Source organism: Lepus europaeus, chromosome 8 (assembly GCF_033115175.1).
Source record: "Lepus europaeus isolate LE1 chromosome 8, mLepTim1.pri, whole genome shotgun sequence".
Lineage (NCBI taxonomy): Eukaryota > Metazoa > Chordata > Mammalia > Lagomorpha > Leporidae > Lepus > Lepus europaeus.
This window is the reverse complement of record NC_084834.1, coordinates 33671657-33815835: the sequence shown is the minus strand read 5'-3', so window position 1 is coordinate 33815835 and position 144179 is coordinate 33671657. Positions and strand designations below refer to the sequence as shown.

General features: G+C 40.2%; 1 pseudogene; it reads right to left on the bottom strand.

Moving 5' to 3' along the window:
• Positions 1-34010: 34010 nt before the first annotated feature.
• On the bottom strand, positions 34011-118501 carry LOC133765245 (small ubiquitin-related modifier 2-like; annotated as a pseudogene).
• Positions 118502-144179: the final 25678 nt, after the last annotated feature.

Sequence of the window (144179 nt, the reverse complement as noted above, 5' to 3'; positions counted from 1 at the left end):
TGGAGCCTGTGCCTATGTGACATTACATGGCAAATGTGAATTAGCCTGTCAGAGAGTTTTGAACAGCTGGTCTTGAGATAGAAAGGTGAAATGGGAGAAAGGCAGGAGAGAAACTTGATTCCCTTGATGGAGGAACAAGACAATGAGTCAAAGTGTGAAGGAAGCCTTTAGAGACCAGGAATGGCTCTCATCTGGCCACCAACGAGGCAATGAGGACCTCAGTACTATGACAGCAAGGAATTTAATACTGCCAACAACCCAGCTGAGTAAGTGAATGGCTTTTGTGCCAGAGCCTAGACAACACTATGTCAGACTTGTTACCTACAATCCTGCAAGAGAATAAATTTATGTTTTTTTAAGACACTATGGTTGTGATGATTTGTTATGGCAGCATTAGAAAAGTAATGCAGTTTCTTAGGGTTTCCAAGCTTCCAGTTTTGATCCTGAGTGTGGTCTGTGGGACAGGCTGGTCATAGCACCATCTATAGTACGAAATAAAGAGCTAGGGGAGCTGTTTCCAAGCTGCTGCCCACCTACAAGGTGGCCCAGCAGATCAGGGGCAGTGTGTGTGTGAGCTGTGACCACAAGCAGAAATCTGCATAAAGGAAATCTGGCTGCTTCTTCACCTCCACTTTTCCTATCACATCTCAAAATGTGGCTTGTGAGCCACAGTGGCACAGAACCAATCATGGAAAAGAATTCTGATCCTGTAGCTCCAGCCTAGCTAAGTCAATGGAGTATAAATTATTCAGAAAGGGTGAACACATATCCAGTCTGGATAGCTGTTTTCCTGGAGATTTACCTGAGGCACAAGTACAGTCACAACAGAGGTGGTTTGGATGGTTCTTAAGAAGACTAAGCATCCCCTTGTGTGGCTAATTCACAAGGTGAAGACATTGCATACTTTTCAAAGGACGGAGATTACCCTCGGACATGAGAGAAGAGGCAGAGCAAGCTATTTCCACTGATGAGAAAGGCTAAGAATGACACATCCTTCGCTCTTTCTGAGTCCAGCTAGATGTTCTTTCTTTGAGCTTTGCCTTGATTTTCACACAACATAGAGAAAAAAGCTGTTAATTCATCTGACATATTTCAGCCACCTACACAATCAGATTTGGGGTTTTGCTTCCCAACAACATTGGCTACGTTGCTATATAAATCAATGAGTTCTTTGCGATTAAAAAAAAAAAGAGATCTTTCAAGACTGTCAGAGAATCTATCCCTTTCTCTGTCTCCCTCTCTCCCTTCCTTCTCCTTCTTCCTCTACTCCCTACTCTCTATTTTAAGCTAAGAGCTTAAAAGACCTGAGATTTCCATTTTCTTTCTATTAATGCCCCGCTGCACTCAAAAGAATCCATCCCACACCACAGATTTTATAGTCATCATTACTGCATAGTGGTCAAATAAAGCAGTCATTTTACCCCCAAATTCTTACTTCAACAGGAATATTATTACAACCAGCCACAGCCTGATGACTGTGATTAATTGCCACTACTTGCAATGAATTAATGCATCCCATTTTACATTGGTATGGGATTCAACTCAATTGCAAAAGCACAGCCAAAACAGTTACTGAATTTATCTTTGGTGGCCTGCCTCTTGAGCCCACTCCTGTTAAATATTGCAGTTCAGGTCCAGTCAAGAGACAGAAAACATATCAGTGATCACAACAGAGAAATTTCACATGGAGGATTTCTTCCTAGGTGAAAGGAATGACATAAGTCATTTAATAGGTAAAAAGAAAAATCTAATGTAAATTAATGGCAAGGGGGACATTAAGGTATCATGGAAACAGCACCTAAGGGAGGCGATAGCTGTTACTTTTAGAGTGGAGGAATGAATCTGATTCTGCCATGTCAGAAAACCTGCAAACTAGATTTACCTGCTGCGGTGGGAAGATGCCTTGTCAGAATCGTGTTCACAGAAAGCAGCAGTGGACAGGAAGCCAATGGGGAATAAACCAACAAGGAAAGGCCACACTTCGTCCTGCAAGCTTGCACTTTTCCTCTTAGCCTGCCTGTTTCCAGAGCAAGAAAAGGAGCCAGCTATCAAAAACTGGGCTTGCAGATTCTAGCTCCAGATTCTCATGGTAGTCTACAGAAAGGTGGGTTTGGAGCTAAAAATAAAATTACTTGAAAACAGATACATTCAATAAATGTTTAGTGTTTTCTCTTTTGCAGACATCCTTTTTAGTACCAATATGCTTCTATATGTTTAATCAATAATTACTTTCTATTATTCTATTTCTCAAAAGAGTTGATGGCTGATGTAAATGGCACAAAATATTTTTATATCATGGAGGCCGGAAGTGATATCACTAACACACTGAACAAACACACTGAAGACATAAGCATCTACTTAAAAGTTATTAATTTTCAAAACCTGGGCTCAAATATCCCAGTTTCACAGGTGCATCTCCAGAAATTGTGTTTACATGCCACTTTGCAATGTGACTTCTCATTTGGATCAAATAATTCTGTTTCCAATGGATTTCACTCATTTTTTGGATCTGAATATTTCCTGTGTAAAACCATGCATAGTGAGGTGAATACTCTGATATGTTGGTTTCAGTGCCAAAGTAATACATCTTAGTACATTATTTCTAATACTGGTTGAATTCTTTTAATCAAACTTGCCTAACAAAGCAGAACTTTTAGAAGATCATCCACTGAAGAGAAGCATATTATATGAGGGGACTTCCAAAAGTTCATGGGAAACTCGCATGATTTTTCATTGAATTTTTCCATAAACTTTTTGACTCTGTATATGTTTAGTTGAATTTTTCTTTTCTGTTTAAAATTTATTTTAAAGGCAGAATTAGAGAGAGAGGGGGACAGACAGAGACCTTCCATCTTCTGGTTACTCCCTAAATTGCCATAACTTTCAGAGATGGGCCAGGCTGAAGCCAGGAATTTGGAGTTTCATACCGGTCTCCCACATGGGTTCAGGGACCCAAGCACTTGGGCCATCTTCTGCTGCTTTTCCAGGTGCATCAGCAGGGAGCTGGGTTGAAAGTGGAGCAGCATGGGCCAGCACTGTGGCACAGCAGACTAAAGCCCTGGCCTGAAGTGCTGGCATCCGATATGGGCACCAGTTGGAGTCTGGGCTGCTCCTCTTCCGATCCAGCTCTCTGCTTGTGGTGTGGGAAAGCAGTGCGAGATGGCCTAATTCCTTAGGCTCCTGTACCCATGTAGGGGATCCAGAAGAAGCTCCTGGCTCCTGACATCAGCTCAGCTCCATCTGTTTTGGCCATTTAGGGAGTGAACCAGCAGATGCAAAACCTCTCTCTCCTTCTTTCTCTACCTCTCTTTGTAACTACCATCTTTCAAATAAATAAAAATAAATCATAGGGGCTGGTGCTATGGTGTAGCAGGTTAAGCTGCCGCCTGCAGTGCCAGCATCTCATATGGGCAACGGTCAAGACCCAGCTGCTCCACTTCTGATCCAGCTCTCTGCTATGGCCTGGGAAAGCAGTAGAAGATGGCCCAAGTCCTTGGGCCCCTGCACCCACGTAGGAGACCTGGAAAAAGCTCCTGGCTCCTGGCTTCATATTGGCACATCTCTGGCAGTTGCGGCCAATTGGGGAGTGAACTAGCAGATGAAAGACCTCTCTCTCTCTCTGCCTCTCCTTCTCTGTGTAACTCTTTCAAATAAATAAATAAATAAATATTTTTTTAAAATCTTAAAAAAAGAAAAGAAAGTGGAGCAGCCAAGACAAGGACCAGCACCCATATGGGATGCTGGCATCATAAGTGGCAGCTTAACCAGCTGTGCCACAACACTGGTCCTGAAATTTTCATTTTTTTAGAAGATGTATTTATTTGAAAAGCAGAGAGAGACAGAAAAAGAGAGAGATCTTCCATCCAAGTGGCCACAATACTCATGGCTGGGCCAGGCTGAAGCCAAGAATCAGGAAACCCATTCAGGTCATTTCATGTACAGTTATTTATTTTTGTAGCAATACTGTCGATGCAAAATTTGGAAGAAACAGCACATCATGCATAAAATAATGATCTTACTAAATCAAGAAACTTATAGAAAGAATGTTAGGAATTGGCGGTGGTGCACAAATAAGTTATAATTACATCCAACAAGCTACAATCTCCTACTATTTGAAATTGAAATTATAGATATCAAAATGTATACACATTGGGGAAAATAACTGATCATAAAAATTTTATGATAAAACTTATATTAAATACAGAAAAATAATCTTTTGCAAGGCTATATGTGGCTTTCCTGTCTTGCTGCTCATCTTTCAACATTCTTGATAACTATTTTAAATCAATCTACAAGCCCTATAATGATAGTAAACATGTTCTTAATCAACCCTACACTTAAAAAATGACTTGTTGAAAACTTTTATCAAAATATTCAATGTATCAGAAGCCAAAAATTTAATGTTTTGCAATAACTAAAACAGAGCAAATTTATCCCTATAAAAGCAGGGAGATAAATTAAATGATGAGACCTCAAACAATATACAAGATTTAATTTTTAAATTCTGTAAATGACTCGTAGGAAAAATCTTTTGATCAAACCCCCTTTTTTGTAATTGGATTATATTATGTACTAGAATGGAATGAAATTTAAAAGACCTATGATTTTGTAGCATCTATTTGGCAAAACATTAGACAGAATTATGAATAGAGAATTTATTTTATGAGTTTTGCTTTATAAAACATTTGTGGAAAAGAGGAACTCTAAACTGAGGCAAAAAGACAGTACCCATAAAAATAAATGAGCCAATACATTTACCCACATTTCATAAAAATTAGAATTGAGAACAGCGTCCGCTTAGTAGAAATTTCTCTGAGTTAACTATGTACATAAGCATCTGTAATTATTCTTCCTTAAAATGTTATGAACTACAGAGAAAAGTAAACTCATGTCCATTTCAAACATATTCATATAACACTAACTTTGAAAAAAGATTGCTAGCACTTTTTGAAAAATTAAAAAAAAAACTTATAAGAAGTTTATGTTGAAATAATAATCATTATATATGTTATAATACAAAAAAGTTTGGACCAATTTTCATTAGATAAAGATATGATTTCTTCTAATTTTAACGTTTGGGTAATTAGGGTAAGTAAATTTAATGCTTTCTTCAATTACAAAGTCATACGTGGGGCTGACACTGTAGCCCAGAGGGTAAAGCTGCTGCCTGCAGTGCTGGCATCATATGGGTGTTGGTTCGAGTCCTGGCTGTTCTACTTCCGATCCAGCTCTCTGCCATGGCCTGGGAAAGCGGTAGAAGATGGCCCAAGTCCTTGGGCCCCTGCGACTGTATGGGAGACCCAGAAGAAGCTTCAGGCTCCGAGCTTTGGATGGGCCCATCTCTGGCCATTAGGGCCATTTGGGGAGTGATGGAAGACCTTTCTCTCTCTCTGTATATGCCTCTCCATAACTCTGCCTTTTAAATAAATGAATAAATCCTTAAAAATAAATAAATAAAAAGCCATGTGTTGTTTTACTTTTTAAAAAACCATTGCATTTTGGAGAATAATTTTTGCAGAAAATTATTAGTGAATCAACATACATAGTACAGTTAACTGGCTGTTCAATGAATAAATATTTCAAAAAATAGTTCCAATTAATTTTTTAAATTTTTTTTATTTTTTTATTTTTTTAAGACAGGCAGAGTGGATAGTGAGAGAGAGAGACAGAGAGAAAGATCTTCCTTTTGCCGTTGGTTTACCCTCCAATGGCCGCCGCGGCTGGCGCATCGTGCTGATCTGATGGCAGAAGCCAGGTGCTCCTCCTGGTCTCCCACGGGGTGCAGGGCCCAAGCATTTGGGTCATCCTCCACTGCACTCCCTGGCCACAGCAGAAAGCTGGCCTGGAAGAGGGGCAACCGGGACAGAATCCTGTGCCCCGACCGGGACTAGAACCCGGTGTGCCAGCGCTGCAAGGTGGAGGATTAGCCTATTGAGCTGGGGCGCCAGCCCAATTAATTTTAATGTCCCCTTTCATTCTCAAAAAAGTTTTGCCAGGGCCAGCGCCATGACTCACTTGGTTAATCCTCAGCCTGTGGCGCCGGCAGCCCATATGGGTGCTGGGTTCTAGTTTCAGTTGCTCCTCTTCCAGTCCAGCTCTCTGCTATGGCCCGGGGAAGGCAGTGGAGGATGGCCCAAGTGCTTGGGCCCTGCTCCCGCATGGGAAACCAGGAGGAAGCTCCTGGCTCCTGGCTTCAGATTGGCGCAGTGCTAGCTGTGGCGGTCATTTAGGGAGTGAACCAATGGAAGGAAGACGTTTCTCTTTGTCTCTCTCTCTCACTGTCTATAACTCTACCTGTCATAAAAAAAAAAAAAAAAGAGAGAGAGAGAGTTTTGCCTTGGTATATTATTCTGCTGAGGCTGTCCTAACAAAATGCTGCTATGGTATTACTATGTGGTAGGTGGCTTAAACACAGAAATTAATTTTCTTAGAGTTCTGGAGACTGGAAGTCCTCTGAAATTGGGGTACCCACATGACCCAGTTCCAGGGGGCCATTATACCCTTGGCTTCTCATAGGCTAATCTTGCTGGCTTGCAGGTGATATCCCACACCTTGACCATACTGGGGGAAAGAGGGCTCAAGCTCTCTGTGTCTCTTATAGGAGTACTAATCCAATCATAGCGATCTTGTCCTCTTGATCTCATTTAACCCTAAGTAACTCCCAAAGACTCCATCTCCAAATACCACCACATCACATGGAAGGTTACAATTTCAACATTCAGTACACAGCACTTGAATGCATGTTTTTGTCTTTAAAGATTTATTCTATTTATTTATTTTTTAAAAATGTATTTATTTATTTGAGAGGCAGAGTTACAGACAGAGAGGGAGAGACAGAGAAGTCTTCCATCCACTTGTTCACTTCTCAGATGGTTGCAACAGCCAGAGCCGGACCAATCCCAAGCCAGAAGCCAGGAGCTTCTTCTGGGTCTCCCATATGGGTGCAGAGGCCCAAGCACTTGGGCCATCTTCCACTGCTTTTCCTAGGCAATTAGCGGGGAGCTAGATTGGAAGGGGAGCAGGCAGGACTCCAACCAGCACCCATAAAGGGTGTCATTGCTACAGGCAGAGAGTTAATCTACTATACTACAGCGCTGGCCCCTTTTTTATTTATTTAAATCAGAGTGACAGAAAGAGAGGGAGAGTTAGAGAAAGAAAGATATCTTCCATCTGCTGGTTTACTCCCCAAATAGCCAGAAAGCCAGGGCTGGGCCAGGCCAAAACAAAGAGCCAAGAATTCCATTTTGGTCTCCTACATAGGTGGCAGGGGCCCAAGTGCTTGAGCCATCTTCTTCTGATTTTCCAGGAGCATTATCAGGGAGCTAAACTGTATGTGGAGCAGCTGGGACTTGAACTGAGGCTTTGAGATGGGATTCCAGTGTTGCAAGTGCAGGCTTAACCAACTGTACCACAAATTCAGCCCTGGGCAACTTGTTTTTTCTGGCACTGTATTTATGAATCGTATTGCAATGGAATGGGATGCATCTAATCTATTGCCACTACTCCAGATGCACGATCCTTGGTTGTCTTTGGCTGTCAACATCTCACTCCACAGCATCAAAATCAAAATGAATATCCCTAGTCACTAGAACAAGTCATTTTTTATTCTCCTCTCCTTCTCTGGGAAAGATGTCTACTCTCTGGCCCTCTCTTAACCATTCCTATGTTTCTCTTGGGAGTGCAGTCCCATTTCCATCTTTCTAGGTGGTATGGAATTCTGTGAGGCTACCCTCCAGCATTTTGCCTGAAACTTACCCCACCATTGCTACTCCACTTCTCAGATGCTATGGTTCGTGTTGGGTTTCGCTGCGAGGGTTACAATCACCCCGGGTTGGGGGGGCTCCACAATGGTCCTCTGTGGTCTGAGAAACCCCTAGATAATCTGAGGTTTCTGTCATTACTCCTCATGCTTGCTCTTGCTCGAAAAGATGGGCTATGGGCTACTTCTCAGGGATTCATCACCATCTAGGGTCTAATCACATCCCCTCCTTTTTTGCCCCTCCGGGGATGTCAGCTTTATCTCTTTTTGGTAAAGAACTAGCTCTGAAATTGTATTGTTTACACAGACATAGTTTAAAATTTGGTGCTCATATTATACAAAATGCTTTTGGAGCTATCAAATAGCTTCACACTTGAAATCAAATGCCTTGGGTCTCAAGATTATTGTGGCTAACATGAGTTTAAAAATAACAATAAAAATTCAAATGACCTCATTGTTTTCTGTGTCTATCCGTGTCCTAAATAATGAAAGCTAGTGGCTCCACAGTGGGGAAGACAGCAACAAGAAAGTAACTAACAAATCTTAATTGTTTTCTCAAAATATATTGCCCCAAATGCTGGCATTTTAAGATGGAAAAAGGTCCTTATAAATGACTTGTCAAGTCTGCTGCTTTGTGGTACACATGTGTCCAGCGTAAGAGATGCAGAGAGATTACGGGATCTTTCACAACCACATGGGTACTGAACAGCAGAGGTGGAGCTGTAATTAAGCTAACTTCCATCAAGGACAGCATTCTTTCTACTGACTCACGCTGTTTCCTTCTCGATATATTTCAGTTGTACTTGATTCCTCTCAAAAATGTGGCGTCGGGAATTAAACACAGCACTTTGAATCTGTTCTGAACGCGATTGGAATCTGGTAGCCGGCTCCACTTCTCTTAGTGCAGCCAATGATTGCCTCACTGGGAGACGTGCGTCTGTCCTAAGTACATCCGTTTATGTTTGCAGGACTGTCAAGCCAGATTTCCCTCTTTCTGTGTCTTGTATTCTTTATGAACTTGAAGTCAAACTCCAGGACATCACAGTGTCATGGAATAAAGTTGCTTTAATAATTCACAAAGCTAAGGGAAAGCAAAATGATTTGTACTATAAAAATGAAACTCTTTCCAATTAGTGTATAATCTAAACCTTAACTGCTTATTAAAAACATTTTTCTCGCGGAGTTGGGCTAAGTTTCCTCCAAAGATTTTTTGTTTCAAGTGCATTTTAGATACAGATGCTTTCTGGACCACATCCTTCCCAGCCCTGGGATCCCAGTATTTTAACCTGTCCTAGGAGACACGTTCAGGTGCTGGCAAACTATGTGAACCAGATCAGAATTTTCAGGAAAACAATTCTAAAACCACCTCATAAGAAGACCAGGGCTATGCTCTTATATGACAATGATCATTTTAAGCATGAATTTAAACACTTAATTTTTCTAGTCAGTTTTGTCACCTAAAGCAGATTTCTATAGGGATTATGATCTCTGAGTGTTGTCACTATCCTTTTAGATGTGACCATTTGACAATAAGCAAGTGATAACATTCTAATCTTAAGGAATGCAGTTCCCAGGCAGCAAGTCAATCTTTAGTGTTTTATTATCTAAATAGGAAATTGTCTTGTTTATTCCAGGCTAATCACGTATATTTGTTTCTCTGCTCTGGGTATTCACTGTAACCCTCTTAAACAGTAAGATCCTAAATGCACACAAAATATCATTTAGCAGTCCCAAAAAATTCTTTCATTTTCATGAATTTTTAGTTTATAAGACAAAAAACAACTAAACTTGAGAAGGATATCATTGCAATTTTAGGGCCTGAACATAGTTATTTAAAAAAAAAAAAACACAGAAATACAAATGAGAAATAATAGAAAAGTTAATTCAAACGTAAAATAATTTATATAATTATGTCCTGCAGTGCTTCATCTTTGAAATACGGTATTTATAAGGGTTCTTTGCTTTAAAAAACAACAATACTCTGTATATAAACCAGAAAGCATTCATAGCAGCTCTGTTTAGAAAATAGCAAAGTACCATGTAAAAGGCCTGTGGAGTTAGCCCACCCACCAACTACGAGGGAAAAGTTAAAATGAAAAAAAAAAAAAAAAAGGAGGTCTGAATACATGGAGTTGTTTCTACTGTGTTAAGCATAGGATTTTATTTTCTAAACAGTGCTCACCAAGTGAGGTCCTATACTAGGTATTCAATACATGTATTCAGTAGGTATCTAATGTATAAATTCAATCCAACATAACTGTTCTTTTTTGTTCTCTGTTTAAACTGTAGTGCTTTTTCCCTGCCATAATGGGGCAAACTAGAGAAGCAGTCACAATTGTTGTCATTCACTTTCTAATGTTCATATTTTTTTCATGTGACACTAACAACAACCTTCTGTGCTAACAAGGCTGTATGAAGACACTCAAGCACTCAAAATATGAATGACTACAACAAGTGCCCACAGCTTGTTCATGACAGAGCATGGGTTGTCTATTGTCCAGGTTTTTCACTCTCACATCTTTTTCTATTTCTACTTTTTGGCACTAGTTCCTATAAGGCTGTTATTTGTTATCACTGCTGTGAGAATTATGTATAAAATAAAATTGTTATGAGGAATTTATCCATTGTCTTAGGGAAATTGGGCTGCTGATAAAACCCCTAAAGGTTCTCATTTCCTAGTTGCACATTTTTATCCCACTGCCTTTTATCACGTGGGGGTCCTCAAACTGCACACACAAAACTAAAGGTACGCATTCCTTCTGCATCCTGGAAACCTGCTTCCCTGTCTCACCCAGGCGACCCGGGCATGCCAAGCTGGCCTACCCCAGCTGAGGGCTGCAAGTCCAGAGCACAGAGGAGGCCCGCAGAGAGAAGGTCACAGGAGGGGATGAGTTGTGACCCAGCTGGTGGAGCTCTGAGGACTTCCTTGCTCGTCACCAGCATGGAGCCAGCGTCCTAGGTGCTGACTCGCTCACGGTGGGGGCAGGAGTGGGGCGTTTCCACTCCTTTTTTGTAAATCTTAGTCCCTCCATGCTCGTTACCCCTCCTAAGACTCTGGTATGGGCTAGCCCTCCTGTCCTAAATCTTCCTGGACTCTTTTCCCAGCAAGAACATCGCTGTTACCCAGGACCCAGGGCACCCCCTGACTCCAGGTCCTTTTGGTTGGATCCTAAGTGCTGGAGAGAACAAGACTCTATTTCTCCACGCCCACTCTCCACATCAGGTGTTGCCTAACTTGGCTAATTCGGCCTCAGAGACTTAATGGTCACCATTTTGTCCCATCACCCTGAAGTTCAAACCTAGACCCCATTCCTAAGGAGTAAATATAAGTTCAGTCCACCATTGCACTTCATGACATGTGGGAAGGAATGCATATCGGAAGGGTGACCAGATATAATCTAATCCTTTTTACAGCTGATTATTCATATACTTGGAGTACAGACAACATAGAAAAACTGGGTCTGTTTTTGATCTGTGTGGAATCCACCTCAAAAGGACAGCAAGAATTCTCTTCCTGTTTGGTCTCCTTCCCTCCTTGCTTTTCTACCCTTATCACTGTAGACTTCCTGGGGTCCTCTTTTACCCCATGCCTTAATTGCCTGGAAAAGATCGTAAGTTAGCGGTTTTTGACCTTGTGGCCAAAGTTGACAGAAATAGGCTCTTACACACACTTTTCCGTTGTTAATGCTAATCCCCAGAAATTACATAACTTTTTTTTAAAGGTCTTATTTATTTGTTTGAGAGATAGAGTTACAGAGAGAGGGAGAGACAGAAAGGTCTTCCATCCACTGGGTCACTCCCCAAATGGCTGCAATGGCTGGAACTGGGCTGATCCAAAGCCAGGAGCCAGGAGCTTTTTGCAGGTCTCCCACACGGGTGCTGGGGCCTAAGCACTTGAGCCATCCTCTGCTTTCCCAGCCATATCCGAGAGCTGAATCAGAAGAGGAGCAGCTGGGACACACCCCAGCATGTATATGGGATGCTGGCGATGCAGGTGGAGGCTTAGCTCACTATGCCACAGCACAGGCCCGAATTACATAACTCTTTAATGCATAATTATAGTAAAGTAAAGTTTACCTGCAGCCCAAAGCATACCCTTATAATCCAGATTCATCCATCCTACTTCTTCAACATCTCCACTGAATATTAGATCACTCAGGGTTCAACCATAGAAACAGAACCAGGAGGAGACACACATTGAGATGTACTGCAAAGAACTGGCCTATGCAATTGGAGCTGCCTGGGTGACTCTGAAATCCATACAGTAGGCCACCAGGAAGGGAAGCTGGGTTGCTGAAGGACAATTTCCTTTGTTAGGGAAGCCTCAACCTCAGTGCTTAGGGGCCTGCCACTGACTGGCTCAGCCCTGTCCAGATTTTCTAGGATAATCTCCCTTTTTATATTCAGTTGATGACAGACCTTAATTTCCATCTATAAAATACCTTCACAACAACACTTAGCTTAATGCCTGATTGTGATGCAGTATAGGAAACACTACTCCATAGTCTGGTACCTTGGTAAGCTGAATATTTTATTTTATTTATTTTTGTAAGAATTTCTTTATTTATTTTGAAAGAGTTGCAAAGAGAGAGAGAATCTTCCAACTACCCACTGGTTTACTCCCCAGATGGCTGCAACGGCCAGATTTAGGCCAGGCTGACGCCAGGAGCCAGGAACTTCATTAGGGTCTCCCACAAGGGTGGAAGGAATCCCAACACTTGGGCCATTTTCCGCTGCTTTTCCCAGACAATTAGCAGGGAGCTGCATCAGAAGTGGAGCCACAGGATGGGGTAAGGGGAAGGGGTGGCATTATAGTGTAATGGATAAAGTCACCACCTGTGGTGCCAGCATCCCATATGGATGCTGGTTCCAGTCCTGGCTGTTCTACTTCTTTCTATAACTCTGAGCTTCTAATAAATAAGTCTTTAAAAAAATAAAGTAGTGGAGCAGCCAGGACACAAACTGGCCCCATATGGGATGTGACATTGCAGGCAGTGGCTTATCCTCTATGCCACAATGCTGGCCCCTGAATATTTTAGCTAAAGGAAACTGAAAAATCCACAAAAAGAAGGTGTTGAGGACCTTCTCCAGCTCCCTCTCGCTTAGAGCAGGAAGGAGACACTGAATTGCCCTACCTCTTTTTCCCTAAAGCGGATTCTACCTTTCTCCTCTCTCCTCTCCTAAAGACCCTTTATGTGACAGGTGCCCTTCCTGCTCTACCCCTGGAGGTAAAGCATGCCACACACGGAGGCCAAAAGGAATTGGAACAAACAGGTATTGCTAAATTCTCTCCAATGTATTACAATTATGAGGGGTCTTCAAAAAGTTCATTGAGGCCGGCGTTGTGGCTCACTTGGTTAATCCTTAGCCTGCAGTGCCGGCATCCCATATGGGCACCAGGTTCTAGTCCCGGTTGCTCCTCTTCCAGTCCAGCTCTCTGCTGTGGCCCGGAAAGGCAGTGGAGGATGGCCCAAGTGCTTGGGCCACTGCACCCACATGGGAGATCAGGAGGAAGCACCTGGCTCCTGGCTTCGGATTGGCACAGTGCCAGCTGTAGCAGCCATTTTAGGAGAGAACCAATGGAAGGAAGACTTTCTCTCTGTCTCTCTCTCTCACTATCTATAACTCCACCTGACAAATTAAAAAAAATTCAAAAAGTTCATTGAAAATGCATATTATGCAAAAACTATGCATGGATTTCAAAATTATTTTGCACCAATTAATTCCATTTTTCCACAAACTTTTTGAAGTTCTCATAGATCAGACCCTTTTGTCCTCCAACCAGGTGTCTTCCTAGCTATCTATAAACATAAAGCTTTCCCTGGGTCATGGGTTCTTCCTTTCTGAAGGCTCCTATGCCACAGGGAGCTTTTATTACATAAATTTGTAAGCTTTTCTCTTGTTAATCTGCCTTTTGTTTTAGCGATGTCAGCCCTGACACTTGCAATGGGTGAGAAAAGAAATCCTTTCTCTGTGGCAGTTGATTAATGGAGGTTTTTCCAAGTTGATATCTGAAAAGGCTGTCACAAATACCTAAGAGATGCATTTCAGAATTAACATACATGCTGAACGCCTCTTCTCCCGTCCCCTTAGCCCCCTTCATAAACTTGGCATCACTTGCAATGGCAACTCCATCCTTTCATTTGTTCAAGACTCCTTTCGGATCAGCGCGGTGCGCCTGCTGTGGTGGCCATTGGAGGGTGCACCAACGGCAAAAGGAAGACCTTTCTCTCTGTCTCTCTCTCTCTCACTGTCTAACTCTGCCTGTCAAAAAAAAAAAAAATTGCAACCCACACCTCTACCCCTGCAGTCCATAAGCCCTTTATCCTGCCTTATTTTCCTCTATAACACTTATCAGCTTCCAATGTTCTACATAAAAATAGCTTAATTATTGTATTTGTTATGAGCTCTAAGAAGGTCAGGGTTCTTGTTTGATTTGTTCATTCCTATATTCTCAAATAATAGAGACTATCTAGCAGATGCATAATACTTGCATGAATAAATAAATGAGTCTTTTCTATCTCAAGTTGGTTTCTCCTAGAAGTGGACTCTAAGCCAATGATCCACAAGCAAGTAATTTATTTGGAAGCAGTAAACACTGCCAGGCACACGCTGAACTTAAGTCAGGAAAGAGGAGGTACCCACTGAAAGGTATTTTCAAATTCTCACTTTACACCACAGTAACTGGAGCCTAAGTCCACTGGAGGGAATCCTGGCAACCACCGAAAAACACTTGCCTTAGTGTTACTCCCCCCTCCCCTCCCCAAGAGGGCAGAAATCAGGGGTCTTTATCTATCAAGCCCTGGAAGGGACATTTACTCTCTGGCACTGTCTTTCTGGCATGTACACAAGCCAGAGTAGACTCCATTCTTCAAAATCCTCAAAGAGATTATTGCAGAAGTCAAGCCTGCTCTAGCGAAAATGGCAGGGCTTGCAGGCACATGAGTGGGGCATTTGCTGGGTTCTGCCAGGCTCCCCCACCAGCAGTGAGAAGAAGAGGAACCCCTACCCGCCACAAAAGCAAAGTTACGAATAGGGCAACTGTTAGAACACTGTCTTCAGTTCATCTTGTAGGACCCAGCTGGTCTGTTGAGGCAAGGGGATAGGAGAAGACAGAGGAGATAAGGGCGCCTGGTGGCTATCTGTGGGACTCAAGCAGGGAACAATTTTCTTTCTAGGAACGGAAGGAGGAGCCAGGATCCAGCAGGAGAGATGGGTGATATTACTGGGGACCCCCCCCCCAAGTTGTTGTTCTGCTTTCAGCCAGCATCCTGGCAGGTCAGAGCCCCTGCCCTAGGTACTGTTAGATATTCTGACTGCTGACTCATACTGAGAAGGGGCCTCCTCAACCAGCCAGAGCTGAAATCTCAAAGGATCACCAAAGCCATGAGGAAGGCCTGGGGCAGGCATGGAGATCTGGAATGCAGCAAAAGGCATCAAAGTGCGGTGAGTAAAGGGTTAAGGGGTGAGTGGGTGGGTGGTCTGGGTAAATGCTTCACCAGAGAACTGTTCTTTTGGGAAGTGCTCCTGTCTTTCTTCAGCATGATGTGTTGCTAGATCAGGTGGTGTAAGGAGCCCCGGAAAGGATAAGATAAGTAAGATACCTTATAGGCAGGGCTGCCTTATCAGGAGTATTTTTGATATTCAGTCCACCAGAGTTAAGCACATTCAGAATCTAGAAAAAGAAAACTTCCCTGGTGATGCAGCTTCCAACTACATGGGTTCAGCAAAGGGTCTCTGCCCAGTTCCTATTTAGGACTTGTGGGTACCCTGGAGATCACACTCCCCTTCCGTGTGACCCACCCAGGAGCATCTCTTTGCCATGTAAAGAAAGGGTCCAAATGCTTGTCCCTAACCCCACATTCTGTCAGTGTCTTTAGGTCCAATTTTATTTTTCCTCTAAGCCTGTCCTCGTTTTTCCTAGGTGGTGCCTGAGTAAAAGCATGGGCTAATTTGGATGACTGAGTGATTGATGACAGTTCATGTGTGTTACAGAACATAGAGAAAAGGGGTGAAAATGAAGTGTGTGGGTGGAGCTGGCATTGTGGCTTCACAGAGTAAGCCACTGCCTGCAATACCACCATCCTATAGGTCCAGCTGCTCCACTTCCAATCCAGTTTCCTGCTAATGCACCTGGGAAAGCTGCAGAAGACCCAAGTTCTTGGGCCCCTGCCACCCACGTGTGAGACCTGGAAGGAGCTCCTGGCTCCGGTTTGCCCCAAATCTGGCTGTTGCAGCTGTTTGGGGAGTGAACCAGCAGACGAAGATGGATATCTCTTTCTCTCTTCCCCCCATCCCCGCCTCCTCCTTCTCTGTGACTCTGCTTTTCAAATAAATAAAATAAATCTTTAAAAAAGGAAGTAAGTGGGTAATGAAAAACAGATCATCTGAGTCCTACAACGAGACCCCTACTAGAATGGTGGGCGCTGGAGTTGAGGAAGTCCAAGGAAGAAATAATGAAGTCCAGGATAAAAGGCTGTCACAAGGGATTCCTTGCTGCTCCGGGTAAGTTAAAACAGCTTCCCGTGGTAGAAAGCATCACTCTGACTTCTCATCAAAGTAGGAAACCACTGTCTCAGGGTGACTGTTCCAAAGGTAGCCTGACCAATGTAACTTCATCACCATGACCATGTCTAAAACGGAAAGATGACTTTAGCAGCTGTTCTCGCAAAGTAGTTCCACGTTGTGAGGCTGGAGTACAGAAATCCAGAGCTGAAAAACTGAATATATATTCTCTTTAGAATAAAAGGAAATGACTACAAGCCTGGTAATAAATGTGGCAGCTTACTAGAAAGGTAGGTTTAAAGAATGAGGAAACTCCCATAAGAGCTTAAATTGGAAACAGGTGCCAGGCCCCTTTCGTGGAGCCATACAACGTCAGCACGGGAGGAGGTCCACAAGTAACTCATCCAATTCCCACATTTGATGTATCAGGAAACTCAGGTCACAGGAAGTGAAGTGACTTGTTCCATGCCACACACGGTTAGTGTGAGCTCTGTCTCCTAATTCAGAACGTGGCCTTCTTTTCAGATGTTTGAGTACTTCTGGAATAGAGCTAATGAGAGGTTTCTGCTTGTTTTTATAAGATCTATGATAAAGTTGAATTTTAAATAATTACACCTTCCTAACCATTTCTCTATCAATCCATCCTCTAACAATTGATGTCTAAGCCACGTCTTCATCAGCACTGTGTTTTTCCAGTATCTTAGGTAGCTCAAACCTTGAAGCCCGTCTTAACAATTTTCTTCTTTGAGTTTTTCCCTGGCCCCTGTAGCCAAAGACTAATATTAACTCTCGGCATCTAAATCTAACTTATTCAGGTCAGTTGTCTTTGACCTATGCTGCTTGCTCACCACAGCTCCCTTCTATTACCAAGCTTAAACATTGGGAAAAATGCATCATTTTCTCATTCCAAAAGTTCTGATATTTTTCTCATACCCAGAAGATTAAGTGTAATTTCTTCAACCAACAACCTCCATTATCTAGATTATCTAATCACACCCTCCCTTATGCAGTGCTTGCTAAGAAGAGCCTCTAGCACCTCCTTTTTTTTTCTTTTTTTTTTTTTTTGACAGGCAGAGTAGATAGTGAGAGAGAGAGAGAGACAGAGAGAAAGGTCTTCCTTTTTGCCATTGGTTCACCCTCCAATGGCCGCTGCGGCGGGCACATCGTGTTGATCCAAAGCCAGGAGCCAGGTGCTTCTCCTGGTCTCCCATGCGGGTGCAGGGCCCAGGCACTTGGGCCATCCTCCACTGCCTTCCCAGGCCATAGCAGAGAGCTGGCCTGGAAGAGGGGCAACCGGGACAGAATCCGGTGCCCCAACTGGACTAGAACCCGGTGTGCCAGCGCTGCAAGGCGTAGGATTAGCCTGTTAAGCCACGGCGCCGGCCCAGCACCTCCTGTCTTCTTAGTACAGCTTAAATAAACTGCATCTACCTACACCTTCCACACCTCTACAGTCGCACTCATGCTTCTCCAAGCAGAAATGCTTTCCTATTTTACCTATCTATCCAAATCCCACCTGTGCTTAAAAAAAAATTATTTTATTTATTTGAAAGGCACAGTTACAGAGAGAGTGAGAGGTCTTCCATCCACTGGTTCACTCTCCAAATGGCCCCAATGGCTGGGGGTGGGCCAGGCTGAAGCTAAGAGTGAGGGGCTTTGTCTGTGCCTCCCAGGTGGGTACAGGGGTCCAAGGACAATGGGCCATCTTCCATTGCTTTGCCAGGTGCATTAGCAGGGAACTGGATGGAAGTGGAGCGGCCAGGAATAGAATCAGAGCAGGCAGTGGCTTACCCCGTTATGCCACAATGCTGGCCCCTCTCCCACCTATCCTTAAAAAGGGGGGGGGGTGTGACACTGTGGCACAGCGGGTTAAAGCCCTGGCTTGAAGTGCTGGCATCCCATATGGGCACCTATTCTAGTCCCGGCTGCTCCTCTTCCAAACCAGCTCTCTGCTATGGCCTGGGAAAGCAGTAGAAGATGGCCCAAGTCCTTGGGCCCCTGCACCTACATGGGAGACCTGCAAGAAGCTCCTTGCTCTTGGCTTCAGATTGGCACAGCTCTGGCTGTTGCAGCCATCTGTGGAGGGAACCAGCAGATAGAAAACCTCTGTCTCTCTGACTCTACCTCTCTCTGTAACTCTATCTTTCAAATAAATAAAATAAATCCAGAAAGAAAGAAAGACATACAGACAAACAAGTTATTCTAGCTCATGTGTATTTTCCATTCCTCAGAATCCCCAAATACATGTTGTGCTGCTTGATAGCTTGCTAACTGTCCTGTGTAGATATGTCTTTCAAAGAACCATCCCATACCTCCACAGTGTGTAGACTAATGGAAACATTTATTTTGTGTTCTTTTCACCAGCTTTTTTTTGGACAGGCAGAATTACATAGAGAGAGAGAGAGACAGAGAGAAAGGTCTTCCTTCTGTTGGTTCACCCCCTTAATGGCTGCTACAGCTGGCACGCTGTGCCGATCGGAAGCCAGGAGCCAGGTGCTTCCTCCTGGTCTCCCATGCGGGAGCAGGGCCCAAGCACTGCCCTCATGGGCCACAGCAGAGAGCTGGCCTGGAAGAGGAGCAACCGGGACAGAATCTGGCGCCCCAACAGGGACTAGAACCCGGGGTGCCTGCGCCGCAGGTGGAGGATTAGCCTAGTGAGCCGCGGCGCTGGCTTCACCAGCTCTTGTACATAGAACACTCATTAGAAACCTGCCTGAGAATGAGGATGAATGAGTGAATGATGCCAAAGAATATCTTAGGAAATTGCTCTATTCTTGAAATCTTTAAATATATGAATCTAGAGCCAATATTCTAAACAGTGTGTCATGTTATGGTGAGAAAGCGCACCATCTAAGAATATGTGTGTGGAGCCAGCACTGTGGCACAGCAGGTAAAGCTGCCCCCTTCAGTGCTGGAATACCATATGGGCACTGGTTAGAGTCTCAGCTGCTCCACTTCCAATCCAGCTCCCTGCTAATGCACCTGGAAAAGCAGCAAAAGATGGCCCAAGTGCCATGTGGGCCCCTCCACCCACATGGAAGACCTGGAAGAAGACTCCTGGCTTTGGACCACCCCAGCTTCAGGTGTTGAGGTCGTTTGGGGAGTGAACCAGTGGATGGAAGACCTTTCTGTCTTCTCTGTCTCTCCATCTCTCTCCATATTTCTGCCTTTCAAACAAACAAATAAATCTTAAAACAACAAAAAAGCGAGTGTATGTGCATAAGTACCCCCAGGAGTCCTTCAGCCACACCATCATTTACCCTTTGTCTAGGGAACTCTCTGTGGTCTCCATGTGGAGCGAAAAAGAAGAAATCACCCCCCAAAGCCATACTCCTGAACTGATGGCAATTTATCCAGGGAATCAGGGAGCTGGTCAGTTGATCATTCAATCAACAAATATTATTCGAGCATTTACTATGTGGCAGGCATTTTCTGGGAGCAGTTAAGGGTTCCTGTTCCTGTTCCTGTGTGCTCTCCTGGAGAGAGCTACATTGTTCCCTGGACAATGAATCATCCTGTGGTTATTTTCATTTGTGCAACTCACAAGTTAGAAATGGACGCTGTTTCCATCCCTGACTCAGGATGGGCTTTATGCTTTAGTGCCCTGGCACTCTCTAAAGAAGTGAAGTCAAACTACTGGTTCCCACTGCACCTGCTTTGCTTCACTCATAACCAGCTGCCCTGCCCAAGGTCCCTGTTGTTGCCCCACAGGAACTGTCTGATGAATCTCTCACCTGGTGTTGATATACTCAGCATCCTCCTTAACTTCTCTGACCTGAGTTGCCAACTCCAACTTAGTGAGGTTTCACTCCTCTCTTCAGATTCTCTATTGCTCCGCTTGCCAATTTTACCAGAAAATCTTATGCCTGAGGCATCATTCTACTGGGCACTTAGCAAAGGCTCCATTTTTGAGTGTCTTCCTATTCCCCACCAGTCCGCTAGTAATAGTTCCAACAACAACAATACAAGTAATATTGACTAGTATTAACTCAGCAACTACTATGTGTTGGACACTATGCTAAGCACTTTTTTTTTTGACAGGTAGAGTTATAGACAGTGAGAGAGAGAGAGACAGAGAGAAAGGTCTTCCTTCTGTTGATTCACCCCTCAAATGACCGTTACAGCCAGAACTGCGCTGATCCGAAGCCAGGAGCCAGGTGCTTCCTCCTGGTCTCCCATGCGGGTGCAGTGGCCCAAGCACTTGGGCCATCCTCCACTGCCTTCCCAGGCCATAGCAGAGAGCTGGACTGGAAGAGGAGCAACTGGGACTAGAACCCGGTGCCCACATGGAATGCCAGCGCCGCAGGCGGAGGATTAACCAAGTGAGCCACGGCACCGGCCCCAGCTAAGCACTTTTAAAACCTTTTTTATTTATCTCTTCTCATTTTAGTTGAAAGGCAGAGAGACAGAGGACAGACAGAAAGGTATCTTTCATCTGCTACATCAAATACCTGCAACAGCCAGGGCTGGGCCAAGGCATGCGAGGAGCCAGGTCTCCCATGTGGGTGGCAAGGGACTGAGTACTGGAGCCATCATCTGCTGCCCCCCTTTCCCTAGCTGTGTGCGTTAGCAGAAAGCTGGATTGGAAGCAGAGTAGCCAGGACTCGAACCAGGGGCTCTGAAATGAAATGCAGATGCTCCAAGTAGCAACTTAAGAAATTGCACCAAATGGCCACCTCAAGAAACTGCTTTAATTTTTAAAAAAATCATTTTTAAAAGCAAGGCAATAGACAGAGAAAGAGACAGGTTTTCCATCTGCTGGCTCATTCCCCAAATGCTCACAACAGTGATGGCTGAGCCAGACACAAGTCAAGAGCCAGGAACTCCGTCCAGGTCTTCCACATGGGTGGCAGGGACCCAGGCACTTGAGCCATCTTCTGCTGCCTCCCAAGGTGTGCATCAGCAGGAAGCTGCATTGGCAGTGGGGATGGGCTTCCATTCCAGGCACTCCATTATGGGAGGCAGGTGTTCCAAACAGCAGTTTAAGCAGCTGCGCCAAACACCTGCTTGTGCTAAGTACTTTATACATAGCACTTCGTTCAATCCTCACAATAACTCCATAAAGTGGATATCACTACTATCTTTATTTTACAAATGAGGAACCGTATGCCTTTGGAGTGTCTCTGACAGAAAACGTCTGTGGTTTTTTCCCTCGAAATTCTTATCTTCTCTGTAAGTGTAATATGGTTGAAAGTTCACACACACTATAGAAAATCCACTTTCATCAGACCTACACTCTGGAATATTTAGGATATGCTTAACTTTGAAATTTAATGAACAAAGTAGAATATAGAAATCATTCTCCTAACATTTCATTAGAAGTCCATCTTAAAATCTGTACTACAGGAACTACTTATCCCCGGATTGTGGTGTTATGAGCATGTCCATCACCTATAACTCCCATAAAAATGAATACCCCATCAGTGACAGATTAAGCTAAACCAGCAAGCACTCAAAGACACCCTTCCCTGCTCCCACATGCCATCCTTAGGGGCTTGAAATCAGGCCACTGTAATAGTGCATGAGTGGGAAGAGGAAAGAGATTACCTATTTCAAATTAAACTGGAAACCAGATTCTCATCCCTCTGATTTCAGCTCTTTTTCCTCTATACTTTCTACATTTCCCAGCTCTGAAGCTAATGGAGTAAGTTAGGGCCTGAAGGTGACTTCCATGTGCCAGCTGTCCTTCTGGATGCCAAGCAAAAAGCAGAAGAGAGGTCCAAACGTAAAAAGCTGGGGCGTGGGCACGTGGCACACTGTTGCTTCGGACGCCTGCATCCCATATCAGAGCACCGGTTCTGGTCCCGGACACTCCACTTCTGATCCATCTCCCTACTAACGTGCCTAAGAAAGCAGTGGGTGATGGTCCAAGTACTTGAGCTCCTGCCATCCATGTGGGAGACCAGGATGGAATTCCTGACTCCTGGTTTCAGCCTGGGCCAGATCCAGGTGTTGTAGCCATTTGAGGAGTGAATCGGGATGGAAGGTCTCTTTCAAATAAATAAATATTTAACAGAGCAAAACCCACAACACTGAAAACATGGTGGTGAGCATTTGCTTGGGCCTGTCCCTCACTTTGATTTTGTGTTCAGGGATCAAGGCACTCCTCCCAGAACACCACCTGGCATCCCTGGTACCAGTAAGGCTGTGCATTTTTGTCTGGAGTAATCTCTCACATAAATCATTAGGAAACTCAACACAGAGATAGGATTTGATCCCCGGGGGCCTGGCCCTGTCTTTCCATCTCTCAGGGCAGTCGTCGGAGGCTCCAGAGCCACCATACTGTTATAAAGACTGACAAATGCTGGTAATTTGAACACTTTTTTTCTCAGGGCATTGAAAGGAGGTGATGATGTTGCTATGATTTTCCCCGCAGCTGAGAGGTTGCACATTCAGTTTTTGCTGTAATATTATTCCTTTGGTGAACTTCCTTTCAGATGATAGCTCAGAAATTAATTAAAACCACATCCTTCCATTCATGAGTTCTAAACATTTTATAACTGGCACAACTGTCTTCCTCAATCTCTTTTATTTAGAGTCACTTAACAAAGATATGTTCTTCTTTCTCTCGCCTTTTTTGCACTTATGCTGAAAGCTGAACCAACTCCATTCAGAAGGAGAGAAAGGAACAATGTGGTTTTGTCCTTCATAACAGCAACTGCTCTATTTGTAAGGAGCAGCTTTTCCAGGACTCTTAGAGAAGCATCCATCTCCGGCTCCCGGCCCTCCTTGCTCTGGCTTTCATAAGATTCATCTCTTCGTGTTTATTGCCCCACCACAAGGACGAGAAAGAAACGCTTTGGTCCCAGTTAAAAATAAAAAAATAAAGAAGTGTCCTTGTTTCTCGTGAAAGAAGTAAGTAGGAACTAAGTACTGGTAAAATAATGTATTCAGGCACATTGCCCAGCCTCTTTCTCCATGCTTTTCATAAAAGGAGCCACGTCAAGGCAAAAAGGAAACTTCTGGTCCTCGATCCTCTGAGCTCTGGTTACAAAGAGTCACAAAGGTGGTGATTTAAGGCTGGTGTCCCACCCACACAGGGCCCAGCCCCGCAGCTCCATCCCTCCATCAGCGCCAAGCTAATTCACAGCCCTAAAGGGCCAACTTCAGTTTTATAATTTTTTGTCAGTTGAATGAGTTCTTTAACTTCTGCTCTTATCACTCCCAGCCAGTCCTGACATGGTTTTAGCCCCCCTGGGGTGGGCACCCCAGGAGCCGGAGGCAATTAGGGAGATCTTTGTCCTCCTGTGGGGTCTTTCATTCCATACAGACTGGGGGGGGGGGGGGGGACAAGGCTGTTTCATTGTAGTCAGCTGCTAGGCTAAAATGTTCTGTTTCATTAAGTAGTCACTTAAGAAGTTTCTCTGGCCTACAAAGCACCCGTGCCTCTACTCTGTAACTCCTAATCATGCAACCCCTTGATGCTGATTCCCAGTTGTCCAATTACTTAAACAAATGAAAATAATGCATTGTCGTTTAATAACTATACTTTGATAGAAAGAAATCTTTAATACAAGGGATTCCTAAACAAGAATAGCTGACATAAAACAGCAGTGAAAATGTTGGGATTCATGACTTTGAGTTATTTGATTTAAAAGTTGCCTTATGTTTAAAACTGAGTTTATTTTATGATGGAAGGATGTAATGCAGGAAGTTTCTAAATTTTATTAAAGAACAAGGAACTATATTAAATTAGCTCAAGAAGTTTATGGAAAGTGGAGTTAAAACGTGTTTTATTTTAGTGCAAAAATATATTGAAGTCCATGCATAGTTTTTTTGTAATATGCAGTTTTCTTGAACTTCTTGAAGACTCTTCACATATAATTTATATATTTATTTATCTATTCTTATAAATAATTCAAAAATTGTATTGGATTAGTCATGTATAGCTTCAAATGCAGCTTTTTCTTAAACTTGAAGTCTAAATTCCTTTCAATTATTTTTCATAGTTACCTCACCATAGAACACAATCGACACTAGCAACAACTTCCCTACAGATATCTTTGGTGTCATAACTGAAGTGTGCAACTCCCCAGCAGAGACAAAGTCAGCTGGGAGGGAAGCTTATGTTACAGAGGCTGAGAGCAATAGCTGTGGGGTCAGACAGACCTGGCTTCAGGGCTTGCTCTGCCACTTCTCAATACGGAAGGGCCTGAGCGACATGACCTGTTGAAGTCTAGATGCTTTTAGATGTCTTCCATGTACGAAAGGGTCTAAACATTTTTTCTACGTGCAGCTGTATGAGTTGTTACTGGGATTAAATTAGGTTAGAATGCTTGGCGCAATGGCCAGAACACACATAACCGCCATAACCCCCTTCTCATTTTATTACTAATAATGCGCTTCTCAATTTCCCAAATGGTTTCAGATTAGCAAAGAAACGAGTCTTAAGAGGAAATGGAGAGGCAGAAAATCTCTACTGAAGGACTCTAACAGCAAGCTAATGTTGTTTTAATAAAAATTGCAGCTTGATTTTGTGTGGTTCCACACAGGATATCGTGGTGAAAAAAAAAAAAAGAAGAAGAGCAGAAGAATGGAATCTTCACCCTTGGAGGAAAACTCCTCCTGGGAGACTTTAACAAGATGGCAAAGAAAAGACAGAGTGAAGAGACGCAGAAAGTCACATCTGGGAGAGACATGGCGCATGTAACAGTGACAAACACCAGCTAAGGAGAAAGGAGGAGTCAGAAGAATAATAAATCTTCCAGCCATGACAGATGACAGTGTTATGCCAGAGAGCTTGTAAGACAAGAAATGAAGACATAACTGTAAGTCACCCACATCAACACAGTTCACCATAACTCATGGAAGTATTTCAGAAGTGTGCATACCATTTCAGCAACTTAGTCCTGACTGTTGCTGGAGGACTTGAACTTCGCAGAACTGTTCAAAGGATAGAGAACTATCGTGTCCATTATTTTATTGCCTTCAGTTTTCTGTCACCGGTCATTACAGACTCAATTAAGACTCGCATCTATGTTTGGCAAACATGGAAAATGGAACAGAATTCAAATGCATGAAGAAATAAAAAGTATCAAAACCAGAGCAATCAAATACAAAAACATTTTTCTTAACTAATTATAAGACAGCATTCAAGTTATTTACATACTCACTAGTTTGGTAGATACGTGAAATTAACTAAATCATCCAATTTCTCACTTGCCTTTTTGGTAATATTCTGGCCATGCAGTGGAAAAATTCAACCAGGTCAGAATAGGAGAAGGGCAATGAATCCATTGCAGGTAGAACTGGGACCAGTTGGGTACCAAACTGAAGGGAAGAGATAGCTTAGAATAATGCAACCAAGGATCCTGAGTCAGATATTATATTAACTTTTATGGATTTGAAAGAGTCACTGTACTTTCCAGGGTCAAAATCTCCTGTTGTGCAAAGCCAGGAGGTCAAAATAAATCACTTCTTAGGTTGCTTCCAGCCCTACCATTCCATGGTCTCAGCTGTTCCTTTTGTTGTTCATGTTCCTTTTGCTGCATCTTTCATTTCTGTCTTCTCTTCCCTGTAGACACCAGAACAGAAGGAAGTGTTGGCGAAGGGAGATGGGAGTGTTGTTGGGGCCTGAATGTTTCTGTTGACCCCCAAATTCATTTGCTGAAACCTAATCGCTAAGGTAATGGAAACTGAGGTGGAGCATTTAGGAGGCGATTAGGTCATGAGGGCAGAGCGCTCATGACTCATTGCCCTTATAAAAGAGACTCCAAGTTCCGCCTCTCATTTCCACCATATGAAGACACAATTAGTAGGCACCATCTATTCCATGAAGCAGAGACTGGCTCCTCAGCAGAAAGTAAATCTGCTGAAATATTGATCTTGGATTTCTCAGTCTCTGTAATCATGAAAATTAAGTTTCTGTTGCTTATAAGCTGCTCGGTTTACAGTATTTTGTTGTGGCTGCCCAAATGAACCAAGACAGGTATTATACAGGACATGTGCACAAGTGAAAGCCGCTTTGTTGAACTATCGTCCCCTTAAAAGCTGTACTTGCTCTTGTGTCATCTTTGGGCTGCTTAGCAGTGTGATCTTTAGCTACCAACATGGCTGCTGGAAAACATGACAGATCAATATGTAACCACATATATCACAGCTGAATGGTGGATATAACTAAAGTGGCCAAAGTTCTCTCATCTGTAAATTTAAAACATTGCACAGGCATCAGACATTCTCCTAGACTTATTCCTGCTGAAATTTACATAAATCTTGTGCAGAGAATCATACCACAAATTAATTAATTTTTTTCATTGTCATTAAAGTTTTATCTCATCCTTAGAGCTTTTGTCTTGGTTAGAGCACTTACTAAAATAAGCACTTTTGTCTTGGTTAGAGCACTTACTAAAATAAGCACTTGTTTTTCTCAAATGGGGTAGAGAGTAATGGCTTTGTATCATGGCTGCACTGCACACAAGGGCTGGCATTCTGCTTTGACTCACCTTCCCTTTTACCTGCTGGCTGAGAACCATGAATCCATCATGCTTCTCCATGTTTCCTCAGTGAAAAAGTTTTTGTTTTTTTTCTTTTCTAGGCTGCTTGATAACAAACAAAACACATTTCTACTGATTCATCAAAGTCCATCTGTATGTTGAGTCAAAGACAATAAAGCTACAAATACGTATTTTTGCTACATGTACATGTGCTAACCCATGACATGGGCTCACTCACAAACCTAGTGACCTGCAGCTGAGGCAGGCCTCCCAGATTGTACAGTTCACTAATTATACTTTAGGTTTTTTGGATTGCTCACCAAACAGCAAGCACTGTGTTAAGCATTTTATCTTCCATCTCATTAACTCCATCTTCATGATATGATGCAAGGTGGGCATTATTAACCCAGTTTACAGATGAGGAAACAGGATTAATAACTAGTTCAAGGTCACACTTCACTGGCAGCAAAGGAAAGACTTTTACTTCAACAAACTCCAAAGTCTCCCCTAAATATACCCTTCAGTCAAATTAGAGATTACTACATGTTATGAATCTTGTGAATCACTTTCAGATCATTGGGATTGCAAAATTTCACTCACAAACACTGAAATGTGTAATTTGTGGTTGTTCATGTTGGAAATGATGGCAAGGTGGGGATAAAATATATAGCTGAACCTGAAAGCGCTACTACCAGAAAAAGTATTCTGCACATAACAAGCTTCCTGAACATGAGTGGCCAGTAAGTATTCAGAAATGGTGCAGATGGGACTTGTTGAACAATCACTCAAGTGGGATGCTGACATGCAGCATTAAGTAATGCAAGAAATACTTGCTCCCTTGCTGAATTATAAATTTTCCCAGGGACTTCAAAAAGTTCATGGAAAATGGAATTAAAAGATAACCTTATTTTGGTGCAAAAATAGTAGGAAATTTATGTATAATCTTTCCATAACACATTTTCCCAGAACATTTTGGAGACATTTTTGGTTTTTTTTTAAGATTTATTATTGGAAAGGCAGAGTTACAGAGAGAGGAGGAAACAGAGAGATCTTCCATCTGCTGGTTTACTTCCCAGATGGCAACAAAGGCCAGCACTGGGCCAGGCCAAAGCCAGTAGCCAAGAGTTTCTTCTGGGTCTCCCATGTGGGTCAGGGGTCCAAGGACTTGGGCCATCTTCTGCTGCTTTCTCAGGTGCATTAACAGGGAGCTGGAAGGGAAGTGGGGCAACCAGGACTTGAACTATTACCCAGATGGGATACTGGCATCATAGGCAATAGCTTTATCTATTATGCCACACCCTTGCCCCTTGGAGGCCCTTTTTAATTATGGTTAGACATATCTAATCATTACAGATAACAAAAATGGCTTTAAAAATTTTTTCTCCAGGGCCACTGCCACCCACAAAGGAGACCTGGATGAAGCTCCTGGCTCCTGGCTTTGTCCTGGCTCAGCGCTAGCCGTTGCAGCCATCTGGGAAGTGAACAAGCGGATGAAAGACTTCTGTCTGTCTTTCCCTCTCTCTCTAACTCTGACTTCCAAATAAAAAAATAAATCTTTAAAAAAAAGTATCCATAACTTCTAACTTTCTCTATCATCCCACTGAATTGCTGTTTCCTCTTAGAGCTTTGCATGCCTGTCCAGCTGTAAATACCTTCCATTTGGTTTTTGAGTAAAGTTTCTAAGGTGTCATCTTAGACTTTGGCAAAGAACAAAAATATGCAATTATTAGTGTGATAACTTTAAAGCAAGTTTCTAACTTTGGTTCCAACTGATGCCATTTGTTTTGCTTAGTTTTTCCTTTTTAGAAACGGATAAAAACTTTTAAAATGTATTAAGTTAAAATGTCTTAAAGTACAAAAAGAGAAGTTCCATTTTAACACATCCTTTCCCTACCTTTTATTGCTGGACTTTGAATGGGGGATGGAATAAAGCATATTCAGGTCTTAACCTTCCTAGCATTGGGATCCCATTAACAAGTAGATGGGAAATTTATTAGAGTTATATGTCTGGAATTTATTTAATGGTTTTTAGGGGAACTAGAAAACAGGATGGCAAATAGGGTGGGAAAATAAGCCAGAAAAAAAAAAAAGATAATTTGCAGTTGAATTATGACCTCAAATGGGTTCCGGAGAATGGAATTTCCATAATTCCATAATTCACAATCTTGTTATTGGTTATTTCTAGAGTCTTTGGGCTGAGGGTAATATCCTCTAAAGAATCCTTAGCCTATTTCCTGTCCTGCCTTTAAACTCTATTCCTCATTTCGTTAATTAATTGTGTTTTATTTGCTAACTTCCTAACAGGAATTGAGATGGCTCAATACAAATGCCAAACAATAGAATAATTAACTCAAGGAAGAAAAAAAATAAGGAAAGAAAAATAACTATATTGAAGGAAAGAAATAGTTGTACCTTGATACTAGCCTGAGGATAATTATGACAAAGGAGCAGGCATCTACTTTATCACAATGCCAGCAGCCCCAAACGCGTTTATCCTATGTAGCGAGCATAAGCAAGAGCAAAAAATTTAAACAAGCTCTGGAAGAGCAATTGCTAAGAGACACCAAGTCAATCATAGGCAGTCTGATGGAAGCAAGAGGAAACACAGATGATACACAGTTGCCCCTCCAAACAAAAGGAGGGAAGGAGTTCTGTTACAAGGAAAAAGCAAGGATTCAAGTAAGAGAGAAGTTAACACACTGGTAATGTGCGTTCCTGATGAATGAGGCCTCCCTCAGGAGGTCTCTGGACACAATATTAATTCCAGACTGGGACAGGAAATAACCAAATGTCACCCAAATGATCTGAAAGTTAATGTAACCTTCTTGTGTATGATTTACTTCCAAGGGAACAATTTAACTTCGGAGAGACCCTGCTGGGAAAGTTCACTTCAAAAAATGGGAGAGGGGTGAAAAAATGAATATGCACACGCAGTGCAACTGCGGAGGCCTGGCCCAGCCAGGCCCAATTACAGCTAGAAAGAGCAGGAACTGCCACTTGCAATACTTGCTGTCCAGTTGGTGCTGCTGCCAATTAATGGTGGAGGAGCAGGGCCACAGAGCTGGCTGGTGCAATCGCTGCCGTCTGTGTGGGGCTGCCTCCCCTTGACTTTGGTGGGCCCCGCCCCTCACAAGCACATCTGGCAGGCACTGTCTGCCAGGGACTTCCTGGGGCAGCCCATCAGCCGTGTCTGCAGACTCCTCCACCAGGGGACAAGGCTGCTTTTCTTAGCTGCCCACTCGCTCGGCTTCCGAGCCCTTCCCCTGCGTGTGTGCCATCATTCTCTGCTAAGTGGAGGACCTGCAGACAGAGTGACACGTCCCAACACAGGTCTGGTGTCCCAGCACTGCGCCGATGGCATGTTATTTCCGCACAATGAGAACACATGCGCCTTTGTGCAACGTGCACCTGGAAAACTTCCCAGATCATGCATCTGCCTTCTGATTTACACCTTGCAGAATCAGGCTGACCGGCAGGAAAGCAGCCGAATCTACAAGCAGTGGGTGGGCTGGGCTCCCTCCCCCAGCTCCTGCCTCCTTATTCTGAGAAACAATCGTGGGTGTTCCCACCTCCCCAAAACTCCCCCCCCCCCTGCAAAGAAGGGGGGCGGGGAAAAGCTGCTTCCTGGCTGAATAAAGCTGAAACACCTGTGTGCCAGAAACATGCCCATGGAGACAGGCACAGCACTGCTGCAGATCCATCTGCCAGCGAGCTGCACTTTGGGGACTTGCAGCAGTGACCAATTAGGGTGGGAAAAACCCACAGCAGAGGAAAAGAATCTGTTTGTCCTCATTATCCCCATTCCTTTGCAATTCTTCTCACATTTCTCTCTTTCGCAAGCCCTTGTAGCTGAGGAAAAATGCACAATGCCAAAAACAACACGTTGTTTACAAAGTTCTGGAAGGCAGTTGCATTTCAGGTGGTATCTTCCCTCCATCACCACTCATTCTGCCTTTTTGGTTTGGGCTGGAAGGACTAATGGAAAGAAAAATGATGCAACATTCTGTGCTACCTGAACCTTTGTCATAAAAAAGCCTGTCCTTAAGGTTACGACTGTGAACTGCTCTTGTTAAATGTGTACTGATCTGCATTCATTTCAACAATATTTACTGATCACTCTGCTTGTGTTTAATACTGGAGCTGGCAAAATGGTCTCACTGCAGCTCATTGATCAATGCAGTACAAATACCTCCACTGTATATTGCAAAGGCAATGCAACACTTCCATCACCACCAGTTTTAGTCTGTTGCTTTTATCATAGAGCTCTGATTTCTTTTTCTCTCATCTAGGGCAATTTTCATAAAGGACCCAGAATGGGTCTGAATTGCTCAGTACAATATCCAACATGGTGGAGGCAACTGTTAAGTATTCTGGGAAAATAAGAAGATACTCAGAATTGAGATGCATTAGCAGGCTTTTAAACTGTGGGTATCACACAGATACACCATCCATAGAGCTTTGGGAAATGGGCTGGGGTGTAGGCAGTGAATGGGCATGGAAAGGAGGCGGAAGTTATTAATCAGGGCTTGAAGTAAGTCAGCATTTGCACATAGTTTGTTATTTTATTTTTTTCATGCTTCTATTTTGAGATAACATGAGACTTAGAGAAGAGTCACCAGATAGTACAGACCATTTCTGTAGACCCTTCACTCAGTTTCCCCTAATAGAATTTTACAGAACCATCCACATTTCTACCATACTCTTAATTAAATGACTGACTTTATTCATATTTCACCGGCTTTCCTACCGATGTCCTCTTTCTACTCTAAATCCTAATCCAGGATGTCAGGTTGTCGTATCTTTTAAACTAGGTATTTTATCTTTTCTCGGTAGATGTCCTACTGATTGGCTATCACCACCTTTGGAAAGAAGCTATCCTTTTGGTATCTGTAAAATGCAGAGAAACAGATGAAAAACAAGGGAAAGTGGAAAAATGGACAACAATCTCGTGACATTTTAATTTTGTCACCTACCTGCAGGGAAAAGAGAATGACTAAGGAAAGTGCTCATCTTGACCCTGCCTATCTCCTCAGTCCTGGGAAAATAAAAGGTCAAGTACTCTCTTTTGATAACCTGGTTAATCTCTAGACACTCAATAGCCAATTCAGTTTAGTGCAGTCTTGACTTACGACTTCCATTTCATAGATGGGGAAAATGAAGCCCTGGCTTGGTGAGTGATTGTTTAGGACCACAAAGTCTTGTCTAATGTACTGTATGGCTAAGACTAAGGCTTAATGAGAAATCAAACTTGGCCCAGAAGTCTCCTTCAGTGGCTAACCTTTAACATAAGAAACAACATTAATTCACCAGGATACAAAGGAAATACTTATAGAAGAAAAGTTTGGAGCATGCAGGAACTGAAAATAAAGTCCCTTGGTATAGTTGAGGGGCTGGAGAGGGGTCCTCTATGCCTGTCCTAATGAACTCTGGCTGGCACAGAGCTAAGCTGCAAATGCCAAGCAACTCAGTAATGCGGGGCTTTCATACGTGTGGTGTTTGCAAGCCAGGGACTTGGATGGCCTTGAAGTAGAAAATACCTTGAAGGAACATTCTTGGAAAGGTTAGCTGCATTTTGGACCCAGGAACCTGAGCTCCAGACATCAAAGAGATTCACTCCTCTATTCTGCACATTTGTAAAATCCACCAGAAGCAAACGTGCTGGAACCTCAACAGCAGGTATTATACTGACTGTAAAGATCATCCATCTTAGTCAAAATTACAAACAGGGCTCCTGGTCTCCCTCCTCCCCACTCCATCCATCCCCTTCGCTCATGGTCAAAGAATCAACACGAAGCAAACTGTGCTCATTCCTTTGCAGCAGTAACGATGCTGTCAGGGAGGGAGACCCCTCACCGGATCAAAGAGGCCTCTCTGGCAAGGCAGTGTGTGGCAAAGGCACATTACTGCTCCACAGCCTCCCTCTCTCTTTCTCTCTCTCTCCCTTTCTCTTGCTTTTTCTTTCTTTCAACATCAGGCATTCTTTTATAGTTTCCAATTAACATTAAAGAACAATAACATAATGATTCACGGCTGTGAGCAACCAAAAAAAAAAAAAAAAAAAAAAAAGGGATACCTCCACAATAAAACTCTGTAAAATGCACAAACTGGCACGTTTTAAATGACTCTTTAGTAACAGAGGGGAGGGCAAAAAAAAAAAAGCATATGAGGTAAATCCTTCACCAAGTAACTCACCAGGGAGACTGGTAAAAATAAATTGCACAGCTCTAATTTTCCTAGCAGCTTCCATGCTATTCTTTGAAACTGAGTACGAACCCCTTGGCGTAATCCCAAGAGCCGATCTATAGTAAATAGTGCACACTTAATGCCTAAGTTCCTTTTTAGCACCATTCAGACAGTGACTTCAGCCGCAGAGCTTAGTCATAGCAGACATTTTTGTGGCGAGGGCATTAAACCCACATGCAGCTCTCTTTCTGCGGCCGCTGGGGGTCATGCTCCTGTCCCATTAGCTGAATAAATCATAAAGTCGCGCAGACCACCCAAGGAGCAGGACCAGCAAGCCACAGGCCACGCCTACAGCCGGTTATTTCTTTTCAGAATCTACAGGGGAAAAAAAAGAAGCAGAAAAAGAAAAACAAGAAGAGGAAAAAAAACAACACAGCAAAACAGACTGCCTGTAGGGAATCGCTGCGTTTTTTTTTTTTTTTTAAATGTGATCTCTTTGAGAGTAACCTGGAGCCTTTTTGTTTATTTAGTTAAAAACAAGGAGCCAGATTTCAGAAGAAAAGTAACAAAAACAAAACAAAATAATAAAGCCACATGCATGCCTTTTGTCCTATGCTGGAGTTTGTAGACAAAAAAGAATTTTTTTTTCCTCTTGTGAGTGGATTTTAAATTAAGGAAGGCCACCCTGTGTGGCCGGCTCTTCAGGTGGTTCCGATAAGACACAATGCAGACCGAGACCCTGGGGGTGCTGCGCAGCCGCTGGGAGACTTGGCCAAACGGGATTTAACAAGGAAGCAAACGTGTTGTCGAATGTCCGCTGTGTCAAATGATTCACTCCTCCGGGAGAGGGATGGATGGTCAGGGAGGAAGGTCTGTGAAGTCAAGTTCCCATCAATCAGTAAATAAGATAAGAAACAGGAATTTTAAACACAACTATTAGCAGGCACAGCAACAAACTGCCGCTCATTATGTTAAACAGTCTCTTGGAGGCAGGAGGGGGAGGGAGTGAAGAGGAGGGGTTGGGCTTTTTAACATGCTTTTTTTTTTTTTTTAAAGAGGGCACAGAACTTTCTTCGTAGAAGTCTAATAGGCAACTAAAATGGTGACCCTTCAACCCCACCCCCTAACCATTACTCCTGCACTCGGTAAAGTTTGGTCAAAAGGGAAGTAGGAGTATACTCAAGGTGGGTGCCATTGTCTTCCGCAAGGCTCTTGGACAGGTAGCTTGGAGGATCCTGCAGGAATGTGCAGTTGGATAGTCACTTGTTTCCATCATCAGCCTCTCTGGTGTTTCACCAACTGCACTTCGTGATCTTGGGAACTTTTAGTGTGTTCCAGCTGGTTACACAGGAGAATGAAGTTCTTAAATTAACCAATGCTATTGACCCTTTGCTCAAAGTCAGGATAATGCTGCTAATTTCGCTGTGGGGGTCCACAGGAAGCTCTGCCTAAAATCTTCAAAATCCTCCTCAGCAGTAGCTTCTTGCCTCTGAAAATAGGACAGCCCATGGGGCAGCGCTGTGGAACATTACATGGTGATTTCGTGACTCTTGCCTACCAGGGAGGAGGGCAAGCTCACATATCAGTTACATTTGTGACTAAATATGTTGAGTTGTAAGGTCACCCTCCATCAAAGCCACCTTGTATTGAAGCAATTTAAACTGTCAGCAGCCCGTGTCCTAAAAATTTCAGCCAGAAGGTAAGCGAACGTACCCCACTGGTAACCTCGCACCCATTAGGATTGGCTAATTAAAATATTCACTTGCTAGATTACATACTACTTTAGCTACATAATAAAAAGCTGCTTCCACTGGAAACCAAAATCATTGTAAACAAAACCCGTCACTGGACCCAGTGGGATGACTTTCTTTTCTCCTTTTTCACATGGGTGTTTCCTTTAGAACATAAAACTTTCTTCAGCAGATGCTCTGAGGCACCTGTCCTGGGTCAGAGTGATTGGCGCAGCTAAGCCTGCTGTTGCAGGGTGTCTACCTGTACCACCCAGCCAGGGGTGGGGAACCTTTCTTCTGCAAAGAGCCACCCGGATATTTGTAACATCATTTTGTGGGCCATCCGAAATTATCAGCTTAGAAATTAGCCTACTATTGATTTACTGATTTTTGAGTCCTATCTTTGGTTGTCTTGGTAGGACCAGACCAAATGATTGTATGGCCTCTGGACTGGACATAACCCACCCCTACATCTAAACAGACTGGACACAGCATAGACAAGATGGCCTGAAACTGTATCTGTGGGATCTATGCCTCACATAAGAACAATGTGAGAACATTGTGAAACATGAGAACATGTGAACAATTCCAAGGAAAACAGTTTACTGAAAACGATGAGACTGAAGAAATACATTTGAAAACAACACCTTTCATTATTACTAGGCACCAGTCACTTGTGAAGTTAGCTCTTAATACTGTGTAATTCACAACTCTCTGATTTTGTCAACCTTTACCAGGCTTGATTTTCTGTAGTGTTGGTAAAACTGTGCAAGCCATACTAACATTTGGATACTCACATTTGGGGAATCCTTGCTCTCACAGGTTGAGAGGGAATAAATGAGAAGCCAGAACTTCATGAACATTTAGATAGCACCATTACTTTACTTCACAAACAAGATTGTTTTAAAAACTAGCTGCCCATCTGCCTATCAACTTGAGCACATTTCGCAGGACAGGATCTAGGGGCCGTCAGCTTCTCTGTGTTCTCTTCCTTGTTGGTTCTAGTTTCTTCAAGACTCTCTGCTTAGACGACCCCCTGCCATTGCCCATCTGTTCTCTCCAGAGTTGATCTGTCCTCCCTCAGCAGGATGGACTCTGTCATGACAGGAGCAATACTAGTTCCAGCCTATGTGAAAAATCCAAATTCGCTACAAAATCAGTAAATGTTTCTTCTCTTGCCCAAATCCTCAGGTGAATAAGCAATTCTACGCTCATTAACCAGAATTACTACTGCCACCACCGTCTCCCAAGTATTTATCAATCGACTGTTTTTGGTCTACGTGTGATTCATTCTTATATCAAGAATCGGTTAGGGACTGGCACTGTCAGAGGTAACAGGCAAAGAAAAAAACAGTATTAAAACTTGAAATCCCAGTTCAGCACTTACCAACTGTGTAACCCTAGGTATGATTCTTAACCTTTTAGTCACTCAGTTGTCTTATCCCCAAATGGGGTAACGGTGGCATGAGAATAAATATTGCTACTATTACATACTAGAAGCAGAGACGCCTGATGAAGACCAAAGACACGGGCCTGCCCTTGTGACACTCTTAGTCCTGTGAGGAAACTTACAGAAAGATATAGGAGGGTAACTTTTTTGAAAATGTGGAAAGTTCATGGAAAATGGAATTGAAAAATAAGTTTATTTTGGCACATTTTTGGAATTCGTACATATGAGAGGTCTTCAAATAATTCACAGAGAATGTGTATTATAATATAAAATCCACACACAGATTTCAAAAGTTTTTACACCAAAACAAAGCTATCTTTGGATTCCATTGGTCCATGAACTTTCTGAAATGCCACTAGCGATATGAATTCCAGTGCAGTTTGCTGGCGTAAGTGGTAGCTATGCATTAATTAATCACAGACAGCAGTCCTAGTAAGGGCTAACAGAGGGGCCACAATGTGCTGTGACTGCGGGGGAGTGGGTAACTGGCACAGCTGGAAGGTTCTCTTCAAATGACACTGGACACTTTGGCCGCATCCATGTCCAGAAGGTGAACAAATGACTGTGAACAATCATTGAACTTAGAACATTCCCTACTCCCTACTTAATCCTGCTCCTTAATTGTGGGCAGCTCCCCTGTGAGCAGCTAGTGTGCTTCTCTCCCCCTCTCCTCCTTCCTTTTCACCACTATAGACCTGTGGCTTCTTAGTATTCCCGAACCTTCTGTGCAAGTTTTCAGTTCTCCCTGGATTCTATTTTGGCCCTGGACACTCAAGCTTTGAAAACAGGACTTTGGGGAGCAAGAGCAAGTCCTGTAGGCTGCACACCGGCAGCCGACTCATCCCTCATGAGCGCCACATTCTTTATATGAGCTAACAGCCTACAACCTGACACCTGGGGATCCCTGGCATACAGTGAAACCTAGAAATGGTTCTAAGATGATCATTACAGGTGAAAAAAAAAAAAAAAATCCCCTTCCTCCCTTCCTACTGGACCCAGGAAATCTTTTTGCCTTCTTTGCTTCTTGTTTGACTAGTACACATAAAACTTCAAAATCCCATATGGAATGTGGAAGAGTCCACTGTGCTGTGTTCTCTTTCAGTATGGCCTGGAAAAGAGAGGAAACCCAGCTTTGAGCAGTAGGTGATGTCCTTCGACAGAGCAGAAGATGTAACATACAATCCACACATTTGAGGAGCATATGGTCCATTGGGCAAGACACATATCTAAACAGATGATTCTGCAATAGAGTGATGCAGGATACAAAGCAATTATATACAGCATTTTAAAACAAACTAGAGGCTGGTGCCGCGGCTCAATAGGCTAATCCTCTGCCTGCAGCGCTGGCACACCAGGTTCTAGTCCCAGTCGGGGCGCTGGATTCTGTCCTGGTTGCCCCTCTTCCAGGCCAGCTCTCTGCTGTGGCCAGGGAGTGCAGTGGAGGATGGCCCAAGTCCTTGGGCCCTGCACCTGCATGGGAGACCAGGAGAAGCACCTGGCTCCTGGCTTCGGATCAGTGCGGTGCACTGGCTGCAGTGCGCTGGCCGCGGTGGCCATTGGAGGGTGAACCAATGGTAAAGGAAGACCTTTCTCCCTCTCTCTCTCTCTCACTGTCCACTCTGCCTGTCAAAAAACAAAAACAAAACAAAACAAAAAAACTAGAGGGTGGTAGGCAGACCAAAAATTCAGATGCGTGAAGGAATCAATGAAGGAAAAAGATGTGAGGACATGGTCGTACATGAAGTGGAGAAATAAGTAGTGAGGAGGGAACGTGACCCTCAACCAGTGAGTGAAAGAAAGGAGGTAACTGGAAGTGAGGCTAGGCTTGTCTTTAGGTAGGAGTAGATATTCCAAGGAGCAGCTCCTGCTCAAGGTCTTCTGTGTGTTGTAAGCAAAGCCCTCTGTGGATTGTTGGGAGAGGACACAGATGAGGACAAAGAATGGACAAGATTTAAAATATCCACTGAGAAGACCAAAGAGGAGGCAAGAGACAGATAAGTGGCAGAAAACTTCCAAATGAATTGAGAAGGCAAGAGATTGAAATGATGCTAGTAATCTCGACTCCTCCAATGGCACAGAGCCACCAGAGCACAGGTGGAAGAAGAAGCAGATTTTAATCGGATCCAGTTTGCATTTCAAATATGTCCTAGATAATGGGAAAGAGTAGCTTATATGATTGACTAGGGAGTGGAGACTGGGCAAAAACTATTGTTATTAGAATAAAGCTTGGCCGGCGCCGTGGCTCACTTGGCTGGTCCTCCGCCTGCGGTGCCGGCACCCCGGGTTCTAGTCCTGGTTGCTCCTCTTCCAGTCCAGCTCTCTGCTGTGGCCCGGGAGGGCAGCGGAGGATGGCCCAAGTGATTGGGTCCCTGCACCCACATGGGAGACAGGGAGGAAGTACCCAGCTCCTGGCTTCGGATCGACGCAGCACTGGCCGTAGTGGCCATTAGGGGAGTGAACCAACAGAAGGAAGACCTTTCTCTCTGTCTCTCTCTCACTGTCTATAATTCTCTGTCTCTCTCTTTCACTGTCTAACTCTGCCTGCCCCCCCCCCCAAAAAAAAATCAAAGAATAAAGCTCAAAACCCTTAAGCACTGTCTCAGTGACCCCTACTCCAGCTCTATTGGTCTTTATTCTTCCGCATAGTTGTTGTGCCCCAGATTTGCTTGGAGATTTTTAGCATCTTTCAACCCTTGAAAGTGCAAATATCTCATGCCTCAGACCTTTGGAATGATGCTGATCTCTGCAGGAATACCCTTTTTTACTCTCTGCTTGGCTGGCTTCTCTTTACTCAGTTTCTACTTAAAGGTGGGAACTATCTCAGAGACCAAGAGTTGTAGGTCCCTTGGTTTGGCAAGTTCTCCCTGCCCTTGCACTGTGTTTTCTAATATTTAGCACTCTTACAATTACCTGCCTATTCTCTTTCTTTCCCTAGATATTTCAAGCTCACGGAGCCCTTTTCTCACTCGTAACTACCATACCCTGTTTCTTGCATGGTGCTCTGCTCACAGTGTATGTTCAATGAACACTTGCTGAGAGAATAACTAGATGAACTGATAATTCTAAAAAGCCACTAACAAGGGAAGGAAATCAGAGCCTAAGCCTGAGCAAATGGGAGTGAGCTGCAGATTTAGACTTCAGAACCAGAGAGGTTTTTCACCAAAAGATGAGCCATGAGGGGATTACTCTTCTTGCATGGTGGTCTTTGGAATTGTAAATGTCAAAAGAACTGGAAGGTGGTATGTGGCATGGTTTTTGTTTGCTGGTTTTGTTCAAGCAATGATTGAAAACACTCAAGATATTGGTGTAACTGAGGTTGGAAAGTAGCAGAACAATAAATCCAGGATCTGAAATCTTCAGTTAATACTGGAGAATGATGGAAAGTTCTGTAGATAATATACCCAGGAGCTGAGGGTGCTAAAGCTGTATGGCTTGAAATTCAAGGGAGGAAGAAGGTAACTGGTCATTACAGGGTGTCAGGCCTCAAGATTTCTACTTCATGGGGGCAGGGCCAGACTCACTGGAGGCTGGAAGTGGTTAGCATAAGCTCATTGTGATGGCACTAAACATTGGTTGAAAATAAAATACTTATAATTTAGAAGGTTTTCAAAGTCTTAACAAAAGTGGCATTTTCTTGTTAACACATGGTTAATCAAATAATTAAATTAGTGAGAAATATGTATTTCCAAAGCATTCTCATTTTTTTTTTTTTTTGTTGAGTAGTCAATACTGTTCATCAAAGAGTGTATTTTACTTATAAATGTCTGTCTACCGGCCAGCGCCGCGGCTCAATAGGCTAATCTTCCACCTGCAGCACTGGCACACCAGATTCTAGTCCCGGTCGGGGCGCAGGATTCTGTGCCGGTTGTCCCTCTTCCAGGCCAGCTCTCTGCTGTGGCCCAGGAGGGCAGTGGAGGATGGCCCAAGTGGTTGGCCCCTGCACCTGCATGGGAGATCAGGAGAAGCACCTGGCTCCTGGCTTCGGATCAGCGCAATGTGCTGGCCTCACCGTGACGGTCGCGGCGGCCATTGGAGGGTGAGCCAATGGCAAAGGGAGACCTTTCTCTCTGTCTCTCTCTCTTTCACTGTCCACTCTGCCTGTCAAAAAAAATTAAATAAATAAATAAATAAAAGTCTGTGTACCAATCACTCTAAGTTCTATGAAACAGAAACTTTGATCAGTTTCATTCACTGCTATATCCTCAATGCCAAAACAGGGCCTGGCACATCAACAGCACTCAGTAAACATTTGTTAAAGCAACAAATTCCATTTCATTAAGAGTTTGATTTCTTAATTGTCAGACTTTTTCAATTGGATTTGGTGAATAAGAAATATCTCAATTTTTAGAACAATCTGTAAAGCCATTCTTTGTGAAAGAGCTGGAATTTTTGTTTTGTTGCATTTTTTTTTTTCAGAAAAAGACATAAAGTAAACCGTTCCCAGACATGATTATCAGATCCTAACTCCTATACTCTCTGTAATGTATCTTGTTTATACGTTGTAAACATAATGAATAGTACTTCTACCCTTATCAACACAGACTTAATACACCTGGATAACTTGAAAGCTAACAGTTGTTCCTGAATCACTTCTGTAAGGTATTGGTGTATTTTTTTATTTTTTAAATCTGTTAATCTATTTATTTCAAAGGCAGAGTGTGTGTGCTGGGGAGGATCATCTATCTGCTGGTTCACTCCCTAAATAGCTGCAACAGCTGGTGCTGAGCCAGGCTGAAGCCAGAAGCCAGGGACTCCAGCTCATATACGGGTAGCAGGAACTCGAGCACAGGGCCATTAGCTACTGCTTCCCAGGAACGTTAGCAGGGAAGCTAGATTAGAACCAAAGTAGCTAGGGTTCAAACTGGTGCTCTGATGTAGATGCAGGCACGTTTACTGGGCAGCCCCTGAAGTATTAATATATTCAATGGCTCTTCTAGTAATTTTCATAAAATTCCAACCCTGTAAAAGTCATAGGTTATGCTGCTAAATACAGAATTCCTTGTTTTCCTGTGAGTTTTCTTTTTAAGAGATGGTTCAATTATCTTTTAATTTAGAGGAGAGGGGAATCCTCATTTATGTGTGAGTTAAGTGAAACATACTATCAAAACCATTTTCATAAGCAGTGCTCTAAAATTTATTTTTAATAATGAAAATATCACAAAATTTTTGTGATACTACCTTGAAACAAGGGATGTCCTTCTCTGCTTTCAAAGTGGAGCAAGACAGGAGGACATGCTCAGAAGGCCAAGGAGGCAAATAGGCTTCTCCCACCCCTGTGCAGAATTCCTTTGACAGAGAGAACGGCCACATGCAGGAGAGAGGGGAGCAGCACTCTGAGGGGATGGACCATTCAGAAGGTTGCCAGATCTGTGATAGTGGTGGAAAAACTGAACATTTTAGGTCTTGAATGGTTTACCGTGGGGTTGCTAGATAGAGCAAATAAAACTACAGAATGCTCAGCTACATTAGAATTTCAAATAGACAATGAATAGCTTTTTGTGTAAGTATGGCACCAATATGGCAGAGGGCATAATTATATTGGAAAAAAAAAAAAAAGGTTGCCTGAAATCCAGATTTAACCAGGTGTACCTTATTTAATCTGGCAGTCCTGATTTCCCTCTGACAGCTTGGATCATTGAGCCTCCTTCCAGATGTGGACTGTGAGCCATGTGGGTGCCTTGAATGGAGCTCTTTGCCTGTATTGTAAGGGGTGAAAGGGAATGAGTCCCGTAAAAGTGGGTGGCCATAGAAGTATAGTAATCCTCATGGCTAGGCCTTTCCTTTTAATTCAGTCAATAAAAGAAGGTAAAAATGAGGCTTTGACAGTGCAAACAGAAAAGGCTTTCACAGATGTGCTAGGTAATGATGCAAAGCTCCATTAAGGAGTCAGCAAGTTGATTCTGAGGGAGCCAGGGCCCCTCTCCTCTGCTCACCAACTTCTCATGCCTATGTATTAAGGGAAGTGGGGCAAGATTTGGGAGACTCAACTTGTAAGCATATCTCTGACAGTTTACTTTTCATAACATTGTTTGTATTGTGGAAATGAAGAGAAGGAGAAATCATCAGTGGCAGTTTTAATGCTATTAAAATAATGCCACCAGATAGCTAAACTATGCAAGAAGCTTCACTTTGAAAGCTCACCAGCTCTGGGTTTCATTTGTAAACGCAAAGGAAGAAACCAAAAATAGTAGAAAATGGGATAATCAGTGAATAATTGAGGCCCAACCATTTTGCAGAGCAATTTCTCTTAAAAATACTTGCTCCAATAATGCTTCCTTTGCAAAGTCACAGCAAAATCTGAGAACAGGAAATCCAAATATATATGGCTGATTATTATCTTTTCAAATCAAATTATTTTCTTCAGCAATATTGACCATGGAAAATATAGGCCCTATCTTCAGCCTTACCACTAACTAGTTGTACATCCTTACACAGACCATTTAATGTCTCTGGGCTTCACAGTCCCACCTTTAAAATATAAATAATAACATCAATTCTGCCATTCTCATGGAGTGACTGAGCTAAGTTGGAATAATAAAGTCAAATGCTTTGAAAAACACCATGAAAAGCATCAAAATTCATTCCTGCTAGGTAATGTTCACTAATGGCCCAAGTGATTTTGATAAATTACTAAAAAGCCTGAATCAACCCTTGTAGTAGGTCCAAGTGTTAGAGCAGCAAAAAATATTGGCAAAAATACCACTTTGGAAAAAAGCTTTGGTTTTGAGAGTGATGCTTGATCAGACATGCATAGTTTTGTCTTAGGTGTTCTGTAAAGTACAAAAGACCCATAAGACATGGTCTCTGTCCTCATGAAGGTTACAATTAATTTGAAAGAGAAAAAGAAAGACATAATTGCTGCTAACCAAAAATGCAATACTGTTTATGATTTAGAGCTCACTGAATGGTGATGACAGTAGGTTTCTTTTAGAGATCACAGCACAACATGGTTAACACAGGGAAATTATTTCACAGAGTTAGTCTTTGGGATTGTTAAAGAGGGTTTGAACAAATTAAGAGAAGAAAGAAAGGCATTTAATGTTGGAAAAGTCTTGACCAGAATATGTGTGTGGCCTATTAAACATAAAAAGGAGACTAGTCTGACTAGATCAAGAATTTATGCAGGGAATAGTGCCTAAAAGAATAGCATATAAAATAAAATAATAGTACAAAAGGTAGAGCTGAATAGGTGGATTGATTCAAGATGATGACAGCTATACCAATAATGATCTTGCTGAAAGGGAAATCAAGAAAGAAATCTCATTCACAATAGCTACAAAGTACTTAAATATTTAGGAATAAATTTAACCAAAGAAGTAAAAAAATCTCTAAAATGAAAATTATAAGACACTGATGAAATAAATCATCAAGGACACCAAAACAAGCAAGCAAACAAAATGGGGTAGGGAGATATTCCTGCTTATGAACTAGAAAAATTAATACTGTTAAAATGTCCATACTAACTATAGCAATCTACAAATTCAATGCAACCCTTATCAAATGCCAATGATATTCTTTACAGAATTAAAAGAAATAATCCTAAAACCTGCATGCAACCACTGAAGACCAAGAATAGCTAAAGTGATGCTTTGAGCAAAACAAACAAAAACATTACATTACAACACCTGATTTTCAAGGTATACCTCAAAGGGATAGTAATTAAAACAGTATGGTATCAACACAGAGATCAATGGAACAGAGAAACCAGAAATTAATACATGTACATTATACCAACTGATTTTTGACAAATATATATTGCAGAAAGGCTAGTCTTTTCAATCAATCATGCTAGCAAAACTTCCATGTAAAACCATGAAATTAGATTTCCTATCTCTCACTATATAAAAAAGTCAACTCAGAATGGATCAATGACTTAAGTGTAAAGTCTTAAACTATGAAATAGCTAGAAGAAAACATAATCAACATTTTCAGTCACTGGCATAGGCAATGAATTTTTGGAGAAGACCCCAAAAGACAGGCAACAAGCCAAAAACTAGACAATTAAAAGTATATCAAACTCAGAAGCACAGGAAACATTCAAAAGAGTGTAGAGACATCCAACACAATAAGAAAAAATATTTGCAAGCCAGCTGACAAAGGATCAATACTCAGAATATATCAGGAACTCAAAAAACTCAACAACAAAGTAATCAATCCAGTTAAGAAATGGACAGAGAAGTTGAATAGACAGTTCTCAAAAGAAGAAATACAAATGGCCAGCAAATACATAAAAATATGGTCAATATCACAAGCTATTGAAGAAATGCACATGAGAACCACCATGAGATGCTAGTTCACCCTTGTTAGAATGGCTATTACCAAAAAGACAGAAAACAACAAATGCTGGCAAGGATGTGGAGAACACTTATACACTGTTAGCTGGAGTCTAAATTAGTTTAACTATGGAAATTATGGTGGTCTCTTAAAAAACTAGAACTAGAGGCCGGCGCCGTGGCTCAATAGGCTAATCCTCCGCCTCCGGCACCGGCACCGGCACACTGGGTTCTAGTCCCGGTCGGGCGCCGGATTCTGTCCCGGTTGTTCCTCTTCTAGTCCAGCTCTCTGCTGTGGCCCGGGAGTGCAGTGGAGGATGGCCCAAGTTCTTGGGCCCTGCACCTGCATGGGAGACCAGGAGAAGCACCTGGCTCCTGGCTTTGGATCAGCGCGGTGCACCAGCCACAGCACACCAGCCACAGCAGCCATTGGAGGGTGAACCAATGGTAAAGGAAGACCTTTCTCTGTCTCTCTCTCTCTCTCTCTCTCACTGTCCTCTCTGCCTGTAAAAAAAAAAAAAAAAAAAACTAGAACTAGAACCACCACATGATCCCATAATTCTACTACTGCATATATATCTAAAAGATAAAATCATTGTATGAAGAGATTATCTGCTCCACCATGTTAATTGAAGCACTATTCACAATAGCCAAAATAAGGAATCACCAAGATACCCATAATCAGATGAATAGAATGGATAAAGAAAATTTTGTACACAATGGAATACTATTCAGCCATAAAAAAGAATGAAATACTGTCATTTGCAGCAAAATGGATAGAACTAGAAGGCATCATGTTAAGTGAAATAAATCAGACATAGAAAGACAAATACTGCATGTTCTCCCTCAGCTGTAGAATCTAAAAAAAAAAAAATCTTTAATTTGAATATAGAATGGTGATTACTAGAGCCTGGTAGGGGTAGAGGTAGGTGAAGGAGCTTGCATAATAGATAACAAATGAGAGATAGATCAAAAAAGTAAGTTCCTAGTGTTACATAGCATAGTGGGGAAACCACAGTTCACAGTAACCTTGTGTATTGTTTTATGAACAAATAGAAGAAAGCTCCAAGCCTCCTATCATAGAGCAATGTCAAAGAAGGGGAAATGTTAGTTATCTTGTTTTGGTCAGTGCACAATGTACATATGTACTGAAATGTCAGACACATTGTATACATATACTGAAATGTCACACTATTGCCATAAATATGTGCGATCATTGTTACTTTTGAAAAAGATTATGACAGGTCTAGAAAGTTTGGACTCTTGAAAAGTGACATATCTACCCACAAATAAACACGAATTATATATAGGCAAATATAAATACCATTCAATACATATGCTATATATGCACACAATTTGAGATAACTCCAAACAGTTTGTGGAAAATAATTAGAATTAATTTCTGAAGTGCATGCATACAAGAGATTATAAAGGGGCCAGTGTTGTGTCATAAAAGATTAAATCTCTATCTGCAGTGTCAGCATCCCTTACGGGCACCGGTTCGAGTCCCAGCTGCTCCATTTCCAATCCAGCTCCCTGCTAATGTGCCTGGAAAAGCAGCGGAAGATGGGCCACATACTTGGGCCTCTGCACCCACATCAGAGACCCAGATGAAGCTCCTGGCTTCTGGCTCTTACCCATTGTGGCCATTTGGAGAATGAACCAGTGGATGGAAGGTCTCTCTCTCTCTCTCTCTCTCTCTCTCTCTCTCTCTCTGTCTCTGCCTTTCAAATAAATAAATATATCTTTTAAAAAAGCCAAGAGATCTTCAAGAAATTCACAAAAATGTATACCCTTAAAAAACTATGAATTAATGTCAATTTTTTGCACCAAAATAAACTCATCTTTTAATTCCATTTTTCTAAAAATATGTTGAAGTATCCTTATAGATGGATTCTCTACATTATTTTTATTTCATTTCATCAGTTTGAGAGTGGGAGAGAGAAAGAGAGAGGAGAGAGAGAGAGAGAGAGAGAGAAATTCCCATTCACTGGTTCACTCCCTGAATGTCTGCAATGATAAGGGCTGGGCCAATGCCAATGCCAATGCCAATGCTGAAGTGAGGCCTCAGTCCAGGTCTCACATGTGGGTGGCAGGAATCCAGGGTCTGCTTTGACAGAAAGCTAGGGTTAGGATCTGGAGCTGTATAAATGACTGTCCCCAGTATTCCTTTTATTTTTAACATACCATGCTTATGTGTAATAAGACATCCTCTATATTATCACAAAATGTTCTTTACTTTGAAGACAGTACAACTGACATCTACTCAGAATATGACTTTCGAAGAGTGCTACTCCAGGCGAAGCCTCCCTGAAGGCTGACTACGTTTGAAAACTCTAGTCACCATCAGCCAAGGCTATTACAGCTAATGGCAGCTTCATTTCACTTTGCAGAATTCATGGCCACCATAGTGATACATTTTCTGATTCCTGTGTTCCCTATTATTTGTGTATCTTCTCTAATTTGAAATTCTGTAGCAGGATATTTTAGTTTCTTCCTCTTAGGAGCTCTTTCAATGTGGTTTACTGTACATACAATGGCCCACGTGCTTTCTGCTGTCATCCCTTCTCCACATACGTCTCACCCAGAGAACAATTTCCATTTCAACACTCTTAGGTTGGCTGCCTTACAGCCTTTTGTTAATTCACTCTTGCTAGATACCGTTAACTAATGGCACAACTGATTTTGATGAATTACTAAAGAGCCTTAATCAATTCCTGTAGAAAGTCCAGGTCTTGGAGCAGAAAAAAAAAAAAAAAAAACTGGCAAGAATACTGGTCTGGAAAATGCTTTGATTTTTGAAAGTGGTACTTGCTAATATGGTGTCTCATTCCATCCACCAGTCTCCTGAAAGACATCGTGGCCTTATGGGTTTAATTTTCTGCATCATGGTCAATCAGCACACTGGTAGATACAGTGCTGCCAAGGAAAGAAAATTCAGTGATGATTTTTAGCCATGTTGCCAATGAAAATCTTACAATGACTGAGTCTAACTTTCTTTGTTGAGTCTTTGAACATGGTTGTGGAATATGGGTTTAATAAAAGTTGACCTATTACACAATTCTCTGCTTTAGTCCATTGGAAATGAGGAATGGATTGGCCATGATGATGTCAATGGTGACATAGCTGGACAAACCTTCATTAAGTAGTTTGGAGATCACCATGAACATGAGCTGGGAAGCCAAGCTTTTTAAAAAGTTGCCAAAGTCCATGTTCTCAGATGTGTCATGAGCTTTGAAACTAGTACTGCCATTTTCTGCACTTCCATGTAAATCAAGGTTATATCCATAATGCATTTCACAAGTTATGTCTTCTTTTTGATTTTATATGTTGGGCGGCAGGTTTCTGTTCAGAACACCATCAAGAAGTTACCATCAGAAATCATGTGTCATTGTCTGATTCTCGCGTTTAGGGAAAGGCTTCTTCAGGTAGTCAAGTGACTTTTCCACAAATTGCCTTAATGCATGGAAAGCTTTCAGAGAGAAGCACTGAGCGCATGTGGGAGTATCTGCTATTAGAATTACAATTGTTATATCACTTATCATAATCTGTTTCAGGACATATGTTATGTCTTAGAACCTGTCATTTCTTGTAGATCTGGCTCTAAGAGACTGATTTCTTACAGTATGTTTCAAATCTGGTACATGGTGATTTCTTTAAGCCCTAGCTGGTTCTATCTGCAAAATTAATATATGTGTTTAGGGAATTTCTTAAATTTTAATAGAACATTCCATTTTCTGTTCAAAATAAGTGTCTCCATGTTTGTTACTATTTATGGCCTTACCTAACATTGGTACTAAAGACAGACATGAGCTTCAACTGAAGTCGTAACTGTTCTGCTTCTCACATTCGTTTTTTTTTGACAGGCAGAGTGGACAATGAGAGAGAGAGAGAGAAAGGTCTTCCTTTTCTGTTGGTTCACCCTCCAATGGCCGCAGCGTGGCAGCTGCGCTGATCCAATGGCAGGAGCCAGGTGCTTCTCCTGGTCTCCCATGGGGTGCAGGGCCCAAGGACTTGGGCCATCCTCCACTGCACTCCCTGGCCACAGCAGAGAGCTGACCTGGAAGAGGGGCAACCGGGACAGAATCCAGCGCCCCGACCGGGACTAGAACCCGGTGTGCTGGTGCTGCAGGCAGAAGATTAGCCTATTGAGCTGCGGCACCGGCGTTTCTCATATTCTACCACATTTGCTTAACCTCCTATTACCTTTTTATGGCTTTAGAATATTTACTTTGTAAAATTTGTGTTTTCCTGATATCAAGAACCTTGAATTTTCTTTCATTTAGTATCACTTCATGAACTCTTCTCAACTCCTGTGGCAGAAGCTGCTCTAGTAGATATTAGTTACCAAATATCAATTATACCACTACTAAAGCCATAGACCCAGCTACAAATTTTCGTGTTCTAGCCAACCTCACAGACAAGGGAAGACAAAGACACATAAAATGAAACTGATGAATGGAGCAACCAGACAAGTTATTCAATAGCTTTAGCAGCTCTTTTGCTCCTCTATCCTTCTGTCCAGAATATGGAAGCGATGGCTGGGGCTACAGGGACCATCTTACAAACATGAAAGTCCTTGAGGATGGGCACTAAAGAAGACACAATAGAAGCACAGAAGAAATCTGGAATGCCAATGATATTTGGAATCCCTGAAGCATCCTTGAACTTCCTACCACCATTGGGCTTTATTTTACAGGAGAGAGAAACAAATCTCTGTGTTATTTTAGGCACCTACATTTTACATACCAATTGCTAAGGGACTAAATTAATTCCTCAAGGACTGTGACCACAGTCTTTGTGTCTATTGAGATATTTCAGACTAATCTTTTCCCTTATAAGTTTTTGGCCTTGCATCATAAATGAGGAAACTGGATTTATTCCATTGTTGTGTTTCTTTCCTACTTGACAGAGCATTATTTATAACCATAAGGTACTTTAATAAAGTTTTTGTTGCTATTAAGACCACTCAATGTCTTTTTTTTTTTTTTTTTTGAACAGGCAGAGTTAGACAGTGAAAGAGAGAGAAAAGTCTTCCTTTTCTGTTGGTTCACCCTCCAATGGCTGCAGCTCGCCAGCCGCACTGATCCAAAGCCAGGAGCCAGGTGCTTCTCCTGGTCTCCCATGGGGTGCAGGGCCCAAGCACTTGGGCCATCCTCCACTGCCTTCCCGGGCCATAGCAGAGAGCTGGACTGGAAGAGGAGCAACCGGGACAGAATCCGGTGCCCCAACCGGGACTAGAACCTGGTGTGCCGGCGCCGCTAGGCGGAGGATTAGCCAAGTGAGCCGTGGTGCTGGCCACCACTCAATGTCTTAAAGATTACAGTTTTCTGACCAATGACTGATTATATACATATACATATATATAATATAGAGAGAGGATATATATCATACACATGTGCAAGTACATATATACATATTATATGTTTCATTTTCCCAAGTCTCTGACATTCAACTTAATTCTCAAGTGTGTTACTTTAAAGCATTGATTCTATAGCCAGAAAAAATAGCTTTGGAAACAGGTAGAAAAGAAAAACTAAATGGAAAGAGAATATCAGATTACTAAACTTATTTTTTAAATTTGCTTATTTTGAATGGTTAAACTCATCCATTCCCTCTGAACCTAAGTCTGTGTCAGCATGAAAGGCACAGGTTCTTTCCACATACTCTTAGAATAACCTTTATTCAACTCATTTACCTATCAAGGGGAGTCAGAGGGCTAACGGGGTACAAATTGTTGCTGAATGGGCCACCATATGGAAGACTCCTGTCTGACTGGTGAGTTCAACCCATTTCCTTTACACTTGGTTTAAGAATGGTGTTCCCAGTAAAACATGGCTACAATTCACCCCACCTACTGAAAGAACTATAAATAACCACAATTTAAAGATTGGGTTGTTGTTATAGATATTAGCTGTCTTATAGTTTATTTAAATTTTACCTACAAACTTTGCCTTGATAGTGTTTCAGTTCTTTGGTATGCCCAAAGACAAATACCCCTTTCTCCTGGAACACATTTTCCTTTACTAGGTTTGTCAATGGAGAGAAAACAGGGGCTAATGCACCTCCTCCCAGTCACAGGCTGGCTTGTCCCTCCATGTGAATCCTTCCTTCCCACAGGGAAGACTGAGCCCTTCTTACAGGGGGACCTGGTCATATGCACTTTGAGTATGGAGAAGCAGAGCAGAAGTTGCGTCCAATTCCCTCTACCCCACCATCCTGCCCTGAACTCCTTAATCTGATCAGTTCTCCAACCTCAGTGATGAACAAGACATCAGGGCTGGGCACAAGAGAGTAAGAGTGTAGGGGAAGTCTCATCTCATGGCAACCAGGAAAGTGGGGCATAAACACTCTGTCCACTCCAATCTCCCACACAACACCCTACCTAAGTTCTAAGCCATCATTTTCACATGGCCAGAGAAAGTGTGCTTTCTGTTTAACGTTTCTACTTATTTCAGACTCCTTAATTGCTAGAGTAACAATGCTTGTTCAACCATCTTGAAAGCTTTTTAACAATCACTGAAGATCAGCTTGAAGCATTTCCTGAAAAGGTGTGAGTCCTGTCAAAAGAAACAAGGAGTGGGTCCATCAAGAGGCTTGTCTGAAATCAACAAGGAGGAAAACCAAGGGCTCCGCAGCATCAGCCACGCTGGGGACTAAATTGATGTCACGGGTGGGAACCACTGCTGGAGAAAAACACACGGGCCAAAGTCACTTTGCTAAATCAGAGGCTTCTCCTGTAAGCACCACCTCGGAGGCAGCAAGCAAGGGGACCCGACTGAAGTCAGAGACCAAGCTGACTTCATTGGTTAAGAGGTATTTCAACACTGGATTCAAGTTTAAATGCTGCCCTGTTGTCCAAATTCAATACACAAGTGCTGTTTTATTTCTCAAACTATTCAGTAAGATGTCTACATTTACACATATTATTATAGATACATTAACTTAGCCATTCTTAGGCTAAGTTTAACTTTGAGAAGCAAGCATCTAATGCATTTCTCTTGCTTTTTGAAACAACTTATCAAGCTATACCTTTTTATTTAAATAAGCTATCAAGAAGATCTTAACTTTATACCCTTTTGGATTAAATTTACCTAACTCCATGCTTTCAACACTTTTGCTAACTCAACCATGCAGATTTCTTGGTAATAAATGGTTTTTGATCTTATCTGAATTGCTGTTCCTCAATAACTCTCCATTTAAAAATCACTTTCCTAAGAGTGATGTACATTCTGGGCATCTGAGTATATTTGTAGACCTAGTAGTTGTGGTAACAAGACTAAGTTTACATGTCTGTCCACATCAGCACCATGTACTCAAGATGGATTTCAGCTGCCAAAAAGGTCACTCCAAACTGCTTGCACAAACCTGTCTTTATGCCCCTGTTTATTATGCTCCCATGTAGTAGACGTCTTAGGCACTGAAACAGCACGGCCATATATCAACAGCTCTCTGGTGGTTCCGAATGTTCTAAACAAGAGCAAGGGTGCACTGAACCTCCCATGTAAACTTTATACAACAGATTCAGCAGAACTGTAATTATTTACAAAATGATGGCATGAGAAATCTCTGGATTTATATCTTACGTTAAAGTAACTTAGATGGTGTCCGCATAATTCTTGAATTCGTGGTAGGTTTGCAATTTATTTTGTTTTATTTTGGTTGCACTTGATACAACTCTAAGACTATTTTCATTGAAATTTCAAAAAGAATTCAACCAAGATTGGACAGGTTTCTGAAATGTACAGGATGATTAAGTCTGGTGCATGTCTGATCCCATAGAAACTTGAACTTATTCTGGCATGGGCACAAAGTATTGTGCATTGCATATATAATTTGAAACTTCTATTTTTTTATTGCTTCTATCATAAAATTAATTAATTAAGAAAAATAGAGCATTTTATAGAAACATCTGTAGATCCTAAGCCAACTAAATCAGGTGGAATTTAGAACTTCATGTCCCTTTTTTTTTCAGTTTGTTCCTTGTCCAAAGTAGTGAATCTGAGCACAAAGCTCCCTTTGAGGCCAAGTGCACTCCTTGTTTGTGCTGGCATCACCCGGTGGGCATGAAAAAAAGGAATGAAGCCTCTGAGAACATGGAAAAATCCTCCTTTTTTTTTTCTTCAGTGAAGATTACAGTCCCAGAGTTAAAGTGATACAATGACACCAAAATATTATCTACACTTACATTGGATATATATCAATTTGTAAACTATATCACTTAGAAACTCATAAGACTTATGTTTTGTCACTTTTTGCATTCTCATACCCCCTTTAAGTTCACCCTCCAAATATAGATCTAGAGCACTGAGATCTTTCATGGAGAAAATGAATCTAATTCTATTGTGGCATAAAAAAATCAACATGCTAACTGTTTCTATTTTACTCTTGTGAAATTAAAATTTTTACATTGCCCCTTCAAAAAAAAAAAAAAAGGATAATTTAGTCACTGGACTCCTTTGCTCATAAACCAAAGTCACTTTGAGCACCCTCTATTGAGATAGTTCAGTGGGTGTTTAGCCACAAGATTCCAGGAGTAATCTGCTACGAATGACGTCTTACTATTGTTACCATGCTTTCTAAGCTTTAGCTAAATACTGTCCCTAACACCACCGCAGCAAAGAAAAAGAATATTATCGTATCTTCTTTTCCCAGCAGGGGAACTGAAAGGACAGCAGGTAGTTAAGCGTTTTACTCAAGGCAAAATAAAAACTTAAGAGTTAGAAATAGGACTAGACCCTAGTGTAACCCCTTGTCCTGAAACCAAGCCCAGCTTCCGAGCTGTCCACTGACTTAGAAGGATGAAGGGGAGAGTCCACATAATCATCATTATTCTCCCCATATCATTAACTGTAAATAAATTAGGCTAGTTCTTGCAGGGATTATTAACTCCTTTGGACTTTGAAAATGTCATTTACCTACAGTGCTGGATACTCTGTGTTATTGAACAGTTTACCTACTACTAGAGGGCATTTTTACAAAATTAGGAATTTGTTAGTCCTCATTTGGCATATTAATACCTAAGCCCTGGAAGATCCTAGAATTCAATTTACTTTCTAAAACTGAATTAGTTAAAAATAGTTTCTTTATATGGACATGGTCTATTTCCCAAAGAAAATGTGATTTGATATAAAGCCAAAGCCAGAACCAGAAATTATGACAGAAATATAGAGCTGGGAGCTTTGAGGTTTGCATTGCCAAAAGAGGATGCATTTTTGAGAGCTATAGAAGGTATGTTACAGTCCCATGCTTCATTTCTTAAACATGAAATAAGAAGAATGACAGTTGGAGCTTAATTGGAAAAATGAGAATAAAGTAATAAAATAGGTATTTATGTACTTTAGACCAATTATCCCAAGTACATTTGCAACCATCACACTTTATTACTTTGTAGTTGATTTTGCATAAACTAGTGTGCCTTGTAAAACTTCACTTGGCATAAATTTATTTTGTTGATTAGAGTGGTATATAAAGGTAAATATACTTTCATGTCTTTTTTTAAGTTTAGGTGCTGTTATAAAAGATAATTTTATGGTATGTCTTAAAGTTATTAAAGATAACCCCAAATCTAAACAGGTGTCAAAAATTGGACTGAAATTCACTACTTTGCATAAACTTAATTTTATTGCTTCTAAAAAAATGGGATTCATAAATAATGGATAATGAGAATAGCTTTGTTTTACACTTTTAAAAGTAATACCACAAAAATAGGATGATAGAGTTAAACTCTGAAGAAGAAGTGAATCAGCAGGGCATCCACCAGGAGCAATAACTGCCTTCCAGGTTCCAGATCTCTGATGAGCTGCACTAGAGATTTCAAAATGAAAATCATAATAGAAACAATCTCAGATTTTTTAAAAGTTAAACTTCAGGGAGGAAGGAAAGATTTAATTTGTCCAAAGAGTTGCTGATTATTCACTCTCAGGGAGTGAACAAACTTGTGCACACTCTGAAGAACAAAGTAGAGACATGGTCTTTTTTTAAGAGCATGAACTCTTTTATCCAATCTGGATGAAAAGTTTCTATCAGATGTCTTCATTCCTTCCCTCAACTCCTAGCAAACTGCAGGCTGTGATTCCATCAAGGATGGGTAGGAAATGGTGAAAAGCAGAGGAAGATGCTGCCAATTTTCCTGGCACTGATTTCCCAAACTTAAATTCATGAAGTCTCTTGTAGCTGCTCTGAGGCATGGTAAGTCTCAGGCTAGGGACAGTCCCTCTAAACTAAACTCTCTGTGATTGTTGCTTCTCTGGGATTTCTCTTGAGCCAGAGAAAGAAAATTGGAAAAGAGAAATGGATGAGTTTCAAAAACACTTTTCCTAATCCCAGGCAGTGTACAAAGAAGCACAGTGATAAATTGTGGACCTCTTAGTAGCAATCTCATGAGGCTCCTTCGTGTGCACTGAGTCCGTTCCCATCATCTGAACAGGAGCAAGAACCATCCATCACCGAGCCAGCAATACTGCACATCAGTGATCGGCATCTTGATCAGTGACCCCACCCCTGGGATATCTCCTTTTTAACTGTCCCCTGGGGACCCCTGGAGGACACTTGACAGCTCACATGGAGGTTACCTGGGTACCTTGTGATATTGTAATGAACCATCTACCAGTGAGATGGGACTACATGGTAAGAGACTACAGTATCTCATGTTTGAGGCAGCGGTTAAACATATTCCTGCTACAATCATAATTTAGATGATTTTAAAGATATTTAATTTGGCTTTGGAGTTTCTGTGTCGGAATGCATTTGATGTTCAAGTCACTTCTAACTCAGTTATCAGGCAGGAACTCCCAGGGAGAGAAGCTTTGGCAAAGGAAAGGAGCTGTTCACGCTCTTCACATTGCTTCCTCTGTTCAACTCTTTCCAGAAATCAGCTAACTTCTGAGGCAGTTTGATGAAACTCACCTCTGTCATAACCTTCCCGAGAGACAAGACATAGTCAAGTGTTCCGGTTTCACAGAATGTCACTGCCAACTCCTCCTCATAGAGGTGTGTGAGCATTGTCCAAACCACAGAGCAAGGTGCATGGAATGTGGTTCACATGAAATCATCCCGAGGCAATTCAGTGTTGAAATTCAAATCTGGAGTAGGACTGGACAAATTCAAAGAGGGAAAGGATACAATTTTTAAATCCTGGGACACCAGACTTCCATGTCTGCAGGCGAATCCAAGCACTGACTTGCCAAACTACTGTGGACTATTTTAATGCCACGTTACTACCACCCTCCACATGTCCTGTTAATCAGATCCAATTGCTCAACTTGACTCTGTTCCGCCCAAAAATATTTGGATTTTCTTTCTTCTGCATGTTACTCTGATTGATTAAAAGTACCTTGCTTTAAAGTCAGAACATCAGGGACCTGTATATGATTTTCCTCTCAACTTCACAACCACTGGTGTTCTTGCTCAGCAGCTCTGCTTCCCTCTACCACAACCATTGCCCTATGCTCATGTCAGTCTGTTTAAAACTGGTGATTCTCCATCATAAACATTCTATGATATGGGGAACGACATAGTATCAAGCACTAGAGAGTTTAAAGGCTCCTTCTTAAAAATGGAACCTAAGTGATCAGAACGTTCTACTGGAGAGCTTCACATGCTACAGTCATCATTGCCTACAAGTGTGTTAACCAGCTCTACTGATGCAAACATTTCTTTGCAAGCATTTACTGAGATATTGTAAATTACTTAACTACAGCAGTGTACTTTCTCTCCCTTAATCTTGATCTGATCCCTGAGGGGCTATTTATTACAGATATATACAACTTGTCATTAGAAGTGAAGTTAATGTAATATGACACAAGTAGCACACATTGTTTAAATGTGTTCCAGAAAGTTAGCAAATTTATTTAGTTCAGTGAATACTTACATGATCTTCTGCCTGAAAAGCAGCAAGCAAGGAGTGAGGCCGGGGGGTAGGGGCAAAATATTAAACACTGCTCACTGTAGGTGGCCAATTAATACCCTGTATCCAAGCTGGAACAAATCCTTCCAGTATATACATAAAGCATATAATCTCTTATCTGCTTAGGCATTATCAAATATTTTAGCAAATCCTAGTAACTTCAAACACAGGTTTAATGGAATGCAATGCTAAAACATGCAAAGTCAAGAATCAAGTTTTTTAAGAACATAATCTGTTTTAGAAGATTTCGAGAGAACTACTTTGCAATGCCATTATAATCTTATCCCACAAGGAAAGATGTCTGATTTGGCAAAACAATATTGCATGTGTTAAAGCAAAATGCACAATTTTGCCTTCCCAAAATTAGAGCCATAAGCAGGAAAATCATTTTAATTCTTCAGAATTTGAAATAGTGCACAACAATTAGTCTGATTCTCAACATTTGGTCACTAGATAATATTAATTTTAGAGGGAATTCTAGTAGATGGACACATGAGGTTAACAGGATGAGCCAGCTGGGATATGTGCCAGCATTAATTCAACATTGTGGTTTGTATCTCATCACTAAGTTAAAAGTAATACAATTAATTAGACCATAACCATAAAAAGAAAAACCTTGTCCATAACACAGCTCTGACACGACTCCGGTTTTCCCTTATTAAACATAAATCGACATTAAAATGGATCCACTTCTCCCCCAGCCATCCTATCCTTTCTGCCTGGACACCTGGGCTATATTTTAAATGTCTTTTCATCTTTTTCATCTTCATCTGGGATTCTGCTCATGCACTCGGGGTGGTGTAGATGAAAGATCAGAAAGTAGGTAAAGTGAGAGAAGTCTGCTTTTCAAGAGTGCGGCAAACACAGCGTGATGCCAGAGAGAAAAGCAAGTGAACAGTCAGGAGGAGGCAGACAAAACTGCATGTAGAAAACTGATCTTTCCTTGTAGTTTAAAGCAAAAGCTCTGTGATGAACTTGACTTACAAATAGATCACTTTACACTTTTTATATAAACTAGGATACATAGAGCCAGAAGACAGTTCCTAGCTAAAAAAAGGTGTGTGTGTTGGGGTTGGGGAGCAGGGAGAGAAAAATGAAAGAAAGCAAACTATCTTATTCTTTTAAAGAGAATGATTTGCTTTGTAGGGTTTGCATAACTTCAGAAATCTAGTGCTTGTGAGTGATGCAAGATAACACTTTCTTGTAATTTTATATAGTAAGCAAAGATTTAGAATATTTACAGACCACCCCGAGTAAGAACGTCACTGGCCTCTAGGAGCATGCTCATACCAGAACATTCATCTTTTAAAAAAAGTGCCCAATAGCCCTCAGGCCATATATGGCTGCAGAGGAAGGTATGCCTTTGACCTTCTAGTGCCTGAAAAATCAGAGCACAAAGTCTTTACTGACCACGGAAGGATTTTCTTTCTTTAATTTATTGTAATGATTAACTTCTTATCAGATCTGCCAGTGACTATACTAAGTATAGCACCAAAGTTTCCCCCACATTTCTGACAAATGTGATCGTGGAGATATTTGTATTGCTTTGAGTGACAGTCTGCTGATGTGGAGGTTAAGATTCTGGTAAAACAAGGTTTGTCAATCATGTGCACACCAGCAAATTCTATAGCTTTGGTGTTTGGATGCCACGTGATTGTTCTTTGCTCATGGGCAGTCACAGACGGGAGGTCCAGAGCTTACATTTGAAACTGTACACAGCCGGACTCGTGGAAGTTCCTTTTTCTGATTTATGAGTAGCTTTAGAAACTGTCAGAATTTCTCCTTATTAAAATTGATATAGGAACGTTGCAAGCTTTCATTCATGAAGCATTTCTTGCATTTTTATCCTGTGCAATGTAATTGGAATGAGTTATGGTACTCCACTATTTCTATTCTCAACATACACTTTCGCAGAAGTTCCCATTCTGTATTAATTAACAGATGCTATAGTGTCTGATCTTAAAGATTCGTGCCCCTGTGTATTTTTCCCATTACTCAGGCAGCTTGATTTTCCCTGTTGGTTATTTCCTCTGTGGGGATAATGGCACTTTAGGAGAAGTGTTAACTCTTTCATAGTCCTCCTTGTTGTAATCTGGTGCAGCAGTAAACCAAACAAAATGACACCAAATTTGTTTGCAGCAGCTCCCATTCCTATTTACATACAAATTTAATGGTTAACCAGCTATCCAGTTAGTGTTTCTGAAATTCTAAAAATGTTTTAAATTAATTAATTTCCTATCAAGCCAGCATTTACAGTAAAAGATGTCAGCCAGTTTGTCTAGCATTGTTTTCTAGGGGCAGGGACATATCATTAGGACACTGTATGTTTACTTGCAAGTCATAATCTACTTGGGGCACAAGTTAAATTTGTTTTAATTGAATGGAAGACTATTGATTTTATCCACAGAATCCTTCCTGGATTCTTGATGTATGAGTATATCAATCTAACATTACTACCCTACAAAATAAAGTTCTGTGTAAAAGTTTCTCGATAAGTGATAACTTAGAAAGCCATAACCGTTAAAATTCGTTAAGTCTGAGTGAAGGTAAGAGTGCCAGGGAGTCTTAGATTTGGAGATAATGCACACTATATGGGTATGTACTCAAAGGACAGGCAAATATGACTTGCCATTTCAAATTCAGGAGGTTGGTATTTCCTAATCAAGATTAACCATATGAATTACTTGATCTTGATCAGAAAAGAAGGTTTATAGATGGATAAAAGATAGATAATAGATATAGACAATTTGATACAGACAGTTTGATGGACATAGAGATAAAATCAGACACAGAGATTTAAAGTCTGATTTAACCAGATGACCTTGTTGGAGGCCTTTTTACTCTGTGCGCCATTTATTCATTCTTTGATTCAAAAAATATTGTTAGTGTTCCTTGTACTGGAATGACAGAAGTTAACAAGGATCCTTTTCGTTCTTAAGGAGCTCTGGAGCTCTGGTAGGTGTCTTGCTGAGAACATGGTTCAAATACCTGGAGGTTCTATCTCCTCCCAGGGTGCCTGTGAGCAAAATCATCTTATATTAAATTCTTTTCTGTTGTAGTTTTTAAAAAAGTAAGATCACAGGACACCCTTCAAGTGTGTGATTGCCTACTGTCTTTTAGATGAGACTAGCTGTTACCTTCTCTCACCTGATCCTGGAGGAGATGGCAGCAAAGGCAGAGCTAACCGGCAAGGAAACTGGACTGAACCAAATTCTTCTTATTCCTAGCTCTCACCAGGGGAGCTCACATGTTTCAGGGATTTTCACTCGGCAGCACACACAAGACCTGTAGGCATGCGCACACACACACGCACGCGCACACTCTCTGCAGGTATCTTTGAATCTCAGTACATGACAAACCTGCCTCTTAGCTTCCACCACAAGACTTTCTGATGACAGAAACTACTGGGAACCAGCAAAATGAAACCAAAACAAAACTCCTGAGACTATTCAAGTTTGAATTTTAAAAAACTCTTTATGTTGCCTGATTCAGATTAAAATTTCTAGGGACTGGAATACAGGTGGGAAGAGGTCAGGAGACAGACAGACTGTCCCTGCAGTGTGACACTACTTTTAACTTTAGTCTACACTGAGATCCAACATAATGGTTTAGTTGACAGGACTCTCCTAGTCAAAGAAATACTACAAAACACATGTGCTTGAGTAATGTATAACCCGAGCAATTACAGGAATTCAGAATAAATGTTTCCAACAATAAGACTGTATATTTCTTCCCAATGAAATGTTAAGGAAGCTATCAGAATTTTCTTGGATTTCTTTCAGTATTCATTCTGGGAATGTGAGACTTTATAAGCTACAGGGGGTTAAAAAGGAATAAGCACTGTGGCAAGGATTTTAAAAGGAAAAAAAAAATTAGGAGAGAAACGTTAATGTAAAATTAATTGTTCTTTTAGCTATAAACAAAATTACATTTTCATTGTGGAGAAATAGAGATATGCAGAAAAGTATTTTTAAAGTGATGTCAAACCACTTGCAAGCCCACCACTGGCTTTCTGTGGATGTGTGAACAGAGGTACAAAGTTGATGCCATAAGGAATATGTTTCTATAGCCTGCATGTCTAACTGAACACTGTCTGGTGTTTCTTTCTTTTACTTTTTACATAGGAGAACAGAAAAGACAAAATTAAACTGTTTCCATTGGTATAAATGTTTAAGAAGAGTGTACTAGGGGCCTAGCTTTTTACAGATTTCCTCCACTTTTCTATTTGTGGCCAAACCCAGGTGCCAACCATATTTGCTTCAAAGCAATAACTGTTTTCTAGGATGTTGAGCCTTGGTGGTCTTAAGCCTCCAGAAATTTAATCTAGTCGCCCTTTGCTTTCCTAATTTCTTTTTCCACTATCTCTTAAAGAAAATAATTACAAAATAAATAGAAGGCCATCTCTAATCTTGGAAGAAAAGCCAAATAATCAGTTAGAAATGTCTTAATGAACTGCTAGGCCTAAATTAGACTTCCTGACATAAACAAAAATAAAATGCCCACAGTTTCTGCTAAATTAATGATTATTGCACATATTAAGCAAAAGGTTATCTATTCTGTCTGCAATCTAAAAAAGGCAAAATTTCCCAACAGAGGCCAGAGGCCAGAGGAAACAGGTTTAGATCATGGATGGATGGCTACTAGACTGAGTGCAGAGGTCTACTAGGATTTGCTCCAAATATAGTTTAGATTAAGTATCATAGAATTGTTAGATCTGTTTAAAGTTCACAGCTACTTCAGGTATTTAAGAACATTAGGATAAAAATAATTTGTCTATCACACTACAGAGCAAATCCAAGGAATCAAAATAGTCAGTATGGTGGAAGCCTGAAATCCAGAGACAATATTCTTGCTCTTTCTCTCTTTCATTGCTTTCCCCATAACTACAATCCAATTAGGATGGTTAACTCTCAAGTATTATTTTAGTTTTTGATTTCATGTCTCCCTTAATATCTTCTAACTTTACCCAGTGCCAGGTTTCCTGCCCACCTATTTAATCCTACAGCCGCCTTGAAGTCCTCTATCCTAACACTGTATTAAAAATTATCTTTTTATATATTTCTCCCAAACTAGACTGCAAATACCTTGACAGTGTCATTTTCCTCCCAATACCCAATAAAATCTTAATTATTGAGTAGGTACTCAATTATATTTATTGAATAAGTGAATAAAAACCAATAAATGTAACAAATAAATTGGAAAGGAAATAAAAATTGCCACTATAGTGACAATATGGCAGTTTTGCCTATTTTTTTTTTTTTGTTAATAACCTAGGACATTAAACTCAACATGACCAGGTGAATTCTTCTTAGTTAGCTGTAACCATTAAAATACTGGCTGTCAAACATACCTTTCAGTGTCTGTGTGTTACTAAAGAGAATTAAGGGTCTCAGGCTACAGCATCTCTTTTGGATAAATGATTTTTAAGGGTTAATGTCTCATTACCTTGCATTAGGACAAAAATTATTTCTAATCAGTCACTAGCCTCCCTCTCTGAGTACTGAAACTTCATGATTATTGTTTAATTTAAGCACAGTCTAGTACTTTCCCCTGCCTATCTCTGTCCTTTAAACATAATGAGTATGGTTTCCAGTGAATTTAATCAGTTGTTTACGTATGAGTTGCTTCTTAGCAATAACAGACATTTTATCATACATTTTTGTAAAAACTTAAGCATAGACTCCTGAGAGGTCAGATCATATTAGTTATTTCCTCTGTGGATCAACTGACATCATTACAGTTCAGATGAAATATTTTAAAATTGAAAATGGAATTAAAATTTTATTTCACTATTCTGCTGTGTCACACTCTTATAACCTTTCCTATTAGCACAACATTGACTGGTGTCTTGAACTATCCAATAGCAACTGTCTAATGATAGCGTGACTCATGTTTTGGGGCCATTTGATACCATATGATTTCAGAAATACCTTGGATTTTTAAAATTAGTAGCAGTAATATCTGTCAAGGATTTTTCCAAACTTTTGCTTTACAAATATTTACTGCAGCACAAAACTTTGTTATATTTTTTCAGTCTACTTGATAATCCCCTGGTTAGACCATCTCATGCTTGGAGGAGCCAAAGAAAAATTGTAGAGTCTGCCAAAAGCAAATAGACTGTGTATTTGTTTCAAAATTCCATTTTTTTCAATGGCATGTATTTTTTCCCTGATAAAATAAACGATTTAGACTAGCAAGACACTCATTGATCTTTGACCTTTCCAGCCACATCAAAAGCATCTTAAAAGCCAATTAGTGGAAATACAGAGGAAAGGTCACTTTATTATGCATTCAACATTGGGATTATATTATTGAACATATATCCTAATTATCCCCATGGCTTTCAGTAGGAAAACAAAAATATAAATGCTTTAATTGTAAAGCAGGTAGATATCTACCTTGCATGCAAAAATGAGTTTAGTGTTCTTCATACTGAATACATTAATTTCCTTAGCTCAGCCAACATACACAGTCACCAGGTGAACAGTATGCTGATTTTCTCTTTTGATGTAGAACAGGGACAACACTGACAAATGATGTTTATTGATAATCCCCAAGCCTCATGTTAGCCACTGGCTCTAATGGTTTCTCAAGATAGCTTTTTGCCACACTATTGCAGAAGAAGTAATACATAGAAGATTGAACACTTGTTTTTACTTACTCTCATTTTCTTCTCAACAGTGATGCTTATAAACAAGATAACACAGAGGAAAGGGAGAAAATTAAGCACTTGGAAGGCCACAGAACTGAATATAAGTCTTATAAATTCAAACAATTATTTTATCAAAATGATTATCTAACATATTTGTCATTGAATTTCTAAAAATCAAGTGTTTCTAGAATCACTCATTCATGATTTTTAATGATTCATTTGAGGATATGCAATTTGTAAAGCCCTCAGACAGATATACCTTAGAGAATACAATAAAAGAAAAGATGTGATTTATGTTCCTAGAAAATTATAGCTAAAAAGAGGATGTTACAATCCAGTAATCTTTGGATGAAATTTATAAGATATGGTAGAAATCATTGAAATTTAGGTAGCAAGTATTTTCCTGTGGATACAAAACAAATGCACGTTACTTTAAAAATGAGAGTATCTGATTTTTCTGAGAAACAACATTACCTTTATATATGTGGTAGAAAAGTAAATAAGTATACCAAAAAAAAAAAAAAGAAAGAAAACTGTAGCCCCAAAACCTAAATATATTTTTAAAGTGAAGCATAACACTATAATCTAAAAAATATGTGGAACTGGTAGAATAAAGTCACCAAGGTCACTTGTAACATACAAGATCAGGTATTGAAAAACTGTATTGGACTTTGATTTTCTAAGCAGGAATTTCCAGTCCTTTCCTGAAAGCTTTTCCTTTAAAGTACAAGCAGACCACATTCATCAAAACCAGATGCTAATGTCTCTCTGCTCAGTTTCAGTTATCAATATCAAGTTTGAAAGATTCAAAACATTTTTGTAAAAATTGACTGGGCCTGTGATCAGGTCATTTTCTCCAGGTTGACATGAGCCAAGGTCTATAAATTCCTGTGAAATGAAAAAAAAAAATCAAGGTAATTCAGATCATGTTTTTTTCTTTAGTTATTTAAATAAAAAAATTATTCGTGTAAGGAATTTCATATACATGTGCAGCACACAAACATCTTGATTCAGTTCCTTTGATAACTACTGACACTGAATAGACTGGCCCTTCAAACTCTGGTTGGCTCTCTTGGCCACAGCATGTCTTTTTTTAAAAGATTTATTTTATTTATTTGAAAGGCAGAGTTACAGAGAGAAAGGGAGAGATAGAGATTGATCTTCCACCTACTAACTCACTCCCCAAGTGACTGTAATGGCCAGGGTAAGCCAGACCAAAGCCAAGAGCCAGGAGCTTTTCTGGGTCTCCCATATGGGTGCAGGGGTCCAAATACTTTGGCCTTGTCTGCTGCTTTCCCAGGCACATTAGCAGAGAGCTGGATCAGAAGTGGAGCAGCTGGGACTTGAACCGGTGCCCATTTGTGATGCAAGCATCACAGGTGGTAGCTTTACCCACTACTCCACAATGCCAGCCCCCCACAGGATATCTTTATTGAGGAGGTGTATAGTCAGCAGTCAAGAATACTGCTGTTTCCACTCCCATGTCCTTGAGTGGATGGAGCAAACCAAAAGCTACAGCCCCGCAGTTAGTATCAATGTGTTGGGACAATTGGGACCACTCTGAACACTTACATACTTAAGAGAATATCGAAGTCCTTAAATTTCTTTCGTGTTCTTCCCTGGGACATCCAAAAATTCTAACTCTATGCCATTTCTTCTAGTTATATATGGCTACTCCACAAAGAAGTATTTTCTTTTCTATTAGAGAATAATACTAATAATAACAATAAAACAAAATTTATTGTTTTTAAAACATATAGACTTAATTTAAGGTTTTTAAAATTCATTGCAACTGTGGGAGTTCAAAGAACAAGTAAGGAGCAGGCGCTGTGGTGTAGAAGGTTAAGCTTCCACCTGCAGTACCAACATCCCATACAGGTGCCAGCTCCTGCCCCAGCTGTTCCACTTTCAATCCAGCTCCCTGTTAAGGTACTTGAGAAAGCAGCAGAAGATGGCGCAATTGCTTGGGCCTCTGCATCCGTGTGGGAGACCCTGATGAAGTTCCTGGCTCCTGGCTTCATCCAGGCTGTTGCTGTCATCTGGGGACTGAACCAGCAGATAGGAAAGCTCTCTATATCTGTCCTCTTTCTTAATATAACTCTGACTTCCAAATACTTGAGAGGTAGAGTTACAGACATAAAGAGAGAGAGGTCTTCCATACGCTGGTTCACTCCCCAAATGGCCACAATGGCCGGAGCAAGGCTGATCTGAAGCCAGGAGCTTGGAGCTTCTTCCAGGTCTCTCCTGTGGGTGCAGGGGCCCAAGAACCTGGTTCATATTCCACTTATTTTGTAGGCCATAGCAGAGAGTAGGATCAGAAGAGGAGCAGCTGGGATATGAACTGGTGCCCATATGGGATGCTGGCTCTGCAGGCGGAGGCTTAGTCCACTATGCACAGTTCCAGCACCAATAAATAAAACTTTAAAAACAAAAAACAAGTAGTCAAACTGAAGACAAACCTGACTTCATAAATCCACATATAGATACACAGTTAATAAAAAATGCCAACTAGGTGGTAATATTCTGGTATAATATGAGACATCAGGTAGCATAACTGAATGTTACATTTCTATTAAATGTAATATAAATACTATTTAGGCTTTTAATCTTAGAGATAGTCAGTACTATGTTAGACATTAAATGTGCAATGGTGAAGAAAGCCATCAGGAGTTCTGCACCCACAGAGATGATACTACATATGCATACAGTACACAGAGCTTGCAGACATAGATTAAACAAATAATAAAATGATGACATATGCATTCAAGAAAATGAACAAGGCACAGGATTTATTTAGATTTATAGGTCATAAATGGTGTGATTGTTAATTTCATGCCAACTTGAATGGGCCAAGAGGTGCCTAGATATTTAACCATGCATTATTATGGGTTTGTTTAAAAGAGTATTTAGGGGTGATATTAGCATTTGAACAAGCTGGCTGAGTTAAGAATATTGTTCTTTTGAAAGTGGGTGGATGGGCTTCATCCAATCAACTGAAGACCTAAAGAGAATGAAAAGGCTAAGTGAGATGAAACTTCTCCTGCCTATTTGCTTTTGAACTGAAACATTGATTTTTGCTTGCCTTTGGAAGCCAACTGAGAAGTTTCCTTCCTAGGTTGTCTTGAGCCTGTAGATATTTGTACTGGAAGTACACCATTGATTCTCCAGAGCTTCCAGCTTGCTGACTGCAGACTGCAGACTGCAGACTGCAGACTTTTGAACTTATCAATTTCTACAAGCTCATGACCAATTCCCTTGAACCTCTCTCTCTCTCGATAGATGGATATATGCACATGTGTTACATACAATAAACATATATGTACATGCATTTGTGCACATGTATATATGTGTGTAAATGTTACCCCTTAAGGCAAAGCTAAAAACTTGCCATGGGACTCCAAATTCCATTAATTTGAGTGGTACTAATGCAATCTTATGTGTTAAAGTGATCATATTAAGTGTGTAATTGATCATATAGATAGGATTAAGTGTCAAAGGGATCACATAAATAAGACCAAGTGTCTGGTAACAACAATGGATAGAATTAAAAGGGAGAGAATGTTCCAACATGAGAAGCAGGCCACACAGCAGACTCACAGAATGACAAATGTCCTAAACAGCACTCTGACCTCAGAATCAGCCCTTAAGGCATCTGGATCTGGCTGAAAGGCCCATGGCAGCATTTCAGGCATGGAAAGCCAAGAAACTATAGCAAGAAATTATCTACATAAAGGATATCTGAGTGAGATTCCCAGTGGAAAGAAGGGGTCATCAAAGAAGGATATACTTTTCTCTTATGGGAGGAGAGAACTTTGACTTTGCTTATAGCCCTATCTAAATACTGACAGAGTTTGTGGACTCAAAAGGCTTCCATAGCCTTGGCAACTCATGACAAGATACTCAGGTGATCACTGACATCATAAATAAGAGTGTCAATTGTTAAATCAACAACAGGAGTCACTGTGCACTAGCTCCCCATGTAGGACCTCTGTCCTTAATGAATTGTACTATGAGAATTAACAGTAAAACTTGTTTTCAAACAGTACTTTATACTTTGTTTGTCTGTGTGGCTGCAAATTGTGGAAATCTTTACTTATTATACAGTTGGTCTTCTGTACATAAAGTTAATTAAAAATGAATCTTAATGAAGAATGAGATGGGAGAGGGGGTAGGAGATGGGATGGGAGTGGGGTGAGAGGGAGGGTATGAGGGGAAGAACTGCTATATTCCTAAAGCTCTACCTATAAAATTTGTATTCATTAAATAAAAGCTTTATTTAAAAAAAAGGAAAAAATGCATAGTGCCTTACTATGATTATACTGCTATAAATGAATACCTGAGACAATATAACTTATCAATATCACAAATTTATTTCTGGGGACTGTCAAGGTGCTGGCAGTTCTGCTGGACAGAATATACAGAACAATTCTTCACAGACCTTGAGATTACAGGACATGTAGTATTGTAACCTTGAGACAAAGAAGTAAACAAGGCATTCTCCTAATGCTCTCCTGACTCCTAGAGGTGTTTTCATATCATGTTGCATGGATGTACTGCTGTTTTGAGGAGGTGAAGATAGAAATTCAGGGAGCCCAAGGAAACTGGAATTTGAGAAGAAGAATATTGGAAATGAGCAAGAAATCTATACGAAGAGCTCAAGAATTTGCTTTAGGTGTCCCCTGTATACTAAGCCATGAAGATCTAGTACCTAAACTAACACTAGAGTATCCCTAATAACGCTTAAAAACAGGCCCCAAGAAAGACAAATATAATCTGCAAACAGTTAAAATGCCTGAAGCATGAACTCTGGCACTCTTTAAATGACGATAACAAAATCATATTCATCAATATAACATTGAAAATGCTTAGAATCCAATATTGAAAGTCAAGATCTGCAAAGGATAAAAATAACAGAAAGACATGATTCACATTTAGAGAAAAACCGGTAAAAAGAAATACACTCAAAGATGAAGGAATTAGCAGATAAAGACTTTAAAAGTAGAATATCTGAAATGAAAATTCAACTGAAGTGATTAACAGCACATTATACACTTGAAAGTAAATGTCAGTGAGCTTGAACACAGAGCAACAGAACCTATTCAAGCTAAAGCACAAACTAATTGGAATGAAATTTATAGCACCTCAACAACCTTTGAGACAATATCAAGTGGTCTGATATTACTGTAATGGTAATCTTGGAAACTGGAGCTGAAGAGGAGAAAAGGAAATTTATTTGATTAAACAGTGAGGAATTTCCAAAATAAAGAAAACTATAAACCTAAAGGTTATAAATAACTCAACACTACAGAAGGAAACTGCATCATAATCAAATAGCATAAAATGAGTTAGAAAGACAAAAACAGAAAAAAGAGCCACATGATGTAGAAAGAAATAGACTACAAGCACCTTGAATTAAACTATGTAAGCCAGCAGATCTTTAAAGTACTTACAGAATGAAACAAAGACAAATGAACAAATAGCACCAATATAATTATTTTATAGAAAATGGAAGAATAATTCTCTACTGATTTTTTATCAGTAAGTGTGAAAATCAAATGAAAACACTGTAAGAAAGCTTTGGAACATGCTCAATCTAACTTGCCCCAAATGGTAGAGTTAGAAAAGTGCCAGGGGATTCCAATACAATCTCATCAAGGTTGCATGTACCAATGCCATCTCATTAGTCCAAGTGATCAATCTCAGTTCACAATTGATCACACTGATAGGTCTAAGAGTCAAAGGGATCACACAAACAAGACTAGTGTCTGCTAGTACTAACTGATAGAATCAAAAAGGGAGAGAACGATCCAACATGGGAAGCGGGATACACAGCAGACTCATAGAATGGCAGATGTCCTAAACAGCACTCTGGCCTCAGAATCAGCCCTTAAGGCATTCGGATCTGGTTGAAGAGCCCATTAGGGTATTTTAGGCATGGAAAGCCAAGACACTCTGGCAAAAAAAAAAAAAAAAAAAAAAGAGGATCTAAATGAAAGATCTCTGTGAGTGAGATCCCAGTGAAAAGAACAGGACCATCAAAGAAGGAAGTACCTTTCTCTGAAGGGAGGAGAGAACTTCCACTTTGACTGTGACCTTGTCTAACTAAGATTGGAGTCAGTGAACTCAAAAGGCTTCCATAGCCTTAGCAACTCATGACTAGAGCCTAGGGAGATTACTGATGCCATAAACAAGAGTGTCAAATTGTTAAGTCAACGACAAGAGTCACTGTGTAGTTACTCCTCATGTAGGATCTCTGTCCTTAATGTGTTGTTCAATGTGAATTAATGCTATAACTAGTACTGAAACAGTATTTTACACTTTATGTTCTGTGTGGGTGCAAAGTAATGAAATCTTTACTTAGTATATACTAAATCGATCTTTTGTATATAAAGATAATTGAAAATGCGTCTTGATGTGAATGGAATGGGAGAGGGAGCGGAAGATGGGAAGGTTGCAGGTGGGAGGGAAGTTATGGGGGGGAAACGCCATTGTAATCCATAAGCTGTACTTTGGAAATTAAAAAAAAAGAAACCTATAGACTAATTGATATGTCTCATGAAATGTAGAAATGTTTAAGAAAACATGAGGAAATCTGAGAACCCACCCTGTCACAGAGAGGTTAATTCCAGAAATGCAAGGTCATGTGAGTTTATTAAAGTTGACCAGTGCCATTCACCACATTAAAAAATTTAAGGAGGGGAAAAAGCATGGAATTGTCTCAACTGATATAGAAAAGACATTGATAAAATTCAATATCCATCAATGTAATAATTCTCAAAAAGTGGTAATACAAGGAAACATCTAATAAAGTACAACTAATACCTATGGTTAAGTATACTTAATTATTTTATTAAAGATTTTATTTGAAAGTTAGAGTGACAGATCTTCCATCCATTGGTTCTGAATGGCTACAGTGACAGGGCTGGGTCAGGCCTAAGTCAGGAGCCAGGAACTCCACCTGTGCCTTACACATGGGTGGCAGGGCCCTAAGCATTAGGGTCATCCTTCTCTATCATTCAGATGCATCAGCAGGGGGCCAGATCTCAAGTAAAGCAGCTAAGGCTCAAACTGGCACTGTGACATGGTATGCTGGTGTTACCAGCAGCTGTTTATTTTAACCCAGTGCTCCACTATGCTGGCCTCTACACTTAATTATGACAGATTAAAGGTTTCCCCCAAAAACCAATGACAATAAAGGATATCTGCCCTCGGAACCTTTATTCAATGTTTGTTGGAGGTAGTGACAAATAGAGCAAAAAAGCAACCAAAAATTGTGGTCAAAAACATTGATGAATGAAGTTCTCTCCCAGTTTTCTTTCTTTAAATAAATTATCTTAATCAATGGTTTTCTTTTCTTTGTCAACTTTACCTTGTATGAGATTAAAGCGGAAAACACTGCCCTAGCTTTAGGTCTGTGAAAGAACCAACTCCCTTTCTGCGTGGGACTTATGTCTTCCAAGCAGCTTCAGGTTGGAACTGTGTTGTGAAAGCTACCAAAATCCAACTTAAGGTTTTCTAGTAAACTGTAAAAATTACCACAAATTATCTCCATTCCTAAGGGCAGATTCCTTTGCAATATTACTCTACAACTCATCCATCACTGAAGAGGAGAGGTAATCTATATTTCTTTTTTTTAAAAGAATTATTTATTTATTTGAAAGTCAGGGTTACACAGAGAGAGAAGGAGAGACATAGAGAAAGGGATCTTCCGTCCACTGGTTCACTCCCCAATTGGCTGCAATGACCAGAGCTGCACTGATCTGAAGCCAGGAACCAGCAGATTCTTCTGGGTCCAATAGGTGCAGGGGCCCAAGGACTTGGGTCATCTTCCAATGCTTTCCTGGGCCACAGCAGAGAGCTGGATTGGAAGCAGAGCAACCAGGACTCCAACTGGTGCCATATGGGATGCTGGCACTGCAGGCGGCAGCTTTACCTGCTATGCAAGAGTGCTGGTCCCCAGTAGTCTGTATTTCCATCCTTTCAATCTGTCCTTATGACTTACCTTGGCCAACAGGAAGCAGCAAAAAAGTGACTGTGTTAGTTCCAGCCTAGGGGTTCAAGAGATCTTGATTCTACTCTTGCATTCTGAAGTCTGCAAGGCCATGAAAATATGAGTGAGCTATCCTGCTGGAAGGTAGGAGACCATTTGGACAAGAACCAAGATGTCCTCACTTGCAGCCAGCTCCAAGGTGACTCTGGGCACCTGAATCAACTCCAGGAGCCTGGTCTTGTAGGGCAGAGTATCAGATGAGTCCAGCCCAAATCCATCTCCGGAATATCCATGAATTAAAAAATGGCTGCTGTTCTAAGCCACTATATTTTATTTATAATTTAACTTTGAGAGGAAGAGAGAGACAGAGACAGAGACCTCCTATCTATCCATTTCCTAAACGTCCAAGTGGGAACTCCCCAACCCAATCTCCAACAGGGGGTGGTAAGATTGCAAAAACTTGAACCAAGTGACATCTTAACTGCTGTGCCAAATACCTGACCCTAAACCACTAAGTTTTGAGTGGATTTGTGACACACCAGGTGCCATCTGATGAAAGTTCCCATTGGGATTTGTGCACAGAAAAACTTCTATTATTTTGCTCTTTTTTATTTTTTAGTTTCTAGCATCATCTCTCCACAATCGTATCTATTTTAATTTCCACTGCTTTCTCTCCATGTGTGTGTTTCCAATTTTTTTCCACAATTTTGTCTAAAATGAAATGTGTGTATATCTGTGTTTGATGCAATAGAACCAAAAAGAGGAAGAGTAAAATGAGCCTACAGGTCTAATTAACTGGAAATAGAAATAGTTTTCTTTAGCTCTATCTTCAACTTGATTTATATACTTTGTTAATTTTTGAAACATTGTGACTCGTGGCTGGCAATTCATAAAGAAGGGTCATAACTAATTAAAATTGATAAATTCTGTCATTTTAATACGTGTTTTCAAAGAAAGTGAAATAAAATTTTTATCATAACATGTTGTATCATTATGTATGCATTATTTCAGCCTTACTTGGAGTCAGGTCTATGGACAAAGGTTGAAAACGCCAGCTGTCCAGACAAGGGCTGTGGCTCAGCAGACGGTGCTCCCACATGTGATGCCAGCTTCCCACATGAGAGTGCAGGATGGAATCCCATCTGATCAGCTCCTGACCTAGCTCCCGGTTATTATACCTGTGAATGCAGCAGAAGATAGCTCTTGTGCTTGGGCTCCTGCCTCCCATTTTTATAGTTTTGGAGGTTCACAGTCCAAGATTTGGTGACACCATTGTTTCAGGCACCTGGTAAGGCTGGAAGGTATCAGAGGAATGATCACACAGCAAGGCAGGAAGCAGAGAGTAAGGGAACACTCTCCTCCATGTGGTCATCCTTAAAAAATCCACCATAATTCAATCATGAGCTTTCACTGTTGCCACCTAATTCAAACCAGTCACTTCCCAGAGTTCTCACCATCTTTTTTATGACATATTTCTTTTTTTTTCATTTATTAAACTTTTATTTAATGAATATAAATTTCCAAAGTACAGCTTATGGATTACAATGGCTTCCCCCCTCCCTTAACTTCCCTCCCATCACCTTCTTAATGCATTTACCTAAGACTCTGAGGATCAAATAACCCACATATGGGTCTTTGGGGGACTCCCAAACTATCGTCCAAGCTGTAACAAGAAGATAATGTCCCCAGGGCCGGTGCTGTGGCACAGTGGGTTAAGGCCCTGGCCTGCAATGCCTGAATCCCATATGGGCACCGGTCTGAGTCCTGGCTGCTTCTCCTCTGATACAGTTCCCTGCTGTGGCCTGGGAAGGCAGTGGAGGATGGCCCAAGTTCTTGGGCCCTGCACCCCCATGGGTGACCTGGAGGAGGCTCTTGGCTCCTGGCTTCGGAATGGCTCAGCTCTGGCTGTTGCGATCATTTGCATGGTGAACTAGCAGAATAGAAGACCTCTCTCTCTCTCTCTGGCTCTACCTCTCTCTGTAACTCTGTCTTTAAAATAAATAAAATATTTTTTTTTAAAAGAGAAGATAATGTTCCCATTTTCAGAGATTATCCGTGGGGTGAGCCACACCTTTGCTAGTAAAGTCCTTTTTATGGGGCCAATGTTGTGGCACAGCAGGTTAAGCCTCTGCCTATGTTGCTGGCATCCCATATGGGTGCCAGTTAGACCCTGGCTGCTTCACTTCCAATCCAGGTCCCTGTTAATGGCCTGGGAAAAGCAATGGGAGATGCCCAAGTGCTTGGGCCTCTGCACTCATCTGGGAGACCCAGAAGAAACTCCAGGCTCCTGGTTTTGGCCTGGTCCAGCCCTGGCTGTTGTGATCTTTTGGGAAGTGAACCAGCAGATGGAAGATCTCTTTCTCTCCCTCACCCTCTCTGTCTCTGTAACTCTACCTTATAAATAAATAAAATAAATATTCCAAAAAATGTACTTTTAAAAAAAATTTCAGGGGGCCAGTGCTATGGTGCAGTGGGTTAAGGCCCTGCCCTGCAGTGCCTGCATCCCATATGGGCACTATGGCTGCTCCTCTTCCAATCCAGCTCTCTGCGATAGCCTGGTAAAGCAGTAGAAGATGGCCCAAGGCCCCTGCACTCATGTGGGAGACCCGGAAGAAGCTCCTGGCTCCTGGTATCAGATCAGCTCAGCTCTGGCCCTTGCAGCCATTTGGGGAGTGAACCAGCGGATGGAAGACCTTTTTCCACTCTCTAACTCTACCTCTCTCTGAGACTCTGTCTTTCAAATAAATAACAAATATTAAAAAAAGATTTCAATATTAGAAACTCACTTTTCATCGTTTATATTCTTATATCTGGTTTTCAATGGTAAAGAAAGGGGTGAGGTTATAGTCCTTGAGTCTAATTCTGGATGTGTCCATGAACTCTCACACGTAGGAAATCCATCTGTCATGTGTGAGTATTTTTTTAAATTAATTTATTTGAAAGGCAGAGTTACAGAGAGACAGAGGAAGAAAAAGAGAGAGAGAGAGAGAGAGAGAGAGAGAGAGAGAGAGGTCTTTCATCTGCTGGTTCACTCCCCAGATGGTCACAACAGCTGGAGCTGTGCTGATCTGAAGCCAGGAGCCAGGAGCTTCTTCTGAGCCTCCCACAGAGGAGCAGAGGCCCAAGGACTTGGGCCATCTTCTACTGCTTTCTCAGGCCATAGCAGAGAGTTGGATTGGAAATGGAGCAGCTAGGACTCAAACTGGTGCCCATACGGGATGCCGGCACTGTAGGCAGTGGCATTATCTGGTATGCCACAGCATCAGCCTCATTTAAGTATTTTTGCCCCTGAAATGGAATCAAGAACTGCTATAGGAAAGGAAGACAAATATGTAAATGAGTGCATTAATAAGTTTTGGAGTACAGGATCACTAATCCAGTTACATCTGCCAAGGCCATAGGAAAGGTTACACATAGAAATCCACTCTTGATGTGGGAGACTATGGGTGTTTGCTATTTGGACGAGATACTGGGTAAGGGGAAGCACTGTAAGTACAGGGAGCTTTACCTAAGGCATAAAGTGAAGAAAACATTGCTTGGCAAAGATACTAGTATCCAACAGGGTATGGAGCAAAGGGAAGAGATGGTGACAGCAACACATACGATGAGCTATTAGAAAGATTACCTGAGACCAGATCATAGAGAACTCCCATTACCTGCCATGCCATTTGAACTTATTTCTACAAATAATAAGGAAATTACTGAAGCATTTTGAGCAGGCAAACAGTGAGAATTAGTTTTATATTTCTTAGAGAGATTTCTCTAGAAGTATTTTGGAGAGTGAATGAAGGCAAAGACCTAAATGAGGCCCAGTAGGGTTTGGCGAGACATGCATGGGATGCCTATATCACATATTGGAGCGCCTGGGGTGGAGTCTCACTCTGCTTTTCTATTCCAGCTTCTTGCTAACGTGCATGTGGGAGGCAGCAGGTCATGGCTCAAGTCCTTGGGCCCCCATCACTCCTGTAGGAGATGGATGGAGTTCTGAGCTCCTGGCTTGCTATCTGAGCATTTGGGAAGTGAACCAGTGGTCGAAAGATCTCTGCCTTTATCTCTTTGTATCTATGCCTTTGAAATAAAAAAAAAAATAGATACGAGCACAGTGTTTCAAAAAAGAAAATGCAATTTAAAACAAGTGTGTTTGGGTGCAAAAATATTTTGAAATTTATGCCATTTTTTCATAATATGCATTTCCTATGAGCTTTCTGAAGATTGATTGCACTACAATGGTATAGTACAGGAATGCAAGGGCCTTAAGCTATCTTGGTAGTAAGAAGGAGGGGAATATCAATAGATAATTAGAAGTTGGTCCTGTTGGAATGTGTCTGATCACTGAAAAGGATGAGGCCGAATAACTCAGCTTTTGGACCCAGGTCACTAACTTCATGAAAAGTGGTCTCATTGGGCCCCATTAGAAATAGGCCAGTAAGAGATTTCAGAGGACAAGGGCTGTTAGCAGACAGCCATATTTGCTTATTATCAAAAAGGACGTAGAAGAGGTGGTTTTCTGGGACATCCAAGGACAGTGTTTCACAGGTATCTGGCTTTCCTGTTCTGTGTACTGACTAGGCAAATGTTTCAAACACAGATATGCTAATGATGAGGGATCCTGCTCAGACAATGAGCTAATCATATTCTGTCTCCTTCAGATGCAAGATTATTATGCACCATAATTCATTGTATGGCCTACCTGAAACACTTGAAACCATCTTTTGCATTCTTACTATTCTGTGACCATGCTTTTCTCAAGTATGACACTGCTGCTCTCCTTCAGACGTGAAGACTGAGCTAGATGCTTTCTAGATCTGTCTAGATCCTTCAACAATAGAATCAGTGCTCTGCTGGGAAAACAAGAGACCTCCTTATTGAGTAGGTCCTATCGGAGTGAGTGAGGTGACTGTTTGAATAGGGTGGGCATTCATTTTCTCAAAAATATAAAAGGGGCTTTGTCAGTTGGAGGATTCCACTTCATGGCCATCACATCCGTTCTTCAAGCATTCTGACACTAAAACATATTTTGTTTTTAAGAACTACTACATTGATTATGCAGAATTTAAAAAATTCTCAAATAAGACAGTGTGAAAGTTGGCTCCAATAACCAAGGTTAACTCTTTAATATTCTTTTTCCATGAAATAAAAATAAAACATCTTTTCCTTACCTACATCTAAATCGAGGACTGCCAAAAACAACCTATTTTTTTTTTTTTATGAACAGTACCAGGGGAAAACATTGGGCATAATTTTAAACATTTAACAATGTTGATCTTAACTTTTTAAGGTTATCTTCACAGAAGGAATATGGGTTAAAAGGAAAGTAGTGTAACTGTGTGTTCTGATGTTAATGCCCACGGGGAATGACTTTGGCATCACTGCCTTTACGACCATCAGGATATCATTTCCCTGTCCCTGTTCATGCAGTTGTATATACAAGAAAACCAGGAACTCGTTTATGGTTTTGCTTCTTCTCCCATGGGACTTGCCAATGTTCTCAATTTAATTTAAGGCATAAGTGCAACGGGCTGACTTTTGGCTTCACTATAAAGTCATATATTCATGAGGATATAAGAAAAATGTTGTATTAAGTCTGATAGCCCACAAACTCTCCAGTTTCAGTCGATAGTTTGACTTCTTCAAACACATTGTGCATTTGAAATTTTCATTACACATCTTTGTGAATGAGAATTGAAGACTCTGCGGCAACATTGAGCATATGGGAAATCTGGATAGCTCTGAATTATCCTTATTTGGTGTTGTTTTCATGAAGATCACCATAGAAATAAAATACTGAACACTGACTTTAGTGATGGGTTTGTTAGTAACAACATTCCAACTCACTTTCATTTTCAATAGCCAGTCTCTAGATGGTGGTTAGGGCCCGTATTTCTGTAGGGGTTTGGCCTTCCAAATATGTTGGCAGTTCTTGGCCCGCATTCAGGTTCTGGCTGGTATGGAATTTGTTTTTCTTTGAAGGCTGCTCCAAGACTTGAGTAAAATGATTTGTATCTGGGTCTGTTTTGCTTCTCAGGTGGTATCACACTCCCTTGTGGAGACTTTGCCAGGAATAACCACTGCTGGAAGGAAAGGGGAAGGGAGAGAGGGAAAGAGGAATAAGGGAGAAGCAGAGCATATCAGACTGATTTTATATTTTCAGAGTTTTGATAAAGAAAGCTCGACTTACCGTGGAATTCACTTAAATAAATATTCCATTGCTCAGATAATTGTTCTCAATTATTTTTGGTACAAAATGAAAAGATACAGCTTGATGGTTATTTGGAGATGGCAACAGTACAATAGTAAGTGCCATGAGACTTGATACTTAAAAAGAAGAGCATTTTAGCCTGCATTGAGGAAAATATAGTACCTGGGTCCTAGGCTTCAGGGATCCTCTGGAGACTGTGGCTTCTAGGCTACTGTGAGGGATTGTATTAATCCAGCCACTGTAGTCTAGAGAGGATAGTAATACATCAGAACATACCTACAAATGACCACCAAGGAGCCATCATTCAAAGGATAGGATTTTTTAATGAACAGTGAACAAAAGTCAATGTATTTTCCTCAGATTCAAGAAAGATTGGGTTAGATGTATGAAAGTGTGCTAGATTGGTCATCTGAGTTCAAATCAAATGAAATGCTTTTTAAAACACAGATTTCTTTATTCCCTTCAAGAGTTGGAGAATTTGATTCTTGGATCCAGTTGTGTGATGATGTGTTTCTTAAAAAAGTTTCTCAGGAGAAGTTGGTGTACAGAAGTGTTTGAGAACCACTGGATTAGAGGAAACCGAAAGGAGGCCGCCAGGAACTAAAGGGTGGTCAAACCGTGCCCAAGGGGTAAGGCAAATGGTATTGGTCCAGGATAAACCTAAAAACACAGAGGGATAGATTTCAGTATAATTACCCATTTGAAGTTATAGCACATTTTTAGAGTCAGATATTATTTTATTATCTTCGCTAAACCTTCATTTTATGTATATATACATGTTTTATTTGAAAGGCAGAGAGGCAGAGAGAGAGAAAGAGCTCCCATCCATTGGTTCACTCCCCAAACACCCACAACAGCCAGGAGCCCAGAACTCAATCCAAGTCTCCCACATGGGTGGCAAGGACCCAGGTACTTGAGTCATCATCTGGTGTTTCCCAGGGTGCTCTGTACTGCATATCAAGTACCACTTGCACCTTACGGCTCAGCTTATGTATGATCTCTACAAAGCCTTGCTGGTACCTAGCCCCTGAGGTAGGCAGACACATTTTCCTTTTGCCCCACTGAGTCCTCAGGAAACTTGTCTGATTATTCAAGAAATAAGTTTGTCAAAAGGTACAAAGTTATAGTTAGATAGGAGAAATGATTTTTACTGGTTTAAAGTACAGTACAGTGAGTATAGTTAGCAATAATTTATTGTATATTTCAAAATAACTAAAATATTTTGAAAATTCCCAACACAAAGAAATAGAAAATGTTTGAGATGAGAGATATGTTATTTACACTGACTTAATCATGACACATTGTAGATATATATTGACATATAATACTGTACCCTATAAATGTGCATTAAAATAAATTTAAAAAATAAAAAACCATTCACTTACTTTGACCATAATTCCTAATAATTCCTTCATACTTTGGAAGTCTTGAATTTTTGCTTCTAGAAATTTAACTCGCTCATGAAAATACATCTCAGATGCTTAGCTTCAAACTTGCTCAGGGTTGTATTCACTTTCAGGAAATGCGGGGGACTAGTAGTAGAAGGACTCAACACCCTAAGTTCAGGATTTTTTTTTTTACTGTTGTTGTTTCTAACAGCCTGTGTCTGCTCTCAAGGCGTTTCTGCTTAGATTATGTAAAAACATGTATTTGTACAAATAAATTTAATCTCTTCCTTAAAAAAATTATTTATTTGAGATGGAGAGACAGAGAGAGACAGAGAGTTGTTTCACTTCCCAAATGCCGCAGCTGGGGATCCTATAACACAATCTGGATTATCCACATGGGTGGCAGGGACTTGACCCAACACCTGATGACTTACAGGGTCTGCATTAGCAGGAAGGCTGAGTCAGAAGCAGAGGCAGGAATCAAACCCACGTACTCTGATATGGATGCAGACATCCCAAGCCAGGTCTTAACCACGAGGCAAATGCCTGCCACAGAAAGTCCTTTGCTTAGCCTTAGTGATCCATGTCTCTATTTTTTGCTCAATCTTGTGTCCCTTAAGGACAAAACTCCTATTGATCTTATGTCCCTAGTCCATAGCACAGGGCTCAGAACATCAATGGAAATCTAGTGAAACCTTGCTGAATAGGTGCAAGAACAAATGAATGAATAAAGTGATAATAGCAGTACATATACATAGGATTAATTATGCTACCTTGAAACTTTTCCTGCATTATCAACAGAGTATCCAGTAAGAACATCTCCTTCTAATGCTGTCACAATCTTGATGCTCTTTCCTTAACTAATTAATTGCAGGAAAGAACTACTTTCTACCTACCCTTACTAACTGAGCTCTGAAAATTCAACTCAGTGTTTCAGAAACTAAATACCATCCTCCGTAGTGGCTTTGGACAACTGCTGCCAGACATTTTCACTTGCCTAAAAACCTTATGGATTTGTCATCACTTTCAATTTCCTTAAAAGCCCAACTCTCATTCCCCATCACTCCCAAACCTGATGACAATTATAATTCTCTTTTCCTTCCCCCAACCTCCCAAGAGCATGACCCTTCCACCTGTCTCGACCCCATCTCTTCTCAGTTACTGATAACCCTTGCCCCAAGCTCACCCCTCCTCTTATACGCCTCATTAATCTATTTTTCTCTTCAGGATATTTCTCAGCTGTGTTAAAGCATGTTGGCTTGTGTTTTTCACTATAAGTCATTACTGAATTCTATCTACACTCTCAGCCACATGTTCTTTTGTTATTAATCTCTTAACCCTTTCTTCCTCCCCTGGCTCTTGTAGGAGGCACGCAGACATGCTCAGGTCTTCCTTATCTCCACAAAGTTGTCGTTAGATGCCCCATACTTACCCTACTGCCACTCAAGCTCTCCCACCATTCATCGCCTCTAAATCCACATGGCAGTTCCTTAATCCTCTCCAATCTGAATAGTAATTGAAGTGGTCTTGAGAAATGTAACTAGTAAGTTTTGGAGTCAGCCCCAAGGTCAACTAATTTTCTCTACAATCTGGCAGTTGGTCCCACTTACTCTTTTGTCTTCAACATTGGATAGTTGATCCCAATCACTCTTTTCCAACTGTGCTTTTTAACTTCCTATCACTAATAAGTCATTATTTTTCTGACTCCATTATATCCAAAGAACATTTATCATCTATACTGCAAGCATCAGGAAATATTTGCTTTAAAAAACTGTAGAAAGTTGCTAGTGCAATGCCTGGCACATAATAGTTCTTTCAATATCAAGTCTCTACAGCTACTCTTTGCTCTGCCCAAAACAACTCCATAATGTCTTCCATTTCACAGGCAGAAATTCAGTACACAGAGAACAATGAAATTTTCCTAGCACTCATGGCTTGTCAGAACCAGGACCCATGTCTCCCCTCTCTGGGCACAGGCACTTCTTTGCTTCTAAATTATACATTACATCAAGCAATTGCACTTGCCTCAAATCCCAGGAGTCTATCAGATCAAATAATTATCTAAAACACTGAGATTATTAACAGTGAGGTTGACAAATGTTCCCCGATTTAAAACAAAGTAATGTATGCAAAGATGGAAAGAATTTAAAAAATAGAAAAGAACTGATTATTTACATTGCAAAGGATATTTACTTTGCAAAAGGGGAACCACTAAAAGTATTTCTAAAGTATGCAAGACCCTGTCACTTAAAATATCTTATATAAATTACACACAGATGTATATATTATATAAATACCCTGTTATTTAACATAGTATTTAATCTTCAAAGTTCAAATGACATAAAAACTTTAAAGCCATCCTATGAACCATGAGGTATATGGTGATTCCTCTGTCAGTGAGCACTCAATGATAGGTGATGCACCAAGAATGATGAAGGTTTGTGGATAACAGGGACCACGCTGTCAGATCATCTGGTGCTGACTAGCTTGGCAGCACTGGACAAGTTCCTTAACCACTACTAAGCTGTGGTTGATGCAGCTATAAAATGGTGATAATGCCTAGGATTAAGAACAATGTTTATACAGGGCCTCGTGCAGTGCAAGGCACACACGGCACTGTGTTTGTTCCTCTGCTTCCCCTCTTCCAGCCTCTTCTGACTTTCACCCATGAAAACAATCTTCTTCTAATCCATAAAGTTAGCAGTCTTCTATAAGCTTTAAAGCTTTTCTTCACGAGATCACATTTCTGCTCTTTCACTTAAGAGTAATAGAAAAAAAAAAAAAGGCAACACCTCAATGTTCGAACCATAAAGAATTGGCTAAACATATTCTGATCCCTCATTTCAATGAGATACTATCCAACCCTAAATAAAAATTTGTTGATATGTAGAGAAATTAATAATATATTACAACTAAAAATGACAAGTTCAAAATATAGTCTGATACCATTTAAATAAGTCATATGCTTATACACATGCATTTGCATATAACAGCATATGCTATTACTAGATTCCTGACAGCAGGACAGTTACAAGCTTCTTTTAATTTATCCTGTTAGAAAGCTAAAGAACATAAATACAATTTCCTAAAGAAATAATTTTTTTTTGACAGGCAGAGTGAACAGTGAGAGAGAGAGACAGAGAGAAAGGTCTTCCTTTGCCGTTGGTTCACCCTCCAATGGCCGTCGCGGCTGGCACGCTGCGGCCGGCGCACCGCGCTGATCCAATGGCAGGAGCCAGGTGCTACTCCTGGTCTCCCATGTGGGTGCAGGGCCCAAGCACTTGGGCCATCCTCCATTGCACTCCCTGGCCACAGCAGAGAGCTGGCCTGGAAGAGGAGCAACCGGGACAGAATCAAGTGCCCCAACCAGGACTAGAACCTGGTGTGCCAGCGCTGTAAGGTGGAAGATTAGCCTATTGAGCTGCGGCGCCGGCCTAAAGAAATAATTTAACACATTATGGATATTTTATGTTAACATTTTAACTAACAAATGGTTTTCTCAGGGTAATGGGATTATGGTTGTTTTAATAAATTTTAATCGAAATAATGTAATTTTTCAAAAAATAAATACATATTTAATGAAAATAATAAAAATGAAACAGCAGCAATCCCTACATTCATTTGACCACATTATGTACCCTGATGGGTCGACATACCATACTATATATGCAGACATCCTCATGGAAGGTGATACACTAAATGCCTGAATGGAAAAATACAGCCATTTTCCTTTTTAAATGCATAGAACAAGTATCTTTTATCAACATTCACTTATCAGTTGTCACTGAGTTTATGCAAATAATAAATGTGACCAGCAGTGCAAATGCCACTTCATACCATGGCCACTGAAGTCAACGTACAAGGACTGTTGTAGGTTGGATTCCTGGAAAAATAGTGCGTTACAGATTCAGATAAACTTGTAAAATCCAAATAGAGTCTTTTATTAGTGACCCCTGATGACCCACAATCAAGGCTAAACATCTTGACTAAACAGTTATCTTTAGGAATCGAAATGTAAACAGAAAGAAAATTTGCTGTTTGCCTTTGCTTTGTGTGGCTGCTCCTCTCTGGCAATAAAGCAGCTACATGTGTTCTATCAGTATTACAAAGTTCTTAAATAGTATCACATTATCATTTAGAAAACAACATGAATACAATCATATATCTATGTACCCAAATAAACTGCCTTCCCTATAAACAAAACCCAGTATAAAACTGTGTAGGAAATGCTAGACTTTGTTCCTACAACCAAGCATATTAAAGGTCTCTTGAATGCTATTTATTATTTTTTTTCCCTCCACTGATGTTTCCAAATGAGCCTGTCTCTCTAATATCATCATATGACTAGTTTTGTAAAACTTGAGAGTATTTCATCTGCATGAGAGTCCTTAGAATTACTCTCTAAGAGCTATGTAATGTTGGAGGTTCTGGTGCTGATTAGATGTTCCAGGAATAAACTTTAAAATCTTTAGAGGTATACCACTGAGCTGCACATTTAAAAATGGTTAAAATGGCAAGTTCTGTGTATTTTACCATAATTAAAAAACAATAAATTAAAAGATAATGAATAAGCTTAGAGTGGGAGGTCTTTCTATGGGGGAAAACTATACCAAGGCAAATGTGTATAGAAGAAGGAGACTTAATTTTTGTCTTTGCACAGGGCTCTAAGGAATTGATGAGTACCAAGCCTAAGAAAAAAAGACCTGGTACATTTTAAAAAATCCAGGCTGGCAGATGCCATTTGTTAAAAGTCAAAACACCATAGACTTACATACTTTTAACTTTGAATGGACTTTTAAATTTGGAGATTAATTTCCTGAAACTCTTACTACACTGGTCATGAGTAGAGAACCATTTCAAGAATCTCCATTTCACGACCGAAATATTTCAGCCACACAAACCCCCTGCAGAGATAAAACAAAAGTAAAATTCTTTCACTTTATCTTTCTACAGCCATAAACCTGTACAAATGTCATGATGAACAAATAGCATTGCCAAGGCTGATGGTATTAGAATATTAGCTTGTCCTCACTCTGCCTTATGATTCTTGCAGCTTATTTTCCAAAGAAATGACATTATTTTTAAAAAGTGTAAAATGTCCTTATGTGACATTCATAACAAGTGGAGAGAAAAGCACAATAAAAAAGGAAATAGAGAGTGATTATAACAAGCTCTTTAGTCCCTTTCTTGGCCATCTGTCTTCAATTTCAGGCATGTTGTTTTTGAGTAGCATCCCATTGTAACCAATATAATAGGATAGGCAAGTTAATGAGCTACAACACGTACCATCATAAATGTGATGTATCACCAAGGCAGAGCCACCCAAGATGCAAAACTGCTACTGTTCTTCTGTAAAGCTACTAGTTTTTAGTACTGGACTCTAGGGAAAAGAGTTGCCTCATTTATCTCCTTATTTATTGGAAAGTCTCAGACTGCTGCCCTATTTTTTTCCTCTCTCTTCTTGACCTTGACCTCCAAAGACAAATGAAAGAGGTAAAGAAGGCATGGAGAGATGTAGGCAAAGGAGAGAGGTGGATAGGGCTGGATTTGGATTCATTTGGAGGCAAAAATAGGTGTTTACCCCTTCATGGTCAGTCAGGATTCCTCAAGAAATTATGAAGTCAATTTCTGCAACATGGAAACAATTTTTGGCCAACACTGATACTGATCAACTGTATCTTTGCATGTTCCTCTTCCAAATCTAAAACCCTTTTCCTGAAGCTTTTCATAAATTTGTTTTACATTCTTTACATATGCTTAGAATGTAAGTACATACTATTTTCTGAAGCACTGAATTTAATTTCTTGCCTATGAAAAATATTAAAAATGGTGTTAGAAATGAAATATAGTATTGGTGACTAGGAGACATTGGAGGAAGTTGAATCTCACTGAATTCATTTTTTACATCTATTTCTAAGGGATTGTGAAATTCTTACCTTAATAGCATAGTTGCTCATTATTTATAGCTCATTAATATAAACGCTTAAGGCTTTCTTCCTAAGCTTAATTCATTCTTCGACTTTACCTTTGCCTGCTCACTTTAATGACCTAAAGGAAAAGTTACTCCTTTTATATATTTGAGCTGATTTAGGATGTGAGGTTCATTTCTCATTCACAGGTGCTAAAAAGCAGCAGGAGTCATGATCCACTTCATGTTAGAATTCTCCACTTTCTTACTAACTAGTGTCATTTTCTTATGCAGAGTATGTTAGACATAAGTTTGGGGTTCTTGTGCCATGATGTACCCACCTTGTATATCACCCCTCCACTGCCACTATAAATAAGCATAGGACTATGAATGTAATAGATTTTACTTTCATTATCAGCCTGCCTTATACTGTAAAGGTAGAAAAATTACACATATATAGTTAGGTTTTAAATAAACTGACTTACAGTTAATCAACAGGGAGATGTTGAATAGTCCTGACCTACTCAGGTAAGCCTGGAAAAGGGATTGAATGAAGAGATGCAAAGTTGGAAGGTTTCCCTTTCTGACCTTGAAGAAACAAACTGCTGTGTCATGGATAGGAGCCATGTGCAAGGAAAGACTGGGAGTTCTGGAACCTAACAGTGATCCCAGCTGAGGGCCCACAAGAAAAAGTGGGCGTAAGTCTTACAGCTCGAAAGAACTGGTCTTCCAACAAACTAAATGAAATGTGAAAGAGGACCCTGAGCCTCAAATGAGGACATAGCTCTTCCCTACAACTATCTTGATTTCAGTCTCATGATACCCTAAGCAGAGGGCACAGCTCACGTGTGCTGCATTCTTGTCCCACAGAAATGGTGAGAACATAAATTGTTCATAAATTTGTGTTAATTAGTTATGCAGCAAAGGGAAACTGATGTACATAGTATATGAATCCACTTGGAGGAGGCATAGTAGCATTTGATGATTAATTTCCTGGCTAATCCTTAGCTTTATATTCAACTCCCTCAACTGGCACTATTCAGTAGCACTCATGACTTAAAACTGCAGCATGTCCTCACAAACTCCTTTGGCCTTGGAATAATCAAGTTGGAATCTTGATGTACTCTCCTCCCATTACATAGATGAGGAAACTAAGGTTCAGAATAATTAACTAGTTTGCAGTTATAATGTTAATAAGAAAACAAAATTTTAAATTTATTTCAGAGTCCTTTATATGATAGTAGATTAAGATTTACTTAAAAAAAAACTTTGTTTTATTTGAGACATACACACACACAAATACACACACACAAAATCTCTCATCTACTGGTTCACTTTCCAAGTGCTCACAAAAGCTGGGGCTAGGCCAGGGTGAAGTCAAGAACAGGATTTCATGTAAGCAGCAAGGACTCAGATACTTCAATCAATACCTGTTCCATTCTTGGGTGCTCATTAGTAGGAAGTTGGAATCAGGAATGGAGCCAGGGCTCAAACTCAGGCACTATAATATGGTATGTGGCATACCAAACAGTGTCTTTGCTGCTATGACAAATACTCACCCCAAGTTTTACTTTTGATTTAGTTATAGTAGAGTTAATCCCTCCCACTTCTGAGTTGGGATAGCAACTGCTACATGTGATTGATCTTTGTATTTCCCATTATATGCAACACACCCTAATAGCTCTACTGCAACCTTCATTTCTCATAGTATCATAAGAGTACCTTGTAAGTGATAAGTATGTAATGAACATTTTATAATCGACAAATGACTTCAATGGGGCTGAATTTGCTATGTAGATGGGAGTGATAATTAGAAAAGTTAATATGTCTAAAATTTTAATGATAGAGTGGGGACAGACAATTACAAAATCAGAAGAGCTTTTAAAACCTAATGTCCTACAGAAAAAGTTATGTTTCTAGGAAAATATTTGCAACATATACTGATAAAATACTTAAAACTTTGCCCCAAATCACCAAATAGAATCATCATTAATAAAACAGTAAACAGCATTAATGACATAGAATAGGATTGTGATTTCATCTAAAACTCTGGCAATGCAGTCATCTATTTCTTCTTGCCTTCCATGTCACTCACTGTAAGCACAACTATCCCAAAAAAGTAAATGTGAAAAAATGTTTTTACCAACTTCAGGGCACCTGGCATATATTCCAAGGAAACTCAACAGTACCCTGGGTTGGAAAGAACTAGAAACTCAGACTAAACTCAAACACTCTACCCTTGCTTTAACAAGGAGTGTCCACAGACTGAATTCTGTACTTTTCTATTAGGTTTCCATTGTTCAAATGTGATCATAATGAAGAACCTTGAGGTTCCTTGAAGAAAATGGCTAGTCTTCCGATTCTGTATCTCCAGAGTCTACCACAATGTTTCTCTGTGAAATGAAAGGGAAGTATGTATGCAGCTCTTGATGATTCTCCAGTTGTCAAATGCTCATAATTGAGTGAGCTTAAGCTCAGATGCAGCTTGAACATGCCTGTGGACGGCAGTAGCAACAACAGGATGGCTGTATAGGAAGATGACCACATGATCTAAAAATCCAATACTCTCACTCAGTGAGAATTTTGAAGGGTGTATGTATTTCTGAAGCCTGACCTTTTATTGAAGAAGATATATAAAAATGTGTGTTCCCTGAAGCACATTTTACTTATGCTGCGACAAAAATTTTTACATGAAAGAGAAAGGCTGACATTTGCATTTGATTTATTCTTAATTTCAGAAAAACATGACCAGCATGAACACTAGTAAAGCATGAGTATTATAACTGAAGGGACAAAATCAAGAAAAGGAACAAATGTCAACCAAAGGAAACTCCCCTGGAATATTATATTCTTAGATTTTGGACTTCTGTGTTAAGACAGCTCATGAGCTGCAGTCTCAAAATGGAGTGAACAAATTATACTTGTGCTGAGGCCAGAAGGTCACTGTGAGGGGAGTCACTCAGGAAAAGATGCACAATAATGACTTAGATTGTTGACAGGGCCACATGTCCCTAGTTGGTTAGTTTTGTTAGTGATAAATTTTAGTCTGGAACTGTTGGGAGCAACAGTTATTCTTTGATATCACGTGGGCACTGTTTATCCATAAAGCAAGCATTATTCAAGGGCACACTAATGGTCTGAAAGAGCAAGTGCTAGTTCCAAAGATATTTAGATTATTGCTATCATGTGACTCACACATGACAGGGATTTGGCAAGTCCATCAAAGTCCTAAAAAGTAGGGTTGCCACATAAAACATGGGATAGTGGTAGAATCTGAATTCCAGATAAATAACAAGCACTTTTTCTTAGTATTGAGTCTACACTAAACATTGCATGAACATGCTCATGTTAAAAAAATTATTTTTGTCTATCTGAAATTTTATTTTAATTTGGCATCCTGAATTTTTATTGCTAAATCTGGAGACTGCACTTCACAAGTTGTAAGATAAAATCATTTTGAACTTCCCAGACTGAACATTTTAATCATTAAGTCAGTAGTTTGCATGTTACAGAAAAGAACAGCAGAATGAACGATTATTTTGAAATTGGTTTCTCCATTGTTCTATGTACATCATGCTGGAGAGAAGGTAAGATACCCACACATATTAACTAACCTAGCAAGGGCAACAGAATAGTAGAGTGGCACATGACAAGTTTCCAAATACCTCACTTCAAGTCACATTTAAACAAACTCTTTTTCCTAGCTTTATTTAGTTTTTTTTTTTTTTTTAATTTTTGACAGGCAGAGTGGACAGTGAGAGAGAGAAAGACAGAGAGAAAGTTCTTCCTTTTGCCGTTGGTTCACCCTCCAATGGCCACCGCGGCAGGTGCACTGCGCTGATCCGAAAGCAGGAGCCAGGTACTTATCCTGGTCTCCCATGCAGGTGCAGGGCCCAAGCACGTGGGCCATAGCAGAGAGCTGGCCTGGAAGAGGGGCAACCAGGGCAGAATCCGGTGCCCCGACCAAGACTAGAACCTGGTGTGCCGGCGTCGCAAGGTGGAGGATTAGCCTGTTGAGCCACGGCGCCGGCCTTTTATTTAGTTATAATTGAAAAATGAAACTAGTATATATTCAAGATATACAGGCAATAAGTTGATATACAAATGCTACCTACATTTAAAATTAATTACCACACCCATCACCACACCCTTTCCATCTGTGTACATGCAGCAAGGACCCTTAAGATCTACTCTCTTAGCAGATGTGCAGTAAACAACACAGTAATAAACACTACAGTCATGATGCTATATATTAGATGCCCAGAACTTAGTCATCTTGTGGCTGAAGTTTATACCAGTTGACCAACATTCCCCACTTTCCTCCATCTCTAGTCTCTGATAATCATCATTTTCCTTTCTGGTTTCTCTAAGTTTGACTTTTTAAGGTTTTATACATAAATGAGATCATATAGTACTTATCTTACTGTATCAAGCTTAGTTCACTTAGTAAATTGTCCTCACTCTTCACCCTGTCATCACAAATAGACTTTTTTAAAGGCTCAATAATAGTCTGGTATATACCACAATTTCTTTACCCACGCCTCTGTCAATGGACACATAGGTTGTTTCCATATGTTTGTTACTGTGAGCAATGCTGCAAGGAATGTGGGCTGCAAAAATCTCTTTGAGATTCTGATTTCATTTCCTTTGGGTATATATCCAGATGCAGAATTGCTGAATCATATGGTAATTCTACCAAACTGTTTTAAATAGACACTGAAGAAGCATTTATTAAGTACTTATAATCTAACATTGTTACATGTTATTTGAGCCCCAAACCAATGCACCCTGTTTTGGGATGCACTAAACATACACGGGATACAACTGGAAAATGAAGAGCAACTTTTTCAGCATTTAAGTGTGTGCTCTTCAGACAAATTTCTTCATCATTGAATGCCATGAGTCACATACAGTTGCAATGCAATGATACAACTATGAAGAAACCTAAGTCCCTTTCATTGTGAAGTTTCCATTCTCGTTGGAAATAGATAGATAATAAAAAACACAAATGAGCAAGAAAATGTCTAACAGGGTAAGCATTGTGGCACGGCTGGTTAACCTGATGCTGGTTAACCTGGTGCCCACTTCTCTTTCCACAGTGTCTGAATCCTGGCTACTCTGCTTCTTCCCAGCTTCTTGCTAATGCATCACTATGGGCAGCAGGTAATGGCTCAAGTACTTGGGTTCCTGCTACTCATATGCAAGGCTCAGATGTAGTTCTGGGCTCCTGGATTTGTCTTGGTCTCACCCTGCCATTTGGGGACTGAGCCAGCAGGCACTTGGGGAGTGAGCCAGCAGATTAAAGATCTCTCTCTTTCCGTTCTCTTTCAAGTAGATGAAATAAACATTTTAGATAATATTTGCCAGTCTAGTGTCTATGATGACTATTTTTTAAAATTTTCTTTTTTTTTAAACTTTTATTTAATGAATATAAATTTCCAAAGTACAGCTATGGATTACAATGGCTTCCCCCCCACACCCCATGACTTCCCTCCAACCCGCAACCCTCCCCTTTCCCATATTTGAAAGACAGAGAGAGCTCATCTACTGGTTCAGTCCCTAAATGCCCACAACAGCCAGGCTGGCCAGGCTGAAACCAAGATTGGGAACTCAGTCTGGGTCTCCCATGTACTTGAGTCCTCACCCCCTGCCTCTCAAGGTGCATATTAGCAGGAAGCTGGAAATGGGAGCAGAGCTGACACTCCAACCCACGCACTCTGTAATGGGATGTGAGAATCCTAGACAACAGCCTAATCACCAAACACATACATTCTATGATGACTATTAAAAAGGGAGGTACAGGGTGTAATTTAGATTTGCGTCAAGTAACAGTGTCTCACTTCAGCTGTGCAACAAGGAGGAGGCGGCCTACAGGAAGACTGGGAAGAAGCAGCATTCTGCTATAGGGTAGACTCAATGCAAAGATCCTAAGATGGAAGAGAACAAGGAAGGAACAAACTTGCTATGCCTGGGGAACCCCAAGAAGAATAAAGTGGTTGAGTCAATTAAGGGGAAAGGCAGGGAGGGCCAGACACACCAAGGTTATGTTCTAACAATCATGAACTTAGGTAACAAGAGGATTTGAAATATGTTTCAAAAGAAACAATCCTAGCAGCTGCAAAAACACACCAAATTGTCTGTGTATCATTCTAAAGTAAGAGTGGAAGCAAAAGTGGTGGTAGAGAGAATTTGATCCTAAGCAGAAGACAAGGGTGACTTGTCTCAAGTAACAGATTGAGACAGAGATTCGGTTTCAGAAGTAACTTGGAGGTAAAGTTGATAGAATTTATTGATGGAAAATAAAAAAAGCAAGGGTACTTTGTAGGCCTGGGTGATGAAAGTACTAGTTCCTACTCACTAAGTACCATTCAGAGAAGAAGACAGTAGTGCCTTTGGCTGAAGCACCTGGATGGATTACAGTAATATTTGTTCAAAAAGAAAACCATGTCATCAGTTATTCTCTATGGGATTTATTCAGTGTCAGATGCCTTTTGTTTAGCTACATGGATATATTAAATAAGAGAAAGAGAGTCAGTCTTGGCTGGCACAGTCCAGAAAGGAAGAGAAGAAAGACTTGCTCTTGAAAAGTGAATGGGATTCAAATAGACATAGGAGAAATTTTCTGCATTTCTACAGATGCCACGCAATTAGAAAGGATATAAAAATGAAAATGAGCATGGAGTGCAGTTGGAAGTAAAACATGGGGACAGTTATATTGGGAAAAATAAGAATCATTAAAAGATCTTGAATTCTTCTTCTAAAAAATCATGGAGCCATTGCCAACTTCAGAGTCACAGCTTGGATAAATCTCCATTCTACCTTGCTCCTTCTGTTACATCTCCAACAGTCTACACAGAGTCTTGTACACAGCAAGTAGTCAATACATCAGATGAATGAATAGATGACTCTAGTTTAGTAGTGTTTTCACATTTGAGAAAACAATGAGTGGAGAAAGGGTTTTGAAATACAATTTCAAACATCTAGGTTTTCAGATTGGAGTCAAAACCCTTGTATCATACAGTGGTGAAGTAGAAATAAAGGTGCTACATACCCAACATGATGAAAAAGGGAGGCAGAAAATACAAGTACCCCCAGAAAGGATTAAGTATTCTGCATTTAAGGTTTCAAATAACACAAAAGATTTCTATTTAAATGGTAAATTCAGCAGAAAAATACTTAATAAATGATTAGGCAAAATTTGAATAATATATTTTAAAAGTTCAAAAATCATAAAATTAATTTTAGCTCTTCATGCCCCATTTCATTCAATTCTTAAATATTTTGATAATCAAAAAATTCAGTAGAATTTTCCAGTGTGTCTCTAATATCTGTGCTAGAATTTGAGAATGATTAGATTATTGTCAGGGCATAATATTGAGACTCAGTGGAATAATAAATTAAGATCTCATTTTTCTTTGTGACCAACTGTTGTTTGCAGATAACCTCAGTTTGCTCCAAAAGCGTATACTTGTCATACATTAGTATTTATTCATACAGAAGCACATGCATGTTCAAAGTTTTGTGATGGTAGAGATGGCTATGCAGAATTGCTTACGGAGAAAGCAAAACTAAAAATCACTGCTGAGCACACAAGGAGGAAAACAGATGAAAAAAAGTCTGCAATAAAGTCAGTATGCTATGTTGGCACTCACTGCCTTTGGCCTCAAAGCTCTCAGATTATACACTTCTTTTATTGCATTGTTACTTTAATGGGACTTTTAAAAGGGTATTTTAATAGCCTCCTTGTTTCAGTAGATATACATTGAAAAGCGTTTGGAATACCTCCCAGTTGCAACATTTTTGATCTTCTCATTTCTTAGAATTCTGACAACCTACCAGGTAACAGTTAGTATGATATTATGCTGACACATTCCAGAGCTGGCAGTTGTTAGATTTGCCAGTGCAGTTTGTTGTCCAAATCCCACGGGCCTGAGATTTATTGCCTTTTCCTCTTACCCACCTCTCCCTGGACCCTCATCTGCCCCTTTTTAACTCTTTGACTAAATACACTATGGATGTTTTTCTCAGGTTCATCAGGACTGTCCATAGCAAAGAAACTCTTATATTATGAATTTGTACTCTTCAATGTAATTTGATGTGCTAGATATTACTTGTTTAAAGCAAAGAAATTTAAAAGTATTTAAGCTCTCTGAAGAGCTAAACCCAGCAGAGAGACTGCTGTGGTCACAACTCAGGTTTCTTTTCTTCGAAACTTGAAGGATGGAAAAAATTAGGAAAGAACAAAATAATTAAATGATTATAAAAAATGTTTCAAAATCTGCCTTGTGGGTAGCTAATGATAGTAAACACTTGTGAAGTATAAAACTCTCCCAGCATACTGTTGATGTCAATCCTTTTGTAAATCATCCTCCTAAGAGTGGAAGCAAAGAGAAACTGGGCCTCAGTGTTAAATATCCTACAAGACAATGGAGCTACTAAACCTATTTTGTTCTTCCAGATTCATATAAAGAGTGAACAGACCCAAGAAGGGTAGTAGAAATTGGCATGCCCGTTAGACCAAGGAACTCTAGGGTAACACTTGGACCAATGCATTTCTTCCTTTATTCCACAAGGATTTATTCAGCACTAATGATAAGCCTGGTACGGAGCAAGGAATTTAAAACACAAAGACAGAAATAGGACCTGGTCTCAAGGAAGTCAACATCTAGAAGGGGAGACATAGAGGTAAACAGATTAAATACAGTCCAGTACTAAAACTACAAGCACATCGCTATGCATTATCAACCATGAGCGTATGAAGGAAGAATACCTACTTCAGCTGGGCTGATCCAGGGGAATAATTCCTTGCCCAGATTATTAATGATGAGGAGTGAGCTGGTTGATAGAGGGTAGCTCAGAGCACAGAAGCCTGTGAGGATCACATAAACAAACGCACCAACATTGAGAACACAGTGATTTGCTTGGAATACTCCATATAGTGCAGTCACTCTGTTCTATGAAGTAGTGGGCAGAGGGGATGGTGCTGAAGAAAGTAGGCAAGGATGGGGCCAGTGCCGTGGCTCAGTAGGTTAATCCTCCGCCTGTGGCACTGGCATCCCATATGGGTGCCAGTTCTAGTCTTGGCTGCTCCTCTTCCAACCCAGCTCTCTGCTGTGGCCTGGGAAACAGCAGCAGATGTCCCAAGTCTTTGGGAACCCAGCACCCAGATGGGAGACCTGGAAGAAGCTCCTGGCTCCTGGCTCCAGATCGGCACAGTTCCGGCCGTTGTGGCCATTTGGGGGGGTTGGTGAACCAATGGAAGGAAGACCTTTCTCTCTATCTCTCCCTCTCACTGTCTGTAACTCTACCTCTCAAATAAATAAAAAAAATAAAATCTTTAAAAAAAATAAGAAAGTATGCAGGGAGTTTATCACACAGACCTGTGCTGTTCAACATTCTCTAACACTAGCCATAGGGAGATGCATAAATTTGAGTTTAAATTAAGTAGCATTTAAAAAAAATCATAAATCCTGAGGTTCACTAGTCACATTTCATGTGTCCAACAGCCACATGAAGTTAGGGGCTACCATGGAAAGTGCAGATAATAGAACATTTCCATCAACACAGAAATTTCTACTAGACAGTCCCATACATTTGAAGTGGATTCTAAAGGAAGTCAGAGTTAGGTCTCAGAGTCAAACTGGGGACTCTGGAGGACAAATTCAAAGGGATAAGGCTGACCACAGGAGCTCACGTAGAGAGATTAGTGATCCACGTGGTCTGCATTCTAGTGGGGTAAGACAGAGACACACATACAGAGAATAAGTAAAATACATACTATGTCAGAGAATGATAAGCATTATTAAAAAAAAAAACAAAGGAAGGAATGAGGACACAAGGGCTGTTGGTGAATCACAATCGTACATAGAATGCTTTGGAGAGATCTCACTGAGAAGGTCACATCTGAGCTGAAAGAGGTTAAAGTGGGATATAGGTCTTTGTGGGGAAGGGCACTTCAGAAGGTGGGAGCAGCAAGGGCAAAGACTCGCGTGAACAGCCTGGCCTTTGGAAAGCACATACTAATGATAACATGAGACTTTTACCTTCCTTATCTTAGTGTATAAGTCAGGGTTCTTCAGAGAAATAGAACCATTAAGAAGTAGAAAGAATGTCAGAGAAAGATAAAAATATGAAATAGATGGATAGACAGCTGATAGAGACATGTTTTGTGTGTATATGCACACATTTATGGTTATGTATATGTATATAAATATAAATAGAGGAGAGGCACCAAGATGGTGGAATAGGGTGGGAGCTTACTACTCTAGTCTAGGGAAAGATAGTTTAAAAAATCGTGGAAAGAGTGCAATCTCAGGGAAGAGTTAGGGAGAAACAGCAGAAGAAACTCCATGCAAATTAGATGGACACTGTGGATCTATGTGGAGGGTGTGGATGAGCACAACTCAAGACCCCAGCAGCCAAGAGCCTCGGCACAAGCTTTGGAGAGTGAGGTGAGAGCAGACTGCCGTAGCCCAAAGCCACAGGCAATAAAGCTGTGGGAAGAGCCTGGCGTTTGTCTGGCTTGGAATCCTGTGGGGGACAGGGTACCTGCCAAACTAGAGGGGAAAAAAAGGGCACGTTTTTCTCTCCCCGACCACCTGGCACCAGTGTCCCATAACTAGCCAAGAGCAGGCAGGTACCATTTTGGACTACACAAAAGCTGTACCAGCTCATGTCTATACACCCAGCAACCAGGAGGAGATGCCTGAGTCTGGGTGGGAGAATCGACAGGGGGCTGGGTGCTCGTGACTGTGGAAGCCTTGTGTTCTGGGACTGTGAAAACACTGTGGCTGCGTGAGAGGGCAGGGTTTGTGGCTGGGTCTTTGGGCAGTCACTGTGGGTGGCTTCATATCCTTGGGGATCCCTGATTCCCTGATGAGGCTATCACTCCAGGATGTGCTCACACCAAGGAATGCATGGCAGCATGGATGAATGTTGTACCCATTGGGGCTAGCACCCAGATATTGGTCTCCTTAGAGGAGAGCAGGTGAGCGTGAGACTATACCAACAGAATTGAACAAACCTCTCTGATAAAAAAAAAAAAAAAAAGATTACCACACCCAATTTGGGTGTCACCTTGGACCCTCCCCTCACTCTGGAGCACAAAACAGGACTCCCTGGCCATACCCAGCACACACCTCAGGGTAGTCACTAAAAGAGCAGACACTCCACTAAGCCACAGAGGAAGAGTCTAAAGATTAAAGCCACCTCAGGGAAAAAAAAATTAGCCAACAATATTTCCACAAATGGCTAAAGATAAATGCAGCAATTGTAGAAACAAGAATAAGGAAGACAACAGGATGCCCACAAAGGAACACAACACTTCAATACTAGAATGTGAAAATGAAGAGCCTGAAAAATGCCAGAAATGGAATTAAGAAAATTGATAGTAGGATTACTTAGCAGTAATCAGAAGTCAATCCACAAATTAAATCTAAACATGACATGAAAAAAATTTTTCTCATGAAACTGAGATTTTAAAGAAAAATCAAAACAAGCTATTGGAAATGAATAATTCAATAGAACAAATTTTAAAAATACAGTGGAAAGCCTTAAGAACAGACTTGGTGGGGCAGAAGAAAAAATATCCAAGTCAGAAGACATATGTCTGGGAATTTTACAGTCAGAGCAAAAAAAAAAAAAATTAGAAAACTAAAAAGCAATGTTGGAGATTTACGGGATACTATCAAAAGACCCAGCATATGGGTCTTAGGAGTTCCTGAAGGCATTGAAAGAGAGAATGAATTAGAAGGCATTTTATCATGAAATAATTACAGAAAAATTCCCTAATTTGGAGAAAGAAAGGGACATTCAAGTACAGGAAGCACACAGAACTCCAAACAGACGTGACCAGAAAAAAGCTTCACCACGACACAGTAAAACATGAAGAAAATATTAAAATATGTGCATGAAAGAAATGCCAGGGTACTTTCAGAGCATGTCCAATTAGACTCACAGCTGACTTCTCATCAGAAACCCTACAAGCTGGGAGAGAATGGTGAGGTATATTCCAAGTCTTCAGAGAAGAAAAAGTCAACCTAGAATTCTGTACCCTGCAAACTCTCATTTATGAATAAAGGTGAAATAAAGACCTTCCATAACAAACAGAAACGGAAAGAAGTTTAACAAGAACACAGAAACACAGAAACACTGTCATCACTATGAAAGAAGGTGAAGGAAGAAAGTCTCTGAGTAAAAGTACAAAAGAAATCCAAAGTAAACAATAGGAGTAGTTATGAAAAAATGGCAGGGCCAAGTCATTACTTATCATAACACACCTGTGGCCTCAACTCAATACAGACTGGATGAATGCAAAAAAAAAAAATCCATTTATTTGCTACCTACAAGAAATATATCTCACCAACAAAGATACCTGAAGACTGAAAGTGAAAGGGTGGAAAGAAAATGTTCCATGCTAACAGAAACCAAAAAAAGCTGATGTAACCATCCCAAATATCAAACAAAATAGACTTTAATATAAAAACTGTTAAAAGAGACAAAGAATGGCACTATGCAATGATTAAGGCATCAATTCAACAGAAAGATGTGACTATAATAAATGTATATGCATATAATTACAGGGCACCTGGCTATTTAAAAGAAATGCTAATGGATCTAAAGGGAGACATAGACTTCCAAATAATAGTCATGGGGGACTTCAACACTCTAGACCAAATGGATGTAATGGAGATCTGCAGAACTTTTCATCCTACAGTTGCAGAATACACATTCTTCTCACCAGTGCATGGAACTTTCTTTAGGACAGACCACAGGCCAGGCCATAGAGCAAGTCTCAGGAAATTAAAAAAAAAATCAAAATTATACCATGCATCTTCTCTGACCACAATGGAATGAAGCTGGAAATCAACAACTCAAGATTCTCTAGAACATATGTAAACACATGGAGACTGAACAGCATGCTCCTGAATGAACAGTGTGTCATAGAAGATATCAAAAGAGAAATAAGAAAAACTGTTTGAGGAACAGTTTTTCTTTTCTATACTATTTGTTGAACTCTTTTTAGTTAGTATAGGGTTAATCTTTTGTGTATAATGATAATTGAAAATAGATTTTAGTTAAAAATAATGAGAAAACAAGAGAGAGGAGGAAGGAGGGTGGGAGTGGGAGTGGGAGGGTAGGTATGTTGGGAAGAATCACTATCACTATGTTCCTAAAGTTGTATTTGTGAAATGCATGAAGTTTGTATATCTTAAATAAAAGGTTTCTGGGGAAAAATATCAATAGACGTTATAAAGAAATAGCTCATGCAATCATGCAATTGTGGGAGCTAGAAAGTACAAATTTGACAGAGCAGGCTGGCAAACTGGCAACTCAGGAGGAACTGATAGTGCAGGCCTGAGGCATAATTTCTTCTTCTTTAGGAAATCTTAATTCTTGCTCCCAATGCCTCGAATTGGATGCTGCTCCCCCATTATCCATAATCTCCTTTACTCAAGGTCAACTGAGTGTCTAAGACATCCGCATTTACAAAATACCTCACAGCAACATCCAGACCAATGGATGATGGAATGACTGGGAGCTACATCCGGGCCAACTTGACATAGAACTAACCATCACGCTTATCAAATCCTCATTTTTCTGGTAAGGAAGTAAGGTTTATAAAGACCAAAAAACTTATTCAGGTAGAAGAATAGATTTGTAGCTCCCATTCAAGTCTTCTATCAAATCTAGTGCCCTTTTTGCTGTCTAGTCGATCAATGTAAACCAGAATCAGAAGCTGCAATTAGACTACACGTACTGTCTGTTTTGCCATGGTGAGCTCCAAATTAAAGAGAATCTATTCAGGATGCATTTCTTTTATAAAGTTGAGAATTGAACTCTAGTTTTAAATAGAGCCCAAAGTTCACTAAGAAGATTTCTTTTTTATTCTTCACATTATTTTTGTTTATATAGAGTGACACTAAAAATAAGAATTATGTTTATTAGGTTGGTGCCAACCACCTATCTGACAAAGGATTACTATCTGAGGTCTTTTAGCAACTTAAAAAACTCAACAAGAAAAACCAGCCAATCCAGTTGAGAAATGGGCAAAGGACTTCGACTGTTCTCAAAAGAAGAAATACAAATGGCCAATAAACCTATGAAAAAAAATGTTCCAAATCACTAGCCATCAGGGAAATGCAAATCAAAACCACAATGAGATTCCACCTCACCTTTGTCAGAATAGCTAAAATCTAAAACACAGAGAGTAACAAATGCTGGCCAGGATGTGGACAAAGGAGAACACCTATACACTGTTGGTGGAAATATAAACTAGCGTATCCACTGTGGAAAAGAGTATGAAGATTTCTTAAAAAAACTAGAAACAGACTTGCCATATGATCCAGCAAAAGACTTGAACACAATGTATCAGAGATACCTATACTATCATGTTTATAGCATATTCACAATAGCCAAAATTTGGAACCAACTAAGGTGTCCATCATTAGAATGGATAAAGAAAATGTGATATATATACACAATGGAGTATTATTCAGCTAAAAAAAGAATGAAATTCTACCATTTGCAGCAAAATGGATGCAACTGGAGGACATCATGTTGAGTGAAATAAGCCAGACCTCTTATACATAGAGCTAAAATTTAAAAAACAAAAAACAAAAAAAAAAAAAAGAAAAAGGAAAAAATATGCCCATATGTATCAGTATTGCTACAAAGCTAGTTTTGTAAAACTTTGTTTTATATCTTTGTGAAACCTATAGTTAAGAATATTGTACTACTATATTTTTAATGAACTCTGATTACTTTAAAATTTACTGTTTATGGGTGAAATGATACTTTTTCCACTCAATTATTGTTCATAGCCATTGTCTATGTTCCCATTAAACTAGGGTCTTTTCTGATTTTTACTTGTTAAACTTCTTATTCAGTTTGTTAAGTTTGTTAAGACTTTTTATTGTAATATAAATTTAAATATAGTATCTCAAAAACTAAAAAAAAGAGAGAGAATTAAAGAGGGAGAAAGGAAGGGAGAGAGGAAGTGAGTATCTTTAAGTTCTTAGAATTGTATCTACAAAGCTCATTGAATCTGTTAAAATTGAATTAAAAATTTAAAAAATAAAAGTGTTTAAAAAAGAATTCATTTATTAATAAAATAAAAGGATAAGAACAACAAATAAGTTCATTAGAATTCTCTTAAAAGAGCAAATGAAATATATTTCTAACATTGCTTCATAGAATTAAGCTACCATAATTAATTTTATCACCCATGTAACTTCTTGAGAAAGTATCCAAAACTCCACTTTCAAAAGGTCATAAGAAAATAAGAACCAATTAAGACAAGTCATGTGGGAGAAATATTTTTTAACTCACAAAGTAATTTCAAATCAATTTAATTAAATATAAAACCATTAATAAATATAAAATTAAAGCCATATATTATAAATAATAAAACATTAAATTAGAATTTCTGCCTTACTTGTGATCTTAGTTCATTAAATAATGGGATTCCTCTACTTAAAGTACTCTTCATTATCAATTACTTCATCATGACTAAGAACGTAATTTAGAGTCATCTAACATAGATGGGCAAAACACATAATTTTCAATTCCATCTAGCTTGACAGAAATAGAGACCTATAAAAACTTCAGTGTTTGATGATGCAATTTATCCCAAGCCACAAGAAACAATCTTTATAACTTCAGATAATAGTGGCTTTTCATCTATACCTGTAAATATTCATGATCTCCACAATTCAATAAAACCAATTACATATTCCATATTATTTCAAATCATGAAATATATCATACCGAAGTCACTTTTCCTGTTCTAATCAAGAGCAAAAGGAAACTTGTCCATCTACGGAAATTATCACTTTTTTGTTGTTTAGTGTTGGTATTTTTAAAAAGTTATTTATTTGAGAAGCAGAGATACATATAGAAATAAGGAGAGGAGGAAGAGAAGAGAGTTCGCATCTGCTGATTCACTCCCCAGAGTCCACTCTGCAGGATCTGGAAGCCAGCAATTCAACCCAGATCTAAGCTATCACATTGCCTCCCAGGTTTTGCACTAGTAGTAAGCTAAAGTCAGGAGCTGGAGGTAGGTATTGAACCCATGCACTCTGATGTGGAACACAGTTGTCTTAACCAGTGTCTTAACCTCTATAGTTAGACACTCACCCTTAAGGTAAACAACTTTGAATGCTGAATTATTCTTTCATTATTTTTATATAAAAGAATATCTTATTTATTAAAAAAATCCTTTCAGCGTGATTAAGGATTCTGTTTACTGATATTGCACTCAAGCTTAATTATTTTGGTCTTTTATGTTTTGGTCCTACTTATTTCATTCTTCATCTATACTCTTGAGGACCAGTGGTTTTTCTACTTACTACTTGTTGAATTCTTTATTTAGTGGAAGGTTAAGCTTGTATTATAAAGAAAATTGAAAGTATGTCATTGTAAGACTTAAAAGAAAAATAAGAAAAGAAGGAAGAGGGAGGGAGAGAAGGAATGGTGGGAGGTATCATTATGCTCTTTGGAATACATGAAATTTGTTCCCTTTATATACTTTTAAAAAAGATTTTTAAAAATAAATTTTTAAGGGGGTGAGGACTATTTTATATTTTTAAAGATTTTTTTTTTAAAAAGATTTATTTAATTTTACTTGCAAGGCAGTCACAGAGAGAGAGAAAAATAGAGATGGATATTCTATTTACTGGTTTACTCCCAGAACTTGAGCCATTTTCCATGGCCTTCAGGTACATTAACAGGGAGCTAGATTGGAAGTGGAGCAGCTGAGACAGGAACTGGTGCTCATATGGAGATGCTGGGATTACAGGTGGTGGTCCAACCCACTGCACCACAACTCTGACTCTAGATTTTTTTTTTTCAAAGGGAAGAGTCATTTATTTATTTTATTGCCAACAAAATTCTTATTAATGACTGGAAGCAATAGGTAGAAATCAATTGATTGAGTAATCTAACGTTTCTGAAGAGGCCAGGATTATTTGGGTTATCAGTGTTTATAGGATCTTTATTTGTGAGTAAGGATAGGATAATTTTATTCCTTGTTCATGAACAATAGTTTGTAGAATGCTTTCATTAACATCCTAAATCCTGTTTGGGGGACTGCCATAGGGGACTCCAGCTTGGAATCCCACCTTTAATAATCCTAACTCCTCTGCGGGTACAGTGTTGCTATTGGGGATAGTCATAAAGTTTCCGTGATGTTCAAAGTATCGACTAATCCCTATCAGTGTTACTCTTGGTTGATTCTTCTAGCTAAATGTTCTGGGTCATTCAAGGCTATCAAGCTGACTGTTTTCTTTTTTTTTTTTTTTCTTTTTTTTTTTTTTGAATTTTTTTTAACTTTTATTTAATGAATATAAATTTCCAGTGTACAGCTTATGGATTACAATGGCTTCCCCCTCCCATAACTTCCCTCCCACCCGCAACCCTCCCCTCTCCCGCTCCCTCTCCCCTTCCATTTGCATGAAGATTCATTTTCAATTCTCTTTATATACAGAAGATCAATTTAGTATAAAGATTTCAACAGTTTGCACCCACATAGAAACACAAAGTGAAACATACTGTTGGAGTACTAGTTATAGCATTAAATCACAATGTACAGCACATTAAGGACAGAGATCCCACATGAGGAGCAAGTGCACAGTGGCTCCTGTTGTTCACCCAACAAATTGACACTCTAGTTTATGGCGCCAGTAACCATCCTAGGCTGTCATCATGAGTTGCCAAGGCTATGGAAGCCTTCCAAGTTTGCCGACTCTGATCATATTTAGACAAGGTCATAAAAGACAGAGTGAGGATAGTAACCAATGATCCTAAGAGTGGCATTTACCAGGTTTGAACAATTATACAGCATTAAGTGGGGAAGAGGACCATCAGTACACACAGGTTGGGAGTAGAGCCATTGGTGGTAGAGTAGAGGTTATGATTACAAGGGAATGAGGCCCAAGTGCACTAGACAGGGTATAGAACAAAGGACAGAGTCATTATTAGAGGAGCTAAGAAAGGTGCTGTCTAAGCTACAATTAAGTTTTCTGATTGAGAGGCAAATAGAACCTGACAGAAGGGGCTTGATAATAATCTGGTGGGCTTTAGGCCTTGTAAGTTAAAAGGCCCAGACCTATCTATCTCTTCACATGGGGTATATCCTAAGGGAGGTGTGAACCTCCTAGGGGAAGGCACTCTGTTGACTTTCATTACTTGGCTGGGCTGGGAGGAGAGCTGGCCAGGTAAAGGCAGGGGGCATCTCTAACAAGAAATTTACAGTTCTGCCTGCAATGTTGCTGACCCTACTTGACAATACCCTCAGCTGCAGTGGTCACTTTGGAAGTTGGGCTGAGTGAAGGGCTTTTCAGCTTAGAGCCAATAAGATCTGTGGCTCTGACCTGAAGTCCTTCGACTCCAGGGCAGGTCCATTTCCAGTGATCCAACTCTTGGCAGAGCTGCCAGGGCTCTTCACAAGCTGACTTCTGCTGAAGCCCAGGCTTACCACATTGAAAGCCACTGCAGTGGACTGGCCTGTTGGGTCTCCTTGAGGGCAGATCACTGTACAGATCAGCCATTAATAGGCCTGCCACCCATTGCTTCTGATGCCTAGCTTTCTTTTCCTCCTGGTTTGTGTTAAAGCAGACCAGAGGATGCAAGTCAAGGGAGTGCCCATGTCCCATCTCTAATCTTCGGTGGCCTGAACTACAAGTCTATAGTCACAGGCATGTTCTGTAGTAGTTTTTCTAAGGTAGACAATGCCCATGAGGAAAATTATATTCTCACTTTAAAACTTTCTTTCCCTTTGGTCTGAAAGGGAGGTTTTTTCTACTTACTGTATACTTCGCTGATGGCGAAGTGAATCTAGCTATGAGATTATTATTTAAGTTCTTATTTTGGCTATGCTGTTACAGAAAAATGTTAGCCATCTCTTTTATAAGGTCTAAAGATTAAATTGTGCGTCCTACAGATTCCTTTATAATGGAATTAGTTTCCTACCTTGAAGAGAATAGAGAAATGAAAGAACAAGTTGGGCTTAGAATAGAGAAATGAGGGAGCAAGTCCTAGATCGCTTGCTGACAATAGCAATATTACATGAATACTTAGCAAACCGTTTCAACCATTAGATAACAACTTAAGAAAACATTTACTAGAAGGTCCAATGCCTTCTATAAATTTTAAGAATCATGTATTTGAAAACACCTCTTAAATATCTAACATGGTGTAGTTTGTTTAGCCAGTAAACTTAAGCACAACCATCTAAAATGTTTTTAGTTTCTTTCTACCAACACGTTTAAAACATATGATACACAGATTCAGGTCACACAAATTAAAATGTATCTTTGATTGATTTTAGCAGCTTAAATTTTTGGACAATCTTATCTAAAGCCATTTAAAATAAAACTCTTAATAAAATTTCCCCATGTGGACATACAATATGTACACACATATAACATAGCATAATAGACCAATATAGCAATTTTAATAATAGCTTTTAAAATCTTTAACTCTTTTTGTAGATTGCCAATTGATTTGAATTGCTTTTTGTTTTTAGTAACCTCAGTTAACCACACTTTCTCTCAGTTGGTACTGTTAATACATTATTGGCTTCATCTGTTTACAGAGCCATCCCAAAGTACTGAATACAATAAAAGTGGCTGGAAAAAGTCCATAGGAACCTATAGGAGGACAGCTAAACACAGAACCAACAATGCTTTAGTTTTATGAGCAGCACATCATATATAACTATGGATGACAAAAGACTTTAAGTCGCCATGTTTAACATTATAAACTCATCAACCAACAAGAGGCACTTGCTTACTTCACAGTATTTTTGAAAGCACCTGTAGGATTTTACAAGTATTTAACCCTTTAGGCCTCTGGGGCTTTCTCATTAAGATAACTATCATGTCTAGTAACACAAGATCATTAGACTTTTTAATTCTCAAACATTTGTATTAATAGCATTTTCCTTTATAGAAATTTAAAGTCTGGTACCACATCACATCTTGACAGTCCTTCTAATATAATCCAAATAGCCTGATTAGTTGGTGTCTCTATAAGATGAGAGACATAGGTCCTTCGATTTTTTCAGTTGTGCCCAAACTGGGAAAACCAAAGTCCAGGATTTACTGGAAATTTTAGAGACCAGATTATTTGAAACTTTGATTTTTTGAATGCCTGCCAAGAATGCCAAGAAGGCTCAAAATCCAAAATATCTGGTTGAAATAAGACTCCTTAAAATCATGACATAACATAGACCAAATTTGATCATTGTTACAAGGTGATTCTTCAAATCTTTGAAAATAAGCACATATTTAAATAACCCATAGCTCTTAATAAAAATTCAGCTGTTTTTGAACAATTAGAATTTAACAGACATCAAGAGAACATAATAGATTACTTTAACACATTGCTTTAACAGAGCATCAGAGTTTAATTCTATGTCAAAGAGAAATTGAGCTTCCTGTGATCTTTTGCTGTGAGGTTTCCTTCCTTTACCTTCTTTCATATTGGTGACCATGTTTCTGTGTTTCTGTGTGTAACACATCTTTAAGCATCTTTTGCAGGGCAGGATGAGTGGCAACAAATTCTTTCAGTTTCTGTTTGCTATGAAAAGTCTTAATTTCACCTTCATTCACAAATGAGAGCTTTGCAGGATATAGTATTCTGGGCTGGCAGTTTTTCTCTCTTAGTACCTGGGCTATATCTCGCCATTCCCTTCTAGCTTGTAGGGTTTCTGATGAGAAGTCAGCTGTGAGTCTAATTGGAGATCCTCTGAGAGTAATCTGATGTTTCTCTCTTGCACCTTTTAGGATCTTTTCTTTATGTTTCACTGTGGTGAGTTTGATTACTATGTGTCGTGGTGAGGATCTCTTTTGGTCATGTTTATTAGGGGTTCTATAAGCTTCCTGTACTAAGATGTCTCTGTCCTTCTCCAAACCTGGGAAATTTTCTGCTAGTATCTCACTGAAAATGCCTTCTAATCCTTTCTCCCTCTCCATGCCTTCAGGAACTCCTAGAACCCAAATGTTGGTTTTTTTAATAGTATCCTGAAGATTCCCGACAATATGTTTTAGATTTCTAATTTCCTCTTCTTTTTTTTGGTTTGCCTGTTTCCTTTCCTGTTCTCTGCCTTCTATGTCTGATATTCTCTCTTCTGCTTCGCCCATTCTGTTTTTAAGGCTCTCTAATGTGTTTGTCATTTGATCTATTGAATTCTTCATTTCATTATGATTTCTCGTCACTATCACAGTTTCTTGTTCCACTAGTTGTTTCATTTCATTTTGATTCCTCCTTAATATTTCATTTTCACGAGAGAGATTTTCTATCTTGTCCATTAAGGATTTCTGTAGTTCAAGAATTTGTTTTTGAGAACTTGTTAATGTTCTTATCAATTTTTTGAGATCTGCTTCTTGCATTTCTTCGATCTCATCATCTTCATAATCTTGAATTGGGGTGTCTTTTTCATTTGGGGGCGTCATAGTGTCTTCCTTGTTCTTATTAGCTTGGTTTTTGCGTTTGTTGTTTGGCATGTTGGAGATATTTGGTTTCTTCACTGTGGTGTTTTTTCTTGTTACACTATGGCTCTTTATTAAGTGGACTGTCTGCCTTCAGTGGAGCCTTAGAGGCTTGAGATGAGTGTGGACTGAGAGCTGTGTTTGGTTCCTCAGGGTTGAGGGTGTGTCAAAGATGACACTCCCAGGTTAGGTGTGGTAAATCTCTCTTTCTTTTTTTGATTCAAAAGGGAAATAATTCCGCACAGCTGAACGTAATTGGAGGTAGTTAGCAGGCGAATGATATACCCACAGGAGCCAGAGATCGGAAGCTCTTTCCCAAGGACCACACAGGGAATCTCTGCTGCCCTCAGTGTGGGCTCCAATTCTCCTGCAGTCTCCCACTGGGTTGCCAAGTTAGATGCTAATCTCCTGTTATTTCACCCCTCTCCCCAGAGTCAGGTTTTTTTGGTAGGCTCAGGGCCGGTGCAGATCTGAGGTCACCCTGCTTATGAAGTATGTCCAAAATGGCGCCTGTTTTGTCTTGTTCGCCTTTGAGAGGTGAGCAGAGAGAGAGAAACTTGTGTCCGTATCGGTCACTTTTTTTATTTTTTTCCTCTCTCTCTTCTAGTTAGCCTGGTGAATTTTTCCCCATGGACTTTCAGGCCTCGTTCCCTCTAGCCTCCTCTTTCCACTTGCCCGCTGGTGTCTCGGGCTATTGAGGTTCGGCTCACCTCGCGTTCCAGCGCTGGTGTGTTGAGTCTGCCGCTGGTGTCCCAAACTTGGGCTCCCATGCTCTCCACACAGGTACACTGTGAATCACTAGTTCCGGAAGAGTTTCCTCTGCTGTTTCATCCCCTACTCTTCCTTGACCCTGCAGTATCTCCACTTATATTAAACTGTCTCTCCCCCGGACTAATAGTGTGCTGCCTGCCTATTCCGCCATCTTGCCGCTCTGAGAGCTCTGACTCTAGATTTAACAATTTTTAACACGCTGTCATATTCACTTCTTATGTAAATATTACACACACGCACACACACACACAACGCCAACTCATAATTTTTCCTGAATGTAATAATATTAATATCATGTAAAGAAACATATTATTAAATAAGGGATATAATTCAGTGAAAACAACATTCATAAAATCTGTATGCATCTGGCCGGCGCCGCAGCTCAATAGGCTAATCCTCTGCCTTGCGGCGCCAGCACACCGGGTTCTAGTCCCGGTCGGGGCACCGATTCTGTCCTGGTTGCTCCTCTTCCAGGCCAGCTCTCTGCTTTGGCCCGGGAATGCAGTGGAGGATGGCCCAAGTGCTTGGGCCCTGCACCCCATGGGAGACCAGGATAAGCACCTGGCTCCTGCCATCAGATCAGCGCGGTGTGTCGGCCACAGCGCGCCAGCCGTGGCGGCCATTGGAGGGTGAACCAACGGCAAAAAGGAAGACCTCTCTCTCTGTCTCTCTCTCTCACTGTCCACTCTGCCTGTCAAAAAAAAAAAATCTGTATGCATCTGTGCTTAACATACAAACTTTCATGTGAGAGAAAATGTGGAATTTGTCTTTCTGTATTTGGCCTACCTCATATTTTCATATCAATCTTAGCATTATTTCATTTCATTTTTCAAATTTATTTGCATATAGTCAAGCAAAGTCATTTCAAATCTTTACTTCATATATTTGTGATTATTTCCTATTTGCTGTCTTATTTTGTGTAATACTAATTTTATCACAATATTATTTATCTTTATTGTTTTTATTCATTCTTTAACTCTATTTTTTCTTTTTATAATAGAATCATGCACTGTTTAATGACAAGCATACATTCTGTGAGATGCTTCCCTAGGAGATGTTGTCATCATGCAAATATCATAGACTGCTTAGACAAATCTAGATGGTGTATACCTGCTACTACATGGTATAGCCTATTGATACTAAATTACAAATATGTACAGTAACTTACTGTACTGTAGGTAACTGTAACACCATGGTAAGTATTTGTATAGCTAAACACACTTAAACAGGCTTGTTTATAACAGCATCACAACAAACATGTGGGCGATATATTGCACTTTGCCTATATAATGGCCACATCACTAGCCTTTAGGAAATTCTCAGCTCCATTATAAATTCATGGGAGTACCAATGTATATGCAATCTTTCATTTGTTCACTGAAACATCATTATGTGGAACATGACTGGATACTGATTTGGCTATTTAATTTGTTTTTACTATTTGTTTACTAAGGTAAATAGTGACTAAAATTTTATTCTATTTTATTCTTTCATTTGTATTCAGTAGGGTTGATATACAATATTTCCTTTCATCGTTCTTATTTTCTACATTTTTATAATTTGCAATATCTGCCTTTGGATTTTCTCTTTTTTGTGAGAAATTTTTAAGAGAGTTTAGGGTTCAGCATTGTACTGGGTAGGGTCACTGTCTGAGATGCTAGCATCCCATATGGGTGCCAGTTCAAGTCCCAGCTGCTGCACTTCTGGTAGAATTCCCAGCTAATGGCCTGAGAAAAGCAGTAGAGGATGACCCAAGTTTTTAGCCCCTGCCACAGATGTGGGCAATCCAGATGAGGCTCCTGGCTCATGACTTCAGCTTGGCTCAGCTCAGCCCTGGCCATTCTGGCCATCTGGGGAGTGAACCAGTGGGTGGAAGATCCTCTCTCTCTCTCTCTCTCTCTCTCTCTCTCTCCCATTTCCCTCTCTCTCTCTCTCTCTTAAGACTTATTTATTTATTTGAAAGTCAGAGTTACACAGAGAGAGGAGAAACAGAGAGAGAGAGAGAGGTCTTCTATCCGATGGTTCACTCCCCAATTGGCCACAACGGCCGGAACTGCGCTGATCCGAAGCCAGGAGCTTCTTCCAGGTCTCCCACGCAGGTGCAGGGGCCCAAGGACTTGGGCCATCTTCTTACTGCTTTCCCAGGCCATAGCAGAGAGCTGGTTTGGAAGTGGAGCAGCCCGGTTTCAAACCGGCGCCCATATGGGATGCTGGTGCTTTAGGCCAGGGCATTAACCCACTGCACCACAGTGCCAGCCTCTCTCTCTCTCTCTCTTATTCTGTCTGTAACTGTCTTCAAATAAATCTGAGAGAGAGAGAGAGAGAGGAGAGGGAGAGAGAGAGAGAGAGAGAGAGAGAGAGAGTGAGTTTAAAATTCGCAAAGGTTTGCTTTCCTTGTTTTTCATTATTTTTATTTTATTATATTGGGAGACAATGTTGTCTGTACCATATCTACTTTTGATTTTTCTTAAAGATTTATTTATTTATTTGAGAGGTAGATTTATATAGAGAGAGGGGGAGAGACATAGAGAAAGGTCTTCCATCTTCTGGTTCACTCCCCAGATAGCCACAACTGCCAGAGCTGCAGGATCTGAAGCCAGGAGCCTGGAGCTTCTTCTGGGTCTCCTATGTGGTTGCAGTGGCCCAAGCATTTGGGCCATCTTCACTGCTTTCCCAGACACATTAGTAGGAAGCTGCATTGGAAGAGGAGTTGCCAGTGATACAAACCGGTGCCCATAAGTGATGCCTGTGCCTCTGGTGGAGGCTTAGCCCACTATGCCACAGTGCTGGCCCCTCTATTTTTTATTTAACATGTATTAAAGTTGACTGTGTGACCTCTTTGATCATTGTTGATCTCGCAGTAGGCATGTGAAAAAGTTCAAACTCAATATCAAGGGCTGAGACATAATCTGCATCAACTACACCTATTTTATTATTATTATTATTATATTTATTTGAAAGGCAGAGTGACAGAGAGGAAGAGACAGAGATAGACAGATAGATAGGGATGGGGAGGGAGGAGGAGGGGGGAGAGAGAGAGAGAAAGAGAGAGAGAGAGAGAGATATCTTTCATCTACTATTTCACTCCTCCAAATGGCCACAAGGGCTGGAGCTGTGCCAGTCTGAAGTTGGGAGCCAGGAGCTCCTTCTGGGTCTCCTGTGTCCATGCAGGGTCCACGTACTTGTATCATCCTCTGCTGTCTTCCCAGGCACATAAGCAGGAAGCTGGATCAGAAGTGGAGTGGCCAGGACTTGAACCAGCTTTACCCCCTAAGCCACAACTCTGACCCCTCACTTTTATTATTTAATTATTCCATATAAATATAGGTATATTTCTGTTCATTTTGAAATGGACAATGAGGTACTGATTCAAGATTTCAAATATATTATACTTGTGCTTGTTTCTTGTATTTTCTGTTTTAAAAATTTGCTATTTAATTTGTTGCATATATTCACAAACTATATTTTCCTTGTGGGTCACATTCTTTTTATTGTAATGAATTTTTTTCTCTGAAATCTTTTACAATATCTTTATTTTTGTTTAAATTTTCATAGCATCTTCTTGTCTATCTTGTTAAAGTTATGTAACTAATTAATTTGAAAAGCAGAGAAACAAAATGTTCCCAGGTACTGGTTTACTCCCGTGATGTCTACAACTGCCAGGACCGGGCCAGGCTGAAGCCAGAAACAGTAATTCAATTTGATTCTCCCATGTGGATGGGGGAACCTAACCTCTTGAGTCTTCACTGCTGTATCCCAGGGTCTGCATTAGAAGGAAGCTGGAGTTAGGAGCTGGAGTCCAGAATCAAACCCAGACTCTCCAACACAGCACATGCACCTTAGCCAGCATCTTGACTGCCAAGCTAAACACTCCTTCCTCTTTGTCTATCATTTTTCTTTTATCATTAATGAACAGTTTTTAGACATTAGTCTAGTAGATAACACATAGTTGGATTCACTTTGTCAGCTTCTCTGAGTTTCTTATTTAAAAAGGTGAGCATTAATGATATCACAGGTACTTTTTACCTTAATTTACATCATGTTAGATGATGTGTAGATTTTTACCACTTTTGAAAATATTTTATTATATCATCTCTTTGTTCAGTATTGCATATGTCTTTCTTAAACAGTTCATGAAAGCTCCCACTCCCCTCCCAGATGTTACTTTAGTAACTAAAACTTTATATTCCTAACTCATTTCATAGTATCACTGGCTCCCTACTATTAGTATTGATAAGAGTAGTATATTTTCACTTTTTGCCCTTTTCTGTACTACTGTAACATAATCTCTTGACTGTATTATGCCTGCAAGCTTGTATTTATATTTATATATTCAGTAAATTTTTATTACCTTTACCTTATATTTAAATTTAAAATTCTATTGTTTCAATGATCAATTTGAACAATCTGTTTTACTTCAACTGTAAGGGAAAAACGAACTTATATAGTTGCACCTTTTCACTTGCTCTCTTATTTCTCCTATTAGTTGAATCATTTCTACATTTTAAAGATATATAATACTCACATTATGTTCTGTAAAAATAATCCATATACTTCCTTTAAACAGGAGAAAGGAAATATCATTGTGTATTTAAAATTGTATCTACAAAGCACAATGTACCTATTAAAAACTAATTAAAAATTAAAATAACAGTTGATTGAATTTAATTCCCTACAACAAAAAGAAGGAATAAATAAGCTCTTGTGTTATACTTTAACACTTTATACAAGAAATGCTCTTATTAACTATTATTTAATGTTTTAAACTCATTTTTGTTGCCTTTGTACTTGAACAGTGGTTGAGGTAGAAATTGAGCCACATTTTTATTTCTTTGGAAATATTATAAGCATTCCCCACTGACTTCCAGAAATAAAACTTGTCATGGGGAATTCTGAAACAAAATTTCGCCTTAGAGATGGCTAAAGTATTTTGTCTTGATCGTTAACAAATCCTAATTTACCTTTGAAGTTCAATGATAATTTTTCCTCAGTGTAGTATATCTTCAATATGCATCACATTTTGTCCCATTTTTTTAGAACAGTTTTCTTAAATAATATCATTAAATAGCTTTTCCAATTATATTGGAAGTTCTTTTCTTTAATTTGGCCAACTGTCTACAAGTTGGATTTCCTTTGCTATATCTATACATTTTCTTTGCTAACACTTTTTAACTTTTAAAATTTATTTCCACTTTATTTTACTTAATCCTCTTACTCTTATTCTCCATGACTCATATTCTGTTTCTGATCATATTTCTAATGCTGTTTCACTTTTTGCTTTATCTCTGGTAAATGTCCTCCATATGCTATTTGTTTTATACAGTGCATTTCCTCTTCTTGATTTCTTAGTCTATTCGTCTGAAATCTTTGCTGCTTACTTCTTTGTTACTTATCTCCACTTTTGGAGATTGTTATTGGCAAGGAATCAGAGTCGGGTCTTGGTTGGCAAGGATTCTCCTTGTGATCTAGTGATTTTTGTGTAGAGGCATTAATTCCAGCCAAAGTGATCAGCACCGCAGGGCAGTGACAGTGTATGGACTCTCTTTTAGCTCCACCCTTCTGATATATTCACTTCTGCAAATAAAGGTCACCTGTGTCTCATTCAGAACAAGCCGAATCCAGGGAAACTCTGGCACTAGAATGAATACACTGTTCCCAGAGAAGTCTGTCCCAGATTGTTGACCTTGTAACTCCGATTCTCCCCCTCACCAAGCAAGAGTTTGTTCTGCCAGCTTTGTCTGAGAACGGCATCTTTTTTCCCTCTGCTTGTTGAACATCTTTGCCTTTGGTATTCTGTCAGTTTCCCACAATATGTGCAGGGAGATATTAAATTTTTCTGTCATAGCCATCATTTACTATATTTTCTTAATCTGAGATTTCATATATTTTACCAAATCCCCCAATTTTTATCTCCTTGAGTATCATTTCCATTCTGTCTCCTTCAAGTATTTCCATTCTGTCTTTATGGTACTTTTACTGGACTTATGTTGAAATTGAGTTTCTCAGGTCCAGAATCAACGATTTTTCTTTCTTTCTTTTTTTTTTTATTTCTTTTTCTCTCTGCAGGGTCAAGGAAGAGTAGGGGAAGAAACAGCAGAGGAAACTCTTCCGGAACTAGTGATTCACAGTGTATCTGCGTGGAGAGCGTGGGAGCCCAAGTTCGGGACACCAGCGGCAGACTCAACGCACCAGTGCTGGAACGCGAGGTGAGCCGAACCTCAATAGCCCGAGACACCAGCGGGCAAGTGGAAAGAGGAGGCTAGAGGGAACGAGGCTTGAAACTCAGTGGGGAAAAGTTCACCAGGCTAACTAGAAGGGAGAGAGGAAAAAAAAAAAGTGACCGATACGGACACGAGTTTCTCTCTCTCTGCTCACCCCTCAAAGGCGAGCAAGACAAAACAGGCGCCATTTTGGACATACGTCATAAGCAGAGCGACCTCAGGTCTGCTCCGGCCCTGAGCCCAGCAGAAAAACCTGACTCTGGGGGGAGGGGTGAAATAACAGGAGATTAGCATCTAACTTGGCAACCCAGTGGGAGACTGCAGGAGAATTGGAGCCCACACTGAGGGCAGCAGAGATTCCCTGTGTGGTCCTTGGGAAAGAGCTTCCGATCTCTGGCTCCTGTGGGTATATCATTCGCCTGCTAACTACCTCCAATTACGTTCAGCTGTGCGGAATTATTTCCCTTTTGAATCAAAAAAAGAAAGAGAGATTTACCACACCTAACCTGGGAGTGTCATCTTTGACACACCCTCAACCCTGAGGAACCAAACACAGCTCTCAGTCCACACTCATCTCAAGCCTCTAAGGCTCCACTGAAGGCAGACAGTCCACTTAATAAAGAGCCATAGTGTAACAAGAAAAAACACCACAGTGAAGAAACCAAATATCTCCAACATGCCAAACAACAAACGCAAAAACCAAGCTAATAAGAACAAGGAAGACACTATGACGCCCCCAAATGAAAAAGACACCCCAATTCAAGATTATGAAGATGATGAGATCGAAGAAATGCAAGAAGCAGATCTCAAAAAATTGATAAGAACATTAACAAGTTCTCAAAAACAAATTCTTGAACTACAGAAATCCTTAATGGACAAGATAGAAAATCTCTCTCGTGAAAATGAAATATTAAGGAGGAATCAAAATGAAATGAAACAACTAGTGGAACAAGAAACTGTGATAGTGACGAGAAATCATAATGAAATGAAGAATTCAATAGATCAAATGACAAACACATTAGAGAGCCTTAAAAACAGAATGGGCGAAGCAGAAGAGAGAATATCAGACTTAGAAGACAGAGAACAGGAAAGGAAACAGGCAAACCAAAAAAAAAGAAGAGGAAATTAGAAATCTAAAACATATTGTCGGGAATCTTCAGGATACTATTAAAAAAACCAACATTTGGGTTCTAGGAGTTCCTGAAGGCATGGAGAGGGAGAAAGGATTAGAAGGCATTTTCAGTGAGATACTAGCAGAAAATTTCCCAGGTTTGGAGAAGGACAGAGACATCTTAGTACAGGAAGCTTATAGAACCCCTAATAAACATGACCAAAAGAGATCCTCACCACGACACATAGTAATCAAACTCACCACAGTGAAACATAAAGAAAAGATCCTAAAAGGTGCAAGAGAGAAACGTCAGATTACTCTCAGAGGATCTCCAATTAGACTCACAGCTGACTTCTCAGCAGAAACCCTACAAGCTAGAAGGGAATGGCGAGATATAGCCCAGGTACTAAGAGAGAAAAACTGCCAGCCCAGAATACTATATCCTGCAAAGCTCTCATTTGTGAATGAAGGTGAAATTAAGACTTTTCATAGCAAACAGAAACTGAAAGAATTTGTTGCCACTCATCCTGCCCTGCAAAAGATGCTTAAAGATGTGTTACACACAGAAACACAGAAACATGGTCACCAATATGAAAGAAGGTAAAGGAAGGAAACCTCACAGCAAAAGATCACAGGAAGCTCAATTTCTCTTTGACATAGAATTAAACTCTGATGCTCTGTTAAAGCAATGTGTTAAAGTAATCTATTATGTTCTCTTGATGTCTGTTAAATTCTAATTGTTCAAAAACAGCTGAATTTTTATTAAGAGCTATGGGTTATTTAAATATGTGCTTATTTTCAAAGATTTGAAGAATCACCTTGTAACAATGATCAAATTTGGTCTATGTTATGTCATGATTTTAAGGAATCTTATTTCAACCAGATATTTGGATTTGAGCATTCTTGGCATTCTTGGCAGGCATTCAAAAAATCAAAGTTTCAAACAATCTGGTCTCTAAAATTTCCAGTAAATCCTGGATTTTGGTTTTTCCAGTTTGGGCACAACTGAAAAAATCGAAGGACCTATGTCTCTCATCTTATAGAGACACCAACTAATAATCAGGCTATTTGGATTATATTAGAAGGACTGTCAAGATGTGATGTGGTTCCAAACTTTAAGTTTCTATTATGGAAAATGCTATTAATACAAATGTTTGAGAATTAAAAAGTCTAATGATTTTGTGTTACTAGAAATGATAGTTATCTTAATGAGAAAGCCCCAGAGGCCTAAAGGGTTAAATACTTGTAAAATCCTACAGGTGCTTTCAAAAATACTGTGAAGTAAGCAAGTGCCTCTTGTTGGTTGATGAGTTTATAATGTTAAACATGGCGACTTAAAGTCTTTTGTCATCCATAGTTATATATGATGTGCTGCTCCATAAAACTAAAGCATTGTTGGTTCTGTGTTTAGCTGTCCTCCTATAGGTTCCTATGGACTTTTTCCAGCCACTTTTATTGTATTCAGTACTTTGGGATGGCTCTGTAAACAGATGAAGCCAATAATGTATTAAACAGTACCAACTGAGAGAAAGTATGGTTAACTGAGGTTACTAAAAACAAAAAGCATTCAAATCAATTGGCAATCTACAAAAAGAGTTAAAGATTTTAAAAGCTATTATTAAAATTGCTATATTGGTCTATTATGCTATGTTATATGTGTGTACATATTGTATGTCCACATGGGGAAATTTTATTAAGAGTTTTTATTTTAAATGGCTTATAGATAAGATTGTCCATAAATTTAAGCTGCTAAAATCAATCAAAGATACATTTTAATTTGTGTGACCTGAATCTGTGTATCATATGTTTTTAAACGTGTTGGTAGAAAGAAACTAAAAACATTTTAGATGGTTGTGCTTAAGTTTACTGGCTAAACAAACTACACCATGTTAGATATTTAAGAGGTGTTTTCAAATACATGATTCTTAAAATTTATAGAAGGCATTGGACCTTCTGGTAAATGTTTTCTTAAGTTGTTATCTAATGGTTGAAACGGTTTGCTAAGTATTCATGTAATATTGCTATTGTCAGCAAGCGATCTAGGACTTGCTCCCTCATTTCTCTATTCTAAGCCCAACTTGTTCTTTCATTTCTCTATTCTCTTCAAGGTAGGAAACTAATTCTATTATAAAGGAATCTGTAGGATGCACAATTTTAATCTTTAGATGGCTAACATTTTTCTGTAATAGCATAGCCAAAATAAGAACTTAAATATAATCTCATAGCTAGATTCACTTCTCCATCAGCGAAGTATACAGTAAGTAGAAAAAACCTCCCTTTCAGACCAAAGGGAAAGAAAGTTTTAAAGTGAGAATATAATTTTCCTCATGGCATTGTCTACCTTAGAAAAACTACTACAGAACATGCCTGTGACTATAGACTTGTAGTTCAGGCCACCGAAGATTAGAGATGGGACACGGGCACTCCCTTGACTTGCATCCTCTGGTCTGCTTTAACACAAACCAGGAGGAAAAGAAAGCTAGGCATCAGAAGCAATGGGTGGCAGGCCTATTAATGGCTGCTCTGTACAGTGATCTGCCCCTCAAGGAGACCCAACAGGCCAGTCCACTGCAGTGGCTTTCAATGTGGTAAGCCTGGGCTTCAGCAGAAGTCAGCTTGTGAAGAGCCCTGGCAGCTCTGCCAAGAGTTGGATCACTGGAAATGGACCTGCCCTGGAGTCGAAGGATGCCCAGGTCAGAGCCACAGATCTTATTGGCTCTAAGCTGAAAAGCCCTTCACTCAGCCCAACTTCCAAAGTGACCACTGCAGCTGAGGATATGGTCAAGTAGGGTCAGCAACATTGCAGGCAGAACTGTAAATTTCTTGTTAGAGATGCCCCCTGCCTTTACCTGGCCAGCTCTCCTCCCAGGCCAGCCAAGTAATGAAAGTCAACAGAGTGCCTTCCCCTAGGAGGTTCACACCTCCCCTTAGGATATACCCCATGTGAAGAGATAGATAGGTCTGGGCCTCTTAACTTACAAGGCCTAAAGCCCACCAGATTATTATCAAGCCCCTTCTGTCAGGTTCTATTTGCCTCTCAATCAGAAACTTAATTGTAGCTTAGACAGCACCTTTCTTAGCTCCTCTAATAATGACTCTGTCCTTTGTTCTATACCCTGTCTAGTGCACTTGGGCCTCATTCCTTTGCAATCATAACCTCTACTCTACCTCCAATGGCTCTACTCCCAACCTGTGTGTACTGATGGTCCTCTTCCCCACTTCATGCTGTATAATTGTTCAAACCTGGTAAATGCCACTCTTAGGATCATTGGTTACTATCCTCACTCTGTCTTTTATGACCTTGTCTAAATATGATCAGAGTCGGCAAACCTGAAGGCTTCCATAGCCTTGGCAACTCACGACGACAGCCTAGGGTGGTTACTGGCACCATAAACTAGAGTGTCAATTTGTTTGGGTGAACAACAGGAGCCACTGTGCACTTGTTCCTCATGTGGGATCTCTGTCCTTAATGTGCTGTACATTTTGATTTAATGCTATAACTAGTACTCCAACAGTATGTTTCACTTGTGTTTCTATGTGGGTGCAAACTGTTGAAATCTTTATACTAAATTGATCTTCTGTATATAAAGAGAATTGAAAAGTGAATCTTGATGTGATTGGAAGGGGAGAGGGAACAGGAGAGGGGAGGGTTGTGGGTGGGAGGGAAGTTTTGGGAGGGGGAAGCCATTGTAATCCATAAGCTGTACTTTGGAAATTTATATTCATTAAATAAAAGTTTAAAAAAAAAGACAGATTGCACTACATGTAATAGCTACGTACAAAAAGTTATAAAATTGTCCTTGGTTTTACAATGATAAATGAAAAACATTAAAATTCTCCAATCAAACAAAGTATGCAAGGATTTTTATATTGTTGGGTTTTTTTTTTTATTAAAACAGTGAGAGCAAAATAACTTACTGGAATATAAGATAAGAGCTGAATGAGCATGCCACTAATGGAGAATGGGGATATTTTCACAGAACCAGTATTCTTCTCCCATTCCATCTCCATTTGATGTCAATCAAAACATACCATTGGCCATTTAGTTTAAAAAAAAAGGAGAAAGAAAAAAATGTAATATGCTTGCACCAGTTACTTTATGTACAATGAAGGAATGGGGAAGGGGAAATGAAAGAATAGAGAAAACTGTGCTGCAGTAGTCAGGATGTGATGGAACCCAATTGCAGTTTTCTAGTTGAAAATGTGTTCTTGGTCTGCAAGGACAGAGTTCTGGAGAAAAGCAGTAGACACCGCCCATCTGCTGCTGGAACACATCAATCCTATCTTCGTCCTCCATGTCCAACTGTGCAGGTGTGTCTGATTCATTGATTGGCTGCCCGTCAAATCGGAATCTCATCTGCCTCATTGACAAACCCTGTTGTTCACAATAGGCTTTCATTAGTTTACTAAGTAATCTTAAATTGCACCACAGAACCATCCTGCCCCGCCACCTTCAAATTAATATGATCGTTGTTCTCAGTCTTGACTCCTTCCTCGGGCTTTTCGCCGGCCATGGCGAGCGCTGGAGTCTCTTCAGCTGTTGCTTCACAAAAGAGGTTCCAGGTCCGAACCAAACGAGCACACAAGCAGCACCAGGAGCAGGAGAAGAAGTAGGCAGCAGCGGTGGATGAAGGAGAGGGCGTGCGCACCAATAATTAACTTCTAATACTTCCCAATTTATTGACTCTCTTTGATTAAGATCTTGGACATACAAAGGCTTCTAATGTTTAAATATTCCAACAAAGGAATTTCAAATTTTATGATTTTAGAAATTCTTCTAATTCCTCCCATATCTATTTATTTTTTAAATTTTTAAAGTTCATTTATTTATTTATTTGACAGAATGGCAGAGTGACAGAGAGAAGAGGGAGACAGAGAAAGCTCTTCCATCCACTGATTCATTCTCCAAATGGAGGCAACAGTCTGTTCTAGGCTAGGCCAAAGCCTAGAACCAGGAATTCCATCCTGGTGTCCCACATGGTTGGCAGTGACACAAGTACCTGGGCCATCTTCTGCTGTCTTCCTAGGCACGTTAGCAGGAAGCTCGATCAGAAGTGATCCAATGCGAACCAGCTCCCTAGTTCAGGATGCCAGCATCACAAGCTGTTGCTAACCCGCTATGATGCAACACTGGCCACTTCCCCTATCTATTTAAAGATAACAAATCTTTTTTTTTTTTCTTTTAGTATATTTGGCTTGATTTGTTTACACTGCCACTCTTGCTGATCTGGAACTTATTTTAACATCTAGACGCAGCAGGATTCCAAACTAATTTCTTTTTTTTCTAAATAAATAACCAATTTTCATAGCATTGATGTTTTTGCATAATTTCTTCTTAATGCATTTGACTTATTTAAAAATAAGAATTAACTATTTACATAAATACTAGAGTCTATTTCTAGTTTTCCTCTTCTATTTCTTTTAAACATATTTTGAACCAGTTCTATACAGATGTAATCATTAGTACTTTGTAGTATGTTTACATTTCCAACAGGCATATTTGACATCCATGTACCCCAAAATTAATCTTTTTGCATTATTTTGAATGGTTTAGTCCTCCATCATAATGTATATCTTATGGACAAAACAGAATCTTTTTTATCTCTTCAGAGTTCTCATTGTGAACAAAACATTTTATTATGTTGTGGTACATTGGTACTCTGTACTTAAAGATAATTGCACTTAAACTAAAATTGTGGTGGGATGTTTCACCTAAAAATTATTTCATGTGCAAAAAAATTTGGGACATATCACCTATGTTAATTGTCTCCTGGAGACTCACTATGGAGGTGAACATATAGAAGACAGAGAAATAAATTTTGTAGGGAAGACATCTATGCAATGTTGTCTAACCCAGTGTTTTGCCAATTTTTCCTGTTTTATTCTTAGCGGATCAGCTATTAGCAAACCCTGAAGATGGCGGCCATGCCCTATGTGTTGTACACACTATTGCTCCTCTTGGCTGTTCTAAGTCCTGCTTTCATCACTCTTGTGCACAATGCTGAGCCACCCCCAGGTAAGCAGGTCATTACTACATAGGAGTTCCTCTGGTTGGCAAGAGACAGAAACGCCTAGGGCCAGGCAGAGACATGGAATGTGTGTTGTGTTAAGCACCTCAGAGGTTTCCATTCCTTCACGTTGTGGGGCTTTGGGAGTGACTGTGGTCAAGCAGACAGAGCTGGACAGGGGCGTCCAAGCCTCTGAAGAGAAGCAGAGCCTCCGCAGCTAGCCTGCAGCCTGTGGAAAGTGGGTCACCTCACCGCTGAGGCGTGGCTTTGGGTGGCACGTTAGAGTCACTGTGGTAAGGGAACAGACCTCTCATTCATCTCGGGGAAGATAGTGTTTTTCCTCTCCTGTGACAGATTCACACCGGCCCAGCAGCCTTTATGGTTAGGCGTGACTTCCTGAGGGATTTTCTCTGGATTCACAGAAGGTTCCCTGAATCCCAGGGAAAGCCTGACTCACCCACAGTCCTGTCGGGGTGGAGTTGGCATGACTTGGATGCAGCTTCTATTTGGCTGAACTTACAGGACAGTAATTTCCAGCCTAAAACCAGCTGCCCGTAGGAGAAATGGAAGAACATGACGCGGAAAAGGCCCCACAGAGCTGCTGACAGAAGCCGTTAAGCCTTCTCACAGGTCTTCTCATTGGTCACTAGTGTAACACATTAGAGAGCGTGGAAAATATCAGTTTTCACTACAACTTCCTTTTAGCCTCCTCCACAAGTTCATGTCCCCAGATACCCTAATTACGAACACCTTCATAAAACCGATGCCTCGGACAATCGATCTGAGCCTGGAGATGACTTCTCAACCTTGCAAGGGAGTCCTTAGGTCTTATACAAAAACTTCAGTTTCCTTTCAAAGCTGTTGTGTTCTTTATCACTTAAGTTTCAAGAACAATCTTGTTCTATTTAATACCGCCCTGGATAAGGCATGTAAATTCTCACACACTGTCACTCATCTGCCAACACAAGCACGTCTCTGATGTCTGTAAACAAGCTGAGTGATGAAGCTGTCTGCTTGATAACCACCCCCAAGGAAGTGAAGGGTTTGTTTGCCATTCCTTAACGCAGACAGTAGCCTGATGCCAGATAAAGAGACCACAGTGGGTCAACTCTGAGGTTGGTCAGAGAAGTCACTGGGGGAGTCACAGTAAGGAGGGAAGGAGACACATGGAGGAGACCCGCACCGACATGTTGGAAAACCAACTTCAACTCTTCCTGGCTAAATGACTTCAGGTAATCTACTCAGACCCATCTTACCTGTGGCTTTCTGGGAAAACAGGGTGGCTTGCTTCACTTGCTTACAGCAGTGTTGTGGTGGCAAATGAGCTTCCATCTATATAATAGCTCTGGCCCAGAAATAGTAAGAGCTATGGCAACAAATCTAGCCTTCAAGGGATCCCTGCAACCTTGGAAATTCATTACCCATGAGCAGTTTTCAGGAAAAGTGTTCACAACTTTCATCAAGGGTTCTTCAAGGATTAAAAACCTCTGGAATAACACAAAGCATGTTGAAAGCATTAAGAATGTCCCCTGAACTAAAAGACAACTGATCTTTCCAAATTACAAAGATAACATTTACAAATTGCCATCTTTGATTGCAATGAATGCATTGCTTTTCTTCACTTATTTAAATGTCATCCTTCCTTCCTTCAACATTTGTGTCAGGTGCCACTCACCGAGTACATGACTGGACCACTCAGTCAACCTTTGCATATTTCACTCTTATGATCCTATCCTGCTCTTCCAACTTCAAGCCAGCTGCTGGAAAGCAGTGTCTCAACTTTATACTTTCCAATGCCCAACACAATCCTTGGCACATGGCTACTAATCAGCAAATGTGCATCACTGATGATTTGGGTCAAGATGTATATCTACATAGAGTATAATGAACTTCTAAGTAAGTTCACATATTGAATCATCTCCTTTGCTTAGCTGGCATCCCCATATGTATCATAAATGAAGTTTAATGAAGAGTAAAAAAAAAAAACCCCCTGGGGTCACTGTGAGAAAGCTATATGCCAATAACTGTGTATATTAGGTAGGTAAGAAGATGAAGGATTTAGGAAAAAAAGAAAGATCACCATATGGAAAATCAACCGGAGCCCTCAGCATTTATTTCACGTGAATATTAGTTTTCAAACATTTATGACTAGTATACTAAAATTTCACGGGAACAACTTAATTTCATTGAAGGACTTATGTTCAAGTTTAAAGGATCGGTCATTCTTTCTTTCTACCTAAGAAACAAGCCCAAATCATAGTTTTCTTACTCTCCCTACTGTGGTCCTACATGAAGCACATCACGTGTTGCTGAGTCTTACATTTACAGTACCACCCCTTATAAACAGAAGAAGAGAGGGAAGAATCTAAAAATCCAAACGAACACAGCCAAGAGGACAAGTCAATTATCTCTTGTGGTGATAGGGGTGGGAGAGAAAAGGGATATGTTTGTGCAAAGCAACTGCAAAGTGCCATCATAGCTATTGATGGATAAGCTGTTTCTGAAACCTCTGCTTTTTAAGAAACCGTATCAGCAGCGCCAAGCAAACTCATTTGGTAAAGATCTACCTTTGAACTGTTTTTGCAAAACAGTGATAAGCACAATTCAACTTGAGAGAGAAACGATATACATTTTTCATTTAAACACAGAACAATTGAGAAACCACAGGGACATATACAACTTATGGGAGCAGGAGACAAATATGCTTGTGAGAAGCCAAACCAAGCTGCCTGGTGGGTGGGACAAAAATCCTAGACAGGGCACAAGTCCATGAAAAAGTGAGCCACTGTGAGTAGAGGTGAATCCCTGAAGAAAATCCAGCTGTTGCTGTTTTTCTCCCACTAAGGAGCATTTTTGCTTAAATTTCATAAGAAATTCAAAACACAGGCTTCACAGTGGACTGCTTAATAGCTTCTTTTCTAACTGATGTATGTTTATGATGCCCAAAAGTAGAATTAGAAAAAAAAATGAATAGATATGGATCATATTTGGTCTTTAGTAACACTCTGAATTAAGAATAGAAGACCAGCATCTACTCAGGATGAAGAAGAACACATAGCCCCATCATTTGTGACATCAGGAAACAATGCTGAGCTGCATTTCTTGAATGATGTTGTGCAGGACAGCAGTTCTGTATGTGAGCAGTGCTGCATCAGTTGAATGGTTCTGTGGTCAAATCTCTCACTCGCTTCATAAAAGGAACTTTGTACCTGCAGGACAGACCCCAAAACAAGCACAAAGCAAGAATTTCTCTCATGTGTTTTGATAAATTTCCCGAGGTCTGTCCTAGATTGGTCACAGACAGGTCTATGTCTACTTCCTTTCCCCAGAGTTAGTTCAAGAGAACACCTGTCCACCAAATTATGTGAATATATACATACATACACAGATATATATACACAATATACATTGGAAATAATCTAAAGAAATGTTATATTGCCAGTTTTTTTAAAAATTTTATTTAATGAATATAAATTTCCAAAGTACAGCTTATGGATTACAGTGGCTTCCCCCCCCCCATAACTTCCCTCCCACCTGCAACCCTCCCCTTTCCCGCTCCCTCTACCCTTCCATTAACATCAAGATCCATTTTCAATTCTCATTATATTCAGAAGATCAGTTTAGTATATATTAAGTAAAGATTTCAACAGTTTGCACCCACATAGAAACACAAAGTGAAAAATACTGTTGGAGTACTAGTTATAGCATTAAATCACAATGTACAGTACATTAAGGACAGAGATCCTACATGAGGAGTAAGCACACAGTGACTCCTGTTGTTGACTTAACAAATTGACACTCTTGTTTATGGCATCAGTAATCCCCCTAGGCTCTTGTCATGAGTTGTCAAAGCTATGGAAGTTGAGTTCACCGACTCTTATCATATTTAGACAAGGTCATAGTCAAAATGGAAGTTCGCTCCTACCTTCAGAAAAGGTACCTCCTTCTTTGATGACCTATTCTTTCCACTGGATCTCACTCACAGAGATCTTTCATTTAGGTCATTTTTTTTTGACAGAGTGTCTTGGCTTTCCATGCCTGAAATACTTTCATGGGCTTTTCATCCAGATCCGAATGCCTTAAGGGCTGATTCTGAGGCCAGAGTGCTGTTTAGGACATCTGCCATTCTATGAGTCTGCTGTGTATCCCATTGCCATGTTGGATCGTTTTCTCCCTTTTTTGTTCTATCGGTTAGTATTTTCAGACACTAGTCTTGTTTATGTGATCCCTTTGATTCTTAGTCCTATCATTATGATCAATTGTGAACAGAAATTGATCACTTGGACTAGTGAGATGGCATTGGTACATGCCATCTTGATGGGATTGAATTGGAATCCCCTGGCATGTTTCTAACTCTACCGTTTGGGGCAAGTCAGCTTGAGCATGTCCCAAATTGTACATCTCTTCCCTCTCTTATTCCCATTCTTATATTTAACAGGGATTACTTTTCAGTTAAGTTTCAACGCTTAAGAATAACTGTGTATTAATTACAGAATTAAACCAATAGTATTAAGTAGAACAGACAAAAAAAATACTAAGAGGGATAACGTATTAAGTTGTTCATCAACAGTCAGGGCAAGGGCTGATCAAGTCATTGTTTCTCATAGTGTCCATTTCATTTTAACAGGTTTCCTTTTTGGTGCTTGGTTAGTTGTCACTGATCAGGGAGAACATATGATATTTGTCCCTTTGGGACTGGCTTATTTCACTCAGCATGATGTTTTCCAGATTCCTCCATTTTGTTGCACATGACAGGATTTCATTGTTTTTTACTGCTGTATAGTATTCTATAGAGTACATAGCCCATAATTTCTTTATCCAGTTTACTGTTGATCGGCATTTAGGTTGATTCAAGGTATTAGCTATTGTGAATTGAGCTGCAATAAACATTAAGGTGCAGATGGCTTTTTTGTTTGCCAATTTAATTTCCTTTGGGTAAATTCCAAGGAGTGCGATGGCTGGGTTGGGTTGAATGGTAGGGTTATATTCAGGTTTCTGAGGAATCTCCAGACTGACTTCCATAGTGGCTTAATCAGTTTGCATTCCCACCAACAGTGGGTTAGTGTCCCTTTTTCCCCACATCCTTGCCAGCATCTATTGTTGGTAGATTTCTGAATGTGAGCCATTCTAACCATGGTGAGGTGAAACTTCACTGTGGATTGATTTGCATTTCCCTGATGGCTAGTGATCTTGAACATTTTTTCATGTGTCTGTTGGCCATTTGGATTTCCTCTTTCGAAAAATGTCTATTGAGGTCCTTGGCCCATCTCTTCAGTGGGTTGTTTGTTTTGATGTTGTGGATTTTCTTGATTTCTTTGTAGATTCTGGTTATCAACCCTTTATCTGTTGCATAGTTTGCAAATATTTTTTCCCATTCTGTCAGATGCCTCTTCACTCTCCTGACTGTTTCTTTTGCAGTACAGAAACATCTCAATTTGATGCAATCCCAAATGTTAATTTTGGCTTTGACTGCCTGTGCCTCCAGTGTCTTTCCCAAGAAGTCTTTGCTGGTGCCAATATCTTGCAGGGTTTCTCCAATGCTCTCTAATAATTTGATGGTGTCGGGTCATAGATTTAGGTCTTCAATTCATGTTGAGTGGATTTTAGTGTAAGGTATAAGGTAGGGGTCTTGCTTCATGCTTCTGCATGTGGAAATACAGTTTTCCCAGCACCATTTATTGAATAGACTGTCCTTGTTCTAGGAATTGGTTTTAGATCCTTGATCAAATATAAGTTGGCTGTAGATGTTTGGATTCATTTCTGGTGTTTCTATTCTGTTCCATTGGTCTATCCATCTGTTTCTGTACCAGTACCATGCTGTTTTGATTACAAGTGCCCTGCAGTATGTCCTGAAATCTGGTATTGTGATGCCTCCAGCTTTGTTTTTGTTGTACAAGATTGCTTTAGCTATTCGAGGTCTCCTGCGTCTCCATATGAATATCAGTATCATTTTTTCTAGATCTGAGAAGAATGTCTTCGGTATTTTGATTGGTATTGCATTGAATGTATAAATTGCTTTTGGGAGAATAGACATTTTGATGATATTGATTCTTCCAATCCATGAGCATGGAAGATTTCTCCATTTTTTGGTATCCTCTTCTATTTCTTTCTTTAAGGTTTTGTCATTTTCATTGTAGAGATCTTTAACATCCTTGGTTAAGTTTATTCCAAGGTATTTGATTGTTTTTGTAGCTATTGTGAAAGGGATTTATCTTAGAAGTTCTTTCTCAACTGTGGCATTGCCTGTGTATACAATGGCTGTTGATTTTTGTGCATTGATTTTATATCCTGCTACTTTGCCATACTCTTCTATGAGTTCCAATAGTCTCTTAGTAGAGTTCTTTGGATCCCCTAAATAATCATATCATCTGCAAAGAGGGATAGCTTGACTTCTTCCTTCCCAATTTGTATCCCTTTAATTTCTTTTTCTTGCCTGATAGCTCTGGTTAAAACTTCCAGAACTATGTTGAATAGCAGTGGTGAGAGTGGGCATCCCTGTCTGGTACCAGATCTCAGTAAAAATGCTTCAACTTTTTCCCATTCAATAGGATGCTGGCCGTGGGTTTTTCATAAATTGCTTTGATTATATTGAGGAATGTTCCTTCTATACCCAATTTACTTAGGGTTTTCATCTTGAAAGGGTGTTGTATTTTATCAAATGCTTTCTCTACATCTATTGAGATAATCATATAGTTTTTCTTCCGCAGTTTGTTAATGTGGTGTATCACATTGATTGATTTGCGCACATTGAACCATCCCTGCATACCAGGGATAAATCCCACTTGGTCTGGGTGGATGATTTTTCTGATATGTTTCTGTATTCTATTGGCAAGAATTTTATTGAGGAGTTTTGCATCTATATTTATCAGGGTATATCCCCAGTTTTTAAGAATCACAATGCTCACTGAGTTCATTAAAACTTTAAACAGTCCTACATTAGTTAAAATGTTTAACTCATTATTTCCAAAATTTATCTCATCATGAAATTATTTCCTCTTTCTTATATGTAATATTTATGAATAATCTATGATATATATACAATGTTTTAGAATATACTGGTTTAGAAAAATATGTATCAGCATATATTTAAATGGAAATAAATCCCCAAAAAAACTAAAAAAAAAAAAAAAACTCAACACAGTAAAACAAAAAGTGACAAAATGAGGGCAGGTTTGATTGTGGCACAATTTTTTTTTTTTAATTATTTGACAGGTAGAGTTATAGACAGTGAGAGAGAGAGAGACAAAGGTCTTCCTTCCATCGGTTCACCACCCCAATGGCTGTGATGGCCAGCGCTGCGCCGATCAAAAGCCAGGAGCCAGGTGCTTCTTTCCAGTCTCCTATCTGGGTGCAGGGGCCCAAGCACTTGGCCATCCTCCACTGGCCTCTTGGGCCACAGCAGAGAGCTGGACTGGAAGAGGAGCAACCAGGACTAGAACCCGGTGCCCATATTTTGGGATGCTGGTGCCACAAACAGAGGATTAAGCAACTGAGCCATGGCGCCAGCCCTGGCACAATGGTTTTAAAAGATTGATTTTATTTATTGAAAGGCAGAGTTGCTGACGCGTGGCTCAACAGGCTAATCCTCTGCCTTGCGGCGCCGGCACACCGGGTTCTAGTCCCAGTCAGGGCGCCGGATTCTGTCCCGGTTGCCCCTCTTCCAGGCCAGCTCTCTGCTGTGGCCAGGGAGTCCAGTGGAGGATGGCCCAAGTGCTTGGGCCCTGCACCCCATGGGAGACCAGGAGAAGCACCTCGCTCCTGGCTTTGGTTCAGCGCGGTGCGCTGGCCACAGTGTGCCAGTCACAGCGGCCATTGGAGGGTGAACCAACGGCAAAGGAAGACCTTTCTCTCTGTCTTTCTCTCTCACTGTCCACTCTGACTGTCAAAAAAAAAAAAAAAAGGTAGAGTTACAGAGTGGTAGAGGAAGAGAGAGAGAAGTCTTCCATTTTCTGATTCAATGGCCAGAGTTGGGCCAATCTGAAGCCAGGAGCCAGGAGCTTCTTCTGGGTCTATCATGCAGGTGCAGGGGACCAAGGACTTGGGCCATCTTCTACTGCCCTCCCAGGCCATCGCAGAGAGCTAGATCAGAAGTGGAGCAGCTGGGACTCTAACTGGCATCCATATGGGATGGTGGCACTGTAGGCAGCAGCTTTACCCACCATGCCACAGTGCCCGCCCTTGTGGCACAATTTAAGTTACTGCTTGGAATGCCCACATCTATATCAGAGAGCCTGGAATTGAGTCCCACCTTCACTTCCCTTCCAGGTTCTTGCTAATGCACATCCTGGGAGACAGCAGGTGATGGCTCAAGTATGTGAGTCCCTGCCACCGACATGAGAGACTTGGATAGAGTTTCTGGCTTCTGGCTCTGGACCCACTCAGTCCTGACTGTTGCAGGCATTTGTGGAGTGAACAAGAGCACAGAGGATCTCTCTTTCTGTCTCTGACACTCTGCCTTTCAAATAAATAAATAAACCTTATTTTTTAATGACAAAATAATGTGGACTATGATCCTATTTTGTTAGATAATTACATACTTGTTGGCCCTGTGATTCCATAAACAAATTTTTGTCAGAACAAAAACATGTTGTTGATAACATTTTTAAGATGTTTCATATTGTTTTATTTGGCATGAATGAAAAGTAAATAGAGTATGACACACCTCCCCCTTTTTTTAAATTTCCAAGCATTCAAATATCCATTAGGGTAACAACTGGAGCCAAACACCCTCAGTGAGTGACAGCCCTGTTTTGCTATGCCTGGTGTTAAATGCTGAATATTGAAATGTCATATGAAGTGCCCCAGGCTCTTATTTCTGCTCCTAATTGGTTCACCTGAAAAACGCCCACTGAGCTTAATTCTGTGTCAGCTGCATAATTGGTATAGTATATAACGAGGAGACCCAAATGTGAAGTGAAGTGTTCCTGGGCTTTACCCCTCAAATGCCAACCAACTTTAGGCAATTGACCAAATACTGTTTAATCTTCTATGACAGTCTCTTTCCCCCTCAAGTGAACAAACGCACTGGGCTTCTCCCTCACTTCTACAAATAGGCAGAGGGGAGTAGAGTAGCTAGCTCTCTCACTGTTGCCACAAGACAGGAGAGAGGGAGCCAGGAAAGGTGCCAACTCCCCATTGCTCATAAGCCTTCCACTTTAAGAAACCCAGAATAAATGGAAAATTTGCAAGTGGAGGAGAAAGAGCTAAGGGGACTGATGAAGAAGGAAGCTTCCATCTTGAAGGAGCTCATATTCCAATGCTTTCAGCAGAATAAATGTAAGAAACAGGATTCATACAGGTCAGTTGTATGGGGGTGAGGGGTCATGGCTCTAAGTCCTAAGCAGTCAGGGATTTGGGAATGATTAGAGACTTGGAGAATAAAGAAGTACATAGGAGAGCGACCTGGAGGCAGTATAAATAAAGCAACCAACCAGTGTGTGTGTGTGTGTGTGTGTGTTCACACCTGTGTTTAGCACAGAGAAGGTATACCGAAAAAGACATATGATCTGGCCCAGGGCCTTGAGCAGACTTGCTTTCTGTTGGGACTTACGAAAAGTTACATACATACATACATAAATTAAGTGGGTAAGTCTAGAATTTAGTTCTAAATGGCAGGATACACCCTGGCACAGAGCCTGGAAAATAGGCACTTAATATGTGTTTATTGAATTTAATTAGATCTATATTCCATCAGAGGGCCAGACAGGAGAACACTGCAGTTATACAGGAAATGAGGATTCCTAATAAGCAATAGTAGACAAACACAACACCATGAGGGCTGAAATGAACCTTTGGGACCAGTTAGGGAGAGGCAATTAGAAAAACTATTAAATACAAAAATCAGTAGTTAACTTTAATAAGAAAGGTACATAAGGATGACCTTTATACACTAAAGTAAGTGACAATCAAAATAAGCCATAGGATCAGTTTCTGGTAAGAAAGATCAACTATCAAGGAGTTTATTTTAAGGTTTGTCCTACAGTTATCATGACAATATCACTTCAGAACAATCATCAGGCAATGATGATTGATGTAGTGTGAAATGCTGAGACAAGGTCCCATTTGAGGCTCTGTGAATGTAATTCATAGATTCTCAAAATCTAGCTGATATTCAAAGACTATAAAATATATTATGGTCATCCTAATACATTTTATCCACTTATAATAAAAAGGTATTATGTATAAAGTGTTCCTTGCTACCTTCTTAACTTTAGGGCTATAAAAATGCATGTGTATGCACATGTGGGGTTGACTACCTGAGACTCCTGTCTGATACATGTCATCAAAATCAACAGTAATAAAGGTTTGAAGAGTCAAACCTGAGCAAGCCAAAAAAAAAAAACAAACAAACAAACAAACAGCTACCCCACTGGTACCATTAACAGTGAGTAGGAGGAGGAAGAAGACATGGTGGAAGCATTTTGTTTCTAGCTGCATTCTACAGGTGATCTGAGGCCACATAGGAGGTGAGATATCTCAAAATTGCTGTGTGAATCTGACCCTGGGACAGCTCCAGTTCTGTGTCCAGAATGCTGCATGCATAAGTTTGTTGTTTAAACAATAGTATTCTAATTCAGCTCTCTTGGCTGCCAATGGCAAAGGCTATACAATGGGTACATCAGAGATGTGTAGGAGATGTTACTGTTTACTATGTAACTCATATGTCATAGGCAGAGTCACAAAACTTTCACATCATAAAACAAAATGCACTTATATTACTGCTTATATAAGTTACTAATACTTCAATTGTGTGCTTTTGTACAACGTTAGGCATAGGTAGATTTGGTTGTTTTTTCACACATCTGTCTTGCCTTCTTGTTTGGTGAAAACCCTAAAGGTTGTATCCCTACACATTTTGATTAGTGCCAACATAATGTTCAAATATATGGTCATGTGGTTTTTGGTGCAGATCATGATTTAGATTAAAGATAGAAAAAGCATTCTGAACCATGCTTTGTGTGAGCTGAATTACTAATTTGTTAAGTTGTACTAAAAACTCAAAGAAAAATTTGCCAGTTAGAAGAGTCGAGGGAGAAAAAAAGGTAATCAGATTAACAAATTCCTCACCTTCTATTTCAACCTGGAAATTTTGAGAGGCAAGAATGAGACAGGATTTTCTTACTCTAAGATGGTATCTATGCATTCAGTTTCACTGTTTAATTTCATAAAGGCATTTTTGTTGCTGAAATAATTACTCCATCTAAGGAACCTCTCACTGAAGGAAGAGCCACAGAGCACATTTTGCCAGTGCCTCTAGACTGAAGAGTGGTACTCAGTATCAGGATTTGTTTTTCTCCCAAAGACAGATACCACCAATGTTACACTGCATTCGCAATGGAAATCATCACTTGGGCACTGAATCTAGCCACAGAGGATTTGGCAAAATGGCTGTAACCTCTTCTCTGTCCTGGCCAGTGAGAATCCCACCACAGTTTTCCATCCGTTGGTGACCTCCATCCTGGATTACCTCAATGCCCTTTCCTCACAGCTATGGTTAAAGACCTCCCAGAAGCACCAGCTGTTGGTACAGAATACATCAGTTGTCTGGTTGTTAATGGGCATAGGCTGACACAACAGCAGTGTCTCCAAATGCCCAAGGCCCATGTGGCTGGTGGTCCTAAGCCCTTTCATCAGCCAGAGTTTCTGAGTTTTTCAAGAGGTATATTGAGCTCATTCATGTCTTGCAACTTTGGAACCTCCATAGAAGTTTGCCACTTCCAGGCAAGGAAGTAGATGGGACATAAGTAAAAGGTAGAAAATAGTATTTGAGAATGGAGAGATATAAAAGGAATTTTGGGTGAGTTCCTTCAGCTTTGCATAATGAGTTAGGCAGAAGGTAGCTTTGAGGAAATTATGATTCCTGCCAAAAGGATGCTATGAATGTATATGCTTGCCAACTGGAGGCTATGTATTGTATGTAGCAAGATGGTCTTTCCATCCAGGTTTTATCATCACAGCAACTAAATAAGGAAAATGAAGATGAAATAGCCATTTTCAGCTGAGTCTATACAACTTGGTTCTGCTTCCTCTGGCCTTCAATGAAATCCAAGATTATCAGCTAATATCCCAGGTCTGTTGACTACAGAAACATGGTAAGTAAAAGCCAGAGAAACATGCCATTGGACAAGGTTTTTGTGCTTTTGTGAAATTCTTGGTTGAAAAATCAGAAACAGATCCATCAATGTACCAATTATATTGAAGCTTCTGATGTGCTTAGTGGTTATCCCAGTTCATGCTAATCCGATATTTTTGGTTTGTACTAGTCAAGTGTTATTTAAAACTGGACAGTATGAAACAATTTCAAAGCACTGAGAATAACTGAAATGACACTGTAAATACACAATATGAAGGTTTATTAAGATCACTAACTCAGGCATGTGTTACAGCAATGACTTCTGGTCCTTTCAGAAAAACAAGTTATGACTGTTGATGGGAAAACCAAGTTAAGCTCAAAAAAGATGACCTGAAACAGGAAAATTGGTATCCAGTGCTATGACAAAAGATTCTTCTTTTTTTTAAGATTTATTTATTTATTTTAAAGAATTACACACAGAGAGAAGGAGAGCCAGAGAGAGAGAGAAAGGTCTTCCATCTGCTGGTTCACTCCCCAGATGGTCACAACAGCTGGAGCTGTGCTGATCTGAAGCCAGGAGCCAGGAGCTTCTTCCAGGTTTCCCACATGGGTGCAGGCGCCCAAGGTCTTGGGCCATCTTCTACTGCTTTCTCAGGCCATAGCAGAGAGCTGGATTGGAAGTGGAGCCACCAGGACTTGAACTGGTGCTCATAGGGGATGCCGGCACTGCAGGCAGCAGCTTTACCCATTATGCCACTGCACTGGCCCCATGACAAAAGATTCTAAAGAGTAGGTTGAATGACCTATTCAAGTATTAAAGTGAAATCAGGGGTGGTATTTAGTCTAACAGTTAAGACAGCTGCATCTTACACTGGAATACCTGGGTTCATTACCCATCTCCACCTCCTGGCTCTAGCTTCCTGATAATGTAGATTCTATAAAGCCACAGTGATGGCTCAAGTAAGTGGGTTCCTGACACCCAAAAGGGAGACCTAGATTAAGTTCCTGTTTCCCGCTTTTGGCTTGACCCATCCTCTGCTCTTGTAGACATTTGTGAGTGAACCCAAAATAGATAGGAGTTTTTTCTACCTTTCTCTGTGTGTGTCTCTCTCTGCTTCTCAAACAAACTTTTGAAATTTTAGAAAGATACTATTTTCAAAAGAGTAAAGTGAAATCATCTTCTGTACAAAATGGAAAGATAGTTCAGAATCTAGCATTTTAAACTAACAGGAACTTTGTAAGTTGAGAAAGTTAAATGACATGGAAAAATGAAGTTGGATTTGTGTAACTAATCCCCAGAATATTTCTTTATGCTATTAAGTATATTCAAGTAACACTGTAGTGAAAACTATTTTATGTTTTCCAGACATTCCCAGGAGTTTTAGAAAAGAAGAGCTTATGACAAATGAGCACGTTTAGTGGAAACAATTATGTGAGGAAATGCATGTTAAAATGTATTGACAAGGATACTACACATGTGTTACAGAAGGGTGGTTTTATTAAGCAGGTGAGTATTTCTCACTAAGGATCATAAATCATCTCCCTATAAGGTAATGGGGTTTCAGCCCTGATTCCATGTTATTCCCTTTCAATACCACATATCCTCATCCTGGTCCCCACACTGGTATCAGCTAGTTGCCAGCTACAGGGCTCAGTAATTGCTGAGCATTTACCAAAAATGCAATGATTCTAGAGTGGCTTCACCTCTTTAACTACTCTATTCCACCTGTAGCTTCACATTGCCTTATAGTGGGCCAAAGTAAATTTTCTAACATATTCCCCTCTTTTTAAAAAATATTTTATTTATTTATCTGAGAGGCAGAGTTAAAGACAGAGGGAAATACATAGAGAGAGAAGGTCTTCCACCCACTGGTTCACTCCCCAAATGGCTGCAATGGTCAGAGCTGGGCCAATCCAAAGCCAGGAGCCAGGCGCTTCCTCAAGATGTCCCTTGCGGGTACAGGGGCCCAAGCACTTGGATCATCTTCCACTGCTTCCCTGGCCATAAGCAGAGAGCTGGATCAGAAGAGAATCAGCTGAGACATGAACCAGTGCCTATGAGAAATGCTGGCTGTAGGTGGAGGCTTGCCTGGTATGCCACAGCACTGGCCCCTCCCTTGTTGTTCAAGATCCTTTAGAACAGACCCTGAGAACACTATTTTGGCTTTTGTTTTCTCAGATCATGATTTTCAGAGTCACGCACTTTGTTCTTATTATTCTGCATTGTCTGAGATTTCTGAAAGCCAGTCCCGGGATAAGTTTCAGCCTGTGTTGTGGTTTTCGTAAATGTGTGCAGCAAAAATTAGGAGGGTAACAAAGGTCAAGATAATGGTGCCTTTTTTTCCCCATAAAGTTAAAAGTATATTTTGTAGACCATTTTTATCCTAATCATCCATGCTTCTCACCTCTCTACTTTCCATTTTTTCTTTCTGAAAAATGATGATGGTTCATTGATCACATGTTTTCCTTTATAACCCTACTTTGCTAAATAGAAAGATGAAACCATATTCATTGTTTCTTTTCCTTTTTCCTTCCTTCTTCCTGCTCAGTGTTCCTTCTCCTCCCTCTCTCTCCCTCTTCTCCCTCCCCACCCCCTCTCTCCCTCACTTTGCTTTTTTTTGTTGTTGTTGTTCTTTGCTATTTTCCTGATCTCTCATGGAAAATATGATGTCCTGGGCTCTCAATGATCACAAGGCCATCACAAGACTGTCCATGTGTACCTTAGTCCTGGCCACATGGTTACTGTTTAACCTCTTCAAACAAAATTCCCTATGTGGGACTATTGGTAAGACTTTCAGGAAGGAAGGAAGAAAGAAACAAAACAAGGAAAGAAGAGACAGTGTAGAATTAGAGGGAAGAGGACCAGAGAAGGGAAAGGATGGGAGAGATTATGGCACTGTGGTCACTTTGTTTTTCTATTCAAAACGTTCCTTCATTCAGGAACGTTTCATTCATTGATGAAAGGCGACAGAGAATTCTTTATTTCCTCTTTATCCTACACATTTGGGCTGAACATGTGCCACCTGGTGAATTCAGCGGATCCAAAGGCTATGAATCCCTTTGACTCCACAAAACTCTGGTGACAAGATCACTCTGTGATCGTTCCTTGTGGATAGCATAAGTCAGAATGTGGAGACAGGGGCCGTGGGAAGGTCTCAAGCAGCCCTGGGAATAACCTGGTCTCCCTAATGATGCAAACACAGTGTGTGAGTGAAGAAGGACCAGAACCTAAATCCAACCCAGCAACATTCCCTGGTGGTGTGACTTCAGATTTGGGGTCTCATTTTCTTTACTTATAACAATGGAAGTTGGAAGATACCAAATAAAGTTGCCAGAATATGATGAGCCAGGACTGGCTGGTTCCTCTCTGAAACCCTGGTGGGCAGCAGTGGTCCCTACTCTGATTTTGATCCACTCACCTGACAAAGGGCTTCAGAAGTGAAGTGCAACCAAATGTCATATTATTAGTTTCAAAATACAGGATGGGGGCAGCACCTAATATTCCAGTTACTCATTACCATTTTAGCTAAAGATTTGAAAGTAAAATTTTTGTTTCTGTGACATATAATAATTATTTCAAGATATGTGAAAACATTCTATTTTTATTGGTATCAGAAATAGGGTAAGGCTGTCCATTAGTGTCACTATTATTAAGGGTTATTAGAAGTTTTGACTAATAGATTAAAACAGTAAACATTGATAAGACACTTAACTACTGAAAGGGGGAATAGCGATTAGCTTAATTTCTTATGATTATCTGCTTGAAAGACACTCAGTCTTCAAAAATTTGTTTGATCTGGATATGTTTGTGCTAACCTTGCAGTCACAGATCGATAGTAAGAGGGACTAATTAATTTGTAGATCATATAGAAATAGACAAAACTAAGTTTAAACCAGGTTGTATGATGCAAAAATGCATGTTCCTAATTAACCACCCTCTTTGAGGTTAAAAAAAAAAACACAACTAACGTTCCATTTATAGAAAACAGAAATTTCAGATTTTTTCTCCCTTACTTTCTACAAAATCATTTGCACATTTCATTTAAGTCACAGATTACATCTGATAAAATCTTTGTATGCATTTCAAAACAAGAAGCCAATATAAGCAATTAGAATTATAGCAAAGAGATGAACATTAAGAAAAATACACAAAATCAACACCCTAATAACCATTAGAAAATACAATGCAATCTATAAGAAAACAATATATAAGTACTAGGAAAATCCTACCAAAAAGTAAAACCTCCTAAATTATTCAAGTGATGATTCAGAGTATACATAGTTTGGGAATGGAAGTGAGTATTGGGAGCTGGTGCTGATTTGTTGGGGAGGCAGCCAATGGCAAGCCTAGTTGAGGGGGCACAAGAATAAAAGGCAAAGATGGTGGGCCTGGGGTAGAGGTGGTGGGAGATGGACGGGCAGAACAAACAAAGGAAAGCTAGGCTGGTGCCACTGACGATTTAAGAAGCCCACTGTTCCCCAACACCCACTGCTGTCCCTGAGTAAATCTGCTGCTATTTTGTGGTGACATTCAGTGGCTGCTCACAAAATCCCTTATGCTGTGTCTATCATGACAACTTTCTTGCACAAATATCTGTGGGGAATCTATAGCACACACTGAATCCATTCCAGACAAATTTCCTGTCATCTTAAAATGGAAAGGGCACTATGTCTCCAGGTAGATGTCTTGAAGACAGAGATCCTTTCTAAATATAATTTTATGATCTGAAATTCCAGTGAGATCTCTATTGATTAATAAATACATAAAAGGTAGATAGATTGAAAATTAAAAGTGATTAAGAAGTGCCTGTAGATTTCCATAAAGACTTACATATGTGTAATTATTAAAAATATCTATGTAGGAGAGTGGGCCTCCAGCCTAGTCACTGAGAAGTTTGCATCCCACATTCGAGAGCCCAAGTTTGCCAATGCCTTGGCTCCTGTCTCTAGTTTTCTGCCATTGCAGAGGCTGGGAGGCAGCAGTGATAGCTCAAGTGACTGGGTTCCTGCCACTCATGTGGGAGACCTGGATTGCTTTCGGGGCTCCTAGTTCCCGCCCCTCCTGGCCCAAACTTAGCTGTTGTGGGTACTGGGGAAGTGAATAGTGAGTGGTGGATCTCTCACTGATTCTCTGCCTTTCAAACAAATGAAACAAATAAAACTTTAAGAAGTTTCTTTCTAAAAATCCATGTAAAACTATGCAATGTAATAAATGGCACAAGAAAGAAAAGTCAAAAATGTCCTATTCTGTGGAGGTATGTTGTGGTATAAAGATCACATAGCACATTATGGAGCAAAAAGAAGTGCAAGGTTTGATATCATTGATTAGTTAACTGAAAAACTAATAAAATTTAAGTGTTATCACAAATCTTTGACTAAAATTCTCTGTCTACTAAAGGATTAATTGTATACATAAAACCATTAAAATGTAAGGAAATATTAGTTAGTTTTTATCTTATTTCTGGATGGGGATGGTCTTTCCACAGAATACAAATGAATGGGAGAAATGCAGGAATTAGGGGCTGATTCAAATACATAGACCTTTAAAACAAGTTTGTCAAAGCTTACAAATAAGAAAGGGCAAAAAAAGGGAGCAGTCTAAGCAAAAACCTGAAAACGGACACTAACACTTAAGAATACAGCAAGCAGAAGTAATGTTTGGAACAAATATTTGGGTTTTAACTATGGAGCAGACACTGATTTGATGACTACACAAGAAGTGAGTTCACCCTCAGAGAGAAGTATTGGAAGCACTGGATTTTAATCATTTTGTAAATTTTATAAAATGTTTTTTGCTGAAATAACTGAATATAATAACACTGAAGCTTCTGTATTTTAAAGATGAGCAAAACTTTGAAAGCAATTCGAGTAAGCATGATAGCATTCTATCCCAACTGTTTGGAACAACTTTCAATTTCTTATTTTGAAGTGCTACTTTGTTTCACCCCATTCTAATTTTAATTGAGATTGGCTTCCTGAGTTGCCTAACTCAGGAACACCAGAGCTTTTGTCTCAAATCCTCTTTTTCTCTACACTAATTGAAAATGCTAACTCTCTTATCCAAAGCGTCTTGTATATATACTTTCTCCTACCTAATTAGGTAAAAGATTACTTTTGTCCAGTTCTTTTCCTGGAAGAACAAAGAAATCTATAGAGACTGGGGAGAGCGTCCACATGCCAGCAATATGTACCTATTCAGCTGCTCTGTCCAGTCCCAAGATGTGTGCCCATTTCACTTTATTTTCTTCTTTCAATCCCATTATGCTGTATTTTTTAACGTTCAGAAACATCTTACTTTAGACATTTTAAAATTTCTAAAATTGGACTCTTGAGTGAATTTGCAAAAGTTGCCTTCTTACCTTTTACTTGCTCTCACTTGGAACACAGTAGTCCTTTTAATAAAGACAATGACTTATATTCTATGTAAGGTGTGTCAAATAAAAATCATCATTTAATAAGATTCTTTTCTCAAAGAACCATCTCTCATCTCTCCCCAATGGTAAAGTGAAGAACAAAATTTTTTAAAAAGTAATAAAATAACATTAGATTTCTTTCACTATTTAGAATAAAAACGTCTCCAAATTTTTGAAGAATGTACATTACAAAAATTTCTTCTCTGGAATTCTTGTAAAAGCAATTCTGGAAGAGCTGCAGACACGTTTAACTAGAACTTCAAGAGGAGCAGTCTTTTGCAAGGAGACACCTACCTTGCTGAAAACAACTGGGCTGCTGGTCAGCTGGATGCACTTACAAGACAAACATGAGCATGTCCACTTGGATTGTTCAGTGCCCACTGTCACCTGTCACTAAAAGCTTTGCAAACCCCCCTTAGTGTTGTTGGCAGATGTTTAACAACTGATTCTGGAGGAAACACGAGGGAGGGGGATCTTTGTTGCAGAGGATTTGCCACCTCCATGACTTCCCACCAGGGCCAATTTCAAGCTACCTGTATAACATTTCTGAACAAAGAGAAAAGAGGGCCATACAGGCTTTCTGCAACACATCCCTGAACTGACTTCATGGAAAAGAGATCTGATACATGACTGCATGGGTATAGGGGGCCTCAGGCCGATGTCCAGACTCCTTGATGGAGAAGAATTACTAGGAGGAGCAAGGACAGAAATATGGGTGAACAGTGATCATTGTCTGAGTCAGAGGTTTTCATAGATTTTGTCAGAGAAGAAAGGTGTCATGTTGAGGTTTTCAGGTTGTTTATTACAGGTGGTGGCAATGTAAACACCCTGATCTGTCTCATCTATGAAATCTTTGCGAAGTTCTACATTGCTCACTAGTGCTTCAGGATGAATGTGTGTGTGTGTGCATGTGTATTGTGAATTGAAAATGCTGAACACTGCTTTAGGTTGGGTACAGGACTAAAACTGAGGCTGATTGTAGGGATAACAGACTTGCTTGTTAGTAAGAGGGCCAGAAAAGGATGCCAGGATGGAAGAAAAGTTTATGAGAAAGAAGAAGCAAAGTTGGTTTGGCTGCTTGTTTATTATGCTATTTTCTTGCGAGGGAGTTTAATTTGCTCTGTTTGAAGATAGTGGCTGTACAGAAAAGGAAAGAAGCACGAGAAGGGGGAAGTGGACGTGCGTGAGCTTCCCTGGAGTTCAAGGACGACAGGGCTAAGCTCACAATATTATGATATCATCAGCCAAGTTTCATATGTGCTCTCTATGCAAAAATGGATCCATTTTTTTAAAAAAATGATTGATTTAGGGCCGGCACCCAGGCTCAATAGACTAATCCTCCGCCTTGCGGCGCCGGCACACCAGGTTCTAGTCCCGGTTGGGGCACCAGATTCTGTCCCGGTTGCCCCTCTTCCAGGCCAGCTCTCTGCTATGGCCCGGGAGTGCAGTGGAGGATGGCCCAAGTGCTTGGGCCTTGCACCCCATGGGAGACCAGGAGAAGCACCTGGCTCCTGCCTTCGGATCAGCACGGTTCGCCGGCCACAGCGCGCTGGCCGCGGCAGCCATTGGAGGGTGAACCAAAGGCAAAAGGAAGACCTTTCTCTCTGTCTCTCTCTCACTGTCCACTCTGCCTGTCAAAAAAAATTAATTAATTTAAAAAAAATTTAAAAAATTTTTAAAAAATGATTGATTTATCTTTTTGAAAGGCAGACTGATAGAAAGAGAGAAGGAAATATCTTCCATTTGCTGGTTCACACCCCAAATGACCAGAGGTGGTCCAGGCTAAAGCCAGAAGTCCTGAAGTCCACCTGGGTCTCTCACATGGGTGGCAGGGGCCCAAGCACTTGGGCCATCTTCTACTGACTTCCCAGGTGCATTAGCAGAGAGCTGAACTGGAAGCTGAGGAGCTGGGACTTGAACTGGTGCTACAATATGGGATGCTAGAGTCGTAAGCAGTGGCATAACTGGCTGCTCCGCAACACCAGCCCTCTGATCCAAGTTTAATATGGTCTAATCTAGTCTTTGAACCACCATTGGTCCCACAATTTCAAGTACTGAAAACTTCTGGATGGAGCTTCATAAATTATTTACACCTCTTGAATACTTGTCCCAGATTTTTACCTGACAAAGTTTCAAACAATCCAAATTAGTCTCTTGAGGTGTACACAAATATAATTTACTTATCATCATTGTATATACATTGAGAAAACAGGGCAGAGAAATTAAAGGGACTTCAAAGCATCTCCTGTATTCAGGACAGAGATGGTGGGTAGCAGCGGAGAGCCAGAGACAGAGACAGAAAGACAGAGATACTCATCCACTGGTTCACTCCCCAAATGCCCTAATGCACAGGCCAGGGACCAAGTCAACCCAGTTCTCCCACATAGGTGGCAGGGACCCAGCCATTCAAGCTATCACATGCTGCCTCACAATGTTTGCATTGTTAGGAAGCTGGAGTCAGGAGCCAGATCCAAGACTCTACTCATGCCCAGCTGAGATGCAGGTAACCCCACAAAAGTCTTAATTGCTACACCAAATGCCCACCCCCAGACAACATCTTTTTGGCTCTGCAGCAAGTTCTTGAATGCACGAAGGCCACCAGACAGACAAGGTCTGGTTATTCTTGCAAAGGCACTTCCTACATTTGTCCTCTTCTGAACAGAGGAGAGAGGAGGGGAGGAGGACTGGATGGAACTGTTCTCTGTGTGGTCCTGAGGTCTTTAGTACGGGAAGTGGGCCTTCCGGCTACAGTTGTACCAGGAATCGTTCTTTCCCCTTATAGTAAAACCCTGTTTATAAATATACATGCACCCACACGCAAACATACACATCCCTTAAATGTCCAGATCAGCACTGTATCCACAGAGATAAATACAGAAAGAAGAATGACTGGGGCAGATGGATGTAGAAATAATTTTAATTTTTTAGGAAAACATTTGCCCGCTTTGGGGTGAAACAGTCACTTCTAAGGGAAAGGAAACCTGTACTTAGGCTAAACTTCCTCAGGATTAATTATTACTGTATTTGAAATCCAAATGACCCGGCCCATCATTAGCGGATAAGTGTAGGCCAGGGAATAAATATCCACTTTGTCCACAATAAGACAGGTACCCGCACCAAGTTCAAACGCCCCTGGACTTTACCACACACACATTTGGGCCATCTTTAGAGTTGTGAAGATGACGAAAAGTTGGATGTATTCTGAAAACCCAAGGAGGCAGCCAGCACAACCTCAGGCTAATTAGCAGAAACCACAGGTAGAACCAGCTGCTGGGCCATTCACGTAACCAATGCTTGAGCCAGATGCCACTTTTGGAAAAACATACCTCAGTGCTCCTCATTGAAATTCTGTCTCTGGGCTTATAAAGAGTGTACTGTGTGAGCAACACAGGCCTGGCTTGGGGCAACTGGGGCCACTCCGTGCGATAGAGTGAGAAGCTATGCTCTGCTTTCCAAATGGCTGCTCATTGCAAACAGCCTGCCCAGTGGCACAGCCCCAGCCTGGGAGGTTTTCATGCATACTGGTGATTCCAGTCTCACTGTATTCTGACTTGAGGAGGAAAAGGATCAGACGGGGGTAAAATCTCATATGAAGTAAATGAACAGAGAAGTGTTTTATCAATAAAATTTCATTTACACCTCACAAGCATATCGCTCAAATGACAAAAGCACACGGACACCTCACATCTTCTTTAGAACATATGTCACTTTTCTATTAATAAACAGTACAGATCTCAAACACTTGTGTACATAATAAGTGTTATTTGAAGATGGTGGCATTTGTTGATTTGAATTCATGCACTTGGCTTACAAAGGATTCTCTTAACTCCATCCTACTCAATGTGTCTACAAATCCACAACCAATCTTTCTCAAGATGATTTAAATGGATTTTTATAACAATTTGGTGCTATACCCTATATTTGTTGGCACTCAATGTTTTTAATATTTGCAAGGTCATAATTCAGTCTCAGTCTGCTTTTCTTACTTTGAGCATTTACTATAGAAGTATCTACTCTGGAGAGATACAGTTGACCACAAAACTAAATATCAAAAGAGCAGTGAATTATAAATCCTGTTTTGCAGTTCAGAACAACAAAAAGCGTAAGGCATGTAAAAGCTGGTGTGAAGTCTTTCCAGAGTGGGTAAAAGGAAAGGCACAAAAGGGCAGAAAGGGGGCTGGTACTATGGCGTAGAAGGCTAAGCCTCTGCCTGCAGTGCCGACATCCTGAATGGCTACCAGTTTGTGTCCTGGCTGCTCCACTTCTGATCAGGCTCCTTGCTAATGTGCCTGGAAAAGCAGTGGAAGACATCCCAAGTGCTTGAGCCCCTGTTTTTGCATGGGAGACCTGAAAGAAGCTCCTGGCTCCTGGTTTCAGATTGGAGTCCAGCTCTGGCCATTGCAGCCATTGGGGAGTGAACCAGTAGATGGAAGACTTGTCTCTCTGTCTCTCCCTTTCTTTGTCTGTAACTCTACCTCCCAAGTAAATAAGTAAAATCATTTTTTTAAAGGGAAGACTAATAATACAATTGATGGCTTGTGAAGGGAACAGCAGCATATCTCAAATACTTTCATTCTGCCAGGGTAAAATACCTATTCTTCTTATCTCTTTATATCTGTATTGGGTTTCTCATAGAAGCATATTTGTCATTCTTGGTATGATTTTCCAAATTGATTCCATTATAAATCATGATTTCCTGCTTTTCCAGTCACAGTAGTCTAAGGCACATAATAAAGCAACATCGGAAAGATCTTGTTATAATGAACTCATATGTTCTAATGCTCTGGTAGGAAAAGTATTGCTGGGATTACTAGGATAAATCTGAATTCATCAAGCAGCCTTCAATTCCTTCCATTTCCATTGCCTATGTCAACTTCCCTCACGGTGGCCACATACCTTGATGCTGCAACAATATGGAAGTTGAGTGTGGACTAGGGCCCAAATCAGAAACCACACCATAAAGTCAGAGACTGCATACAGCAAGAAAAGCATGGGTAGTGTTACAGAACAACCCCCTCAACTAGGGGGATGTTCTGCTCTAGAACTCCCAAATATGGGTCTGCTTGCCCAACACACAGAAAGCCAAACAACCGCAGGTGATCAGGTAGGTTTACTATACCCCTGGATAAAACAGGAGAATCTCTGAAAACATCAGGTGATCCCAATACCACCAGCAAGGAGAATGAACAGGAGCTTCACCAACAATGAGCAGCCAGGGAAAGCGCTCTACTTCCCCCACTAGAACTGAGACTCTTTCCCACCTAATGACATTAAGGCAGGAGGCAAATCATTCAGAGGGCCCAGCTGTTAAAAGAGGCCTACTCTTGGAAGAGTCTTTGATCCTGTGGACCCAAGCATATCTTCTGCCAGCCAGACTCCAGGGTAGTCCAGAGGCACCAGCAGATGAACTCTTACCACATTTCACAAGTGAGAGGCAGTAGGAGTCTAGGCCTGAAAAGATCTCTTCTTCATCAGGCAGCACCAGCAAGCAACAGTGGGCACTCTGGTGGCATCAGATAAGCCAATTAGACTGAAATAGTATTGCAAAGATTCAGAAAATTCAATTTCAGTGTACTCAAAACCCACAAAAGTAGGCCAAGAACACTAAACAAAGTGACTATCTGCTAAAATAAAAGATTTCAATTTAAACCTGACACTCATAACACAATAGATAAGATATCCGAGATATAGAAGAAAATTATTTATTATAACA